Source organism: Paramisgurnus dabryanus, chromosome 12 (assembly GCF_030506205.2).
Source record: "Paramisgurnus dabryanus chromosome 12, PD_genome_1.1, whole genome shotgun sequence".
Classification (NCBI taxonomy): domain Eukaryota; kingdom Metazoa; phylum Chordata; class Actinopteri; order Cypriniformes; family Cobitidae; genus Paramisgurnus; species Paramisgurnus dabryanus.
In genome coordinates, this window is record NC_133348.1 from 32,933,549 (window position 1) to 33,077,727 (window position 144,179).

Genomic DNA, 144,179 nt, shown 5'->3' on the forward strand with positions numbered 1-144,179 from the left:
GTTTTAACAAGACTTTCCTAAACATAATCTAGTAGTCTAGAGTTTTTTCTTTAAAATGATGTGAAAATCATCCTGCCTACTCATTCACATAAACCAATATATTATTTTAGAAATTGTAAGACACTTTTTGTTTAGAGTGGCCGTATGCGAGAAGGATTGATTGACAGGTAGCAAACAAAGCCTCGCATAATGAGCTGCATAATAATGAGGCAGGAGGGAACTACAGTAAAGAATGTGAGGACAAATGGACATGTTTGTTTGAGGTTTATTAAGAAGTTAACAATATAATCAAAATAGAAATGAAGGTCAGTAGGACATTTTCAATTTATTTGGAAACAAACCCTATTAAAACACTTAACTTGTATAAGAAACTGATAAACAACAGAGCTGTAAACTTCATGTGGCTCATGTTACCATATAACTTTATGTCCAAAGAGTGTGAATATGTTTTTCCACTTCATAGTTTTGTACTGATGAGAGAGATGCAGACCTGTAAGAGAGTTATGAACAGCTGTCAGCACAAATTGTCCACAGAAATACCCTTACATACATAACTGATGGGTAAATGATAGCACTACATTCAGATAAACTATCATAAACTAAACTAGTATCTCAGATAAACATCTGCAATGATTAGTTATATAAAAAGCTGTTTTCAGATGACTGTTTTCAGATGCCCATCCCCTTATCGTCTAGCTTCTGTTTTAAACGCGTTTCTGTAAGCGAGTATGAACTTTAAAAACACATCGCAAATGGATGTGCGCGAGCTCGCGTCTCCGTGTAAACAACGCGGAGCTCATAATAAAACGGTGTCGCGTGTAAAGCGCAATGTATGGAATGCGTTGCATGTAAACAATATCATATTACAGCAGATCCCCAGTGCAGTATTACTCAAAGTTGCCATGAAGGATACGAAAGTGAATAACTGCGTCTAACACTGTACACAGCATGTAACAATGAAATCCGCCATTACGTGATCACGCGCGTAACTTACTCGTTTGTAAACAAGCATGTAAACATGGAATCATATTACAGCACACACTTAAAAGATACAGCAGTGCAGCATTACTCAAAGTTGCCATAAAGGATATGAAAGTGAATAACTCTGTCTAACACTGTAACTTAACAGCATGTATCAATGAAATCCGCCATTAGGCTACGTGAAATCACGCGCCCTCGTTTGTAAACAATGCGAACGTTTTTAAATCCGAAGCGTGCAGTCTGCTTATGTTGCTTATGTAGGCTGAACTGCACAAGCCATAACATATTACATGATAGCAAATATAAATGAAGACAAATGACTTACAGTTTCTTCAGGAATAAGTTATATCCTTCTCCAATGCATCTTCCATCGTTCCTCTTCTTAGGTAACGTTAAAGATAAACGCTTCTCTTCCTCAATGTCCAGACATAAATGAAGATATTCCTCACGTGTGTGTATAAAGTTTATAATCCAAACATGCGGTAAAGTCTTTAAATCTGATAAAACTTTACGCTTTGTTTATTATTGTTGGAACTGCTGTCTCTTCATTACCATGTCAACAGCCTGAGGGCGTGACCACATTAGAGATAATGAGCTCAGCCAGGAAAAACTGTACTCTCTTTACTTCAATGCAGATTATATAAACAGGAAATATTTGTTTTTGATTATAATTAGCTTGTTTAAAAGTAGACATTTCAGGCTTTCTTTGGATATGTGTATTATGTTTGTGTGACGAGTATTCGCGGAGTTTCAACTGATTTTTGTAACGTGTTTTAAGAGACAGCTGGCAGAGACAGAAATGTCTGAATGCGCACCCTGTTTATTTTCTTTATTTGACAAAAACACAAAGATCTCTTGTTATTGTGAATGTGAACTAATTAAAGAGGACCCTTCAGAGTTTCAAATGATGTCAAACACGTTAAGTGTTTGATTATTAATGATGGAGTATTTTAAGTTGATTCTGCTATGATAAGGAGAAAACACGTCAAAACGCGTCCCCGCGTTTTTGGACCCCTGGGGGTTAAAGATTTGTCGTTGTTTTTTCTGTATTGTGCTGTTTAAAGATTTGTTGTTGTTTTTTCTGTATTGTGTTGTTTAAAGATTTGTTGTTGTTTTTTCTGTATTGTTTTGTTTAAAGATTTGTTGTTGTTTTTTCTGTATTGTTTTGTTTAAAGATTTGTTGTTGTTTTTTCTGTATTGTTTTGTTTTCAGGTTTGTTATTGTTTTTTCTGTATTGTGTTGTTTAAAGATTTGTCGTTGTTTTTTCGGTATTGTGTTGTTTAAAGATGTGTCGTTGTTTTTTCTGTATTGTTTTGTTTTCAGGTTTGTCGTTGTTTTTTCTGTATTGTTTTCTTTTCAGGTTTGTCATTGTTTTTCTGTATTGTATTGTTTAAAGATTTGTCGTTGTTTTTTCTGTATTGTTTTGTTTTCAGATGTGTCTCTGTTTTTTCTGTATTGTATTGTTTTCAGGTTTGTCATTGTTTTTCTGTATTGTATTGTTTAAAGATTTGTCGTTGTTTTTTCTGTATTGTGTTGTTTAAAGATTTGTCATTGTTTTTTCTGTATCGTGTTGTTTTCAGGTTTGTTGTTGTTTTTTCTGGATTGTGTTTGTTTAAAGATTTGTCGTTGTTTTTTCTGTATTGTGTTGTTTAAAGATTTGTCGTTGTTTTTTCTGTATTGTTTTGTTTTCAGGTTTTTCGTTGTTTTTTCTGTATTGTGTTGTTTAAAGATTTGTCGTTGTTTTTTCTGTATTGTGTTGTTTTCAGGTTTGTCGTTGTTTTTTCTGTATTGTGTTTGTTTAAAGATTTGTCGTTGTTTTTTCTGTATTGTGTTGTTTAAAGATTTGTCGTTGTTTTTTCTGTATTGTTTTGTTTTCAGGTTTTTCGTTGTTTTTTCTGTATTGTGTTGTTTAAAGATTTGTCGTTGTTTTTTCTGTATTGTGTTGTTTTCAGATGTGTCTCTGTTTTTTCTGTATTGTATTGTTTAAAGATTTGTCGTTGTTTTTTCTGTATTGTTTTGTTTTCAGGTCTTTGTTTTTTCTGTATTGTGTTGTTTAAAGATTTGTCGTTGTTTTTTCGGTATTGTGTTGTTTAAAGATGTGTCGTTGTTTTTTCTGTATTGTTTTGTTTTCAGGTTTGTCGTTGTTTTTTCTGTATTGTTTTCTTTTCAGGTTTGTCATTGTTTTTCTGTATTGTATTGTTTAAAGATTTGTCGTTGTTTTTTCTGTATTGTTTTGTTTTCAGATGTGTCTCTGTTTTTTCTGTATTGTATTGTTTAAAGATTTGTCGTTGTTTTTTCTGTATTGTTTTGTTTTCAGATGTGTCTCTGTTTTTTCTGTATTGTATTGTTTAAAGATTTGTCGTTGTTTTTTCTGTATTGTTTTGTTTTCAGGTTTTTCGTTGTTTTTTCTGTATTGTGTTGTTTAAAGATTTGTCGTTGTTTTTTCGGTATTGTGTTGTTTAAAGATGTGTCGTTGTTTTTTCTGTATTGTTTTGTTTTCAGGTTTTTCGTTGTTTTTTCTGTATTGTGTTGTTTAAAGATTTGTCGTTGTTTTTTCTGTATTGTGTTGTTTTCAGATGTGTCTCTGTTTTTTCTGTATTGTATTGTTTAAAGATGTGTCGTTGTTTTTTCTGTATTGTTTTGTTTTCAGGTTTTTCGTTGTTTTTTCTGTATTGTGTTGTTTAAAGATTTGTCGTTGTTTTTCCTGTATTGTTTTGTTTTCAGGTTTTTCGTTGTTTTTTCTGTATTGTGTTGTTTAAAGATTTGTCGTTGTTTTTTCGGTATTGTGTTGTTTAAAGATGTGTTGTTGTTTTTTCTGTATTGTTTTGTTTAAAGATTTGTTGTTGTTTTTTCTGTATTGTGTTGTTTTCAGGTTTGTCGTTGTTTTTCTGTATTGTGTTGTTTTCAGATTTGTCGTTGTTTTTTCTGTATTGTGTTGTTTTCAGATTTCTCTTTGTTTTTTCTGTATTGTTTTGTTTTCAGGTTTGTCTTTGTTTTTTCTGTATTGTGTTGTTTTCAGATGTGTCTCTGTTTTTTCTCTATTGTGTAATTTTCAGATTTGTCGTTGTTTTTTCTGTATTGTGTTCTTTTCAGATTTGTTTTTGTTTATTCTGTATTGTGGTGTTTTCAGATTTGTATTTGTTTTTTGTGTATTGTGTAATTTTCAGATTTGTCTTTGTTTTTTCTGTATTGTGTAATTTTCAGATTTGTCTTAGTTTTTTCTGTATTGTATTGTTTCCAGGTTTGTCTTAGTTTTTTCTGTATTGTGTTCTTTTCAGATTTGTTTTTGTTTATTCTGTATTGTGTTGTTTTCAGATTTGTATTTGTTTTTTCTGTATTGTGTAATTTTCAGATTTGTCTTTGTTTTTTCTGTAGTGTGTTGTTTTCAGGTTTGTCTTAGTTTTTTCTGTAGTGTGTTGTTTTCAGGTTTGTCATTGTTTTTTCTGTATTGTGTCGTTTTCAGGTTTGTCTTTGTTTTTTCTGTATTGTGTTGTTTTAAGATTTGTCGTTGTTTTTTCTGTATCGTGTTGTTTAAAGTTTTGTCGTTGTTTTTTCTGTATTGTGCTGTTTAAAGATTTGTCGTTGTTTTTTCTGTATTGTGTTGTTTAAAGATTTGTTGTTGTTTTTTCTGTATTGTTTTGTTTAAAGATTTGTTGTTGTTTTTCCTGTATTGTTTTGTTTAAAGATTTGTTGTTGTTTTTTCTGTATTGTGTTGTTTTCAGGTTTGTCGCTGTTTTTTCTGTGTTGTGTTGTTTTCAGGTTTGTCTTAGTTTTTTCTGTATTGTGTTGTTTAAAGATTTGTTGTTGTTTTTTCTGTATTGTTTTGTTTAAAGATTTGTTGTTGTTTTTTCTGTATTGTTTTGTTTAAAGATTTGTCGTTGTTTTTTCTGTATTGTGTTGTTTTCAGATTTGTCGCTGTTTTTCTGTATTGTGTTGTTTTCAGATTTGTCGCTGTTTTTTCTGTATTGTGTTGTTTTCAGGTTTGTCTTAGTTTTTTCTGTAGTGTGTTGTTTTCAGGTTTGTCTTATTTTTTCTGTAGTGTGTTGTTTTCAGGTTTGTCATTGTTTTTTTCTGTATTGTGTCGTTTTCAGGTTTGTCGTTGTTTTTTCTGTATTGTTTTCTTTTCAGGTTTGTCGTTGTTTTTTCTGTATTTTCTTTTCAGGTTTGTCATTGTTTTTTTCTGTATTGTATTGTTTAAAGATTTGTCTTTGTTTTTTCTGTATTGTGTTGTTTAAAGATTTGTCGTTGTTTTTTCTGTATCGTGTTGTTTAAAGATTTGTCGTTGTTTTTTCTGTATTGTGCTGTTTAAAGATTTGTTGTTGTTTTTTCTGTATTGTGTTGTTTAAAGATTTGTTGTTGTTTTTTCTGTATTGTTTTGTTTAAAGATTTGTTGTTGTTTTTTCTGTATTGTTTTGTTTAAAGATTTGTTGTTGTTTTTTCTGTATTGTGTAATTTTCAGGTTTGTCGCTGTTTTTTCTGTATTGTGTTGTTTTCAGGTTTGTCTTAGTTTTTTCTGTATTGTGTTGTTTTCAGGTTTGTCTTTGTTTTTCTGTATTGTGTTGTTTTCAGATTTGTCGCTGTTTTTCTGTATTGTGTTGTTTTCATATTTGTCGCTGTTTTTCTGTATTGTGTTGTTTTCATATTTGTCGCTGTTTTTCTGTATTGTGTTGTTTTCAGGTTTGTCGCTGTTTTTCTGTATTGTGTTGTTTTCAGATTTGTCGTTGTTTTTTCTGTATTGTGTTGTTTTCAGATTTCTCTTTGTTTTTTCTGTATTGTTTTGTTTTCAGGTTTGTCTTTGTTTTTTCTGTATTGTGTTGTTTTCAGATGTGTCTCTGTTTTTTCTCTATTGTGTAATTTTCAGATTTGTCGTTGTTTTTTCTGTATTGTGTTCTTTTCAGATTTGTTTTTGTTTATTCTGTATTGTGGTGTTTTCAGATTTGTATTTGTTTTTTGTGTATTGTGTAATTTTCAGATTTGTCTTTGTTTTTTCTGTATTGTGTAATTTTCAGATTTGTCTTAGTTTTTTCTGTATTGTATTGTTTCCAGGTTTGTCTTAGTTTTTTCTGTATTGTGTTCTTTTCAGATTTGTTTTTGTTTATTCTGTATTGTGTTGTTTTCAGATTTGTATTTGTTTTTTCTGTATTGTGTAATTTTCAGATTTGTCTTTGTTTTTTCTGTAGTGTGTTGTTTTCAGGTTTGTCTTAGTTTTTTCTGTAGTGTGTTGTTTTCAGGTTTGTCATTGTTTTTTCTGTATTGTGTCGTTTTCAGGTTTGTCTTTGTTTTTTCTGTATTGTGTTGTTTTAAGATGTGTCGTTGTTTTTTCTGTATTGTTTTGTTTTCAGGTTTTTCGTTGTTTTTTCTGTATTGTGTTGTTTAAAGATTTGTCGTTGTTTTTCCTGTATTGTTTTGTTTTCAGGTTTTTCGTTGTTTTTTCTGTATTGTGTTGTTTAAAGATTTGTCGTTGTTTTTTCGGTATTGTGTTGTTTAAAGATGTGTTGTTGTTTTTTCTGTATTGTTTTGTTTAAAGATTTGTTGTTGTTTTTTCTGTATTGTGTTGTTTTCAGGTTTGTCGTTGTTTTTCTGTATTGTGTTGTTTTCAGATTTGTCGTTGTTTTTTCTGTATTGTGTTGTTTTCAGATTTCTCTTTGTTTTTTCTGTATTGTTTTGTTTTCAGGTTTGTCTTTGTTTTTTCTGTATTGTGTTGTTTTCAGATGTGTCTCTGTTTTTTCTCTATTGTGTAATTTTCAGATTTGTCGTTGTTTTTTCTGTATTGTGTTCTTTTCAGATTTGTTTTTGTTTATTCTGTATTGTGGTGTTTTCAGATTTGTATTTGTTTTTTGTGTATTGTGTAATTTTCAGATTTGTCTTTGTTTTTTCTGTATTGTGTAATTTTCAGATTTGTCTTAGTTTTTTCTGTATTGTATTGTTTCCAGGTTTGTCTTAGTTTTTTCTGTATTGTGTTCTTTTCAGATTTGTTTTTGTTTATTCTGTATTGTGTTGTTTTCAGATTTGTATTTGTTTTTTCTGTATTGTGTAATTTTCAGATTTGTCTTTGTTTTTTCTGTAGTGTGTTGTTTTCAGGTTTGTCTTAGTTTTTTCTGTAGTGTGTTGTTTTCAGGTTTGTCATTGTTTTTTCTGTATTGTGTCGTTTTCAGGTTTGTCTTTGTTTTTTCTGTATTGTGTTGTTTTAAGATTTGTCGTTGTTTTTTCTGTATCGTGTTGTTTAAAGTTTTGTCGTTGTTTTTTCTGTATTGTGCTGTTTAAAGATTTGTCGTTGTTTTTTCTGTATTGTGTTGTTTAAAGATTTGTTGTTGTTTTTTCTGTATTGTTTTGTTTAAAGATTTGTTGTTGTTTTTTCTGTATTGTTTTGTTTAAAGATTTGTTGTTGTTTTTTCTGTATTGTGTTGTTTTCAGGTTTGTCGCTGTTTTTTCTGTGTTGTGTTGTTTTCAGGTTTGTCTTAGTTTTTTCTGTATTGTGTTGTTTAAAGATTTGTTGTTGTTTTTTCTGTATTGTTTTGTTTAAAGATTTGTTGTTGTTTTTTCTGTATTGTTTTGTTTAAAGATTTGTCGTTGTTTTTTCTGTATTGTGTTGTTTTCAGATTTGTCGCTGTTTTTCTGTATTGTGTTGTTTTCAGATTTGTCGCTGTTTTTTCTGTATTGTGTTGTTTTCAGGTTTGTCTTAGTTTTTTCTGTAGTGTGTTGTTTTCAGGTTTGTCTTATTTTTTCTGTAGTGTGTTGTTTTCAGGTTTGTCATTGTTTTTTTCTGTATTGTGTCGTTTTCAGGTTTGTCGTTGTTTTTTCTGTATTGTTTTCTTTTCAGGTTTGTCGTTGTTTTTTCTGTATTTTCTTTTCAGGTTTGTCATTGTTTTTTTCTGTATTGTATTGTTTAAAGATTTGTCTTTGTTTTTTCTGTATTGTGTTGTTTAAAGATTTGTCGTTGTTTTTTCTGTATCGTGTTGTTTAAAGATTTGTCGTTGTTTTTTCTGTATTGTGCTGTTTAAAGATTTGTTGTTGTTTTTTCTGTATTGTGTTGTTTAAAGATTTGTTGTTGTTTTTTCTGTATTGTTTTGTTTAAAGATTTGTTGTTGTTTTTTCTGTATTGTTTTGTTTAAAGATTTGTTGTTGTTTTTTCTGTATTGTGTAATTTTCAGGTTTGTCGCTGTTTTTTCTGTATTGTGTTGTTTTCAGGTTTGTCTTAGTTTTTTCTGTATTGTGTTGTTTTCAGGTTTGTCTTTGTTTTTCTGTATTGTGTTGTTTTCAGATTTGTCGCTGTTTTTCTGTATTGTGTTGTTTTCATATTTGTCGCTGTTTTTCTGTATTGTGTTGTTTTCAGGTTTGTCGCTGTTTTTCTGTATTGTGTTGTTTTCAGGTTTGTCGCTGTTTTTCTGTATTGTGTTGTTTTCAGATTTGTCGCTGTTTTTCTGTATTGTGTTGTTTTCAGATTTGTCGCTGTTTTTCTGTATTGTGTTGTTTTCAGATTTGTCGCTGTTTTTCTGTATTGTGTTGTTTTCAGATTTGTCGCTGTTTTTCTGTATTGTGTTGTTTTCAGGTTTGTCGCTGTTTTTCTGTATTGTGTTGTTTTCAGATTTGTCGCAGTTTTTTCTGTATTGTGTTGTTTTCAGGTTTGTCTTAGTTTTTTCTGTAGTGTGTCGTTTTCAGGTTTGTCATTGTTTTTTTCTGTATTGTGTCGTTTTCAGGTTTGTCTTTGTTTTTTCTGTATTGTGTCGTTTTCAGGTTTGTCATTGTTTTTTTCTGTATTGTGTCGTTTTCAGGTTTGTCTTTGTTTTTTCTGTATTGTGTCGTTTTCAGGTTTGTCATTGTTTTTTTCTGTATTGTGTCGTTTTCAGGTTTGTCTTTGTTTTTTCTGTATTGTGTCGTTTTCAGGTTTGTCATTGTTTTTTTCTGTATTGTGTTGTTTTCAGGTTTGTCTTTGTTTTTCTGTATTGTGTCGTTTTCAGGTTTGTCATTGTTTTTTTCTGTATTGTGTCGTTTTCAGGTTTGTCTTTGTTTTTTCTGTATTGTGTTGTTTTCAGGTTTGTCTTTGTTTTTCTGTATTGTGTCGTTTTCAGGTTTGTCTTTGTTTTTTCTGTATTGTGTTGTTTTCAGATGTGTCTCTGTTTTTTCTCTATTGTGTTGTTTTCAGATTTGTCGTTTTGTTTTTTTCTGTATTGTGTCGTTTTCAGGTTTGTCTTTGTTTTTTTCTGTATTGTGTTGTTTTCAGGTTTGTCTTTGTTTTTTCTGTATTGTGTAATTTTCAGATTTGTCTTTGTTTTTTCTGTATTGTTTTGTTTTCAGGTTTGTCTTTGTTTTTTCTGTATTGTGTTGTTTTCAGGTTTGTCATTGTTTTTTCTCTATTGTGTAATTTTCAGATTTGCTGTTGTTTTTTCTGTATTGTGTTGTTTTCAGGTTTGTCTTTGTTTTTTCTGTATTGTGTTCTTTTCAGATTTGTTTTTGTTTATTCTGTATTGTGTTGTTTTCAGATTAGTCTTGTGTTTTCTGTATTGTGTTGTTTTCAGGTTTGTCTTTGTGTTTTTTCTGTATTGTGTTGTTTTCATATTTGTATTTGTTTTTTCTGTATTGTTTTGTTTTCAGATTTGTCGTTGTTTTTTCTGTATTGTGTAATTTTCAGATTTGTCTTTGTTTTTTCTGTATTGTGTTGTTTTCAGATTTGTCTTTGTGTTTTCTGTATTGTGTAATTTTCAGATTTGTCTTTGTTTTTTCTGTATTGTGTTGTTTTCAGATTTGTCTTTGTTTTTTCTGTATTGTGTTGTTTTCAGATGTGTCTCTGTTTTTTCTCTATTGTGTAATTTTCAGATTTGCCGTTGTTTTTTCTGTATTGTGTTGTTTTCAGCTTTGTCTTTGTTTTTTCTGTATTGTGTTCTTTTCAGATTTGTCTTTGTTTATTCTGTATTGTGTTGTTTTCAGATTAGTCTTGTGTTTTCTGTATTGTGTTGTTTTCAGGTTTGTCTTTGTTTTTTCTGTATTGTGTTGTTTTCAGATTTGTATTTGTTTTTTCTGTATTGTGTAATTTTCAGATTTGTCTTTGTTTTTTCTGTATTGTGTTGTTTTCAGATTAGTCTTGTGTTTTCTGTATTGTGTTGTTTTCAGGTTTGTCTTTGTTTTTTCTGTATTGTGTAATTTTCAGATTTGTCTTAGTTTTTTCTGTATTGTGTTGTTTTCAGATTTGTATTTGTTTTTTTCTGTATTGTGTCGTTTTCTGGTTTGTCTTTGTTTTTTCTGTATTGTTTTCTTTTCAGGTTTGTCATTGTTTTTTTCTGTATTGTATTGTTTAAAGATTTGTCTTTGTTTTTTCTGTATTGTGTTGTTTAAAGATTTGTCGTTGTTTTTTCTGTATCGTGTTGTTTAAAGATTTGTCGTTGTTTTTTCTGTATTGTGCTGTTTAAAGATTTGTTGTTGTTTTTTCTGTATTGTTTTGTTTTCAGGTTTGTCGCTGTTTTTTCTGTATTGTGTTGTTTTCAGGTTTGTCTTAGTTTTTTCTGTATTGTGTTGTTTTCAGGTTTGTCTTTGTTTTTCTGTATTGTGTTGTTTTCCGGTTTGTCGCTGTTTTTCTGTATTGTGTTGTTTTCAGATTTGTCGCAGTTTTTTCTGTATTGTGTTGTTTTCAGATTTGTCGCAGTTTTTTCTGTATTGTGTCGTTTTCAGGTTTGTCATTGTTTTTTTCTGTATTGTGTCGTTTTCAGGTTTGTCTTTGTTTTTTCTGTATTGTGTCGTTTTCAGGTTTGTCATTGTTTTTTTCTGTATTGTGTCGTTTTCAGGTTTGTCATTGTTTTTTTCTGTATTGTGTCATTTTCAGGTTTGTCTTTGTTTTTTTTGTATTGTGTTGTTTTCAGGTTTGTCTTTGTTTTTTCTGTATTGTTTTGTTTTCAGGTTTGTCATTGTTTTTCTGTATTGTGTTGTTTTCAGATGTGTCTCTGTTTTTTCTGTATTGTGTTGTTTAAAGATTTGTCGTTGTTTTTTCTGTATTGTTTTGTTTTCAGGTTTTTTGTTGTTTTTTCTGTATTGTGTTGTTTAAAGATTTGTCGTTGTTTTTTCTGTATTGTGTTGTTTTTAGATGTGTCTCTGTTTTTTCTGTATTGTATTGTTTAAAGATTTGTCGTTGTTTTTTCTGTATTGTTTTGTTTTCAGGTTTGTCTTTGTTTTTTCTGTATTGTGTTGTTTAAAGATTTGTCGTTGTTTTTTCGGTATTGTGTTGTTTAAAGATGTGTCGTTGTTTTTTCGGTATTGTGTTGTTTAAAGATGTGTCGTTGTTTTTTCTGTATTGTTTTGTTTTCAGGTTTGTCGTTGTTTTTTCTGTATTGTTTTCTTTTCAGGTTTGTCATTGTTTTTCTGTATTGTGTTGTTTAAAGATTTGTCGTTGTTTTTTCGGTATTGTGTTGTTTAAAGATGTGTCGTTGTTTTTTCTGTATTGTGTTGTTTAAAGATTTGTCGTTGTTTTTTCTGTATCATGTTGTTTAAAGATTTGTCGTTGTTTTTTCTGTATTGTGTTGTTTAAAGATTTGTCGTTGTTTTTTCGGTATTGTGTTGTTTAAAGATTTGTCGTTGTTTTTTCTGTATTGTTTTGTTTTCAGGTTTGTCGTTGTTTTTTTTTGTATTGTTTTCTTTTCAGGTTTGTCATTGTTTTTCTGTATTGTATTGTTTAAAGATTTGTCGTTGTTTTTTCTGTATTGTGTTGTTTAAAGATTTGAGGTTGTTTTTTCGGTATTGTGTTGTTTAAAGATGTGTCTCTGTTTTTTCTGTATTGTATTGTTTAAAGATTTGTCGTTGTTTTTTCTGTATTGTTTTGTTTTCAGGTTCTTCGTTGTTTTTTCGGTATTGTGTTGTTTAAAGATGTGTCGTTGTTTTTTCTGTATTGTTTTGTTTTCAGGTTTGTCGTTGTTTTTTTTGTATTGTTTTCTTTTCAGGTTTGTCATTGTTTTTCTGTATTGTATTGTTTAAAGATTTGTCGTTGTTTTTTCTGTATTGTGTTGTTTTCAGATGTGTCTATGTTTTTTCTGTATTGTTTTGTTTTCAGGTTTGTCATTGTTTTTCTGTATTGTATTGTTTAAAGATTTGTCGTTGTTTTTTCTGTATTGTTTTGTTTTCAGGTTTGTCATTGTTTTTTTTTGTATTGTTTTCTTTTCAGGTTTGTCATTGTTTTTCTGTATTGTATTGTTTAAAGATTTGTCGTTGTTTTTTCTGTATTGTGTTGTTTAAAGATTTGAGGTTGTTTTTTCGGTATTGTGTTGTTTAAAGATGTGTCGTTGTTTTTTCTGTATTGTTTTGTTTTCAGGTTTGTCGTTGTTTTTTTTTGTATTGTTTTCTTTTCAGGTTTGTCATTGTTTTTCTGTATTGTATTGTTTAAAGATTTGTCGTTGTTTTTTCTGTATTGTGTTGTTTAAAGATTTGAGGTTGTTTTTTCGGTATTGTGTTGTTTAAAGATGTGTCTCTGTTTTTTCTGTATTGTATTGTTTAAAGATTTGTCGTTGTTTTTTCTGTATTGTTTTGTTTTCAGGTTCTTCGTTGTTTTTTCGGTATTGTGTTGTTTAAAGATGTGTCGTTGTTTTTTCTGTATTGTTTTGTTTTCAGGTTTGTCATTGTTTTTCTGTATTGTATTGTTTAAAGATTTGTCGTTGTTTTTTCTGTATTGTTTTGTTTTCAGGTTTGTCATTGTTTTTCTGTATTGTGTTGTTTAAAGATTTGTCATTGTTTTTTCTGTATTGTGTTGTTTAAAGATGTGTCGTTGTTTTTTCTGTATTGTTTTGTTTTCAGGTTTGTCGTTGTTTTTTTTGTATTGTTTTCTTTTCAGGTTTGTCATTGTTTTTCTGTATTGTATTGTTTAAAGATTTGTCGTTGTTTTTTCTGTATTGTGTTGTTTTCAGATGTGTCTATGTTTTTTCTGTATTGTTTTGTTTTCAGGTTTGTCATTGTTTTTCTGTATTGTATTGTTTAAAGATTTGTCGTTGTTTTTTCTGTATTGTGTTGTTTAAAGATTTGAGGTTGTTTTTTCTGTATTGTGTTGTTTAAAGATGTGTCGTTGTTTTTTCTGTATTGTTTTGTTTTCAGGTTTGTCGTTGTTTTTTTTTGTATTGTTTTCTTTTCAGGTTTGTCATTGTTTTTCTGTATTGTATTGTTTAAAGATTTGTCGTTGTTTTTTCTGTATTGTGTTGTTTAAAGATTTGAGGTTGTTTTTTCGGTATTGTGTTGTTTAAAGATGTGTCTCTGTTTTTTCTGTATTGTATTGTTTAAAGATTTGTCGTTGTTTTTTCTGTATTGTTTTGTTTTCAGGTTCTTCGTTGTTTTTTCGGTATTGTGTTGTTTAAAGATGTGTCGTTGTTTTTTCTGTATTGTTTTGTTTTCAGGTTTGTCGTTGTTTTTTTTGTATTGTTTTCTTTTCAGGTTTGTCATTGTTTTTCTGTATTGTATTGTTTAAAGATTTGTCGTTGTTTTTTCTGTATTGTGTTGTTTTCAGATGTGTCTATGTTTTTTCTGTATTGTTTTGTTTTCAGGTTTGTCATTGTTTTTCTGTATTGTATTGTTTAAAGATTTGTCGTTGTTTTTTCTGTATTGTGTTGTTTAAAGATTTGAGGTTGTTTTTTCTGTATTGTGTTGTTTAAAGATGTGTCGTTGTTTTTTCTGTATTGTTTTGTTTTCAGGTTTGTCGTTGTTTTTTTTTGTATTGTTTTCTTTTCAGGTTTGTCATTGTTTTTCTGTATTGTATTGTTTAAAGATTTGTCGTTGTTTTTTCTGTATTGTGTTGTTTAAAGATTTGAGGTTGTTTTTTCGGTATTGTGTTGTTTAAAGATGTGTCTCTGTTTTTTCTGTATTGTATTGTTTAAAGATTTGTCGTTGTTTTTTCTGTATTGTTTTGTTTTCAGGTTCTTCGTTGTTTTTTCGGTATTGTGTTGTTTAAAGATGTGTCGTTGTTTTTTCTGTATTGTTTTGTTTTCAGGTTTGTCGTTGTTTTTTTTGTATTGTTTTCTTTTCAGGTTTGTCATTGTTTTTCTGTATTGTATTGTTTAAAGATTTGTCGTTGTTTTTTCTGTATTGTGTTGTTTTCAGATGTGTCTATGTTTTTTCTGTATTGTTTTGTTTTCAGGTTTGTCATTGTTTTTCTGTATTGTATTGTTTAAAGATTTGTCGTTGTTTTTTCTGTATTGTTTTGTTTTCAGGTTTGTCATTGTTTTTCTGTATTGTGTTGTTTAAAGATTTGTCATTGTTTTTTCTGTATCGTGTTGTTTTCAGGTTTGTCGTTGTTTTTTCTGTATTGTGTTTTTTTAAAGATTTGTCGTTGTTTTTTCTGTATTGTGTTGTTTAAAGATTTGTCGTTGTTTTTTCTGTATTGTTTTGTTTTCAGATTTTTCGTTGTTTTTTCTGTATTGTGTTGTTTAAAGATTTGTCGTTGTTTTTTCTGTATTGTGTTGTTTTCAGGTTTGTCGTTGTTTTTTCTGTATTGTGTTTGTTTAAAGATTTGTCGTTGTTTTTTCTGTATTGTGTTGTTTAAAGATTTGTCGTTGTTTTTTCTGTATTGTTTTGTTTTCAGGTTTTTCGTTGTTTTTTCTGTATTGTGTTGTTTAAAGATTTGTCGTTGTTTTTTCTGTATTGTGTTGTTTTCAGATGTGTCTCTGTTTTTTCTGTATTGTGTTGTTTAAAGATTTGTCGTTGTTTTTTCTGTATTGTTTTGTTTTCAGGTTTTTCGTTGTTTTTTCTGTATTGTGTTGTTTAAAGATTTGTCGTTGTTTTTTCTGTATTGTTTTGTTTTCAGGTTTGTCTTTGTTTTTTCTGTATTGTGTTGTTTAAAGATTTGTCGTTGTTTTTTCGTTATTGTGTTGTTTAAAGATGTGTCGTTGTTTTTTCTGTATTGTTTTGTTTTCAGGTTTGTCGTTGTTTTTTCTGTATTGTTTTCTTTTCAGGTTTGTCATTGTTTTTCTGTATTGTATTGTTTTCAGATGTGTCTCTGTTTTTTCTGTATTGTATTGTTTAAAGATTTGTCGTTGTTTTTTCTGTATTGTTTTGTTTTCAGGTTTGTCGTTGTTTTTTCGGTATTGTGTTGTTTAAAGATGTGTCGTTGTTTTTTCTGTATTGTTTTGTTTTCAGGTTTGTCTTTGTTTTTTCTGTATTGTTTTCTTTTCAGGTTTGTCGTTGTTTTTTCGGTATTGTGTTGTTTAAAGATGTGTCGTTGTTTTTTCTGTATTGTTTTGTTTTCAGGTTTTTCGTTGTTTTTTCTGTATTGTGTTGTTTAAAGATTTGTCGTTGTTTTTTTCTGTATTGTTTTGTTTTCAGGTTTTTCGTTGTTTTTTCTGTATTGTGTTGTTTAAAGATTTGTCGTTGTTTTTTCTGTATTGTGTTGTTTTCAGATGTGTCTCTGTTTTTTCTGTATTGTATTGTTTAAAGATTTGTCTTTGTTTTTTCTGTATTGTTTTGTTTTCAGGTTTTTCGTTGTTTTTTCTTTATTGTGTTGTTTAAAGATTTGTCGTTGTTTTTTCGGTATTGTGTTGTTTAAAGATGTGTCGTTGTTTTTTCTGTATTGTTTTGTTTAAAGATTTGTTGTTGTTTTTTCTGTATTGTGTTGTTTTCAGGTTTGTCGTTGTTTTTCTGTATTGTGTTGTTTCCAGATGTTGTTGTTTTTTCTGTATTGTGTTGTTTTCAGATTTGTCTTTGTTTTTTCTGTATTGTTTTGTTTTCAGATTTGTTGTTGTTTTTTCTGTATTGTGTTATTTTCAGGTTTGTCGTTGTTTTTCTGTATTGTGTTGTTTTCAGATTTGTCTTTGTTTTTTCTGTATTGTGTTGTTTTCAGATTTGTCTTTGTTTTTTCTGTATTGTGTTGTTTTCAGATGTGTCTCTGTTTTTTCTCTATTGTGTAATTTTCAGATTTGTCGTTGTTTTTTCTGTATTGTGTTGTTTTCAGGTTTGTATTTGTTTTTTCTGTATTGTGTTCTTTTCAGATTTGTTTTTGTTTATTCTGTATTGTGGTGTTTTCAGATTTGTATTTGTTTTTTCTGTATTGTGTAATTTTCAGATTTGTCTTTGTTTTTTCTGTATTGTGTAATTTTCAGATTTGTCTTTGTTTTTTCTGTATTGTGTTCTTTTCAGATTTGTTTTTGTTTATTCTGTATTGTGGTGTTTTCAGATTTGTATTTGTTTTTTCTGTATTGTGTAATTTTCAGATTTGTCTTTGTTTTTTCTGTATTGTGTAATTTTCAGATTTGTCTTTGTTTTTTCTGTATTGTGTTGTTTAAAGATTTGTCGTTGTTTTTTCTGTATTGTGTTGTTTTCAGATTTGTCATTGTTTTTCTGTATTGTGTTGTTTTCAGATTTGTCATTGTTTTTTCTGTATTGTGTTGTTTTCAGATTTGTCATTGTTTTTTCTGTATTGTGTTGTTTTCAGATTTGTCTTTGTTTTTTCTGTATTGTGTTCTTTTCAGATTTGTTTTTGTTTATTCTGTATTGTGTTGTTTTCAGATTTGTCTTTGTTTTTTCTGTATTGTGTAATTTTCAGATTTGTCTTTGTTTTTTCTGTATTGTGTTGTTTTCAGGTTTGTCTTAGTTTTTTCTCTAGTGTGTTGTTTTCAGGTTTGTCATTGTTTTTTCTGTAGTGTGTTGTTTTCAGGTTTGTCATTGTTTTTTCTGTAGTGTGTTGTTTTCAGGTTTGTCATTGTTTTTTTCTGTATTGTGTCGTTTTCAGGTTTGTCTTTGTTTTTTCTGTATTGTTTTCTTTTCAGGTTTGTCTTTGTTTTTTCTGTATTGTGTTGTTTTCAGGTTTGTCTTAGTTTTTTCTGTATTGTGTAATTTTCAGATTTGTCATTGTTTTTTCTGTATTGTGTTGTTTTCAGATTTGTCTTTGTTTTTTCTGTATTGTGTTCTTTTCAGATTTGTTTTTGTTTATTCTGTATTGTGTTGTTTTCAGATTTGTCTTTGTTTTTTCTGTATTGTGTAATTTTCAGATTTGTCTTTGTTTTTTCTGTATTGTGTTGTTTTCAGGTTTGTCTTAGTTTTTTCTGTAGTGTGTTGTTTTCAGGTTTGTCATTGTTTTTTCTGTAGTGTGTTGTTTTCAGGTTTGTCATTGTTTTTTCTGTAGTGTGTTGTTTTCAGATTTGTCTTAGTTTTTTCTGTATTGTGTAATTTTCAGATTTGTCTTTGTTTTTTCTGTATTGTGTTGTTTTCAGGTTTGTCTTAGTTTTTTCTGTAGTGTGTTGTTTTCAGGTTTGTCATTGTTTTTTCTGTAGTGTGTTGTTTTCAGGTTTGTCATTGTTTTTTTCTGTAGTGTATTGTTTTCAGGTTTGTCGTTGTTTTTTCTGTATTGTATTGTTTAAAGATTTGTTGTTGTTTTTTCTGTATTGTTTTGTTTAAAGATTTGTTGTTGTTTTTTCTGTATTGTGTTGTTTTCAGATTTGTCTTTGTTTTTTCTGTATTGTGTTGTTTTCAGATTTGTCGCTGTTTTTTCTGTATTGTGTTGTTTTCAGGTTTGTCTTAGTTTTTTCTGTAGTGTGTTGTTTTCAGGTTTGTCTTAGTTTTTTCTGTAGTGTGTTGTTTTCAGGTTTGTCATTGTTTTTTTCTGTATTGTGTCGTTTTCAGGTTTGTCATTGTTTTTTTCTGTATTGTATTGTTTAAAGATTTGTCTTTGTTTTTTCTGTATTGTGTTGTTTAAAGATTTGTCGTTGTTTTTTCTGTATTGTGTTGTTTAAAGATTTGTCGTTGTTTTTTCTGTATTGTGCTGTTTAAAGATTTGTCGTTGTTTTTTCTGTATTGTTTTGTTTAAAGATTTGTTGTTGTTTTTTCTGTATTGTTTTGTTTAAAGATTTGTTGTTGTTTTTTCTGTATTGTGTTGTTTTCAGGTTTGTCGCTGTTTTTTCTGTATTGTGTTGTTTTCAGGTTTGTCTTAGTTTTTTCTGTATTGTGTTGTTTTCAGGTTTGTCTTAGTTTTTTCTGTATTGTGTTGTTTTCAGGTTTGTCTTTGTTTTTCTGTATTGTGTTGTTTTCAGATTTGTCGTTGTTTTTTCTGTATTGTGTAATTTTCAGATTTGTCTTTGTTTTTTCTGTATTGTGTTGTTTTCAGATTTGTCTTTGTGTTTTCTGTATTGTGTAATTTTCAGATTTGTCTTTGTTTTTTCTGTATTGTTTTGTTTTCAGATTTGTCGTTGTTTTTCTGTATTGTGTAATTTTCAGATTTGTCTTTGTTTTTTCTGTATTGTGTTGTTTAAAGATTTGTCGTTGTTTTTTCTGTATTGTGTAATTTTCAGATTTGTCTTTGTTTTTTCTGTATTGTGTTGTTTTCAGATTTGTCTTTGTGTTTTCTGTATTGTGTAATTTTCAGATTTGTCTTTGTTTTTTCTGTATTGTTTTGTTTTCAGATTTGTCTTTGTTTTTTCTGTATTGTGTTGTTTTCAGGTTTGTCTTTGTTTTTTCTGTATTGTGTTGTTTTCAGGTTTGTCTTTGTTTTTCTGTATTGTGTTGTTTTCAGATTTGTCGTTGTTTTTTCTGTATTGTGTAATTTTCAGATTTGTCTTTGTTTTTTCTGTATTGTGTTGTTTTCAGATTTGTCTTTGTGTTTTCTGTATTGTGTAATTTTCAGATTTGTCTTTGTTTTTTCTGTATTGTTTTGTTTTCAGATTTGTCGTTGTTTTTTCTGTATTGTGTTGTTTTCAGGTTTGTCGTTGTTTTTTCTGTATTGTGTTTGTTTAAAGATTTGTTGTTGTTTTTTCTGTATTGTGTTGTTTTCAGATTTGTCTTTGTGTTTTCTGTATTGTGTAATTTTCAGATTTGTCTTTGTTTTTTCTGTATTGTGTTGTTTTCAGGTTTGTCTTAGTTTTTTCTGTATTGTGTTGTTTTCAGGTTTGTCTTTGTTTTTCTGTATTGTGTTGTTTTCAGATTTGTCGTTGTTTTTTCTGTATTGTGTAATTTTCAGATTTGTCTTTGTTTTTTCTGTATTGTGTTGTTTTCAGATTTGTCTTTGTGTTTTCTGTATTGTGTAATTTTCAGATTTGTCTTTGTTTTTTCTGTATTGTTTTGTTTTCAGATTTGTCGTTGTTTTTCTGTATTGTGTAATTTTCAGATTTGTCATTGTTTTTTCTGTATTGTGTTGTTTTCAGATTTGTCTTTGTGTTTTCTGTATTGTGTAATTTTCAGATTTGTCTTTGTTTTTTCTGTATTGTGTTGTTTTCAGATTTGTCTTTGTTTTTTCTGTATTGTGTAATTTTCAGATTTGTCGCTGTTTTTCTGTATTGTGTTGTTTTCAGATTTGTCTTTGTTTTTTCTGTATTGTGTAATTTTCAGATTTGTCTTTGTTTTTTCTGTATTGTGTTGTTTTCAGATTTGTCATTGTTTTTCTGTATTGTGTTGTTTTCAGATTTTTCGTTGTTTTTTCTGTATTGTGTTGTTTAAAGATTTGTCGTTGTTTTTTCTGTATTGTGTTGTTTTCAGATTTGTATTTGTTTTTTCTGTATTGTTTTGTTTTCAGATTTGTCGTTGTTTTTTCTGACCAATTTTGTTTTCAGGTTTGTCTTTGTTTTTTCTGTATTGTTTTGTTTTCAGGTTTGTCGTTGTTTTTTCTGTATTGTGTAATTTTCAGATTTGTCTTTGTTTTTTCTGACCAATTTTGTTTTCAGGTTTGTCTTTGTTTTTTCTGTATTGTGTAATTTTCAGATTTGTCTTTGTTTTTTCTGACCAATTTTGTTTTCAGGTTTGTCTTTGTTTTTTCTGTAGTGTGTTGTTTTCAGGTTTGTCATTGTTTTTTTCTGTATTGTGTCGTTTTCAGGTTTGTCTTTGTTTTTTCTGTATTGTTTTCTTTTCAGGTTTGTCTTTGTTTTTTCTGTATTGTGTTGTTTTCAGGTTTGTCATTGTTTTTTCTGTATTGTGTTGTTTTCAGGTTTGTCATTGTTTTTTTCTGTAGTGTATTGTTTTCAGGTTTGTCGTTGTTTTTTCTGTATTGTATTGTTTAAAGATTTGTTGTTGTTTTTTCTGTATTGTTTTGTTTAAAGATTTGTTGTTGTTTTTTCTGTATTGTGTTGTTTTCAGGTTTGTCGTTGTTTTTCTGTATTGTGTTGTTTTCAGATTTGTCGCTGTTTTTTCTGTATTGTGTTGTTTTCAGGTTTGTCTTAGTTTTTTCTGTAGTGTGTTGTTTTCAGGTTTGTCTTAGTTTTTTCTGTAGTGTGTTGTTTTCAGGTTTGTCATTGTTTTTTTCTGTATTGTGTCGTTTTCAGGTTTGTCATTGTTTTTTCTGTATTGTTTTCTTTTCAGGTTTGTCATTGTTTTTTTCTGTATTGTATTGTTTAAAGATTTGTCTTTGTTTTTTCTGTATTGTGTTGTTTAAAGATTTGTCGTTGTTTTTTCTGTATCGTGTTGTTTAAAGATTTGTCGTTGTTTTTTCTGTATTGTGCTGTTTAAAGATTTGTCGTTGTTTTTTCTGTATTGTGTTGTTTAAAGATTTGTTGTTGTTTTTTCTGTATTGTTTTGTTTAAAGATTTGTTGTTGTTTTTTCTGTATTGTTTTGTTTAAAGATTTGTCGTTGTTTTTTCTGTATTGTGTAATTTTCAGATTTGTCTTTGTTTTTTCTGTATTGTGTTGTTTTCAGATTTGTCTTTGTGTTTTCTGTATTGTGTAATTTTCAGATTTGTCTTTGTTTTTTCTGTATTGTTTTGTTTTCAGATTTGTCGTTGTTTTTCTGTATTGTGTAATTTTCAGATTTGTCTTTGTTTTTTCTGTATTGTTTTGTTTTCAGATTTGTCGTTGTTTTTTCTGTATTGTGTTGTTTAAAGATTTGTCGTTGTTTTTTCTGTATCGTGTTGTTTAAAGATTTGTCGTTGTTTTTTCTGTATTGTGCTGTTTAAAGATTTGTCGTTGTTTTTTCTGTATTGTGTTGTTTAAAGATTTGTTGTTGTTTTTTCTGTATTGTTTTGTTTAAAGATTTGTTGTTGTTTTTTCTGTATTGTTTTGTTTAAAGATTTGTCGTTGTTTTTTCTGTATTGTGTAATTTTCAGATTTGTCTTTGTTTTTCTGTATTTTGTTGTTTTCAGATTTGTCGTTGTTTTTTCTGTATTGTGTAATTTTCAGATTTGTCTTTGTTTTTTCTGTATTGTGTTGTTTTCAGATTTGTCTTTGTGTTTTCTGTATTGTGTAATTTTCAGATTTGTCTTTGTTTTTTCTGTATTGTTTTGTTTTCAGATTTGTCGTTGTTTTTCTGTATTGTGTAATTTTCAGATTTGTCATTGTTTTTTCTGTATTGTGTTGTTTTCAGATTTGTCTTTGTGTTTTCTGTATTGTGTAATTTTCAGATTTGTCTTTGTTTTTTCTGTATTGTGTTGTTTTCAGATTTGTCTTTGTTTTTTCTGTATTGTGTAATTTTCAGATTTGTCGCTGTTTTTCTGTATTGTGTTGTTTTCAGATTTGTCTTTGTTTTTTCTGTATTGTGTAATTTTCAGATTTGTCTTTGTTTTTTCTGTATTGTGTTGTTTTCAGATTTGTCATTGTTTTTCTGTATTGTGTTGTTTTCAGATTTTTCGTTGTTTTTTCTGTATTGTGTTGTTTAAAGATTTGTCGTTGTTTTTTCTGTATTGTGTTGTTTTCAGATTTGTATTTGTTTTTTCTGTATTGTTTTGTTTTCAGATTTGTCGTTGTTTTTTCTGACCAATTTTGTTTTCAGGTTTGTCTTTGTTTTTTCTGTATTGTTTTGTTTTCAGGTTTGTCGTTGTTTTTTCTGTATTGTGTAATTTTCAGATTTGTCTTTGTTTTTTCTGACCAATTTTGTTTTCAGGTTTGTCTTTGTTTTTTCTGTATTGTGTAATTTTCAGATTTGTCTTTGTTTTTTCTGACCAATTTTGTTTTCAGGTTTGTCTTTGTTTTTTCTGTAGTGTGTTGTTTTCAGGTTTGTCATTGTTTTTTTCTGTATTGTGTCGTTTTCAGGTTTGTCTTTGTTTTTTCTGTATTGTTTTCTTTTCAGGTTTGTCTTTGTTTTTTCTGTATTGTGTTGTTTTCAGGTTTGTCATTGTTTTTTCTGTATTGTGTTGTTTTCAGGTTTGTCATTGTTTTTTTCTGTAGTGTATTGTTTTCAGGTTTGTCGTTGTTTTTTCTGTATTGTATTGTTTAAAGATTTGTTGTTGTTTTTTCTGTATTGTGTTGTTTTCAGGTTTGTCGTTGTTTTTCTGTATTGTGTTGTTTTCAGATTTGTCGCTGTTTTTTCTGTATTGTGTTGTTTTCAGGTTTGTCTTAGTTTTTTCTGTAGTGTGTTGTTTTCAGGTTTGTCTTAGTTTTTTCTGTAGTGTGTTGTTTTCAGGTTTGTCATTGTTTTTTTCTGTATTGTGTCGTTTTCAGGTTTGTCATTGTTTTTTCTGTATTGTTTTCTTTTCAGGTTTGTCATTGTTTTTTTCTGTATTGTATTGTTTAAAGATTTGTCTTTGTTTTTTCTGTATTGTGTTGTTTAAAGATTTGTCGTTGTTTTTTCTGTATCGTGTTGTTTAAAGATTTGTCGTTGTTTTTTCTGTATTGTGCTGTTTAAAGATTTGTCGTTGTTTTTTCTGTATTGTGTTGTTTAAAGATTTGTTGTTGTTTTTTCTGTATTGTTTTGTTTAAAGATTTGTTGTTGTTTTTTCTGTATTGTTTTGTTTAAAGATTTGTTGTTGTTTTTTCTGTATTGTGTTGTTTTCAGGTTTGTCGCTGTTTTTTCTGTATTGTGTTGTTTTCAGGTTTGTCTTAGTTTTTTCTGTATTGTGTTGTTTTCAGGTTTGTCTTAGTTTTTTCTGTATTGTGTTGTTTTCAGGTTTGTCTTTGTTTTTCTGTATTGGGTTGTTTTCAGGTTTGTCTTTGTTTTTTCTGTATTGTTTTGTTTTCAGGTTTGTCTTTGTGTTTTCTGTATTGGGTTGTTTTCAGGTTTGTCTTTGTTTTTTCTGACCAATTTTGTTTTCAGGTTTGTCTTTGTTTTTTCTGTATTGTGTAATTTTCAGATTTGTCTTTGTTTTTTCTGTATTGTGTTGTTTTCAGGTTTGTCTTTGTGTTTTCTGTATTGTGTTGTTTTCAGGTTTGTCGTTGTTTTTTTCTGTCATATTTTGTTTTTTCTGCTGTAAATGTTTGGGGAGTTTTTGTGTTTTAAGATTTTCAGGGTTTGGTTTTCCTTCAATGCTGTCAGCTGGATTAGTTGGCCATCACGTATCGAGAAACATCACATCTGTTGCTGTCAGTATTTTTTGATGGATGCAGTAATAAATCCAGATGATTGTTCATCACTTCAGAGGTGGTAAGTGAGCAGTTTTTAAACATTTACAGTTTTGCTTAACTTTTGTTTCAGTTTTTCTATAGGCTAATTCATTCAGATCTGAGAAATGCCAACAAACTCATTCATTTGAAATCTAACAGCAAACCAAAAATGTAAATGTTTGTTTTTGTTGGTGTTTGTTGTGATCAGTGTGAATTAGGTTTATCATGTAATGTAATGTATGTGACGTGTTTTGTGTGAAGCCTAATTTATTTAAATAAGTTTATATAAGTTTTTATATTTTAATCTTTTTGAGGAGTTTGCCAAAAACAATGCTCATTTCAAACCCACCCAGATATGAAGATGTCTATGTTATTTAAATTGTATCATTGTAGCCAGTAGCAGAACCCTTTATAGTGTAGTTGTGTAAATGTTAAATATCTGATGTCATCGGCACACGGGTAAATCAAATCAGTGTTATGGATGAGACACTTTCATGTCATTCAGGCCTCTGGATGAAGTCACTTTTGTTTCTCCTGTGGAAATAAAATGGGAACGGTTGTACCTGTGGATCAGACCTGTGTTCAGTGTCATCATAACACTCGAATCAGACAGTCCTTTATGAAGAAGATACCAGCATATATATCATAGTGTTTTGTATAGTTGCAGTGTATATAGACAATCAAATGATTTAGCACACTACCAACCTGAAACATCAAAAGTCCGATCTCGATCATTAACTGAAACCAACAACAAAGTGCTGTTTAAATGTGTTGAAAGAAAGGGATGTAGTTCTGAGCGGGGACACGTGTATGAATCCACAGGTATGTGCTTTTATATTATTATTTTTATCTATCTAATTTCAGTTTACTATCGAGCTGTTGGAGAGTTTCATTAATTACATTTTTAGAGCATCATCTTGAAAAATGAAATCCATTGTCAATCATATCCAGGATATCCATGAGTATAAAGAAGAATTCTCAATATGCCTGCATCCACCTTATGTTGGCGACCAATTCAATGGCTTTGGTAATGAAATCCTTTGGCATTTAGAGCATATTACTAATTTTATTATTAATTTTTTGTGTTACGTTTATACCAGACCTTTATCAATATCATTTAAATGTTGTTTTTCATTTTTGGATTAGACTGCAACATGTGAAAAACTCACTAAAGTCATCGTGACACCCAGATTGTTGAAGACTTGGAAACTAAAGTGATCTTTTTTAAAACCTTGGTTTTGTAGTCATTTCATAGTCTGATCCTCAGGTTTAGACCAAAGAGTGTGCAGGTATGTTCAGGGACGTCACTTTAACTGAATTTTAGTTTTTATTTTTTACATTTAATTTGTTAATGCATTGCCTGAAATAATGTCGCAATGTCTTCTTTTAGGCCTGTGATTTGCCATGGACAAAAACAGATGCACACAATACATTTTATTAAAAGCACAAAATATTTTACATGCGAAATAAAGAAAGCAAGAACAGCACTAATACAAGTTTTCTATTCATTGGTCTTTATTGTAAATAGGCTATTCATATGAACAACAAACTTTATGTAGCAACTCATAATGTAATAACTGCACATAATGTAATAAGTATTACATTATTATTGTTATGAAATGTTCATAGTGTAATCTTTTTTTCAAAATGTAATGAAACCTTAAGCTCATAAAATGTATTTCATTATAAACTTACCAAAATATCATCACAACTGGAATAATTTTAAACATGGCAAACATGGCAACTGTTAATTTAAAACAGTTTCAGTCCTTGTTTCTGATTGGTCAGTAGTTGTACTTCACTTTGAGCTGTGCCTAATATGAAAAAGCAGCCTGTTTTACACATTTTGTATCAGGGTCTCTCATCTAAGGGGTCCCTGCCCAAAAAAATGTTAAAGACACCCGATCTACGAATCTACGATGTATTGTCATAGTGATGTTTTTCATGAATGCATGCATCACTAAAACAAACCATATTGTCACACAGCCGTACTATATTAAGACACTGCATTAGTGCTGAATAGTCACATAATAACAAGAATAGTCAGTCTTTGTGCCATTTACCATGATCAGTCATCTTTATAAACTGAAAGCTCAGGTTCAAGTAAGTGTGTAATTCTCCATCTCACAGCAAAATGAAAATGTAGTACACTGCAAATACCTTAAAATAATAAATAAACAAAATCTACTGTATCACTTGCATGGAGATCTCCCTGAACCACATGATGTGGGTTCACAGCCAGACAGCTTCCAAATGCAAATACCACACTTAAAATCAACTCTACATCTTTAACATCTGTCATTTATGAGGACATAATTGAACAAATAGACAATACCTGTCCATAAAACAGCTTTAAAGTCAATTGTTCCATTACTTTTGACCCCTTTAAAAAGGGGGAGCTATATTAAACATCTGTATTTCCTAAATCATTCAGCCAATTTGGATGTGAATACTCTCTAAATCAGTAATTTTTAAAGTGTGGTCCGCCAAAAGATGACCTAAACTAGGCAAGTGTTTATACAATCGTCACTTATTTATGTAGATTTTTAATGCACTTGCAAAACTGTGATATCAGTTTTTGCCTTTCTGTTTTAATAACGTAAAAATGGATCGGTGGATAAACCAAAGAGGAGTCAAAAGAAAAGATCAAGCATCAACTGAAAGCAGCTAAAATCCACAGATCTATTAGTTTTGTAATGTACTACACTGTAAAAAATATTCGCTGCCTTCAATTTTTTGTTGAATCAACTTGGATTTACAAGTCATTTCAACTTACTATTATTTATCTTCACTAGAGATGAGTTGTTATAACTTATAAAATTAAGTTGACTTTTCTCAACTATATTTTATAAGTTGTGACAACTCATCTCTGTTGATATGACTTGTAAATCTGAGTTGAGTTAACAAAAAATTGACGGCAGCAAAGTATTTTTTATTTCATGTGTAAAATCCCTGTAATTTCAGTGATTTTGGACATTTAAGGGGAACATTTTTTTAGCATTTTATTGTTACCATAGTTACAACCATAGACTTCATATACCCACCACCTCAGTTTTAAATTAATGGCTCTTTGGAATGACATTAAGTGGGACCTAGGCTGTTATAGTATGTTTAATTGCAGTTTTTTTCACATGTGCAGTTTGTTGTTCATATTAAGCTGCAACTCATTTCACATTTACTTTTTCAAATGAAATAAAATTCATATAATAATTTCTGAACATAGCATTGCATTTGTGTTTAAAAAATTTGTTTTTGACTTAAAACAGTTTCATATTAAACTTAAACTTAGCTTATCCTTCCTATTTTGTTGTTTTTTGGGGGCTTGTTAGAGTCGGAATCTGTTAGGTGGTCCTGGAAGAATTGGTAGATAAAGTTGTCCTTGGGCTGAAAAAGTTTGAGAAACACTGCTCTAAATAAAGTTGAGAGTCTGCACTTTTATTCATTATATGACTGTAACGGGAATACATTTTGGTGAACAGCTGAAATAACACAAAATGTGTGTCTGTCCCAATATTTATGGACCTTACTGCAAGTATAATTACACACACACACACACACACACACACACACACACACACACACACACACACACTTTAATCAAGACTTTGCATGGGTATATAAATCAGCATATTTTTATTTGAGATATCAGTGCGGTTTAAAACTTAAATGTACTTTTCACAATAAGGTTAACATTTGCATGGAATTGTCCATAAGGTTTTGAAACTTTACTCATCATGACTGATTCTCCCCGAGAGGAAAATAACACAGCATGTTTTTATAAGTACCGGTTTATCGTTTTTACAAATATTTCAAAAACATATCTTATGAGAAAACATTCAAAATAAATATCTGATGATACTGAAACTAGCAAAATGAATTAAAATGTGAATAAAATCGCAGAAGATATCTCACTTTCTCACTTTACATGACTTTTTGACATGGCTTTCTGGCAGGTTTTGAGCCTATAATTTTAGTTTGTTAATAACTTTGGTTTACGTGTAAGATTTTGTAAATTACATTACAAGTGGCTGTGGACCATATATGGTAAAGATGAAGCTGTGTGTGTGTGTGTATCTATAATAAATCCACTAGAGGGCGTCACTGACCGTAAATTCACTAATAACTCATCCATACAATCATGACAAACAAGATAAGGGGTCCACAACCTTTTTGTGAGCAAGGGCCACCACAATGGATCAAAAACAATCTGGAGGACTACTTTTTGATATAGTCTACTCAAAAAAAATTTGTGTTACTTGTTGATTTTATTTTATTTGTTATGTTACTTTTAGTATTGTTTAAAATGTTAACGTTTGTAAACCAAGCCAAGCTAATATAAAAAAATATTACAATTAAGACTATTAAAAGAATATGCTTTGGCAGGCACCTCACAGACTCTGTGCGGGCACCACGTTGGAGACCCCTGGGTTAAACAAAGCAGCTGATAATGAAAGTGTTGAAATAATTAAGTGAAATTGAAAGTATTTCAAGTATATCAAGTATATACAACACCAGTGTTCAAGTATTTTATTAAGCATTAAGCATACAAACTACAAAAAGTTGGTATATTTTGCACACTGATGCATTTTTAAACAGCTAATCCGAAATCTAAAATAGCTTGATAAGAAAGGTTTATAAATGAGCAGAGGAAGGAGTTATTGGAAGCGGGTGAGAAGGTTCCTCTGAGGTCCTGACTGAGCTCCAGTCTGTTGTTGTTGTTGTTGTAATTGATGACGGAGCTGTTGTGAGTATGGATCTTCAAGAGACTTCACAGACACTGTGGTCTTAGGTCCCGTCTTCCATTCAATACCACTGGTGTCTACAACTGAGGCCTCAACGGTCACAATGTGGGTGCCCAGGATGGAGATGTTGAGCAGAAACTGCGTGCTGAAGTAATCATTATGAGGCTCCACCTTCTGCTCGATCTCATTCATCTTGGAATCAAGAGGAACCTAAAATCATAAAGTAGAGCAAGAGGATGATATTAAATACTTGCAGCTGTTCTTTGGATAGGAGCTTGTCTTCTTTTAAATATCCTGATTTATCCTTTAAAATGCTGGAATGAAATCCAAAGGAGATAAACGTCTCGGTTGCCTCACCTTAAAGTCAGGTCCTGGTTTTGTCTGTAAAGTCGAACTCACTTTCAGACAAACGGCCTGAATCTTCCGGAACAATCCTGGCGAGGAGCCGTGCTGCACCACCCCTTCCACCTTCAGAGTCAACTGCTGGTTATTCTGCACTGGGATTGGCTCGTTGGGTGTACGTGGGGATGGAGAGAGGGCAAGCTGGTACAAAAATATTTTAAAAAAATATAAATACCAATGCTCAAAGTCTATTCTGCATGAACTATACTGATATACAGTCAAATATGTCTTACTTTAATACTGGTGGACTGGAGCTTTTGGAAGAAATATCTCTGGAATGACAGTGGTACCTTCAAAATGGCTATGACAGCATCACAGAGGCACCCAGTGTGCTTCATACAAATAAATAAAAAAGATGTCAATGCAAAACAAAATTCAGCAATGTTTGCCGGTGTCATAAGCAATTCTGTCCCCCCTTACTAATATTCATGTTGCAGACAGGTCAGTAGTTTTGTGTCATCATCTGCTTTACAAAAAACAATACTTTTATTTTTGTAAATTATTAACATGCCTTACGAAATTTCGTTTTTTATAGGAAAATTGTAGTAATAATGGCTTATAAATGATCATTTTAATGTATAATTAAACTATGTAGCAATCATGTTTTTATAAGTAATTTATTAACTTTACACAGTACAAAAGTGGAAAGGGTACAATATATAATATCTAAATAATAAAATGACACAAGCAAAGTGTAAATCTCACCAATTTAAGCCTTATTTATATACTACCATATGAAACATATAATTTAAAAGACATCAATTGTAATTTTAACAACGTTCTAACTACATAAATCATAATGCGATTTGGTAGGAATTGTAATAATAGGGCGCTAAAAAAACTACCCATGAGAATTTTTTTTCAGCCAATGTAAATCACACAGAGTCCTAAGTAGGCAGAATTGCTCATGACACCGGTGCAACCAAAAAGTAAAGTCAGCCATGGCTTGTAAAATTACCAGGTAAGAGACGGGAGGATGCTTCCTGCTCAAGTTTTCCACTTCCTCTAGGACGTGATTGAACACAGCCAGCATCTTCAGCTCATATTCACTTTCTGCTTGAACAGAGCCATGTGTGCCAAACTCCTGGAAGCTGAATCACATACTCCATATGAATAATAACACATTTGCTACATTAAATCTTAATGTATGAAGTTGTTCAATGACAATCTGCTAGTCATCCAAGTTTAGAACAAAACTAAATAAAGATTTGCATTTTCTGAGAAAAAAAAGCCACAAAAACACCCAAGAGAAGTGTTAAATCACTCAGGTGAAATTAAGATTTGAGGACCTGTATGAATGTTTCTGCAGGAATGAAACAAAGTGAGAACTGTAAAGAACAACACAACTAGATACATTTTGTTTAAAAGGGGTCATGAACTGGCATATTTTATTATTTGCACTGTCCTGTGTGGTCCACTAAAAATGGAATCGTCAATGCTCTCACACCGCCCTGTCACGTCCGGTCTGCTTGCCAAGCGGGTCAAAAAAACACGTGTTGAGTGCTGCGAGTCAACCTCCTCTAACTTCGCTAGCTACAGCCAGTTAAAAGATAGCATGGCAGATGCAGGAGACACCACACAAGATGCTCTTTTCATGGGAAACGAAAAAACAACACTCGCCCCCACCTTTAGCCGAACTTAATCAGAACAGAGCATGTACGCGTACACAGCAGAACGGCGTCTGTGCCAGGAACGGTCTTTCTCTGAACTGAGATCTGTTTAAGTTTCACAACAACTTATTTTGGTTGCTTAAGAGTTATGAAAACAGCATTTAAACATGACTTATTGGGGTATAGTCTAACAATCTCATCTGACGTTAATAAAAGCGAGTTTAGGTGCAAAATACTGACAGGAATGTTCATCTGACAGGAAGTTTTGTTTTATCAGGTATGTGCGTGTACCATATTTTCCACTGGCAGCACTACTAACATGGCAGGGCATCTCTGGGTTCAAGATCAGATATTATATTTCATAAAATCTAGTCTAAAAATAGCACAGCAAGCTGTTATAAAAAAAAGAACCGAAAATGTAATCGAATCGAGAATGTGGAGAATTGTGACACCCCTATTCTACAGTAGTATTTTTTCTACTATAGAAGTGAATGATGCTTTTGTTTCAAGGTGAATTTGAATTTTCAGTTTAACCCTTGTGGGTTGTTGAGGCCATTTTTGGGTTTTTTATGTCTTAATTTGGCCACAACTTTCTATGTGTTTCAGCAAATGGAATGATTTTCGGAGATACATCTTATATTTACACATATTTTGAGAAAATGATTTGAAATTTTTCAAAAACTCAACAATATACCGTAGGCAAATTTACTACCCTTTCGGGTTGTTCGTGGACAAAAAAAGCCACTAAATTAAACGGCTGTAAAAATGTATCAGATGAATATTTTTTCCACATTTTTTTTTCATAAATCTGTTAATCGCCCTCAGTACTGATCAAAACTACCAAATGCTTAAAACAATTCCATGATTTTAACTCTTTCATGGCCAAGTTCATAAGTGGTGTCAATGATTTGATGAAAAAAAAACACAAAATTACAGATTTTCAATATAAAAAGTGATTGTGACTGGATTTTTTAAAACCTTTTCACAGTCTTGGGCTTGTCAAATATTGGTAAAAACGTTGGCTTTGATGCATTTTTAGTTTTTGTGCAGCATCAGTTTTTATATTTTTCTCCCTAATTAGTTGTTTGTGGCTTTTTTAATGGTGCCACATGGTGATCAACAGTAAAAATGACAAATTTGACCTCTTAGCAAAAGGAAAAACCACCAACAATCAAAAATGCATGATTATACGGTGTCATGGCTTTGCAATCAAAAAAATTTGTTATAATGGAAGTCAAGGGGCAAAAACAGTAAATGAGGGTGTAAAAGAATAAAAACTGATGCTGCACAAAAACTAAAAATGCACCAAAGCCAACGTTTTTACCAATCTTTGGCATTCCCAAGACTGTGAAAAGGGTAAAAAAAATCCAGTCCACAATCACTTTTTATATTGAAAATCAGTCAATTTGTGTTCCCCCCCAAATCAGTGACACCACTTATGAACTTGGCAATTAAAGAGTTAAAATCATGGACATTTTGTTAACATTTGGAAGTTTTGATCAGTACTGAGGTTGATTAACAGATTTATGAAAAAAATTAGAAAAAAATTAATTTGATAGTTTTTTTCAGCCGTTAAATTCAGTGGCCTTTTTTGTACACGAACAACCCGAAAGGGTAGTGAATGGGAACAACCCACAAGGGTTACAAAGCTACAATAAAAGATGTAACATTCATATCTTACCTGGCTGTGTGTGGATCAAGTATTAAAGCCTCAATGACATACGACACAAGCAGGCAGCTTTGCTGTTGTCTGACAAATGTCTTAAAGAAAGTAAAGATTTGTGAACTATCAGTTTAATAACCACATTACTGTATGTTATCCCTAGCATTTTACTACATACAACAGGTGCAGACTGACAATTTTCATCATGTTCTACTTTTTACAATGTAACATTTTCATTCATTCTTAAGAAAAAATCTTTCCACCTGGATTTGTCTTATCCCTCATTAAGTACCCCAGTAGCATATATTTAAGGAAAAACTGATGGGCCATTTCATTATTTTAAAATAATGCACACCCAAGGCAGTCATGCTGCGAGATGCAAAGCGGAGTGTGCATTATTTGAAAATAATTCAAAGGAACTGAGTCAATTATTCCTCTTATATCACGGTTACCACAGACATTGCTCTGGTGGTTATTTTAAGACAGGTCAGATGTGCATTTTACAGAAAAATAATCAACACCCATGGGACATTTCTCAACCAATCAGAATAAAGCATTCATCAGCCCTGTGGTATAAGGTGTGTTATTCACCCCATAACAATAATTATTTACATCTATATCACCTTATTATTTTCATTATCACACTGACTGTCATTAGCAAAAGAAATCCAACTCTTAAACAGTGTTAATAAGTCAGAATGCATGAAATAGCTTTAACCCCCGTCCCCAAACTAAACAAGGACATAGATTAAAAGGATACAGTTCAACATTTCGCAGGGTGGCATAGTCTGCATCAAAAGACGACTGATACAGGTCAGCATAGCGAGCTGCCAGACTTCTAAACTCATCCATGGAGAATTTCATCTGAGCAAATAAAAAATAAAAACATACACTGAACACATTATAACTGTAAGCACATCTAAAAAAAAACTAAAGACAAATGTTAAAAGTGGCAGATGCAGAGATGTGTATGTATGGGCACCTGTGTTGAAATGCGTCCGCAGCGCTGCAGTTCACTGCCTGATGACAGGGCGATGGTGGTTGCGATGGCAGGAGGTGGGCTTGTCTTCAGACTGTTACAGGTGCAGATGAGTTGAGAGAGAGCCTGTAGCGTGTCGATGCGCAGCTTCACAAACTCACATTGAAATGTCAGAGGACTGAGAGGAGTGCTGGCGGCCTGCAGCCGATCACAGAATATCACATTTATTTACACTCGCAGACACAGAAATAGCCAAATAAATGTAAGCAAATGTTGCTGAAAGAACAAAAGTTTGTGATTCAATTCTTATTTAAATTGATCAGTGTAGTTGATATACACAAGATGTGTAAAATAAATGTATACAATGTTAGATACAAGTCCTTGAATTTTTGCCGGGTTGCCAAAGCTCTCCACACAGGCGTCTTTAGCAAACCAAAAATGTTTCTTATGCAATGCTACGAGACACGTTATCAGTGTCGCAAACCTTAACTTCTGCATTATGCATTCTGAACGTTATGCATTACGGGAAAATGTATGCATTACGGCTAACCGTGTGCATAAATACTGCTTATGTATTGAAATCTTTGATGAGCTTAACTAATTAAATAACACTGCTGACTTTGCAGTTTTTGGAGTTGCATGTGGACAGTGATTTTACTATAACATGGCACCAAAAGGACAAACAAAACGATCACAACTATCAAATTCTGACCGTGAGAGATGCGATTCCCTTCTGGTAGGATTTCAGAGCCTCAGAGATGGCCGTCATGGCTGCGCTGTAATCTCCATCCGACAGGCCGCTGAGACACTGCTCCGCCTGAGAGAACTCCATCAGACTATTCAACCAGAAGTAAAAGTGCTCGGACGCAACACGAGTACGAAGGCTCTGGTACAACTCCCTTGAGAAATCATGGCAGCCCTGTAGACATAGGAAATGATTTAAAGGAATTACCGAGCAATGGCAACACAATGTACATCCGTTTCCCTCATAGTAATCTTACCATGCGGGACGCCTGTCTGGCAATGCGGTACACGGTCCATCCGTTGGCCACATTCTCCAACTGCTGTCTTATCACGGTCTTAACCTCCTCAGAGAGCGATGCTTGACTGGCTACAAATAAAACTGTTGCCAAAGAAACCTGAAGAAGAAAAAAATCCTCAAAATTACAAACAAATAACTTTTGAAGTGGCTTTCCATGAAATAATTTGCTCACCAGAAGCTCCTGCTGTTTCTCTGAGGCTCTGTGACTGGCCACCCTAAAGAGGTCCAGCAGATTTCCCAGCATTCCTTCTGCCAGCACCGGCTGCTGTGTTGCTATGGCAGCCAGGGCCTGACACATGAGCACCCGCGCAGAGTCGCATGCGCAGTGCAGCTGACCCAACAGCAACTCAACGGAGCTCTGACTCAGATGTGGACAGCTCTTCAACATCTTCACCAAAGAGGTGAGTGCCGTCTGAGGTACAAAGATTTTAAGAGATTAAATAAAGTGAGAAAGGTCTATGCCCTGTACAAAATGGTCTTCTTGATACAGATTTACACAAACTCTTGGGTCATTTAAACACTGGCAGTGTGGTATAAAAAACTTGTAATATGAAAGCTGTCATGTGAAGCCGGGAGCGCACCAGGGTACCTAACCCGTGAAGAACCTGGTCTGAGCTCGATTGCAATGGAATTGTGGAATGGTTCGCGTGAATGTAAGAGCACCTCGGACTCGGGTGCGCCCTCGTCCAGGAAGCAAAGTAATGTGTTCAAGCCAATGATGTCGATCATACGTTTCCGCAATGCACGATTTCCATGACAAAGACACATATGCGCAGCTTTTGCTCTCTCTGCTGTGCATGACAACACCAACATATTAAAAAACAAAAATATGTGTTGTGATTTACATCCTCTTATAAGTGCACGTTTATGATGACGTGAGATTACACATATGTATTGGGTTTGATTGAATGTAGAGACCGATGCTGCGGGAACATTCACACCGAGCTCGGACCACAGTAAACGAGCCCAGTATGAAACACCCTGAAATGGAGCAAACTGTGAAAGTATATTTATATATGCTATTTATTTATATAATGTTTTCCATTAATCATTAAGGATACTTTTCTTTCCATAACGACGTAACAAAAAGCAAAAAAAAATTCTTTCACATACACAACAGCGCTGTCAAAGATCATTGTTACACGGATCTAGAAAAATGAAAGAGCGCTGTATTATGCATGCCAGGCCAGTAGAAGGCGATGTTACTTTGTAAAGAAACACTACATCCTGCGCAAAAGTATTAAAAAAAATACAATCAAATTAAGACGGGCGAAAGCATCAAGCAGTTTTATTTAAATGGATGATGAGGTTCTTTTATTACTCCATGTGAACCTGTACTATAAAGCGCAAAGATTTTCTACATTTTGTTAAGCCGCACATATACACATGCACATGATGCTACTGTTATCAACGATTCATGTTTACATAACTTACACAGAGTTTTCAAAAAACAGTTGAGGTTTCAAGATCAGAGCCACTATTGTAAGCGAAAAGCCAAACCGCATAAAAGCCTTCCTGTTTATAGCTGAAATGTTGTTGTGTCATTATACTGTAGATCAGGTGTTTTCAAACTTTGTCAGCCAACCCATTTGACCTCAATAATTTACTTAAAGCTGTCAGTTTTCTGACATATTGTAGTGTTGTGTAATTGTCACATGACATTCAGTTAGACAAAAATAAAATAAATATCTTTTTTTTTAAATATATCTAGTGTTTTATTTAGATTTAAAGAGAATCTATTTACATTTTATAATCAGTTAGTTTTTCCCGGACAGCAACGTAATTGTGAATGAGTTTGTTTGTTCCCTGGCTGTATTTCGGAGAGGACTGCTTTACAAACAAGGCTCAGTTTGACGCCGGATTTTCCACTTTTTTACAAATATTGGAGCGGTCAAAACTTTTAAAAGACCCCGTTTAGGAGTCACAACCACAGGCGTAAGTAAATAAAAACCTCACGCGTTTTGTTTGCAATCACGCATACGTGCATGTAATGTAAACAACACCAACAACAGCACTTTGTACAGCATTTACAACGTTAACACCTTTGAAAACGGGCAAATGCAGTTAAAATTATTTATTATGATAAATTAAGATTATGTTGTTTTTTTATTAAAATAGCGGATAAACAAGCAAGGATTAATTACCTGATAGAGCTGTCCTGGTGTAATCGTTGCTGCTGTTTTTCCTGTTCGTCCATTACTAACTAAGTATCCGATTCTGGATCATATTTATAATATAAGGCTGGTTATTTAAAAAAAAAAGTTTTTTCAAAGTTTGATTTCCATCTATGTCGGGTGTAAATCCAAAAGTAGTATCCAAAGCTGCGCGTACTCGTAACTCTTCAGCTCCGCCCACCGCACGCCTTCAAGTGTTCCACCTTTTACGCCAAAAATCGGAAAGGCTGTTCTTTCTATTATAAATCTGACAAAACGAAAGACTCTTTGGACATATAAATGATGAAATACTACTTAATATATAAGCAAGATTAACACTAGATTGGCAAAAACGTTTTGTTTTATGTCAGCTTTAAAGGAACAATATGTAGTATTGTGGCCAAAACTGGTACTGCATTCACAAAACTTGTGGCTAAAACTGAGATTCATTTAAAAGTCCCACATTGCACCTTTAATTGTTTTTCATTAGCTCAAGAAGAACCCCCTGCAATTCCCTTGTGAGCCACCAGTTTGGGGAAACCTGCTGTAGATTATTGAAGATGTGTTGCCACACCATTAAACAAATGAATTGGTATTATCTTTAAGTTGGTATGTGCACCAGATCTCTGGTCATTTAGCCAAAGGTCTAGATATACAAGACTATCAAAGTGTGGACTCTGAGAACCACAAGGGCATCATTTAGGACAGTAGGACTGTATACACAAACGTCTGTTTAAAACTTACTTTTAATGTAGCTTGTGCAGTTTTACTGTCATCTTGAGTACAGAGCACAATGAGAGACTCCATGCCCATGACGGTGTCTTGCTCCAGCTGAATAACCTCTGATGAATTACATTACACACAGAAGCAGAAGTAATTTGTTATTGAGATATTCTCTCTAAAGTGGAGTACTTCCATTATACAATTCTGTCATCACGCAGAAATAAAGATGACATTCTCATGACAGTCCACCAACCTTTGTCCGGACAGGAAACGGCAATGTTGGTCAACACTATGATCCCATGTGCCGCCACCGCCAGGTTACTATGGTAACAGCACTCCTGGGCGAGTTTGACCAGATCAGTGTGGCGAGGAGTCGGGGACGACTCACCTGTGTCAAACAAATGTTATATTGACTTCTAAAGCCAGAATTTGACCAATTGACGACCATAACTTTCTTTTTTGGTCATGTCTATATTATCAAATAGTATTGCATATATTATATGAATTTGGAGTGTACCTGTATTAGGGCTGAAGTACTGTTTAATAGCAATGGTACCCGACAGTGTGGAGAGAACAGACACAATGCCCAGTTTCAGACTGTTGTACGGTGTGCTGAGCGCACACTCACAGAGCACCTGCAAACACACAACACCACAGCAACAGACACCATTAAATACCTCCACATGCATGTTTTATATTTAGGCAATGTCTGTGCTATATTGTACATATAATCACGACTGAAAGATGATGTAATGCACCGCATTGCATATAACAGGACATCTAACTTGTAAACCTATCTGTAAGTCACCAACTTCATTGCTTTAATGCATGAGAGTGATTACAATTTTGGGTAAACCAATCCTTTAATAAAACTGGGTCTCATTCAGAAGTACTTGCTTACATTTTTCCTACATTTTTATACGCACATTTGAACTTCTTACGAAAAATGTTTGCCTAATTCACAACCCGTGCGTACGCACATGAATTTGTTCTTAAAGAATCCCCATTTAATTGCTAAAAACAACATTATTTTATGTATTTGGTATAATACAATGTGTTTGTGTGGTTTATGGTTCAAAAAACACATTATTTTCCACATAGCATTCATTATTGTTGCTCCTTTATGCCCTACCTTTCTAAAACACGTTGATTTTGTACAAAAATCACTGTTCTGAAAAGCACAGTGTCCTCCAATTGGCCAGCTAACCAGTATGCTGTGATTGGCCTGAATACCTTCTGACGTCAGCTGGACATGTGACGCTTCTTATCGTATTCTCCTTAAGTTGTGCGTACGCATGCTTAGTGAATGAGACCCATTGATTTATTTACTTTTGAAGTAAATCAATAAATTACTTCCTTCCGTTGGAAAACATAAACCGTTTCCCAAGACCCGAAACACTTTTAAAAAAGTATTAAAAAATTTCATTGGGAACAGGGCTCAACGGAAATTATTTTTTATACTGGCCCAGTTTTCACTTGCCCTGCCAAAATTTTCACTGGCCCCAATAAAAATAGTCAGTGTCACATATTTAAAAAGAATAATTCAAAAGTCAAATATAATTGTATACATATACAACAGACATGTTCCAATGAAAAAAAGGCTCCCAACTTTTCTGCTTTACCTGTAAACTGACAGCAAATTGTGCAAAATATTGCATCGTTTCTTTCGTCGTGTTTTACCCGAGTAAATGTCTGCTTCCAAGATGTTAAATAATATACATTGATGAAAATATATTTTAGTGACTGAGGGTGAAGCACTGGCCCGATTGGGAAAGCGACAATACTTTTTACTGGCCCAAACGTCTCTCACGCTTGCCCCGGGCCACCGGGCAGTCCTTTATGTTGAGCCCTAGGGAAGCTTTGGGATCACAGTTGTTTACATTCAGCGAAATTGTCTATACTCCCGTATCGTGAATAAACCACAACTAATGGTCAATTTGCACCAGTGAGTTGGTCATTGGTGCAAATTGGTCAAGTCATGGTTTACCATGCATCATGGATGTGCAGTCAACAAATCTGGAACAACTCCATAATTATATTGTTCTTATAAAGACCCAGATCTCCAAGAAATTCACAGCACCTTGTTGAATCCATGCCACACAGAATAAATTCAGTTCAATAGGGGTACGATCCATACGAGCAGGTATACCGAATACAGTGGTCTGTGAGTGTATATAAAGCAGTTACAACAAACTGTCCCAAAAACAGTGAGTGCCTATCTAACCTGTATGCTTTTTCTGGTCCACAAGTGAGGGGCTTTTCTGGCTAAGAGCTTGAGGTCCTGAATGGCAAGTCTCTTAACTGCTCTTCTGGGGTCTTCCTTCAAATACTGCAGAAGCAGATGAATCTACAAGTGATAAAAAAACACTGAATAAAGAGGAGCAGACAAAAATCAAAAAAAAGGATTCCATAAATATGGAAGGATGTGGCCTTATATCACAAAACAAATCATTTTAAATCAAAAGGGGGCAAAAGTTACAATGTAATTATGTTTGCTCAAATAAAACAAAGAAATGACGCAGTCTGACCTGTTCAGGGATATCGACGAGAGAGGAGGTGGCCAGCTGTGTGAAGGTGTGCAGGGTGACGATGAGCATGGCTGTATTTGGGTAGGAAGACACCAGCTTATGCAGTAACTCTCGACTGCAGGACGCCAGACCGGCATCATGATGCATGTGTTGAAGCATGGGAATCAACTTGAGCTTCAGCTCCACAGGAGTGTCCAGTCCTTCATTCAAGACGCGCACAGACAGTGTTCATCAGTCATGGATTAAATCAAATAAGATCATTAATGCAAGAATGATGTTGCATACCTTGAATCATCTCGCTAATCTTGTTGCAAATTCCTGCTGCAAAGTCTCTGTAAACAAGAAAAAAAAAGGCACAAACCATATAGCCAGTGTACCACAATAACATAAACATAAGAATTTCCTTTTCCAAATTTGAACATGTTTCGAAGCAGATCCTGTGAATTTGACATTTTACCATTTACCATCACACTGATAAAGCTCCGCCCACAGCCACTGACTGACAGGTTAGTTTTACCCAAAAGCTTTCTAAATGCTTTTTAGCACATTGTGGCACATACGCTAAAAATACTATAAGCTCAGACTGTATTTGCAGGAATCAGATCTATTTTTAACCAAATGCACACACTTTCTATCGGTAAGGGAGTGAAGGCTGTAGCTCATTTGCATTTAAAGGTACACATATGAAAACAGCGCTTTTTTGCATTTTGGACATGCTATAATAAATGATCTGTGGGGTATTTTGAGCTGAAACTTCATAAACACAATCAAGAGTGATCTGACTGAAACCATACACAGTCCTCTACTCTCAAATCGCTCTCACGGTCCTATGATGTCACACTCATCAGACTCATTCGGCCAGCAGCCATATCACCCTGTAGCCCAAGACAGCTTGCCCACTGAAGCTAAGCAGGGCTGAGCCTGGTCAGTACTTGGATGGGAGACCAACTGGGAAAGCCAGGTTGCTGCTGGTAGAGGTGTTAGTGAGACAAGCAGGGGGTGCTCACCCTGTGGTCTGTGTGGGTCCTAACACCCCAGTATAGTGATGGGGACACTACACTGTCAAAAAGCCCTGTCTTCCGGATGAAACGTTAAACCGAGGTCCTGACTCTCTGTGGTCATTAAAAATCCCAGGATGTGATAAGAAAAAGAGTAGGGCTGTATCCTGGCCAAACTTGCCCATTGGCCTACTAATCATCGGCTATATCACTCAGTCTCCTCTCCACTAATAAGCTGGTGTGTGGTGGGCATTCTGGCGCAGTATAGCTGCCATCGCATCATCCAGGTGGATGCTGCACATTGGTGGTGGTGGAGGAGATTCCCCCATTCATATGTAAAGCGCTTTGAGGTCTGCAGAAAAGCGCTATATAAATGTAATGAATTATTATTATTATTACTACTACTGCATGGTGTCACCGAAGTCTAATCTTGTAAGTTTCTGCCTAATTAGTACATTCTGGGGGTAGCACAATGACTGGAAGAGAGAAAACACTACTATAGCCGATTTGTTGTTGATGGTTTTAAATTGAACATCATTGCATACCTATTTAGCATTTTAGTATGACAGTCCTGACATTGCACTCTTACTTTGAGTGTGATGAGAAACTAGCAGCTGCAAAAATCGCCGCCTCTACTTCCACATTGTCGTGAGAGTCCAGACTTTGTCGGATGCTGTGGTGGGCATTTTTTCTCTCTGGGATAATGGAGGCAAGACTTCCAAGGATCCTGTCAAAATAAACAGACACATATTGCGTTTTTGAACCAAACTCACCAAATATAAAGTTTTGAGGAAGACAGTGAAAGGATTTGTACCTGAGGGTTATTGCTCTGGCAACAGGATCATTGCTATGGATGACAGAAAACACTCTTTTGACAAACTCGTCCACGTTTAGGATCTTCTCCAAGTGTTTCTCGCTCAGCTGGGTGACCTTCAGCACACAGAGCCTAAGAAAGTTGTTCCTGGTGGGATGGAGACAATTTATTATTACTAGATTCAGAATTTTCACTTTATACAGTTTTATATTACATAAAACATGAACTCTTAAATTAAAATAAGATGTGTTGAATGCTTTATTATACACCTCTTTTAAACGTGTCCTCATGTATAGCTCAGAGGTAGAGATCCACTTATGTATCTACAGTAAAATTATATTGTGTGTGGACAGCAGGTAGACACTTACCCAAGTCTAAAAATGTCTGCCAATTTTAGGAAGGCAGAGTTGATGAGAATGGGAAAGGGGTACTTCTGAAACAGCTTGGGAAAGAGGACCACAGCTTCACATTGTTCCCCGAGCTTGCAAGACCTTAAACCTTTAATTGTGAAGAAAAAATAACATTCAACGCCACAGATAACGTCTGAAGGGCTGTGTCCATTACAATGACACAATACAATTAATTTAGATGAAATATCTATAATGAAACTGCTAACTACATTATGGAATTAAGGTAATATACAGGGGTTGCTTGAACTGATCAAAGCAGGCAGGTAAACAAACACACGTGCACCTTTATCGAGCTCCATTAGCGCTGAATTGGCATCAAGTTCCTGTTCGCCATAAGCAGCTTCCAAAAGAAACGAACGCGCTGCCGACAGCGACATTATTTTTATTACGCTGTGTACTTTAAATAATCTGAGAAGATTAACTGCTGTTAAATTTAACGTGTTATTTATTGTTTTAGATACAATGACTGCTCGAAGTTTGAAGTGAGCGACCCCGGCAGCAAAGCAGGTCACGTGACTTGCGCCATTCGGATATTACGTCATCTCTTGTCGACATGAAAGAAACCGCTGGAAGAGAAAACTACAAAAGGCGGGTACTGAAGAGGGCGTGGTCTGTTGCATCTCTCTCAGCCCTGATTGGTCATGTGACGTCAAAAATAACTAATAATATTATTATTCCTGTTTATCTATCATTGTTGTATCATATTTGAGATGTGAATGTTTTACCTGTTCATGTTTGTATTTATATTTTATTTTGCTAAAACATACGAAAATGAACACAAGAAATAACCAATAAATAAAGCAATTCTTCTTATACATTGAAATAGCATGAATACATTTAGATGTTATATAAATGCATGTAATAATAAAACATCTATAATAACACATTGGATAAAATGTTTTATTTTTACACGTTTTATTAATGTAACATTAGGGTTTTTTTATTGTTTGACAAAACATTTTTTTTAAGTTTTTTATTTTTTAACAATTTAAGACAACAATGAACAGATAACAGGGGGTAGACGGACATCACAGTTTACAAAACATACAATACAATCAAATATACTTTATAACAGAATTAAGTATATTAAAAGTTTTTTGAGCTTTTGAATTTAAAGGCTTTGTCATATTGTCAAAAGCTTTGTATAGGGACTTAATGTCTGTAGCAAACATTCTAAAATTAGGTTTAGAATGAATGGATCTGGCTTTATGAATATGAAATTTTCCTAGAAAGAAAAATAATAGTCTCTGAAAATTCAACAATTTTTTTACAGCATAGAAAAACCGAAAAAGTAACATCGGACAAAAAGGATTTTGAGAATGGGCAATGAAAAAACAAGTGTAAAATAGATTCATCTTCTATATTACAAAATGAACATAAAGAAGACACATTTTTTAAAAATTTGCTCAAGAGTTAATTGCAAGGGTAATATCGGTGTACAATCTTGAACTGGAGTTCCTTAATTTTGTTTGGTATAACAAGCTGTTTGACAAAACATCCATACACATAAACGTAAAGTCGCAAAAAACGTTCATGTTCATAAAAACTCCAATCATAATCTTTAACTTTCTGAGCCGCAGAGCGCCCCGCGTGGAAGTTTATATTTCATAACTTCCGGTGATCCTGCGTATCGACCAATCGGAACGCTAGACGTACATCTCGCGCGGAATTTGTTTTCGCCGCCTATTCATTGTTCGCGGGAAAACCGATCATTTCTGAGTGAACAGTGAAGCTCATGTGCAGTAGGAGCAATGACTCTTTTTCATCATGTTGTTGATCGAGGGATTTCAAAAAGGAGACGCACTGGTGAGTGCAACTTTAGATCTGTTTATAGAAATATGTTGATGTACGCGTTAATAGTTTTCAATGTTATCTGTCCATTGATCATCATCACAGGGTCAAGGGGTCTCTCTGTTTATGTGATCGCGGTTTGTTCTTTCGATTACAAACATGTCACCTTTTGTTATAATCAGAAAATCGTCGAGAGTTTCCTCTCTCTTCTTTACTGGACGGGTTTCAGTGTATCAGACAAGATGAACATATTTCATATGGAGCTTCAGCTACTGCAGTACCGCCGTTTGGATGCACGTTTTCGTCTGGTAAACTCTAACGTTATATCAGTTCAGATCTACACACAAACTCAAATGTTATGAAATGATTTGCATTTTGTGATGCCTACTCTACAATGTTTTAGCTCCTGGCCATCAAAACAACGTTGCGGTTGCAAACGAAGAAGGATTTGTGACCATCTTTAATACTGGGGAAATAAAGAGCTCAGTCCTGAAAGGTAGGTTTTCATTGACTATAAATAGATACAGATTTGTGTTCCTTTTTAACGTTTGAAACTCATTTATGTTTGTTAAACTGATGAATTTAAAACCTGTTTTTTCCAGAGTGGCAGGCACATGATAATGCTGTGTTTGATATCGCTTGGGTTCCCGGTGCGAACAGTTTGGTGAGTTTTGCATTGTGTACTTGTGCTTAAAGGGTTTGTTCACGTTGCACCTAAATCAGGATTGTTTCTAGGGCTGAATCATTTTTCATATCAGATCTGTTCAAACAGTGGTTTGTTTTTGGCATATCTAGACCTCTCCATCCATCTGGTCTTAAAGTCCCCATGAAATCAAAAATGTCAAATCTTATTTTTTTATGGAGTATTGCAGTGCTCATTATAAATAATTCATCCATGTGGGTCATAAAAACAATTTCCCTTATAATCTTAATCAAAATCTGAAAATGTACTTCCGCCCTACTTGTGGCAATCCTGCACTGATGAAGTCGGCTAGATGGTTTGGGTGGAGCATTTGTTAACCCCGCCCTCTCGAACTGTCAGTCTGTTGTGAGTTACATTTCTGAATGAAACGCCTACTTTTCTATCCAATCAGTTCACAGTGGAAAACCAGCCACGTCCGCAATTTTCTTCGTGTGATATTACCGTATTTTCCGGACGATAAGTCGCTCCGGAGTATAAGTCGCATCAGTCAAAAATGCGTTTAAAGAGGAAAAAAACATATATACGTAGTACTGGACTACACGCCGTGTTTATTTAGAAAATGATTTCACAAAATCAAGCCAAAGAACAGACATTTAATCTGGAAAGGCAAGTTATTCAACTCAACTAGCACAGAATAGCAGGCTAAATAGGTGTCTGTACGTTAAAGTAATATTATCTGTTATTTACACGATACACAATAGCACATCGAACAGACCTGAGAGGCTGAATAGACTAAATTAATACAACAAGCCGAATCAAGTTAAAAAAAGTCCCAAAGTCATTGCGCGTCACTGAATACATTGAATTACATAAATACAGTAGCAGCATAGAGCAGACTCCCGCTAATTCACATATGGATGTGCTTGTGAATCAAGTTTTCAAATCCAATTTTGTATAGTTTGTGTTTGTTTGTTAGTTTCTTTGGTGTTCAGACTACAAACAGGAATACCATGAAACTGATTTGTGTTTATGCTTAATCTCAAAGCTTTAGATTAAATTTTGTAAATGTCTCATCTACAGGTAACAGCCTCTGGTGACCAAACCGCACGTCTGTGGGATGTCATTACCGGTGATCTGCTGGGAACTTTTAAAGGCCATCAGTGCAGTTTAAAATCAGTGGCTTTCTCAAAGCATGAGACAGGTACATCTACACATCAGCGCAAATTGTTTAAAAACGCTTGTTATTGCATAATACTTTATCACAACCTATTTCTAAAAATTTGCATACGCATACTGTATATACAGTATTTTTGAGGAATTTAATTAATTGCACTTACCCCATGTTTCCTGTGTTTGGTACCCAAAACAGCTGTGTTCAGCACAGGTGGCAGAGATGGGAACATAATGGTCTGGGATACACGATGCAGTAAGAAAGGTGCTTTTGTATTCTGAATTCGTACTGATTCTTACTGATTAAATGGTACGACTGTGAACATTGTTCATGAAACGTTTTGCGTTTATCACAGATGGCTACTACAGGCAAGTAAAACAGATCAGTGGGGCCCATATGAAACCTGAAAGACACACACCTCAAACTAAGAAAAGACGTGGAATGGCGCCCCCTGTGGTGAGTCAGATTATCTGCCATGAAATATTTTAACGCAACAACTGATAACAATTTCAACTGATTGAGTGAAAACACTGATAACCACAATATGTTTATTTTTTTAGGACTCCCAGCAAGGTGTGACAGTGGTTTTGTTCTGCGATGACAACAAGCTCATCTCTTCAGGAGCAGTAGATGGGTAAGTGCATACTGGAGTGTTGTATAGACCTGAATGCCTTGTTTTTGAAAGAAGCCCGAGTATTGGGGTAGGCAGTCTTTCCTGTTTATCCAGATTCACATGGGGCCCTCAGTAAGATCAGTCATATGCAATGCCTTTATGAATTTTTTTTATGCATTTGTTTACAATTGCTTAACAGGAACAATGAAAACAAAGATAATATTAAGTATCAAAAACAAAACTCAAAGAATCTGATAAAACACATAATTCAGTCTTTCGACAAATCCTTGATAGTCAAACAGCTGTTTAACTTCTACCGTTATCTGGTATAATATAGAAACAGTGGAGAATAGAACAATAGCCATTAATTCTTACTAATGTTAATAATTTAATCACATTCATTGTAATTTAATCTTAATGCTGCATTTACACCAACCGCGTTTCAGGTGTCAAAATCGCGTCTACCGCGCCTAGTTTGCCACTTGAACAGTTTGAATGCATCCGTGCGTGTAGAGCGAAGAAGACGCTCGGAAAAAGCAAACATTTGACGCGGTTCAGAGGCAAAATCCGCTTCTTGTGGGAGGGGCAAGTACTATGCGGTTGTCTGTTTGCAAAATGGCTAATGTTGATTGTGCATTTATCAAGAGTGTTACCGGTTTGTATTTAGTCACCTAACTATAGGGGGAAAATAAATGGCGCCGGTCGATAAACGTCACAAAGTGAAATGTGTATTTACAACTTACCAGGTTGCCCAATGTCCTCACTGACACTCTTCCAAGCGAGTTCCTTTTTATTCATGTCTCTTTATAAATAAGAACTTGTGTCGTATAGCTCCAGGTGACTGCCTACAGACAATATCAAGACAATATATTGATATTATAATTCGCGTGAACCGCAAAATGCACAAACAGCACCATTTGCGTGTACCGCACAGAACGTTCAATTCGTGCCTTTCGCGTGAAGTAGACGCGCAAATGAGGCGGAAACGTGCCAAATGTCTCATCCGCGCCGCGGGACCTCCTGACGCGTGTCAACGCGTCTTTACATTGACATTGAAATCACTTGCGCTTCACGTCTCTACCGTGGTTGGTGTAAACGCAGCATAATTCCAAACTGTGATTTTTTTCATTTCACTAACACTAACTGCGTTTTCATTGCAGATTTGCGCAAAACTTGAGCGTTATTTTCTAAATGTTGACAAGACTTTTGTGAAATGACAGCGTTTTCTATTAAATGATGAGATGCGACTGAAACATAGTTTTTCCTTTCACGATAAGTCATTCCAAACCTTGAGTCGAGAGATGTTGCTAGATTTACTAATATGACATCCAGCACACTAGGCGTTATTTTTAACCGAAAGAGACATTAAAATTATTATCCAAACATTAATGCCAAGAAAAGCCCCTTATACTTAGGAGCGGCAATTTATAGGTGTTTCTTGTAGGTAATAGTACATTACTTAAAGTTATTTAAAAAAGAGATGTAGGAGTGATATCCAAATATTAATGCCAAGGATAGCCACTTATACTTAGGATCAGACACGTATTGAGGTGTTTCTGGGAGGTTTTAGTACGTACTATGTCATCTTCAAATAATTATTTGACTGACTTGCATCAGTTGACCTGTAAAATGTATTTCTATTGCAGTTTTGTTAAATCCATCTTTTCTGAATTGCCTGATAAACCACTAAATTTTTTGCAATCTATATGGAAGTTTTTGTGTAAAGCATGTGTTTCCATTGGCTGTATTTTCAATTCACAATAGGGATGTTCATATCAGTTAATTTTCCAACCGACAACCTCAGCTTATTAACCGAACATTAACCGTTAACTTCTAAGATTTTAATATTAAATTTTCATTGAGTAAAAATACAGTTGATGGTTGTCTATGACCTGACAAAAACAAAACATTTTATTTCATTTGAACATGCAAACAGCAGCGACAGATCAACAACAGAATCAGGATTCATACATGATCAGATATTCACGCAACATTACCTTATCAAAGAGCATGCGATCAGTCCAAATGATTAATAACCAAAAAGGGCAGATTGTCTCTTCATCCAACACAGTGGCCATTTCTAAAGCAGGACGCATTTCAAAAAGTTTTGCTTTTGGGTCGTCTTTCTCAATTTGTGCAAAACGAGAGATTTTTATGGTCCGGGTCAGAGGCCATCAGCTGTCCCGATGTGCGCGAGACCGAGAAGGACTGTGTCATCTTGCGCGCACTCGTCTGCGTCTACGGTCAGCTTCCAAACTATACTCAAACACACACACACACAAATGATTTCTCATACTTTATCAGACTGTCAGGGCAGCACTAATTCGTGTCATTTACAGGACATTCACAAATCAAAGATAGAAAAGTGACGAAATGTCTGTCGGCGTCGACACGCTCTGTGCGTTAACAAATATTTTTGTCTTTTAACTGATAATGTTAATCGGTCATAAATTCTTTCCTTCGGTTAGCGGTTAAACGGTCAATATGAACATCCCTAATTCACAATGTAAATTTGCGAAATTTAAAGGGTGTGATAACAAAAACAAACTATTCTTCTCACAGGACCATTAAAATGTGGGATTTGCGTAAGAACTACACTGCATACCACCACAACCCCCTTCCGCTGCAGGCGTATCCTTATCCAGGCTCCTGTACACGCAAACTGGGTACACGGCTTACACCCACCCACCATTAAATCTATAGTAATGAGGGTCAGTAACAAACATTCAGATTTTTTATTATTTTTTTCCACCCCTGCAGGGTATTCTGGTCTTTCACTGGACTCCACCGGCTCCAGGCTCTTCTCCAACTGCACAGATGACAATATCTACATGTTCAACATAAGTGGTTTAAAAACTACTCCAGGTAAAATAAAAGTTAGCAGAACAATTGGTTGGGTTTGACTCGAAATAATTTTCCTGTCGTATACAGGACAGCATTTCTTAAAATTGAGTTACTCTTAAATTGCTTTAAATTGTTTTGATGTTAAATTATTTGTATGGATATAAACAAATATAGTTGACACTTTTCTATGTCACCAGTTGAGGTATTTAAGGGCCACTGCAACTCCTCATTTTATGTGAAGTCCAGCGTCAGTCCAGATGACCAGTTCCTGGCTAGTGGATCCAGTGACCATCATGCTTACATATGGAAGGTGAGGAGGAACCCAGCAAACTTAAATTTGTTAAGTTTACTGTGAGTTAAAGGCACAGTATGTAATTTTTGCCCGGGCCAATTCTGTCACATGAATGAACAGGTGTTGATAAATGTGGCTGATGAAAACTATTGTATTTTAAATATTACGCCCATATAAATGAAGCATCTCCCCTAAAACGTTTCCTTGTCCCGTCGAAAAGAAGTTCGGGATTTTTCTCCCTTTTGTGGACATCAACAGTTTACAGTTTTAATACAGTTTAAAATTGCCTTACATATTACGCAATCACACCAAAAGGTCATATTGCATATGTGAAACGCACACTTGCGGGCCATTTTAAAGAGGCCCTTCCACATAAAACCGTTTTTACTTGTATTTTTTGATATGTGTTAGGTTCATATGTGTTTGTGTTGTGTCGTGAATGTGAAAATTAACTTCCACCTCCTCTGTCAGCTCTAGCCACTGAAAAAAAAATAAGTGTAGAAATCAGGTCAGTTTAAAAAGCTTATCAGTGTGACGTGGAACTGATCGAGGTCATTAATATTCATGAGCTCTTCAACTTGAGACCGCGCCCACATATTACGTGTAGTTGAGTTAGTTTTCATAACAAGTTACTGAAAGGATGGCTAAACGTTAACCGTACCATATTCGGGCCATTGTTTTTCGTCAAGAGACATCATTCCTATTAAACGAGGTAATCATACCAGTTGCTACATGTTTGGATGTTCAGAAGAACGCTGGATTTGAAGAGACTGCGATTAAAAAGCAATGCTCCTCTATAGGGGTGTCAACAATAATCGATTCGGCAATGCATCGCAATGCGCACATGCACGATTCAGCATCGATGCAGCAAATGCCATAATCGATTATGTCACTGTTTATTTTCTGGAGATGACCGTGATAGACGGGTAAATAAAAACGCACCCTTTTCCATGGAAAGTGGACATAAGGGCACATTTCGGATTCTATGAAGTTAATGGGAAACAAGACTTTAGTTAGGTAATTATAGTGTATGTATTTCGGTGTCCTTTTGTCAGTCATTATCCTCACGTACCAAGTGAAACTGTCAGGAAATGAAGTGAAAGCATAAATAAACTCATCCTCTAATGTGCTCGTCTGATATATGCGCGCGACCCTCTGCATGCGCTTCTACCGGCTAGGTTCTTCACGAGCACCTTACGCGAACTCAAGTCATTTAATAAAATAACGTCATTTCATTTTTACCTCATAGACTAACATTGTTTTATCGTATTTTTTTTCTTTCTTCAGAAAAAAGGAAAATATGTTTGAGTGATATACGTCTAGGCTATTGAGAGTATGATGTTACAAGCTGATAGGTGACTAAACAGCAGTGGTAAGATATGTTTACCTAAAGCGAATAGAATGTGTGTTTGTCATTTCGTTTTACCTCAGAGTCTAACATTAGGGGAACATAAAGGGAATTATGTTTATTCCTTTTTAATAAATATCTGCTTTAAGTCTTCTATATTGTGTTAAAGTCACTGGTTGTTTATATATTTGATAAAATACCATGTTATCTAAATACAATGTGTGATGTGTTGAGGTATTTTTTATAAAAAATAACCTGTGTTATAATACATTCATATAATATTTCAGTAATATAACAATTAAATTAGGGGAATGTTTATTTTCTTAAAGAAAACATTCCTGGCTCACCAAAAACCTTGGAAAATATGGGAACGTTTTGGGAACCAAATTGTTAGCTGGGATGGGCAGGAATATTTGGCTTACATGGAAATCCAGGATTTATCAATATTCTACATTAAACAGTGTATTTTTTTATTCTGGCTACTTATATTCATTTCGGGCTACCAAAAGAGTGTCTGCCCGAAGGGCTACCAGGGATTTTAAAATTTTGCGAGCCCTGGTCAGCTTTCGTTTTTGTTGAGAATAGTTGCACTTGAGTTTCTACTTGACTTATTAAAAATTTGCCTTGTTGTGTACAGTAGAATTCTGATGCATCGCAATGCATCGTAGAATCGAATTGAATTGAATCGTTACCCGGTGAATCGTAATTGAATTGAATTGTGAGGGCAGTGCCAATGCACACCTCTACTCCTCTATCAATATTGGATCCGGACGTAATGGTGGCGCAGCTTATGTGAGTAAAACGCTTTAGTACTATGTGTCACCGTGGTGGCCGGTGTTTTCTCTTCCGAGGGACGCGAATTCATGCTGCACACTCTTTGAAAGGGTTTATGATAAAAGACACGCGTGTTTGTGGGAGTAAAACACTTTAGTACTATGTGTCACTGTGGTGGCCGGTGTTTTCTCTTCCGAGGGACGCGAATTCATGCTGCACACTCTTTGAAAGGGTTTATGATAAAAGACACTCGTGTTTGTGTGAGTTATTAAATGTGATAAAAAAAACACATGTGTGTGTTTGTGCATTCGTTACACACGCGTCGAAGGGTTTATGTAAAAGGGTTTGTGTGTGTGTGTGCGCGTGTGCGTGTGTGCTGCTACACGCACAACGAAAGGGTTTACGATAAAAGACACGTGTACGTTTGTGTTTGTGTTTTTGTGCGTGGGTTTACGATAAAAGACAGGCGTGTGTGTGTCAAAAGGGTTTATGATAAAATATGCGTGTGTAAGAAAGACACTGTGTCTTAAGACACTCACTTAACATTAAACTGATTACACATGAGATTAAATTGAAAGTTAGTTTGAACGAAAAACTGGTATCCAATCATAGCAGTGGGCGTTTACTTCCAAGTCGTCAATGCAGCCCGCCCATTAAAACGGATCACTTCTCTAACCAGCCTCAAAATCAGGGTACAAAATAGCCTATTACTTATTGCTTTTGATGTTTTTGGATGTAAAAACCATGCAAACGTCATGAGTAGACCTCAGACAACAGTATAAAACAATAAAAACGCCAGAGGAAGGGCACCTTTAAACAATAAACTGACACACAGACATTTATTATTATCATTCCTCTTACAGCAACGTCGAAACGGTCCTCTTTCTCCACACTTGTAAACACTAGGGCGGTAGTTTTGCATACATCATGTGAAATATTAGCTGTGTCCCAATTCAGGGGCTGCGACCTTCTAAGGACGTATTTTAAGACCGATTGCGTCACAGCAGCGCGACTTCAGGCTGGTAAGGCCGTCCCAATTCGAAGGATGCTTAGAATGAAGCCTCAAAATGCGTCCTCATTTCTCCGCGCTGTTAAGGATAGAACGAATGGATCCTTAACAGCCGAGGATATCCCAAGATTCATTGCGCGCCTGCAACGGCAGCTGGATATTCTAAAATTAACAATTAAAACCTTCATTAAATAAAAGTGTGTATTTATCAAAAAAAGTTTGTCACTGTTTTAGTATTATAAGTTATGTTTTGTGTTAATATTATTATTTTTATGATGCATATATTTCTAAGGTTGATTAATTTAATATACTGTTGAATAGTTTAATCTACATCAACGTGTCATATTTTCTAAACTAAATTAATATTTTTCTGATTTCATATTTATTTTAATAAGTCAGAAACGTTTCCGCTATGTCCTGCTGACAGGCGCAGCAGGTGACGCCAATTATGGGTCGCCGAAGGTTAGACCGTCTCATTTCAGTTCTCTTCGCGGATTTCCGAGGCTGCCACCTTGAAAGACCGAGTGCTCATATTTAAGGTCGCATGCTTAGAAGGTCGCAGCCCCTGAATTGGGACACAGCTATTGTTTTAACACCAACTTAAAACTTGGGGTTAAACCTGACGTGAGATTTGATCCTAGCTGCTGCTCAAATCCATATTGATACATGCAAACTCTTGCGTGAAAACAAAGTTTTCTGTTGTACACTTGTTTTGTATTTATGTCCACTGTCTGCATATATTTGACTGTTTGTGATGTTTTAGATTTCTGATCCAAAACAAGGTCCCATGATGCTTCAGGGTCATAGCCAGGAAGTCACTTCGGTTGCATGGTGTCCCACTGATTTCACAAAGGTCAGTTAAAAAACAAATGTATTGCCAGCCGTTAAACTCATTGAAATGTAAATTAAGTGTTGCAAGCATTACGTTTATATACCGAACATATTATACATTGTTGCATTATAAATATATTTGCTTTTTAAATAAGGTGATTGTGCAAGTGCTTCCTCATGAATATTTAAATGTGTATTTTGGTTATGTATTATAAAACCGTGTGCTGTTTCCTCTGCAGATTGCTTCTTGTTCAGATGACAACACTGTTAGGATTTGGCGCCTGAACCGCAGACCAGATGGAGAAAACGCATCGAATGGAGATGCCAATGTTGTAGGCTGGACCCTTCGTAAAATCCAGTCACCAACCAGAACACCTGGTAGGTTTATGATGATGATGATGATGATGATGATGATGATGAGGATCTATCTTGGGGCATTTGCGTGATTGGCTATGCATCCTTAGTGCTTTTCTAGCATGTTTAGATTCGCATCCCTAAAAGGTTACTATTATTCTTACTGTCTTCTCAGGCCCTCTTAGCCCTGTTGCTGTCACTCCAGCCAAAAGCTCCATGTCTGCGAGATCTGCGACTCTGGCTTCACCCCAGCCTGCTGCTTGTGCCCCCACTGGTGCTGATCTGCCCCTCCCATCAAACACATCTGCACCTGTGGCCAAACTCAGCAGCCCCAAAGTCCCTTCATCCATCCAGCAGTGGATCACCCGTGGGACCTCCCCAGCTCAATGCGGTGCATCTCCGTGTCGTAAGGTGCTTAATCCTGTCCTGCAGGGATCCTGCTCTGAACGACGTGCCAAGCGACGACTGGAAACGGGTGATGGCTCTGGTTTGGGAGAGGAGAGTGATGGGGTATCAGAGTTATATCCGGATGTCAAGAGGAGCAGGAGTTCGATGAGCTCAAACGGCTGTTCTTCTGAGGAGAAGTGCAAATTATTTGGTTTGGAAACAGAAGGGAGTTCGGTCGTTCACGCCGATAAAGAAAACAGCTCTCCGGGAAAGTCTGATTGGCTTTCTGTTATCAGCCAAAGACTGAAAGGATCTGCTCGGCTCAAAAGTCCTAGCAACAAGCGGCAGGATGTTAAAACGCCCGGCTCCACAGTAAGTAAATACAGGCAAATAGCATTTTGTGACGTTTTACTGCTTGTATTTATCTGTTCTGATCTGCGTGTGCCAGTAGCAGGGCCGGAGTGGGGCCACTTTTCAGCCCGGGAGTTTCGTACCCAAGACCGGCCCACTTTTTCCAAAGTGTTATTCTAAATTAGCACTTTTTTCAAATTGGATAAATAAAGCAACAGTTCAGCTCTTACTATAGTTTCTATTAATATCATGGTTAAACAAATAAGGTAAAAGTTAAATAATATTTCACTTAAGATGAGAAGTTAACAAAAATATTCCTCTACACTCTAAAAAAGGCTGTGTTATTTTTTACCCATAATGGGTAAATATTGGACAGAACACATGCTGGGTTAAAAATAACCCAATGTTGGATTGTTGTTATGCAACCATGGATTATAATAACCCAACAGTTGGGTTAAAACAACCCAGCATTGGGTCAATTTTAACCCAGCAGCGTGTTCTGTCCAATATTTACACATTATGGGTCAAAAATAATCCAGCCCTTTTTGGAGTCTATTCCACAAGAAAAGGTTGATAAATTATTAGCATTGCTAATGCTATGAGGGCTATGATTAATCAGATGCAAATAGAAACATAAAACCCAGTCCGAATTAAAAAAGAAAACAATTTGACAAAAATATTGAATCCAATATTGGGTAAATATATAGCATAACAAGTGATTTATAAGCTTTTTTCGGCTGGTCATTTTTGACTGGGGACACAAAAGGCGTTATATGAACACAACCTGATTGTTACATAACTTTAATTCATATTGTTTACTCATTGCCTCCTCGTTTTTAGCGGGGAAATGGCTTATCTGCTGCTCAGAAGCTGCTTGCATAATATTTGCAAAGTCTATGAATCGTCATGTATACACAAAAGGCTAATATTTTAACTTAAAAAAAAATGTTGGCTTGTAAATAGTTTGACATCGGTATTAGCCGAATAATTACGTTGCTAATGCTAATCATTACTAGGCTTATTTCTCTTTAAGTTACCTGTTGTTGTCCTCTTGAAAATAAATCTGTAAGTTTGGCACATTTGGCAGCATCATCCTCTAATGGATTTTTTCTTCAACCTGTTTTTTACGCCCTCCTCCTCTCAGACGCGTATTGTTACGGTAGGGCCGGCCCAGCCTACCGGAGAAAAGTTTTCTTGGACGTGCTATGGACCGAACCAACTCTATGGGAGGGGAGGGGAAAACTCCCTCACATGGTACAACCCATGCAGAGGCTGCGCGCTGCAGTGTCAATGCGAAACGTGTGAAGTGTTTTTTAAGAGAAGATAGACTCACTAACGTGACAAATGTAAAAAAAAAAAAAAAACCTCGACCGGCCCAACAGTGAAGCGGCCCACCGGGAATTCTCCCGGTTCTCCCGATTACCCACTCCGGGCCTGGCCAGTAGCGTCACCAAAAAGTTTATTTATATTCAAGTTCATAGATTTGATATTTATATTGTAGTTGAAAACAGCCCTGTGAGAAATTTATAGTCAAGTTCGCAAAACGTAAAAAGTTAATATTCAAATTGATGGAGAAGGTCAGACTTTTTTGACCCTGCATCTTAAAAGAATCATAATCAAGAATTTTTAGGAACCGGAATCGAAACAAGGAATCGAAATCGGAACAATCAAATTCAGACGATACCCATCCCTATTAATAACATTATACAACATTGTTTATGGTGTTTATTATTCAAATATCTTTTTATTATATTTGTATTATATTACAATATTTTTATTTTGTTATACAAGATAAGCTGGTTAGCTAAATGGTCCATTGAGCAGACCCACCTGTGCTTATTTGTGTTCATGGTCTGTTTGAAAACTGATTCCCAGGTTTCTAATTAGAGCGCAATTTGTGGGTTTAAGTCAATCGGGTTGGGAAGGTAACCCAATTAAATGAATGCTGCTGTTGGATAACAGGGTGTTCTGTCAATTATGGGATTGTCCTGTGCAAGATTCTGAATTGTGTGTTAATGAGATTAACTATCTAGGGTGGCTAGGAGGGATGCACCGGTTGACCGGCCAGAGATCGGAACCGGACGGTTCTTGCGCGACCGGCAACCGGACGGGTTTTTTTTTTTAGCCGATTTTTCCAGAAGTGCACCCACATGCACAGACTACATTATTATAATTCGCAAACATGTCTTTTGTGTAAAAGCATTTCGAAATCTGTGCGCAGAACATTAAGATTGCAAGCTGCAATGTCTGTAAAGGACAAGTTAATCGCGGAGAAACAACAGTTACTTACATTCGCATGGCTCTCAAGGCTCACGCATTCACTGTGAGATACACGCATTTCAGTCAGTTTACACACTCACACCTTGTATTTCTAAGAGACTGATAACTTTTCCTGCTATCTACAATTAATGGAAGAGGCGCAGGGAAGTTATCTGTCGAGTTTAGCTGTCTCTAGTTTTCCTCGCGCTCCTCTGATGTCAATCACGTGGATGCGCGGCGCGTGCACGCACAGAGTGAAAGTTAAAAGAGCAAGATCCGATAAATACTGTTAGTAACGCAGGTTTCTTGAATATAGCCAAATACGTGTTAAATCATTCTTGATTTATTAAACTCTCCAACTGCTTTGCAATCAGAAGCTTTAGCTTACCTGAAACTAACGTAGAGGCTTCCTGAAATGAATGAAAGGACCAGAGATGTATTTCATTATTATTGCCATGTAGTACTGAACATGTAACCTTATCTCTCTCTTAAACACAGCTTAAAATACACGCTAAGATCGTGCATCCCTAGTGGCTAGCCTGTATAGTAGGGTGTGTGCTAGTAGGAGATGTGCATGCGCGTTAGTAAAATAAAGCCAAAAATGTTCACAAAGTGTCTACCCTGTAATGTGACATAATATTAGATCCATATTTATTTTTATGAGATATTTGTAATTTTTGTGATTATTTTGCGATGTGACCAAATGCGTTCGGTAGAGCAGTTTGTCTGTTTAGGGCTACTGTCGAAACACGACAGGGGACCTGCATTGTATGTAGATAAAAACGTCTCATTCTAAGGTAATAAAAACAACACAGTTCATTATGTAAGGTCTTTATACACCACTAAAAATATAGTTATGTAGATTATATTGCATTTCTGTCAGGAGATACTACTGAAATTTACCTGTTACTCCTTTAACCTAGAGAAACTTTTGTTACAAATCCATGTCATCAATCTGAACGCATCATTGACACAAGTGCATTTTTGTAAATTGCTTGCAAAGAAATGGAAACAACCCTTGCACAAGGTCTCCTGCACAAGAAAATGTCTGAGCCATGTGCATTACGCAAGCTCTCATGCAGAAGAAAAAGCATGCAGTGTGTGGCATTGTCAAGTGCAGGTTATGCAGTAATGTTGAAATGTAATGTTGAAACTAGAGGCTGTCAAAAGATTAAACGTGTTTATTCGCATACAAAATAAAAGTTTGTTTTTGCATAATAATTACTCACAATACACAAACATATTATGTATATAAATACACACATGCATGTATACATTGAACCAAAAATGTGTTATGTATAATTTTACAAAAATGTGTGTATACCAAAAATTTCAAAATATATGAAAAAAAATGTGTGTGCATGCATTTATATATATATATACAATACAATTACACACAGTGAACACACAAAAACAAACCTTTATTTTAAATGTGATTAACCGTAAAGGAATCTTCGATCGGCGATACATCTATGGTCAATCCCTGGTATCATTGTCTATCAGCACAACCCTAGTTGTGACCATATAACTAACCACTTACCTAAACCAAGAGGATTCAGAAACTGAAAAAAGGATTTTCCAGTGACACTCCTCTACCTTTTCTGGGGTTATTTTCTTTCACTTGTGTGTCTGAAGTTGCCAGCAAAATATTTTATTCATTTGGCATTTATCAAGGTGGACACAAACCTTCCTTAAACAGTCTTTGTTTAAATTTTCTTTTTGGTGATGGCAACATGCAAACTTGACATTTAAAACTTAAGTAAGAATCTCACATTGTTTACTGTGACTGTTCATACCATATTAATTGAAGCATGCTGCTCATCATGCATACTGATTTTTATATATGAAAGTGGGTGACTCTTGGATGCAGGGTTTGAGTTTGGTTAATGTCAAGCTGGAATAAATGTTTGCATAAATTGTTAGTCCAGCCTGTTTTGCACATTATTAATTTTTGTTGAAGACACAGAAAACCAAAATGTTCGCATAAATATTCGCATAATTAATGCTCACTCAAGCAGCACCACAGAATATATTAGTAATTGCATAACATGCTAAAAATAAATCTATAGTATGCCCTGTTTTTTGCATGAAAAAGCATAATCTACAAAAGTTAATTAATTTGTTTCATCTCTTTTAGGCAGCAGTTTCACCACGTCCCATGAAGTTCATCTCGACTTCACCAGCCCAGAAAGCGTCACCCTCCAGACCCATGAAAAAAATCTCTAGCTACTTTACTAAAAGGACTCAAGACTGATCATTTTAAATCAGATCATCTCTGCAGAGATTTGAGTATTTGACATTTGACAAAACCCAATGGTGTAAATTCCAGTCCAGGTTTCCTGAGACGCAAGAAAGTTTTTAAAGGAATAGCTGATACAGCTTGTATTTATGTATGTTATTTGTTTATTTTTATCAAGTTGTACGTTTTTACATATGTATAAATTTCCTTACTTTGAAGAAAGGGTCAAATTGATGGAGAATTTGATGAACATTAGAGAGTAAAATGAAAGCATTTGACACCACAATTAAACTCTACCAAAGCTTTATATGTCTGTCTGTCATGTGTAATTTAAGCTTGGACCCTTTAAAACAATTTGACATGCCTATAAAAGTTGTCGCACCAAAAATAGAAAGTTTTCTGAGAATTGGATAAGCATTGTGTTCGTATATCCATTTTTATTTAGATAAATCTATATGATGCCCTTTATTTGAACTTGTATGTCCCAAAATATGGCTTACATGGTTTTCAGAGTTGTGTGTATATTGATTGTTAAGCAGCACTTTACATAATACAAATCCATGTCCAATTAGCCCAGTGCTTTTAAAATATTGAACATCTACTGTATAATGAAGTTCCCAGTTTAAAGTCTAAATTTTTTACACTTTGTATCTGTGATGTTAAACATTTAGACCTTAGTTTAAGCAAACTGCATTCATTCTGTACCATAAACAGTACCTCTCCTTATTTTATTATGAAATAACGTTGGTTTGGAATCTGACCTGCCCTGATGCTTCCACCTTTATATTTTTATCCTGTTTGTTCCTACCTTGTTTTTAGTATGTCTTTAGTATGTATTCAAGTACATGTTTTTTTGTTGTTGTTGTTTTTTGCTGTTAAGACTAACAAATCCAAAATGCCATTTAAACTTTCCGATGGACCCGTTAATGGGTTAAATATCTGCTGTGTTTATAACATTAATTCTCACTTATTTATCATAGTTCAAGCATATTAGTTCACAGTTTATAGTCGTTAAGTTATACAGTTGCAGATGTTGTGTTGTGTTTACAGAAAATCCATTAAAGCATGAGTTTTATTGGTCAAGGGGCGGGCTTTACTGTTTGCTCAAACGCGGATTGGTTGACTGTGTCGTCACTCATATCTGCCACGCAGGTTTTATTTTTAGACTTCAGTGAAGCGCAACAGCGACTGTATGAAGTTCAGTGGTCCTGAGAGGATATATTCGCGTTAAACTGTTGCGTGGAGTTTATTTCACGCGTGTGGGTGATCGTGATATGAATACAGTTTAAACGTTGTGCGTGGATTAAACTGCGCGTTTTATGAAGCGCAGCAGCTGAGCCTCGCGCGCAGAGGCGCTTGAAACTTAATGGACATGATAACATCTACCGTTACCTAATTAATCGCTTTCAAACGTCAAGGAAACTTTTGACGCAGAATACACCCGAATTTTTTGGAGATCATGCAACTGAAGTCTGGGTATACGCTGACCCATGGAGTCTCCTCAGGGACATTGTGATGTCAGTCAGGGTAACGTTAGAGTAAGTTTAATGCACATTCAACACCCGCACGCTTAATTCATCGGTTCGACCCGTTTTGGCAATGTCGGCGATATCTGCGTGTGAGAAAGTGGACGGATTCACGCGGAAATCGGTGAGGAAGGCGCAGAGACAGAGGATTTGTCAGGGCTCGTCACAGTTCGCTGCGAACAGCTGCAGGCCCGCGCTTCCGGAGATCTCCGCGCTCCCGCTGCTCAAAGGTAAGAGGATCAAGCTCTGGAAATAGACTCAAAGCCCTAGTGCGCACTGAGCGCGCCCCTGATGCCGAGATATGCCCTAGGTAGGCAGCTAGTTTGTATACGCAAACTTGGGAGACCAATACAGTCAAATAAATGCACTTTGCATTGTAAAATGTTTAACTTTTGACGTGTTATTATAGAGTTAGCTCCCTGTTGAAAATTAAACAGTAGAAATAGTTTTCATTACATTATGAAGCATTTTAATCAGCTGTTTACCAAGAAAGCCTTTACAAAATGAATTGACATAGTGTTTTGGGTTTTAATCCAGTAGTGTCTCATCCACCAGATAACATCCCACCAAGAGAACCTAAAACATTACCAAGAGACTATAGTTTCCAATAAAACCAGTACAATCCCTATTATAACCATTACATCTATTAAAACTTCTGTGATGGTTTCTGTTGTTCTGTCCAGCAAAACTTTAAAAGTGAAGCATTGGCATTAGGCCTGTACTGTCCGAATGAGGGTGAATGTGTTTGGGTGTAGAGTGTAAACAATGATTGTGTGAAAATAAGGTCTCAGTCTGTGCCTTCTCTTATCATGGGAAGCATCTTTGTGTCATACCCCAACCTGCGGTTTCCCACATTTCCTGCCGTCGTTTTGTGCCTTTGTAAGTCACATGGTTGTAAATTCTGTAAGTCTGTCAATACAGTTCATATGAGAGGGGGAGGCGATGCAACAGTTTTGGTCAGGGCCTGACATCTAGGCCTGGCAAACTCGATTCCTTTTAAGGATCCGGGTTATTGTGAGTCACTCACTAAAGTGATCCGGGTTGTGTGATTCACTTGAGTCATTTGAGTCAGTATTGCTTAATTGCCAAGGAAACTCAGTACAGACCCACTTGTAACCAGCTGATCCACGCGACTCGAGATTCTCAGAGCCGGAAACATTGCAGACTCGCAGACCATGGACATGAAACTCGCTCTACAGATCCACTAACCGGCTGATTCGCGTGGATCAGCCGGAGCCGGTTAGTGGATCTATAGAGCGACTGAAGTATCCTCAAAAGCAAATCCATAACAAAAGCCTTTCACTTCTGAAATAACATGCTTATAGGTTTTAGGTTTGGTGTGTATGGTCAACCATTTAAAAAAGAAGCCTAATAACAATAGCATAATAATATAGAGAAAATATAGAATAAAACTGTCCTGCTATTGTAGCCCTCAGAGCCGGAGAGACAGTTCGCGCAGATCAGCCGGTTACGGATCAGCCGGCGGATCAGCTGGTTACGGATCAGTCGGTTACGGATCAGCCGGTTATGAGTTGAGAGACTCTCGAGTCAGAGCAGATTCGCATGTCTCTCGAGTCCGCATGGTTTCCGGCTCTGGGTGAGAATCTCGGGTCAGTTCGCGGCTCGCGCGGATCCATGGGTCTCTCGAGTTTGCAATGTTTCCGGCTCTGAGTGAGAATCTCGGGTCAATTCGCGGCTCGCGCAGATCCGCAGGTCTCTCGAGTTTGCAATGTTTCCGGCTCTGAGTGAGAATCTCGGGTCAGTTCTCACGCAGATCAGCCGGTTACGAGTGGATTTGTAGTGCGAGCGAAGTCTCATCAATAATGTTGAAAGAGGTTTGTGTGTGTGGTGGCGCTGTTTATGGTTTTACATTGAATTGTAGAAGGACTCAACTGATCCGGGTTAATGACACTAGAGACTCGCGACTCATGAGTTAATTTAAAGATCCGGGTTAAAGATCCGAGTGAGTCACGACTCGAACAGGTCTACTGACATCATGCTTGCCAATTTCATTGTGACAATATTTTATAGCCTAACTTAGGAAGGGACCCACAAACTATAACCATTTGTATAGTTTTATATATAACAACTATAACTGGCTACACTTAGAGTTGCTGCATGTATAAACCTGAAGAAAAACATTATATTCAAATGTATTTGTACTTAAGCAAATATTGTGTCATAGCTTAGCCTTACAAGGGATTTTGCATTACCCCAAAAGTGAGATGTAGAAAGGGAACTGTAATAAGGAACTAGAAAGATGCAAAGCAAATATAAAAATTATTTTCTTTGTCTTTTTATTTCTGACATTTTCTTAGGACCCGATAGAAACCTCCTGAAGGCCAACTGTGGGGGCCCCAGACCTCAGTTTGAAAACCCCTGGTCTAGGAAACTTTTGCAGAGTAGCCTAGTGTACATTTGTGACTTTTATGCAAAGAACACAAACTTTTAATCTTAAAATTATAGTTTTTGGGGTTATTAGTATGAATATTTACCTCAAAGATATCTACAAACAAGCATGCTTCAATTGGCTATCAGCAAAACATTCATGCAGAGTGCGTCTGTTGCTTCATATTATTATGAAGTAATTCATTTGCTGAATAAATGCTGCACAAAGTCACAAGTTTGTCGTCAAGGCTGACAGGACAGTAATATAAGTAATACCTCAAACAGTTACACAAAAATACATGCTGATAAATCCAACCAAAATGTTTAATGTCATGATTATTATCATCTATTTGCATTAGTTTATATCCAGTTGGTTTCTTTTATCCATGATTCATCAATATTTTAAGTTAATAACAAGAGAAAGTGAATTTATGCAGCTGTCGGCTCTTTAATATACCCAGCTAATCAAAATCTAATTTCAGTTCCTTATTTATCATCACTGCAGTACATCTTTTGTTATTTTGATTAGATAATCATTACATTTTAAAACAGAAACAAATAAAGTACAAGACTACAAATATAATATTCATTTATGCAATTTATTATGAAGTATTTACTAATTATTGTAGTATATTAGTTATTAATATAATTATGTATTACTTATTAATTAATATATTATAATGAATATATTTGTATTTATTTAATTTAGCAAATTTTTATGGTTTAGTACTGTTGTTTTATAACTTTGGTAATAATATTTAGCACTGTTTCACTGTGAGTGTTATGTTTTTTTGACCAAGTATCCATTTTAAAAATCAGTCGTTTAATCGGTTATCGGCAAGCAGGTACCAACTTACTTGTCGGAATTGGTCAAATCAATCCACTATCAATCGACCTCACCTTCAAAACATTGACAAAACTGGCAGTATTTCACTTTTGCCAATACGGATAAATTTTTTTGGGGACTTTCTGCACTTCAGCTTTACATCAGATTCCAGTAAATGGGTTGTGACAAGACACTTAATCTACGAGACTAGACAAGATTTTTACACATTTTAAGAAATCCTCAATTATAAAATAAATAAATGGGAAACTGAAATCTTATTATTTTAAAATGTTTTAACTAATCTGGGACTGTCCCTAACAATGATAATGATTATGATTATTTGATTTTTTTCACCCAAGTGAGCAATAACCCTTAAAATTACATAATAATGACGATGCAATAATTATCGGTTCAAATAAAGTATCAAAACAAGGAAACACATTACAGTAATATGTAGCTTATTTAATAAAAACAGCATTATTTATTATAACAAATGCCTGCAGGGGCGCTAACGGACCTGCTTGTGTTACTTTCACTTTAGATGCTTTTAGCCACAAAACATTTAGGGCGGTTTCATATTTGGTGCGATTGCCTGGTCCGAACCCGAGTTCGATTGCTCCCCCCTCTCCATGCCCCCCATGGACTGTGTTCACATATTATTTTTGAATCCGAACCGCGGTACGCTTGCATCATCAAGCTGCAGCCGGCGCGTTCTCATGTTGCTTGGCAACTGCTGTAAACGAGAAGACGACAAGTGTGATTGACTAACTGCAAGCAGAGAGATGATTTCTGAATGCCTCCGCAAAAATTGACGTCAGCGGACAGACCGCGTTGTCATCGAAACGACTTTAGTATGTTTGCGGCAGACAGACGAAAGTGCGTTTCTGTATTATTTCTTTGAAAACAAAACCAAAGCACGCATTCTATGCATTTTGTTGTCAATGTAAGTGCACGCACACAAACACACACGTCTGTTTTGGTGGGACATTCCATATAATACGTAATTAACAGCGGTTCACTTCCGCGATTTGGTACGATTGCGCTCACATTAGCAGCGAACCGATCTGGAGTTCACATGAAACGAACCCCAGACCACCCTTTTTAAGCAGTTAAACGCTTACGTTTCGCTTCGCGGGTGCGCACCCGAGTTCGGAAGACAGCGTTCACATCATCCAAATGTACCGAACTCTGATGTCAATCGAACCCGGGTGCGCACCAAAAGTGCTAATGTGAAAACGCCCTTAAATCTTTAATATTTGTCCAATTCTTTACAATACAAATAATACAGCCACTGTTATTCTTGAGCAAAAGCAAGCATGCAAAGATAAAACCATGTAAAGTCAGAGTGAGGGTTTAATTTGCTTCACATCTGACACTGAGACAAACCTGAGTGGGAGGAACCAATCAACAAGTTCCACCCTGACTTCCTGATTTAGTGGAAATTGTCAAAGGCTTTGCATTTCAATTAACTTCAGTAGGTCTTCAAGTGTTTTTGTAAAACGTTTTTTTACATAGTTCACCCGAAATTCCCGCTAGTTGACAAAAAGCAGTCTCCAAGTTTTGATTGGCTGACACGCCCATGCCACACCCATGTTCTATTTGCTGTTTACACAGATAAGTTTAGTTAATGTATAAAAGTAAATAGTTGATAAATAAACACTAGAGGTTTTGCTTTTGTTAACCTGTTATTAGCCTCTTTCACACAGTAATTCTGGTAAATTACCATGAATTTACCAGAAGGAATTTACCAGTAAATACAAAAATGTGCCATTCCGTCTTTTTACCAGTAAGACACCATTCACACATTCGGGCCGGCGAGCTCAGTGTTGTATTTGTAAGCAATGGAAGGTTATCAACTCTCCGTGTTTAGTTGTTTTCACATCTGTGGCAAATGCTGATGGTCGCGAAGTTGCTCGTGACAAAACAACATTGCGTCAGTCGACGCCAAAAGGAACCTGAGTTTGCACATTAGGCTTCACAGAGAATGTGCTAAGGACGTCGGCAAATAGATGGTAAGCTGTTTTAAACAACTTCGGTGAAGCAATGTGGATGTTAACTTCATGTGTGCTGGACTTTTAAGCAGCATGTGTGTGGAAACGTCTGTAACAGTGCGGGGGTTAACGCGTCACCTGTATTAAAACGTTATGATTGGCCGGAAGCTGTCAGCGCGGTCTGACGTTGTCCGTTCTAAATGCTGGTAATCCTATATTTTTCGTTCACACATAGCGCTTACCGGTAAATTACTGGTAATCTTACAACCTCTCTTACTGGTAAAAATTGGCAGCACTGATTTACTGGAAAGGTTCTGTTCACACATGACCTGTTAACTCAGGGGTGTCAAACAATCCGGCCCGCCCCCTCATTTCATCTGGCCCGCGAGAGTTTACAAATTATGTTAATTATGTGGTCCGCGAGAGTTTACAGATTATTTTATTGTTATTAAAAGTTTTATTTTTGCAGGTTATTTCCTATATAGATTTTTTTAGCAGCCACCAAAACTAATTTTTGTCCCGCCAAAGTCTTTTTGTAATGTAATTATAGTGATACTGTTGATGATTGCATGAGAGAGAACGAGCAGTGCCCCGCACGCGCGCACTACTAGAGTGGGCGTGTCTGGAAAAATAAAGACTTTATAGAACAAGGAAGACATCAGCCCGTTTTAGGACAGTGAAAACATGGTAAAAGATAAGAAAATTGTGTGAAAAATACCTAATTTTTTACATGTGAAAAATGTCATACTGTATCCCACAACAAACTGAGTGCACATTAGTGCAAGTAAAGCACTCAACAACTGAGTTCATGATGTTTATGAAGTGGGCTTGAGTTTGTATAGGCACTTGGCTCCGTTTTGTGGTAAAGACAGTGAGTCGAAGCAGATGTGGTCTGGGACAGTGACAGATTGGTTACATAAGGTGTATTATTAGAGCAACGATGGGGTTGTATTAGAAGCCCTACAGCTCTGTGTGTGAATGGCTTATAATGTTCTTCTCTCTGTTGCATTCTACGTGAGTAAAAAAAACCTCATTAGAGGCCTGAAATATAGACAAGAACAGCAAGTTACTGAAAAAAACTTTCAGACATTGTTAGTGACTTTTAAAAGCATGTCTTGTTGTGCATTGTATTATAGGTCTATTTTCTATTGGATTGTAATATTAAGAACCTGATATTTTAATAAAAGATGCAACAGTGTTCAGAATCAGGACTGACATATTTGTACTGTTTGTGATCGAAGATCAGACTAACTAAATGTGGTTTTATTGAGGAGTTGATCTATTATTGGTGTGTAATCACACCTCAAAATCATCTGTGTGTAATGCAGCCAGTTTTGAAAGAAAAAAACCTGTTCATGTATCACTAACCCAGCTGGCTTATGTTAAATCCCTAGAAGCACTTGTTGAAACTCTGTTGTGACCCGGGGGTTTAAGGCGCTCTAGGATAGAGCATTGCAGAGAGGATAGATTTGAATTTCAACACCATTTGTCCTGGACAGGTCTGTTAACAGAGCCGGTCCTTTAGAAGAGTTTGTTTATGTGTGTGGAGTTGACCCTTTGCTAAACTCATTCTGTATTGTTACAGTTGCTAACTTCTAAGGCTGCACAATTAATTGAAAAACTAATCTAGATTATAATTATGGGTGAAACAATTATGTAATCGCCAAAAGCCTAAATTAGGGCTGTCACGATCATTAAATAACCCTCTCATGGCGATTGTTTGACCTCATTGTGATGATTTCAGATCACCTCAATGATTGCTTACCTCTCTGAAGAACACAAGGGGGAGCTGTAGTGCCTGTATAAACGAGACCGTATCAGATAACTTTGAAATATGTGTTATGTGTATTAATAGTTACTGCCAGGTAAACCTTGCAAAAGATTAAATTTAAATAATCACACAACAATATGTGAAAATTATTTCATAAACAAAGAAAAAAATGTATAAGAATTAAATGTCAAAGCAATAAAATAGACAATTAATCGTCATAATCGGCAAAACCCTTAAACAGGCAATTAATCACCATAATCGCATCAATTTATTAGGCAATTAACCCTCAGCCAAATGTCATAATTGTGACAGCCCTAGCCTCAATTACAGGTGTCAAATTACTGCTCATTTCTGTGTGTTTCGGCAGTATGTTTAGGGACCAAATAAAGTGGTAAAAGATTTTCAAATTGATAAGTAGACGTGTCCTTTAGCTATTCGTTTTAGATTTTTTTTACGAACAATATAACTCCCATATAGGGATGGGATGGTATGAAAATTTCATATCATGATTATAGTGACCAAAGTTATCACGGTTATCACTATTATCATAGTTTTGTTAAAATGAGATGGAAATGTTTAAAAAGAACTGATACACACACTGAAATTTTTGAACAAGTTTTATTTTTGAAAATCACAATTTAATATTTCATGTCCCTTTATATGGTTAAAAAACTCTGTCTAATAAGTTTATCGTGAATGAATACAATACATTATTCCTTAAATGCCTTCTTGTGCAAAAAACTATGTTGCATGTGCGCGCCTGCGTCAAACTGATTCTGTCTGGACAGGAATTACGAGTTTTCAAAATCACGGTAATCAAACACGGTTTTAATGATAATCAATTTTTAAACGGTAATACTAACCGTCAGGACGTTTTATCATGGTTAATCGTGAAACCGGTAATCGTCCCTACTCCCATAATTATTTGTTATTTACATTATATTATTTAGTTTTGGATGTTTAGAATTTACCATGCAGTTGCTTCACAAAAAGTTATAAAACATTTCAAAACCTCAATGTAAGGTTTATTAATTGTCAATAATAATCAGCAATTATGATTTTTGTCATAATCGTGCAGCCCTACTAACTTCCATGACAAAACGTCAAATGACATACAAAAGTGTGCACTAGAGCCCGACCGATATGCATTTTTTGGGGCCGATGCCGATACAGATATTAGGAAGTAAAAAAAGACTGATAACGATATATCGGCCGATATTCTTTATGTGCATATTATAGTACAGTACACATATACTACAGTAAATTATACTACTACAGTACTGTACATAGAATACACTATATACATTAACAGAATATACTATATATAAATACTTTTTTTGCAATGATCACTCACAAATGTGGTGATCAAACACTTAAAATAACGTGACAAAGATATGTAATATAGGCAGGTGTGTTTTACAAGTTAACAATAAACTTTATTATCCAAAATGATTCTGATATAAGTGCACAAAACAGTAAACTTGAATTATTATAAATAACTTTAAAACACAAACAAAACAAAATACATATAACTTAACTTGTCAGTTTTGACGAGAATAATGTTGTATTGGGCCAGGGCTGGACTGGGACAAAAATTCGGCCCTGGCATTTTGACACTACATACACTGCAAAAATGATTTTCAAGAAAAAATGTTCTTAGTATTTTTGTCTTGTTTTCAGTAAAAATATCAAAAAAATCTTTTTAATTCTTCTAAGATGCTTTTTCTTGATGAACAAAATAACTTATTTTCTTGGGTCATTTTGCTCATTAATAAAAAGCAAAAATATTTAGATATTTTTACTAAAAACAAGACAAAAATACTAAGAATTTTTTTCTTGAAAATAATTTTTTTGCAGTGTATAATTACAAATACCACTCATCTTTGCACGCCTTTAAATATGTATAGCAATAGCAACTCCAATTCCATAAAAGCACTAAACCCAATTAATAGCAGGTAGAAAAGAGTGAGAGTTGACACAACAAAAACTTCTAGAACGTGTTATTTATTAATGCAATAAAACTGTATAATCCACACTTATGAATCCTAAAACAAGCTTCATGCAATTGGCAAAATTTGCCGTTGAATTGCTGACTTTTTACAAAATACAAGTGCTGCTTACAGTAATATTGAAAACTGATTATTACTTGCAGTACTTACAGTAAAGTATTCACTACATTTACTGAATAAGTGTGATTACAGTAATATAGATTTTAACATTATCTGTCAATTGTGTTGTTATATACAAACAAGCAGATCTCCTGTATTGTTTAATTTTGCTTGAAGAGAAATGATACGTTTTGAAAACAGACAATCAACAAAAAATCTACGAATCAGATACACTCTCATAGTCACAGAGCAAAGAGTGGAATTATTTTATTGCAGCTTTATCACCATAATTTTGTGTTTTTGACTTGCTTACCGCAGGCACTACACTCACTTCTCCCTCGTCTCTCTCCCTTTCCTCACTGACACTTTGCGTGCTGGTGCTGCCAGTGCCACCACCGCCACCATCATCATCATCACCACCAGCGACGCGAGTTGAATGTCCTGCTACCGCAGAAAACATTTGTGTTATTTTAACACATTTTGCAGCGTCTGACTGAAGAGCCTGCTTCTTTTTGTCACGCAGTTTTTCTGCGCCTCCCTTGCGTTTTTTCTCTATCTCTCTCTATCAATTTTGACACGTGAACTGACTGACGATGCACGCTGGCTTGCACAGAGACCAAAGCAGTGATTGGGCCAGCTTAATGTCATTAAAAAAAAAATAACCAATGGGCTGCTGCTTAAATGTGAGTGGGCCAGTCTATCTAGGAAGAAAAGGACGATGACTGGGCTGGTCAGACAAAAGATATTATGAGATTTATCGGCCCAAAAAGTACGTCGGCCCACCGGGAAACTGCCCGGTGTGCCAGATGGCCAGTCCGCCCCTGTATTGGGCTTAATTTATAAAATGGAAACTTATAAAGTCATTGTTTATTAGCTTTACAGTAAGTTATGTACTTCACAAATTAATTATAAACTTACCGTTAAGACGACAATGCTTGACTTACTGAAAACATAATGATGTAGGCTAATGTTTAATGTACTGCACAACGTTTTTATAACACAAACCCACAGTGTTCTGCCGGGACTTTAAACTTTTATGAAACTAAAGCGTCTGCTCTCCGCCTCTTTTATTTAGCGAGGGTGTAAAGTTGCGCGAGCTTATTTAATCAATTGCTTTGAAATGAGCATGTTCAGTAACAGCACAAGCAGCTGTACTCCCACAGACTGCGCGTCAGTTTAAGCGCGTCCTTTCTCCGCCTCGCGTCATTTCTTCCACTTGCGTTTTAAACAACTCGCAAGTGGACAAAAGAGACGGATTAAAAACACCAAATGTAAACAGGAATGTGTCTCTCTCGTCCACTTATAATCCAATCGACCAAAGCGCGTCTTAATACCAGGTGTAAATGTTGTGAAGAAACCGCGTGGCTGCCTCCACCTGAACTGAGAGACTGACTGAAGTGAAGGGGGGTTGGCTGGTGTCACTACAGTGAGTGACCTGGGTCGCCATTAGCAACCAATAGGGCGCGCTCTGCTGGACAAACAAGTACCTACATCTTTCAAAAGCATTTAATGTTTTCTGTAAGGAACGTTCATATCGGCTGCATATCTGCGGCTTATACGCCGATACAGATATATCTGCGACATGCTCATATCGGCCGATTAAATCGGCAAAACGATAAATCGGTCGGCCTCTAGTGTGCATAGTTACAAAAATTTGGTGGTGCCTAGGGGTAGGCGTTCAAGCCTCAAAATTCCCACTGAGCATTATGACGTCGAAAAAACGTCTTTTGCATGTCTTTTTGCACATTTAATTTTGGTCCCCTGAAGGTGCAGACTGTGATGCAAGACAACGTCTTTTTTCCAATGTCTATTGAACGTCCAGTATTGATGTTCATTGGACCTCTGTATAGGGGCTAATTGTAGTCCAAAATAATGTAGTGGTTGTGGACGTCTTTTTTACGTCAGATTTAACCTCCCAGTCCCACTGCACAAAGTGACATTGAAACAACATCTTTTGCACATCTAATTTTGATCCCTTGAAATTCTTTTTCCAACGTATACTGTAGGACCTCTGTATAAGAGCTAATTGTAGTCCAAACGTGGTCGTTGTGGATGTCTTTTCTACATCCAGTTTAAACAAATTTTAGACATGTAGACGTTCTTATACTTCTTTTATATTTCAGAAGGTGGCATACTGTTCAAATTTTTCTAGCTTCCTTTGGATTGCTTAATTTTCTAACCCACATTGTCCTATTTGCCTTGACACAAACTGCGGTCCATAGACACTTAAAACGAAGCAATAAATTAGAGGATAAACAAACAAATGTAAAAATACATAAATAATTAAAACAAATACTGTTTAATCACAAATAACCTGTATTCATACAAAATCCAATGGAAGAGAGCGCATCGGGGAAAGAATATAAGTCAAGGTGCTCTATGGTCTAGGGTTAATCCTAGACTAGTCCATCAAACAAAACTTAGAATGACCACGCCACTCTTTTAAATTAAAATGCCTTTAATTTAGATGGCTACAAACAAAAGATATATAAACATTACAATACGTTTTTCCCCATGCCTTCCTCAGGGAGACTGACAAACAAATTCAGTTGAACAGGTAAAAGTTTGCACATAGTGTAGACGTCCAGAATTGGTCTTGGGCCGACAGACGCAATTAGGGTTGCCAACATTTCTCACTCTGAAAACTCTGACAAAATGTGGCCTGTCGCAGCAGTGCGTATATGGTTTTGTATACAGTGTATTTAAGCCATTTGTCAAAATGATAGCTAATCTCCTAATTAAATATTAATTTAAAAATCTTATGCCCTTGGAACATACATGGTAGATTTATTAATAGTTTGTTAATTTACAGCAGGTAGCCTACTTTTAACACAGTAGGGCTACTTTTGAACCATTAAGTTAACTTTACCTGTCTAAAACAAAACACTTGTGACTCCCGCACTAAAGGTAAATAAAACGTTATCACATTCATTTTAATCTTGTGACAAACTAAACTAACATAGATTCTATAGGATGTGGTCTTACAGGGTCAACATCAAAAACATAAATTAAAACACACTTACAGTATGTGAATCAGAAGTAAATTACTGTTTTTTTTTAAAATGTTTTAGGCAGGTCTAGATCAGTGATCTCTTCAGAATTGAGACCAAACTTTGTAACTATGCCGATCTTATACAAACAGGCAGCTAAGTAACGGACTATATAAAAAAGCAAACATAAATCGTATTATTTGACCCTCTTAAACGTTTTTGTGTAAACTGAATGTGCTGTGATTGGATAAAAGGTGTCGTGATCAGCACTGCTGCTGCTTGTGGCACCGCAAGGACTGACAGTGGATGACATCAAAGTACCGCGAGAGCATTTCGATAGTGGCTTCTGTAGGATTTCTCGAATCCCTCTCGTGGGATTTTGATGTTATCTACCTGTCGTTCTGGCGCCACATGAAGTCGAAGCCTGTTGAATCAGTCACTGGTTAGATCAAGCGTAGCAGTCAGAAAACGTGACGCTGGACAAATAAATTAGGCTGAAAATACGGGACGTCCCGTCTAATCCGGGACAGTTGGCAACCCTAGACGCAATATAGACATGATCTGCATGTCCATATAGGGCTCTATCTTACACCCGGCGCAATGCAGCGCAATGCGCGACGCAAGTGTCATTTGCTAGTTTCCACCCTGCGCAATTGTAATTTTCACGTTTAGCGCCGCGTTGTTTAAATAGCAAATGCATTTGCGCCCCCTTTTGCGCCCATGGGCGTTCTGGTCTGAAAACGAGGTGTGTTCAGGCGCATTGTTGGCGCGTTGCTATTTTGAGGCAACTAAAATAGACTACGCCATTGACCAACAAAATCCTGCTCTAAAGTCAATGGCGCAATATGTTTTTTTTTGTTATTTAAAGAGCGCATGAGTAATATGCGCCTAAACGGGACGACAACGTGGGTTTGCTTAACACATACATGAGTGCGCAGCAGCACAAAAACGCTTTTAAATATGAAAGATTAAAGGATTGAATGTAAAAGATTATTATTGAGTCTCTTGGACATAAATGAGGAGTAATTATGAGACGTTAGAAGGCGTAAAGAGCTGCTTCACCTGTAGCCTGCTTTAAACAAATGCATCTGTTTTTAAATGTTTTTTTTTTTTAATGCTACCTCACGGATTTATTGTATATGATGACTCTGTGGATATGGATTTTTAAGTAATGCTTAAAAAAACTGACGCTGTCCAAGTGCTGAACCTTGTGGAGAGCCGTTTGTAAATTCTTTATCTCCTGTTTGTTACAAATAAAGTATTTTTACAGTACAAACCTTTTCTTACATACTTGTAAATTATTTTTTGATGATATTGGATAGCCATACATTTAAAGCAATTAAAAGCCTGCTTTTTTACTTCCATGACTAAAAGAAAACGGGTTTTAAAGGTTTTAATAAAAAAAATAACAATTTCAATACAAGTGTAAAACAACACAATTATTTAACATTAATCTTAAACTGGGATCTTCTTCCTCCGCTTAGTTTTTCAGTTTACAAAGTCCCTCATCTAAATAGGGATTAGACATAGCGCCAGCGCAACTGGCTTTTAAAGGGGATGAGAGCTGAGACTCTCATTGGTTTATTGCACGTTACGCCCAAAATACTCCCATTAATCATTAAAAAAATAGGACCTACCCTTTTCGACCATGCGCTCGCCGCACAAACCATTTTTCCCGTCGTTAAATTAGCAAAAGTGCATTCGGACACGCCCATTTAGATGTTGCGCTGTGCGCTTTAGACAATGCGCTTAGATCGTTAAAATAGGGCCCTTAATGTTTAGTGGGTTACATCATGATATTTCAAAAATGTTTGCGATAATGATATTTATGACGACATAGCATAGAAGAAAACATGGAACAACATTTTCATTGGTGATTTAAGCTGACAGACATTGTTTAGTGCAAACAAAATTTAGGGGCATTTTCCATCCAATGAGCTGTCATTGATGGCAGACTACCTAATTCAAAATCCATTGTCATAAAGTGGCAGCAACAACCGCATTAAAGTGCAATAGTAGTGACATAGTCCCACAGCATGAGTCAAATGTAAACATAGCGCAAACATAGCCTTGGTACGAGTTGGTAGTGTTTTCACTACACAACATAACCCCTTAACACTTCAGTTTAACAGTAACTAAAGTCATATGCATACAGTGTTGGGGAAAGTTACTTTTAAAAGTAATGCATTACAATATTAAGCTTCTCTCCAAAAAGGTAACTAATTGCATTACTTAGTTACTTTTCATGGAAAGTAATACTTACGTTACTTTTAAGTTACTTTTGTGTTACTTTTTCTTTCTTGGCTGAGGCTTGATCTCTTTCAGGTCTGCCATCTCCGTTTCTCACTCAAACTGTACCTCGCTCAGGCGTGAACGCATAGAGTGCATAATTCTATGTCACTAAGTTTTAGTTTAATTCAGTACATAATATAAAAAATCTAATTAATTAAACTAAAAATTAACTTGCATTACTTTTTTAAAAAAGTAACTCAAATATTAATGTGTACATTTATAAAGTAATGCATTACTTTACTCGTTACTTCAGAAAAGTAATCTTATTATGTAATGCACATTACTTGAAACGTGTTACCCCAACACTGTTTGCACAGTCAGGCTGACATATTGTTCCGCTCTTTGGCTCGACCACACTGACGATAGCGTAGCAGCTAATTCGTCACGGCATGAGATACATCACAGGCAGGGATGTTTTCTGGGATGTTGCTCTCCGCTGCTGTTGCTCTTAGGTAGTGTTGCTGTGCATGTTAGGGAACGTTAATGCGCCATACGGCATTGCGTCGCTATATCATTGATATCACAAGACGACACTTTTAAATCATGTAAAAAATAAAAACGGAGTTATAACGAAATTTGCGTCATGTGCATTGTACGCTGACCCTTGAGTATGCTACCCAGGCCTTACTTTATATATTTAGCAGACCCTTTTTTTGAAAGCACCTTAGTGCTTAGTCAAGCTATACACTATATATAAGTGTGTATGACAGCAGGGTTTGAACCCATGACGTTTGGATTGCTAAAGCGATGCTCTACCAGCTGAGCTAGGAACACTGTATGAGTACATCATCTGGGTAATTGCAGTGCACTTATTTTAGGAATTTTCAAAGTAAACACACTACTTGGTACACTATTTATAAAATTAGGAAGTGTGTATGCGATTTGGGAGACACCTACACCTACATGACAGCTGCCAAGGTCAAATAGGTCAGTAACCTTTGAAAGACAGGGTTTTGCTACATGTCAGATTAAACTACAGAAGCGGGTGTTGCTTTAGTAATTTGGAAAATATGTGATATAGATCTTTGTTGATTGTTACCAAGCGCTGTTCTGATTGGCTGTGATTTTCTCATTACGCAGCATTTAGTGGAATGTGGAGGACTGCAGTGATGTTTCTGGGTTGGACGTTTTTGGGCATGTATGATGAAATGGGTACAGATTAGGCCTAGAATCAAGCAGACAGCAAGCTGTGGTATTGGTGGAGTGTCATTTTTATATTTTTATTGGTTAAGGCAACAATATTCTCTTAATGTGTATTTTCAAACCCAAAAATCTAAAAAGAAAATATGCAGTTCATCTTGAGATTTGATGACAAATTGATAGAAAGTAAGTAAGAAAACATCTGCTGGTGGAGGAGGTCACCAGCTGTGGTTTTGCCTTTCGTCTTATTCCAGGGAGGTTTTGCCTGGATTACCAGACTTACTCCCAAGTGTAAGATGAAAACATTCTTGTGCATTCAAGCATCCAGGGAGCTCAGCACATTTACGAACTCGACTGTAATTACACCAAGTACCAAAGATATGTGAGTTTAGGAAATAAGAGCCTGATGCACCTACGGCATAGATAATCTTCATCTGTACTCCCAAATCATCGGTTTTACATGGCAACGTTGAGCATGCGATTAAACTCATGATGAACTTATTTTTAAAATGTCAAAGATGACACTAGCTGGCAGGCAAGTAAATATTTAATAAGAATTAGGTTTATCTCATCAAAAATTCAAAATTGTGCATCCGTAATGGAAAAGAAGACGCAAGCAACATGAATAGAAGTACATCACTCATCTTGAAATATACATAGACTGCATTTTGCATAGCACACACATATTACATATTAAACTAAAATCTGTTTTAATCTACATAAAGCGTCGGGTTCTGATCTAAGGACAGGTGGTTTTATGGGTCTTGAATGAAGATGAAATGATATTTTTGTGATCATCTCTGATTAAATGTTGCTATTCTCACATCTAGTTATCTGTGCTTAAAAATGGTGCTGAGTAAATGATGATAAATCAATAATTTTTTTCAGATGCATCTACCACAGAGCAGCAGGAGTTGTTTGTGCAGAAACTTCAGCAGTGCTGCATAATGTTCGACTTCTTGGATTCGGTTGCAGACCTCAAGAGCAAAGAGACCAAGCGTGCCACCCTCACTGAACTCGTAGAGTATGTGTCTACTAACAGAGGCGTACTGGTAGAGCCGGTCTATCCTGAGATCATCAGCATGGTCAGCATCACAACCATGTCCACCAACCTTTAATACTATGTATTTAATTTTAAACGTTTCTTTTGTGATCTAGTTCAGCAAAAAGAGCTGTTTATTTTTTTCAGGTCAGCACAAATTTATGTAGGACCCTTCCACCGAGTGAAATCCCAGACTTTGACCCAGAAGAGGATGAACCCACGCTAGAGGCCTCCTGGCCACACATGCAGGTTAGTTTTCTGGTTAACTTAGATTTTCTGTTCAAACTAAATGTTGTGGACAAATAAAGTCTTTTTTAAAATTTGCATATATAGATTTTTTTATGTTTGTACGTATTATATAATGCATGCATGTTTTATGCTTTTATTGTTTGCTATTGTTATTTATTATTAAGATTTTGATTTCTATAAGCTGGTTGCACTAAAGCAATATTACATCTGTATGGTTTTGTGTTTTTTGTGTATTTTTCCAGTTGGTGTATGAGTTTTTCCTTCGATTCCTAGAAAATCCAGACTTCCAACCAAGCACTGCCAAACGTTACATTGACCAGAAGTTTGTGCTACAGGTATATGTGCTTTGCAAAAATGTATGCAAAATTTGCAAGTCACTTTTTGCAGGTTATATGTAGGGCTGTAACGATTTTTCTCACACACTGTTTTCTCAATGAATGAAGTTTAATGAATTAGGGTGAAATCCCGGCACATCCCAAAGCCAGGGGGCGCTCACGTGCAGAAACTCCCTTTGTGCCACAGAAGAAGTATCATTACAAACGCTATTCCAGGAAATGTCTACAGGAATATTTATATCGCCGTTCTTTAAATTGTTTCAAGTATTTATTGATAATAAATTGATAATTCATGATAATAAAGAATATTTTGAATGCTTTTTTAAATGCACGTTATAAACAACTCAGACTCATAATGATTTTAGATTGATAAGGACTTCCTACTGACCAAATGCCGTAGTACACGCACAAGCTGTGCATGAGACACAGAATCGCAGCCTTGCGATTCAGAATCGATTTTTTAATGGAACACACGATTAATTGTTACAGTCCTTGTTATATGCGAACAGTTATCAAAGTGGAGACACCTTGAGGACCATGGCTATTAACCTTTACTTTACCATTACATTGGCCTCTAAACCTTGTTTATCATTAATCCTGAGTTTATGAATCCATTATAATTGAAGTTAGCTTGACATTGGAGCATTCTGCTCTTTAGGTACATATCATTTCTCTCTCTGACTGCCACAACGTTGAAAAAATTACTTTGAAATATAAAACTGTACACTTGGGAAAGTATTGGCCATGTTTATTTCTTGGATCTCACTCAGCCCCTGTCCAATCGTAACCAGCAGGACATCAGCTGTCCACATGGACCCGGTCATTCCCCCCGAGTGCACGGAATGCTCTGGAATGTAGTTTCAGAGTTGAAGGTGGTCAGGATGAGTTTCCATGATGAGAGCATTTCCTGGGCTGCTTTAAATAGCACCCTGTTGTTTATGCCACAGGAAGGAAAATGTGAGAATTGTTGTCCATGCTTGGATAGGGCGCGTCATGAAAACGATGTAGTAAATGATAATACTTGTGCTTTGCGTAAGTTACGTGTTTTTTGGTGTGTGCCAGCTGTGTTGACTTAAAGAGCACCTATTACATTGCTAAAAACAATGTTATTTTGTGCATTTGCTGTAATACTATGTGTAAAACACATTATTTTCCACATACCGTATGTTATGGTTGCTTTTTTATGCCCTGCCTCCCTGAAACGCCTCCCTGATTTTGTACAAAGCTCATAATTCTGAAAAGCGCTGTGATTGGCCTAAATACTTTTTTACGGAAATCTGACGCTCCTTACCGTATTTGGAAGATTAGCTCCCAATGCAATACTGACAGGAGTTAATATTGTTTTTACTACCTTATCAATACGAGCCGAATCTGGTTCCAGATTCACGAAAACACTCTTCAGCAAAAAATCAGGGGCAGATTCAGACTCATATTGTTTAGGTAGTAAACAGGGCTTGACATTAACACCCGCCAAATACGGGTAGATTTCGGCTGTGGAGGGTCAAACAGCCAATTCCACTAGCCACTTTGGCAGGTTGAATATAATTTTTTAATTGTAGTTTTCTTAAAAGTTATGCGAAATGATAAACAATGCGTAATGCGACACTGGGAAACTACAACTCCCATGAGCACTCTGCACCCAGCGCAACGCACAGAGACCGTTTGTGGAGACTCGGAGCCTGCATCTACAGACCCCCGCCCAGAGACACGCATTCTCAGACCCCTCGTTTTTCGAAACAGCGCCCCCTGCTGTCTGGAAGATCGTATAACACCCTTATCCAAATGGCATTGACAACAATAGGATTACAGTCTCGTTTTATTTAAAGTTATCCAAATAAATATTTGCGTTCCCTGCTTAATGTATGTGCCAAAAAACTCTCTGTATTCTCCGACTAACAAATTATCCAGTAGTCTGCAGTATTTTTGAGCGTGGGTGTAATTGAAAGAAAATACCTGATGGAAGGGATACAATTACAGATTGAACTATCTTCAAAAAAATATTATGTGATATTATATTGCTGCAAATTAAAGATGATATTGTCTCCTGGCTTTCACTATTGCTTTGGGAACTCCATCTTTCAAACATGGTAAAGAGCGTCACATTTCCGTTTACGTAATTGAGGTATTTGGCCAATCACAAAGCACTGGATAGCTGGCCAATCGGTTCACACCGCGCTTTCTCAGAACGATGAGCTTTGTACAAATCCACTCGTTACAAAGAGAGGGAGGTTTTTTGAACCATAAACCACGTGAACACATTGTATTACACCAAATACACAAAATAATGTGCTTTTTAGCCACGAAATATGGGCCCTTTAAGATAAATTATAAGAAGTTTGTAAGAATGTTCCCAAGTGAAATTCTCGAACATTTCTTAAGAAGTTCACAATTTTTTTCTTAAGAACATCTTACATTTTGTCTTAAGAATAAAATGACAAGCTTTGAAATTAATTCTACCCTGCTAATAAGGTAACAATACACGTATTATACATGTATAATACACACCAATAGTGACTTGATCTGAAAAGGAAAGCTGTTTCAGAACCAAAGTATGATGTTACTGTTATCTGGTATCTGTCCTTTAGATAAATAATTGATAATGTCCAATAAGACCAGGAATATGTATCAACTAAATGTGGTCCATAGTTTAGTAGAAGAGCGCAGATTAAAAATCCCTCTGTGGTCCTAGAAATGAAATGGAAAAGTCAATAGATACAGTATACACATGACTAGTAAAGAACAATCGACCTGCTCTATTAATGCATGTGCAGTGGGGTCCTAATGATAGGTGACCACCTAACTGCCTTAAGTAAAATACTGTTAAAATGTGCATTAGTTTAACACTAGAGGGTGATAAAGCTATGCTGTTAAAATAAACTTGTCCTGCAATGTGCAAAGATGAACATTTGTAATCCTGTTTGAAATTTGCTTTCGATTTCCTAAAATATTAGACATTATTAATGGCTTTCAGACTCATTAATGTCAAACAATGCATCATGTTGCATAAAGGCTGCTGTCAGATGCATCACTCACAGCAGGGTTATTGTCCCGGGGCAAAAGGTAGCTGTGATAAAATGCATTACATAATGTGCGCTTGTGCGCATACACATCTAATGTGACATTACAGTTGACATTGCCAGATGAAAATATTCCCATAAAATAATCTATTAAGAGTTAGCATGGGAGGTTGTTTATTTTGGCAATAAACTAGGTTTTTTATGTGACGTTTTGGGCAGGAGTTATTAGATATCCGTTAATACTACATAAACAGACTAAGATAATAGAAACTTATGGCGAATGGAAAGAGATGCTTAGCTTTTCCAGTAATATTCATTTTTAGAAGAGTATAGCTTTTATCAAACTGTCCTTTGATACATTGTTTGAACATTATGAACTATACAAAAAACAATTATAACAAATAAAACATCACACACATCAATTCAGTTTTATTAGTGTAGCACATACTGTTCAATATTCAACCAATATTAATAACCAATAGTGATGGGTCGTTCGCGAACGAGCCGGCTCTAAGAGCCGATTCTTTGTAGTGAACGAGAAGAGCCGACTCCCGTCAACGAGAGCCGAATCTTCAGCCGCAGGCAGGGACGGGACCTATTTGTATGTGGCACAAGATGCATCCAATCAAATGGGAAAACAGACTAGGATTATACTGTTATGTGAAAGAATAATGGGGGATATATGCTGCAAAAAGCCAGTGTAGTGGTACAGTACAGGCCAGTATAATGTAAGCACGTTGGGACTAAAAGAAGAAGAAAGTTGAGGCAAGCTGAGGCATTTAATATTTCTAAATGCTAACCTGCACTAAAGACTAATTTTGACTTTATTTATTTGGTTTGCTGTGGTTCTGTGTTCATTGTTCAATGTTTAATTAAAGTTTTATTATAATGTTAATTAAATAACTATGTAGTTTTTGACAAAAAAATCATAAAAATACAGCTTTTATAAAAACAATTGATACAAAAATTGCATACCAATTCACAAACCATTCACAATTGTTACATTTGGCTTTAAAAAGAAGTCTAACAGATACTAAAAATTAATAAAGAGCTGGAGCCATAAGAGCCGGCTCTTCTAAGGGAGCCGAGCCAGAAGAGCCGAATCTATGAAAAGAGCCGGATTGCCCATCACTAATAACCAAGTTGTTTCTGTATAAACACTACCGGTTAAATGTTTTTAAACACTTGACTGAAATGTTAACTATGATTTTAAAATTCATTTAATCTGAAGGTGTATGATTAAATGCTTGACATTACGTTTGTAGACAAAAATATAGCTGTGCCAAACACATTAATTCCTGTTATTAGAAAACAATTTTTTTATTTTTAAATATTATTTTTGAAATAGATGACTTTTAGTGAATATTAAAGGAAAAGCAGCCTCTAAGAGCCCAAATGAAATGTCAACTCCTTCGATATTGTTTAAAATTCATCCTAAGGTGAAACTTCAGGAATTCACTTTTTGATAAAATTACACGTTTTTGCAATTTCTAGGCAAAGGGTGACTGCACTTCAGATGATAAATTATAACAGAGTTTTGCCTTTAGTCACCAATATAATTCCCACAGTTACATTTGTGTTATGCCATAGTTTGGACAAGTTTATTATTATTATGTAATGTGGAAAAATATATAAATAAAGGAGTGAGTGTTTCAAAACTTTTGACCTGTGGTGTATAAATCTGGGTGAACCTTAACAACCAATCAACAAGAAATATTGTTTACTGTTTTTTTCCGCTTTTATGGCACATGCAGCAAATACATAAAATCTTATATAACTTTGAATATTAGATGCAAAGGTGCAATCTAAATAACTACAGATTATTTTCCTACATCATAATCAATGTAGGATTGAAAATAAAGTGCCATTTCACTTTAGGTAAAAACTGATCACCGCTTGTAACATTAATACTGTGTTTGTTTTTGTCTCACTCTTGTTTTCTTTGACCTTGGAGCTCTTGGATCTGTTTGACAGTGAAGATCCTCGTGAGAGGGAGTTTTTAAAAACGGTTCTGCATCGCATCTATGGGAAGTTTCTGGGTTTGCGTGCCTTTGTTCGGAAACAGATCAACAACATTTTTCTAAGGTAAGAGAACCGTTTATGTACAAATACAGAAAAAAATCGTCCTACACTATAAAAACTGTTGCTTGCCAGTAACTTGTAGATTTTAATTGATGTTATTTACTGGCAACAGTTTGTTCAAAGTTAAATAAACATTAAACATTAACAGGTCTTTATCTTTACAGAATAAAACTATCAAATAAAAGCCTCATGCAAAGCATTCTGGGAACCAGAAATCCTCATCAACCTTTTGAGTCTTTTTCCTTCAGATTTTGGTTCCCAGAATGCTTTGCGTGAGGCCGTTATTTTATAGTTTTATTCTGTTAAGATAAAAACTTGTTAATGTTTAATGTTTATTTTATTTTAAACAAACTTTTGCCAGTAATACTGTCATTTCTACAGACATTATTTACAGTGTATCCAAATAAACCGTACATTAGTGGAAAGCTCATATGATGTATAAATCTCAATTGAAAAAATCATTCCCCGCATGACTGGTTTTGTGGTCCAGGGTCACAAATATTTTCTGAACATAAATATCTCTCACATACAGTTGAACTTATAAGTTTACATACTCCTTGCAGAATCTGTTATTAAATGTTATTATTTAAGATTAACAAGAAGAGCAATACAGATTGTTGTTTGCTTTTAATATAGTGTTGCTCTGAACAAGCAATTACACGTATATAGTCCACTACACGTAAGGGAAAACGTATAGGCAGTAGGTTATTATCGCAGAAATAAGCCCCAACCGTGTGTTATTAGTTTTGAGCGGTAGTTATCTTAAAAGAATGAACCTTGAAATATTGTGACTGGCCAATCAGAATCAAGCATTTTAGAGAACCGTGCAATAAATAATAATAACTGCATTTATAAAAATAAGTAACCCAGTTTAAAAGTTTACATACATGATTACTACTACTGTATAATGTTAACTGGTTGATAAATGTTTTGTGATAGTTGTTAGTCTTTAAAAAAATCCTCCAGGCACATTCTTTGCTTTTCCAGCATCTTCTGCATGTTTAACCCCTGCCCATCATTGACTGTATGATGTTGAGATTCATCTTTTAATACAGTTGAGAGACTTGTACAATAATTAGATATCATCATTTGAGCTTTATCACCCTCTAGTGTTAGACTAATGCATATTTAAAAAGTATTTTATTCAGGGATGTTAGGTGGTCACCTATCATTAGGACCCCCTGCACATGCGTTAATAGATTATACACATGACTATATGGTATGTATAGTTGTAAAACTCAACTGTATGCCACAGCTATAAGGAGCAGTTTCTATCCCTGAGTGAGCTGAGATTTTAACCCTTAAATGCACACCTCAGGTCTTTGATGAACCGGGGCATCATCCAGTACTTTATAGTGAGAGATGTACATGATAAAATAACTTAAACAAAAAAAAATTCATGATTTTTTGATATGTTGACTAAAATGATGGGCAACACAGTGGTTCAGTGGTTGGCACTAAAGCCTGTAAGAGGTGTTCACGGGTCCACCCAAGGTCTGACCCAAGGGGGTCTACCTTGCATGTGTGCATGGAGTCCTTTTCCTCTCCCCAAAACCCCAGTGACGCTTAACTTTGGGTCCAGTTGAGTTAAAAAAATACCGCTAGGTCGCGTCAGGCTCGGGTCTAATTTTCTCTGGGTTTGTCTCAGGTTGGGTCTTTCTTAAAAAAAATGTATGCACGTCGGGTTCAGGTTAAAAGGAAACAGGTCATTTACATTTGAAGGGGGAGAGGGACATTTCTTTGGACCCGAGAAGACCTCTCACTGTTGTCTCACAGCAAGAGAGTTCCTGGGTTGTGCCTGAGTTTGCATGTTGTCCCTGTGTTAGTGTGGGTGTCCTTCTAGTACATGAGTTTGCCCCCACAGTCTAAAAACATGCTGATGAGGTATTTAAGAATTACTAAATTGCCCTTAAGTATGTGGGTGTGAGTGTATGTGAATGTGTGTGTATGTCTGTGAGTGCCCTGCGATTGACTGATCATCTATATAGGGTGTAGCCTGTTTGTGGCATGAGATGATGGGATTGGCTCTAACCATGATCTGAACCTGTATAGTATAAATAAACCATTTGCAAAATGAAAGAATAGACATGTAGACTGAAGTTTTTTTTTTAATAAAAATGTTGCTTTACTTTAACACTGTGAACATTTTACATCTGTTTAATGACAAATAACCCTTACAGAAAAAACATATGAATTTCACAGGTAAAAACACATGAAAAATGTATGTTTCTGGAATATTTTTGTTCTTCACACGAGAATGTTTCAAAAACAGCAAAACATATTAAACAGCTCACACTGCTTATTATTTTTTTATCAAAATGTCCTACATTCTCCATTATTTAATTACTTTTTTCGAAAAAATTATTTTCGAAATAAAATTATAAAAAAATGCTAAATGCTAAAAAGGGTCTTGAACCGCCCCTGTCACACTGTATAGTCATCAAACTAATGCACTGATGACAACATTATTACATTATTATTGTACATTTTACTTGTTTAAAAAACATAAACAATATCAAAAGCTCCTCAACATCATATTACCAACTATTTAAGTGCCCCATCAGTTCTTATTATTTTACAAAACATTAATCATACAAATATTTAGGCACAAAGGATTATGGTTATTCCTCACAGTCCTTTTACTCATAAGTTTAAGTTAAAAAGTTAAATGAATCAAGTAATATTTACTTGATTGTTTAAGTGAAGACAGCATTTGACTTTAAATAGGTGATTCATACTAAATTAATTGTTATTAAAGGGGACATATCATGAAAATCTTGATTTTTTCCATGTTTAAGTACTATAATTGGGTCCCTATTGCTTGTATCAACTTAGAAAATGTGAAAAAGATCAACCCAGTAACTTAGTTTTGGTAAACCATTCTCTGCAAGCATATGAAAAAAATAGGTCATTGAAATTTGGCTCCATTTATGATGTCAGAAGGGGATAATACTGCCCCTTAATTCCAACCACTGCCATTTTGTGCAGAGATCAGCTCATTTGCATTTTAAATGACATATCCAAAATGTGCACATTTTTGATCACACTTACAAAGTGGCATGTTATACATGTTATAATTAATTATCTATATGGTATTTTGGGCTAAAACTTCACATATGTACTCTGTGGACACCATACGTTTATTTGACATCTTACAAGTCTTGTGAAATGTCCCCTTTAAATGAATTGTATATTTCATTCTGTTTGATTTTTGCTTCCTTTAAATTTCCAAGTCATTTTAGTTTTAAACGGTGTATGATGCTTATTTGTATAGATCTCTTTAATGTAGTATTGCTGTTATTCTTCTAACAAAATGTTTTTTTTTTACTTTGTATTATGAATGTTAAAAAAGCTCATTGCAGATTTGATTTCCCAGGTTCATCTATGAAACTGAGCACTTTAATGGAGTCGCTGAACTTCTAGAGATTCTGGGCAGGTAATATTCATTTATTTTTCGTTTCACTAATGCATGCTGGGTAACCTGCATTGTTCTTCCAGTGCAAAACATGATGTTGGGGTGAGTTTGAATGTATTGCAGGTAGTCGTAAAGGAGAGATTTTTTTGTGGCCACAGTCAACTAAGGTTAAATCGTCTGTGTTCACATTAGTCGTGTCTCTGTTTTTGTAACGGCAGCATCATCAATGGCTTTGCTCTTCCACTGAAAACCGAACACAAGCAGTTCCTGACGAAGATCCTCATTCCCATGCACACTGCCAAGGGATTGGCACTGTTCCATGCACAGGTACTCCAACTTCATTACAGCAACCCTTAATGAGTGTTATACGGATGGCATCTTCTTAAAAAACTTTAAATATTGTATTGTTATATTCATCATGTGCAGATATTTGGTTAGAAGAAAACATAATTATTGTGTTTCCGGTCTAATGACTTAAGCCCATTTATTCACTGATCTGAACCTGCTGTCTTTCAGCTGGCGTACTGTGTGGTGCAGTTTTTAGAAAAGGATCCTACGCTCACTGAGACGGTACTACATAACACACCACAGCTCAGCTTTCCATCCAGTCCATTTATTTATTTTAAATGACCAAATAAGCCCATATGGGTTCATTGCCATAGCAGCTCATTGTAGGAAGATTTTATTCAGTTGATTGATTATACACTGAGCACAGTTATAAACACAACACTTTTGTTTTTGCCCAATTTTTCAAAATACACAAAAGGCTCTCAAATATTGTTCACAAATCTGCCTAAATCTGTGTTAGTGAGCACTTCTCCTTTCCCCGAGATAATCCATAAACCTCACAGATGTGGCATATTAAGATGGTGATTAGAATGCATGATTATTGCACAGGTGTGCCTTAGGCTGGCCACAATATAAGGCCACTGTAAAATGTGCAATTTTACTTTAATGGGGGGTCTGAAAACCAGTCAGTATCTGGTGTAACCACTATTTGCTGAGACTGGATTATTTCAGCAAAGGAGAGGTGCTCACTAACACAGATTTAGACAGATTTGTAAACAATATTTAAGAGAAATAGGACTTTTGTGTACATAGATTAAGCCATAGATCTTTGAGGACAACTCATGAAAATTGGGAGCAAAAACAAAAAGTGCTGAGTTTATCATTTTGTTTCAGTGTATTTGCATAGATGGTTGACGTGTTGGTTTATATATAGTTTAAAAAGAAGCCCTCATATACTATAAGTCTGCTCCAGAGAAATGTAGGTCAAAATATTATTACTTTATAAATTAGACACTGATTACTAGTATTCTTCATGTTTGTTAAAGTGAAATGAAATCAATCTGGAGTAACTTGAGGTCAAATGACTAAAGGTCATAAAGAGATGAAGCAGCTGGGATACAGCATTGTCAAAACAGGTCACTTCCACATCATAGAGGGTGAAGATGCTACGGAGCTCCTGTTGAATTGGTTTGGTGGTCCGTCATTGGCCATCTGGAATCCAAAGTAATGTCTTTTCTGCAGATGTAATTATACGGACGCTGTCGTGTTTGATGGACAGTGATTATATTGTGAGGTCATGGCGGCAACCACCATTATTGTAGACGTGATTGTGTTTGCCTGTATGCATGACCTCGCTTAGGGGTTTATACAGAGCAGCTTATTTTAGGATCAAAGGTGCTAAAGGCAGAGCTTCAGACAGGTTTATAATGCAAGTGCATGCTGAACCATATGTGACCCTGGACCACAAAACCAGTCATAAGGGTGATTTTTTTTATTGAGATTTACGCATCATATAAATAAATAAACAACACGTATAATTAATGATAAATGCATTTTTTATATATATTTACGGTCGGAAATTTACTAAATATCTTCATGGAACACGATCTGCACTTAATATCCTAATGATATTTGGCATAAAAATGTATAACAATGGCAGGTTTTGTGGTCCAGGTTCACATATAAGGCTGTAAATTCACTACTTACTTAGTCTAGTAAGCATCAGAAACATGAATTTTTAATACAATTTGTCGAGGAGTTCATAGTAAATGTGTGTTAAAATGAAAATGCAGGGTGTTTTAAAGGGATAGTTCGGCCAAAAATGATATTAAACCCATGATTTACTCACCCCTAAGCTGTCCGAGTTGCATATGTCCATCGTTTTTCAGACAAACACATTTTCGGATATTTTAGAAAATGTTTTAGATCTTTCAGTTGATTTAATGTAATGTTACGGGGTCCACCCATAGTCCACGACCTTCAAGTCCAAAAAAAGTGCGTCCATCCTTCACAAATTAAATCCAAACGGCTCCAGGATGATAAACAAAGGTCTTCTGAGGGTAATCCGTGCGGTGTTGTTGTAGAAATATCCATATTTAAAACTTTATTAACGAAAATAAATATCTTCTGGTAGCTCCGCCATCTTAGACTCCTCTGTATTCAGGAGAGAGTATTAGCGTAGTGTACGCACTTTTCTTAGTGACGTATGACAAATTCGGAGGGCGGGGGCACAGAGCAGCAGCAGAGAAACCTCCGTAGGCTGCGTAAGCTCTCATCCTGAATTCGGACGCGACTAAGATGGCGGCGCTACCGGAAGGTAGTTATTTTCGTTAATAAAGTTTTAAATATGGATATTTCTACAACAACACCGCGCGGATTACCCTCAGAAGACCTTTGTTTATCATCCTGGAGCCGTTTGGATTTAATTTGTGAAGAATGGACACACTTTTTTTGGACTTGAAGGTTGTGGACTATGGGTGGACCCCGTAACATTACATTTAATCAACTGAAAGATCAAAAATATTTTATAAAATATCCGAAAATGTGTTTGTCTGAAAAACGATGGACATATGCAACTCGGACAGCTTGGGGGTGAGTAAATCATGGGTTTAATATCATTTTTGGCCGAACTATCCCTTTAAGGCTCATGAACTGGGGAATCAAATATTGGCATGATCTTTTGAAATATATTTGACCGTTGAGTACAGTTGGGTTTTTATAAAATGTGTCCACCACATGCAGCATGGCAAATTGTTTTTACAATGAAATCCTTTAATTATTAACTATTTTATTGTTATCTTTGTATCTCATGCTGATAAATTAGTTTGTTACTCTGTGGCAACATAAAGGCTTAAATCTTTCTCTCATCATTTAACCACCCACATATGTTTATTTGTTTTTTTTTATAAATTGGGTGTGTAGTCATTGATATGACGTTACAGATCAGTATTTTACTTTATTTTACGATGTACATGTTACTTATTTTCTAACTCGAATGTTCATCTCCATTTCCCATTTTAGGTTATTCGGGGACTTCTTAAATTTTGGCCAAAGACGTGCTGTCAGAAAGAGGTAAAAGGATTAGTTCGGTTATCTATGACCCATCTTCGGTCAATAAAAAGTCACAAAACCATGCCAACATGAGAATACACACAGCTGCTATAAAATGGAAATTTGTGATTTTTTAAAGTAATAATCCATTTCATGAAAGTTATTAATAAACTAATTTTAGTTTAAATTTAGGTAAAATGTTTTTAAATTGGAATATGGAAATTGTCAGTGTTTTAAATAGAAATATAAAAATCTTGCCGGTTGTTTGATTGGTTCCTGTGTTTTCTGTCTCTGCTCTGAGTAGGTCATGTTTCTAGGGGAAATTGAGGAGATCTTGGATGTCATTGAACCCACCCAGTTCAAGAAGATACAGGAGCCCTTATTTAAGCAGATCTCTAAATGTGTAGCCAGTCTTCATTTTCAGGTACAGTGAAGATTTGATATGTGGTTGTGTTTTCTTTTGTTTCCTTCAGAATAAGAAGGATAACAAAATACAAAGTTTGCTTTAGTTAATGCAGCATTCATACATTCCTGCTTTATAAGGTCTGTTAGCGTGATTTGTTGTATAAGAGCGGCTTTTTATTTGCAGGTAGCGGAGCGTGCACTGTACTTCTGGAACAATGAATATATTTTGAGTCTAATTGAGGAGAACAATGACAAAATCCTTCCCATCATGTTTGGAAGCTTGTATCGGATCTCCAAGGAACACTGGAACTCGTATGAACTGAGTTTTAATCAAGTTTATAGTTTCATAAATGTGACTCAGTTTGTAAAAATCCAGCTAAAGTTATTAATTTATTATTGACTGTTTTCAACATAAAATCATCTTATATAATGTAAAGAACATTTTGTGCAAATATGACCTTGGTATTTTTAATATTGACTGAGTAAGATCATGTTAAAGATTGAAATCAGCTTTTATGCTCCTGATCTCATCATTGGATTATGAGACTTCAGCCTGGATTTTACAGACAGGGTTATGGGGGTAATTTCATGCCAATATTATTGAAAATGGACAGAGTAAAAGTCACAAATAGATATTACAACTTGTAAATACAAAACGCAATCTACAAATAGATTAAAAATCCACAAACACAGTCCTTGTGATCCGCAAATGTAAAACAAGATCTACGAATCGTCTTTGTGATCCACAAATATAAAGCATGATTTACAAAAAGAAATCAGTGACTTGTACTTGAAAACCAGAATTTGAATGAATGTAAAGTGACTTCTTTGCAGATGAATATCATTTTCTATTTGTAGATTGTGTCACATTTGTTTTCAGAATTCTGACACTATTGTTTCGCTTTGGTGACAAAATAATGCCATAATCGTTGAAAATGAAGAGACTGCAATTTGTAAACACGAAACAAATCTGCAAATAGGTTCCAAATCTGCAAACAAACTCCTCATGATCCGCAAATGTAAAACGAGATCTACAAATATATAAAAATCCACGAACAGACTCTTCATGACATACAAATATAAAATGCGATTTACAAATAGATTTAAAATCCGCAAACCAACTCTTTATGATTCACAAATAGAAATCATCGACTTGTACTTGACAAACAGAATTTAAATGAATGCAAAGTGATTTGTCTGCGCATGAGGGTCATTATTTGTTTGTAGATTGTGTTGCATTTGTTTTCAGAATTTTGGCACAACTGTTTCGCTGTTTTCCATTAAAAAAATCTACAAATGCCCTCCTCACAATTTGCAAACAAACACAGTCTAACTTGTATTTTCCAACCATTGTAAAAAGACATTCTTACACATTCTGTGCAAAGTTTAGCATGCAAGTGTTGAATCTGTGTTTGCAAATCACAGGGCATTCACGAATCCTTCTGCACAAGTCTACAGATCTTTTTGGCACTATCTTTCCGCAGAGTTTGTCACTACGATCCACGCGTGTAGTCAGCCAATCAGGGGTATTGCTTCAAAGTAATGCCACGCCCCCTCAATAAGCTCTTTTCAAAATAAAAGCTGGGCTCGCTGCCATTTACCGTTGCCGGTGTTACAGCGCTGAAAGGCGGCCAGACCGCGTTATCGATATTATATTAATGATATTAAAGCATTTATGTATAGCATGGCAAATATGTAGCATTAACGTGAACTAGAACAACCCCTCGTTTAAGTTATTATCAGTGCCTGACAATTCAGCCGAGGTCATTAAATCGTTAATAAACACTGCATGAAGCGGTTTTATGCTTAAAACATCAGTGTCTCTTCAACGAACATTTGCCGAATGTCAGCGAGCCAGCTGGATGGAGTGGAGCTGCTAAGGTGACGCAGCTAAAATAAAGCAAGCGGGTGCAACGATAATATTGGATGTAACTTGCCGTAATTAACAAAAACATGAGCCTTATTTGACAGCAGCACTAATTGAACTATTTGACCATATGCATTTGATATACATACCGTGACCAGAATGCACTTACAAATCGCGCTGTTATTAGAAACATTTAACTGTTTCCAGACTGAGCATGGAGACAAACAAGCACAAGCCGTTTATAGAAGCAGCTGCCTGTCAGCGTGTACGGAATGAAGTCAAAACGGTCTCGGTTTTAAGACCGGCAGTCTGCCTGTGCCATTCCACCCTAATCCGGACTGCAAATTACATGTTAATATTATATCCACCATTTACAATCCTTCCTTTAAGGTCTGTTCTGCTTTTAACAGCTCAAAGCTATTACGTCCGTTGTAGGCTACAGGTAAATTTTGCAGTTGTTTTAGTTAACTTTGCAGAGCATTTTATTGTCGGAAATGGTCCTGGGCTGGGTTTTCCTATAACGATTGAACTTAGCACTCAAGAGCGCTTTCTACAAGGTAAAACGATCGCTCGCAGCTGGGTTTTAAGTGCTACTAACGAGTCGCTATCCCTTTGTCAAGTGCTGAAATGTCACTTACTGAATGACTCGTAATTGTAGCAGAAGCTTGTTTAGGCTAATGATCTTCAGCCGATGTGCACTAATATTTTTTTAAATATTATTAATTATTTTTCAATGACTTATTACATGTTTTAATAATTTGTGCATCATGAAATATTCTTTTTTCATATTTAGTTAGGACTCGTCCAACTGCGCAATGCCTTCTGCATTTTATAATATAGTTTAGATTTTTCTTTTTATTTGTTGTTTATTATCTATGTTTATTTATTATTAAGGATTATTGCATTACCCAGTTGCGAGCGATCGTTATACGTGCATCTTTGGGAAACGCACGTAAATGAACAACGAATGTTCGTTAAGTAGCTCGTAGAAAGCGCTCTTAAGTGCTAAGTTTAATCGTTATCGGGAAACCCAGCCCTGTTCGTTTGGAATGTGCCTGGCACACAGCTCTAGTCAGGACTGATTATCCATTTATCAAGTATTGATTAATTATTTTCACTTAATCCCTTTTGCATTTTACAAAAATTAGAATAGGCAGGCATATTCTGAATTTAATCAAAATTATGACTGTGGCGTTGAAGGAACCTTCCTTTAGTGATAAATAAATAAGTTATTTTGCTATTATTATCTAGCAAATATGACAGTTTTAAACAAACTAAGTAGCCTATTTATTTATTTATTGGCAAATGCAGAACAACAAGGAACATGTAGAACATATAGGCGAAACGCCTCTACCATTGCCATGAGAAGATTAATCATGGGGAACATAAGCTAAATGTAATTTTAAAATGTATTTAATTTAAAAACAAATTTAAACCGAAAGCGGACTGTTTAAGCTTGTCAAATTTATGCTGGCTCGGTCACAAAATTTCGTCAGGCAGTATTTGATATATGTATTTGTGTTCATGGAAAACAATATAGGCTATAGAAATTCGTGCTGAGTGACAGGAAAAAGAAAATCGTGCTAATTGGCACAAAAAAAAGGGTCAATGAATACGAACAAATAAATCGAAAAAAAAATTAAGATATTGTTGATTCTGCATTTATCCAGCCAGCATAAATTTGACAAGCATGTGCTTTCGTTTTAAAAATGACATTTAAGCCTTTAATCATATAAGGGAGAAAGGCGTGTTGCCTACCTTTGCTTTCTCCTCATTGTTCTGCATTTGCCAATGAATAAGTCAGTCATATTTGTTATAAAAAAATCAATGTATGCTACATAATAATAGAACTTGTTAATTTTTTACCAAAATAGGAAAAAGAAAGTCGGTAAAAATGTGCACCCAGCTAGACACTCAAAATGAGGGCCGGAGTGGGACTCGCTGACTATTAAGTAAGGGATAATGTAGAGGCAGCCGGTAGTTATTGTGTTGATCAGTGTGATCAGGACCCGACGCGAAGCGGAGGGTCTTGTATCACACTGAAGGGGCTTATTTCCCAATAACTACTGGCTGCCTCTACATTATCCCGCTTATTACACGGCTACTTGTCACATAAGAAAAAAAACTGGACATGAATATGAATTTGAAACATTTTATTGGCATATTTGTTTTAAATTAACATTTTTATCCTTCCGCAAAACTTTGCACAGATGCATAAAATGATTGTAATACCTTATTAAGATCCTCTGCTTCATACTTGTCTGTCTCCATTTTTTCTCTTTTAGCCAGTCTTTGAGAAGTTTTAATGCCCATTCTGTATTTTTTTGTGTGTTGGCTTCGTAGCTGTCATGCTCTATTTTGTCAAGTTCAGTCTCAGTAAGCTGTCTGTGTCTTGTCGTGGTTGTCCAGTGTTTGTCACAAGATGGCGCCAAACAGATAAAGATCTTATTGATCTTTATTGGCGCGGAGCGATTTTACTCGTGCAAGTAGTCCGGCTATGCGTTATTAATTTGGAGCGGTTATTATTTGAAAATAACGAACCTGCAAATGTCTCAACTGACCAATCAGAATCAAGCATTCCAGAGAGCAGTGTAATAAAATAATATAATTAAATCCTCAGTAGCCATATCTGCTATACTGTTCTCTGTAGCCTTGAAAATTCATTGTATTTTTCTAATATATCATTTCCAATTCAGTGCAAATACAGTAGCCTAAACAATTATGATTTTGCCATAATTGTGCAGCCCTATATTTTAATATTATTTAAGTAAACTTGTTAAAAAACTACTAAAAGGGAACAAATGTGTTTTCCCCCTATATTTCTATAAAAAAATGTAGGTCTTGTAAATACGTATGGGGTTGCAATAGTTTGGAACCTACTGATATACAAAACTGGCTAATATGTCCTGACTGGAGCTGTGCGCGTCTGCGAAAAAAAAAAAAAAACGAAATAGGCGTCAGCTCATTTAATGTCATTGTGCTTTCAGTTACCTGTTTAGAACTAGAAGTGTGCGCCCTGCCCTCGACTTTAGGCGGTGCGTTCAAGTTCATATACAGCGTGCAGACAGCGTGCCCGAGCACGAGGGGGAAAAGTCCACGGGAGAAACTCAACAGCTTTAATGTACAAAAACCTTACGACAAACGAGAAACGTTCTAACGGAAGCCTTCAGTCAAGCAGGATTAAAAAGAGGATGAGAAACGTGCAAAATATACAATGTACAGTATATACAGTTATGTCATTAATAACTACTGCTTTTAAAAGGACTTTTAAGTTATTGTTTTTGTTTCATTTTCAAAGTTTGATACATTGTGCATAATGACATACTTGGAAAAAGGGATAATTCAACAATAATTTATAATTGTATATCTTTTATTAATTTTATGAAATACATTCAACTATATTTCAATGCACATTTAGGCCCTGAACAAAAAACAACTCGCGAGGGGAGGACTAGGGATTAACCCTTAATTAACTTTAAAGCTCTACTGTGTACTTTATTGAGTTAATTCTTAACAAAAACCCATGTTTTCTTTCAAAAGTATGTGCTCATTCATGTGTAATTACTTCCCACCCACTAATGAAAGTATTCTCGTAAGTGTAGAATCTGCTATTTAAAATGCATACCGTCGAAGCGCTCTCTGGCTGAATCCATGTTGTGCCTCCATCTTTGAAATACATTCGCCGACGAGGGACATTCCTGAAATTCAAGCTCCGCCTTTCGCGCTTTCACTCTACACTCAGGTGGCCGATAGCTGAAGCCTCCGTAGGTTGCATGTGTAGGCGGTATACGTCATCAAGACAGTCTTATTTCAGAATATTAACAATTATAAAGCTGACAATTATTCTTAGTTAATTGTAAATTGATGTAATATGCGTATGACTTGCGAATGTAATGCTCAGTTGATTTAAATAAACCAGGCTTGATGACGTATCTAGCCTGTGACCTGCGTAGCTGAATCCTTCGGATTTTACAACAACCGCACACCGTGATGAACCTGCGATCTAATGCTTTGATTTGAAAGCCTGTTGAAGACATATTCTCGAGGACATTAAAACAAATCGCCAAGGATGCGAAACGGGGATTTTAAACGACAACGTGACAGGAAAAACATCAAGACCAAAGTCACTATTGGAGTTAGTTTTCCAAGATGGGGCTCAAGGGACAATGACTTTTACTTTCTATATTCTCCACAGGTAATTCAGCATATTCGTTTACATCTATACAGTCCATGTTGTAAACTTGAAGTTTTATAGTTCCTTGGCTAACTTTAGCATGATTATGCATAACACTTGTTAGTGTAAACATGCATGTGGTTTAATGTGTTCAACAGACACACGCCGTCTCTCCGCCCATTTATGTAATCTGAGGTACTGAGATAAATGTTTTTCATCTTTTCTGGCCTCTAGCACAAACACACGGTGACAGCGCTATTTTTAGCCTTTCATTGATAAAAGCGTCTGATCTGCGCGTCTTTCGTTTCATTTTACAAGCGTGTGAAAGTTGCGCGATCTTTTTTCACCAATATCAGAGAAAGCTCTTACATATACACGGACATGTAACGTTTACTTAAAACATAAGCATTGTACTCTGACATAATGTCTGACATAATACTCTGATAAAAGCGTCTGATCTGCGCGTCTTTCGTTTCATTTTACAAGCTTGTGAAAGTTGCGCGATCTTTTTTCACCAATATGAGAGAAAGCTCTTACATATACACGGACATGTAACATGTTTACTTAAAACATAAGCATTGTACTCTGACATAATGTTTGACACAATACTCTGATAAAAGCGTTTGATCTGCGCGTCTTTCGTTTCATTTTACAAGCTTGTGAAAGTTGCGCGATCTTTTTTCACCAATATGAGAGAAAGCTCTTACATATACACGGACATGTAACGTTTACTTAAAACATAAGCATTGTACTCTGACATAATGTCTGACATAATACTCTGATAAAAGCGTCTGATCTGCGCGTCTTTCGTTTCATTTTACAAGCTTGTGAAAGTTGCGCGATCTTTTTTCACCAATATGAGAGAAAGCTCTTACATATACACGGACATGTAACGTTTACTTAAAACATAAGCATTGTACTCTGACATAATGTCTGACATAATACTCTGATAAAGTGAAAGTTGCGCGATCTTTTTTCACCAATATGAGAGAAGCTCTTACATATACACGGACATGTAACGTTTACTTAAAACATAAGCATTGTACTCTGACATAATGTCTGACATAATACTCTGATAAAAGCGTCTGATCTGGGCGTCTTTCGTTTCATTTTACAAGCTTGTGAAAGTTGCGCGATCTTTTTTCACCAATATGAGAGAAAGCTCTTACATATACACGGACATGTATTGTTTACTTAAAACATAAGCATTGTACTTTGACATAATATTAGTTCGCGTCCATTTAAACCCGTCATGGTTGCTTTTTGTATGTGATTTTAAGCGGACATATCATGACAATCAGACTTTTTTCATGTTAAACATAAATCTGTGTGCTTTGATGGATCACAGGCAAAGGACATTGCAAATTGTTAATTTTTTTTCTCATTGCTTTTGCTTTGTAGCTACTGGAAGCCATGTTAACCTTGGCATGACACGGCTGGGCCACCGTACGAGTTAAAACGCGTTCCGAATGGGGGGGGCTAGAAAGTAATATTCAGTTACTTGTCATATAGACTTTCACCGCTAGATGGGAGTAGATCCTACACAGTGGAGCTTTAAGGAATTAACTTTAGTGTTTAGAATTCAGTTAAAAACCAAAAAAAGAATTCTGTGCGCTTTTTGTTTAAAGTGCTTGTTTTTATTTAATGTATTTATTTATTCACTGGTGGTAGGGTTGGGGGACAATGAAGGGGAGGGGGGGGGGTTCGGCACATATGCTTGAACCACTACTGATTTGATGTAACGGGTGGAATAATTTTAACATGTCACCTGCAGTCCGGGTTAGGGTGGATTGCAGACTGCGGGTGTGTGCTAGAGTGCCTAGCTCGATTTGAGTGTCTAGCTGGGTATGCGGTTTTACCTACTTCGTTTATCTTATTTTACACTGTAAAAAATGTTTTGTGGCTTAGTAAATTTAACTAAATAAAATTAGTCAATTATATAAAAAAATAGGTTAAAACAAAAACTATTTTTGAGTACAAATAATGCAAAAATGTGAGTAATTCTAGATTTATCATGTAAAATTTGTGAGAAGGAAATTAAATAATTATAAAAAAATAATAGGCTGTATTAACTTAAAAATATAGTGCATCATTTTTTGCATCCACTTTTTAAAGGAATGGAATTTTGGAATTTTGGAATTTTTAGTAGGCCTAATTGCTTCTCCATGTAAAACTTACTTAAACATTGCAATTGCTTAAATTGCAAAGGCTTAAATTCAATGTAAAACTTACTTTAAAAAAAGTGTATGTAAAAATGATGCAAATATTATTTTTATCAGTGTACTTGTTTTGTTTAAAACGGTCATATTTGTTATTAAAAATCATCAATATATGCTACGTCATAATAGCAAAATAACTTATTTATTTTTCACTAAAATAGGAAAGTTTCTTCATGCCACAGTCATAATTTTGGCTAAATGCAGAATATGCGTGCCTATTCTACTTTTTGTAAAAAGCAAAAAGGATTAAGTAAAAATAATGAATCGATACTTGATAAATGGGTGACATGTTCATTATTGTAATATATAGAAATGCATTACATTTTTTTAAAACAAAGCCCGCCTTTTAATCTTTCTGACTAGAGCTGTGCGCCAGGCAAATTCCAAACGAGCAGGGCTGGGTTTTTCCAAAAGCATCGCTAAGTAGATCGTAAAAACAATCTTAAAATTCATCTTAGAATTATGGGCCGTTTCCCAAAAGCTTTTTAGCTTAAGTAGCACTCGAAAATCATCGTAGATCTACGAGTGCTCTGGAGTAATCGTTAATTTATAAGTGCATCGTAAGACAGCAGTGTTACAAGGTCACCTGCAGGACAACCAGCAAATTGCACTCCTGCAATAACGATAATGTAATGTTTTAAATGTAGGCTATATTTATTTATTGGGTTTTTTTCTTTGTTTATTTGTTTAAATTACTTTAATATAATATATTTAAAATTCAAACGAGAAATGAAATTTAAATGACTAAACATAAATTAATTAAGAAGGAAAACGTATTTGGTACAATTTTGGTAAAAGTTGGTACTAGCAAATTGATAAATGGTTCCTACCAATTGCTGCTATAATTCATCTAGGCTACAGTAAAAAAATATTTTTTTGAAGGGTATGGCATCTGATTAAAGAAACCAAATAAATATTTACGGTACAATGCAATAATCCTTAATAATAAATAAACATAGATAATAAACAACAAATAAAAAGAAAAATCTAAACTATATTATAAAATGCAGAAGGCATTGCGCAGTGGGACGAGTCCTAACTAAATATGAACAAATAATATTTCATGATGCACAAATTATTAAAAATTTAATAAGTCATTGAAAAATTATTAATAATATTTTAAAAAATATTAGTGCACATCGGCTGAAGATCATTAGCCTAAACAAGCTTCTGCTACAATTACGAGTCATTCAGTAAGTGACATTTCAGCACTTGACAAAGGGATAGCGACTCGTTAGTAGCACTTAAAACCCAGCTGCGAGCGATCGTTTTACCTTGTAGAAAGCGCTCTTGAGTGCTAAGTTCAATCGTTATAGGAAAACCCAGCCCAGGACCATTTCCGACAATAAAATGCTCTGCAAAGTTAACTAAAACAACTGCAAAATTTACCTGTAGCCTACAACGGACTCGAAAGCTACAGAGAGTAATAGCTTTGAGCTGTTAAAAGCAGAACAGACCTTAAAGGAAGGATTGTAAATGGTGGATATAATATTAACATGTAATTTGCAGTCCGGATTAGGGTGGAATGGCACAGGCAGACTGCCGGTCTTAAAACCGAGACCGTTTTGACTTCATTCCGTACACGCTGACAGGCAGCTGCTTCTATAAACGGCTTGCGCTTGTTTGTCTCCATGCTCAGTCTGGAAACAGTTAAATGTTTCTAATAACAGCGCGATTTGTAAGTGCATTCCGGTCACGGTATGTATATCAAATGCATATGGTCAAATAGTTCAATTAGTGCTGCTGTCAAATAAGGCTCATGTTTTTGTTAATTACGGCAAGTTACATCCAATATTATCGTTGCACCCGCTTGCTTTATTTTAGCTGCGTCACCTTAGCAGCTCCACTCCATCCAGCTGGCTCGCTGACGCTCGGCAAATGTTCGTTGAAGAGACACTGATGTTTTAAGGATAAAACCGCTTCATGCAGTGTTTTTAACGATTTAATGACCTCGGCTGAATTGTCAGGCACTGATAATAACTTAAATGAGGGGTTGTTCTAGTTCACGTTAATGCTACATATTTGCCATGCTATACATAAATGCTTTAATATCATTAATATAATATCGATAACGCGGTCTGGCCGCCTTTCAGCACTGTAACACCGGCAACGGTAAATGGCAGTGAGCCCAGCTTTTATTTTGAAAAGAGCTTATTGAGGGGGCGTGGCATTACTTTGAAGCAATACCCCTGATTGGCTGACTACACGCGTGGATCGTAGTGACAAACTCTGCGGAAAGATAGTGCCAAAAAGATCTGTAGACTTGTGCAGAAGGATTCGTGAATGCCCTGTGATTTGCAAACACAGATTCAACACTTGCATGCTAAACTTTGCACAGAATGTGTAAGAATGTCTTTTTACAATGGTTGGAAAATACAAGTTAGACTGTGTTTGTTTGCAAATTGTGAGGAGGGCATTTGTAGATTTTTTTAATGGAAAACAGCGAAACAGTTGTGCCAAAATTCTGAAAACAAATGCAACACAATCTACAAACAAATAATGACCCTCATGCGCAGACAAATCACTTTGCATTCATTTAAATTCTGTTTGTCAAGTACAAGTCGATGATTTCTATTTGTGAATCATAAAGAGTTGGTTTGCGGATTTTAAATCTATTTGTAAATCGCATTTTATATTTGTATGTCATGAAGAGTCTGTTCGTGGATTTTTATATATTTGTAGATCTCGTTTTACATTTGCGGATCATGAGAAGTTTGTTTGCAGATTTGGAACCTATTTGCAGATTTGTTTCGTGTTTACAAATTGTAGTCTCTTCATTTTCAACGATTATGGCATTATTTTGTCACCAAAGCGAAACAATAGTGTCAGAATTCTGAAAACAAATGTGACACAATCTACAAATAGAAAATGATATTCATCTGCAAAGAAGTCACTTTACATTCATTCAAATTCTGGTTTTCAAGTACAAGTGACTGATTTCTTTTTGTAAATCATGCTTTATATTTGTGGATCACAAAGACGATTCGTAGATCTTGTTTTACATTTGCGGATAACGAGGACTGTGTTTGTGGATTTTTAATCTATTTGTAGATTGCGTTTTGTGTTTACAAGTTGTAATATCTATTTGTGACTTTTACTCTGTCCATTTTCAATAATATTGGCATGAAAGTACCCCCATACCAGGGTCACAAATGGGAATTAATTGACTGTGTGTGTTTCTTTTAAACAATGGGCACAAGTTTAGTTGTTTCTTATTAGTTTATTTAATTTGTCTTCTTAGAAAATTCAATAATGCATTTACCTCACAAACAGATTTGATTGTTTCATAAAACATATGCATTTGACTTTTTGTGATGGAAATATAAATATTTTTTAAATGTTTGTTGTGAAATATTAACAACCCTTTTCTTGTCCTACAATGAATAATTAAGATGAATTAATTACACAAAAAATAACGCGTTAAACATTTTTAACGCATTTTAATCGCACTTATTTTTGCACCGCGGAACATTTCTCATTGGATGAGTTTCGGCGGACCGATTATACTGGAGCACCAACTAGCATTCATGACTTCAGACAACAACAAACCACAGTGAACATGAACGAAGAAGTTGATGAGATCGCTTTGGTTGGCCCGGTGGATGGGAATTTTTTTATAAAATACGAACGGATGTTGGGGCGTCAATAAGAGCATGGTTGCGTGTAAGCTATGCAACAAGGAATTCACATATCACCCGCAGCACATCGAGCCTCAAGTATCATCTCAATGCTAAACATATAGCAGCTAGCGTGGACATTAGCCCGACTCCGAGTACAACGACTTGGTTGAACAAAAATAAACAATATTTTGTTGCTTAAGCTTCTGTATTCAGTCATTATTCATGGTATACTAAAAATCCATGTGAAAAAATAACTTCTCAATGTTCTCAGGTCAAATATTTATATGTGATTAATTTTGATTAATTAATTACAAAGCCTCTAATTAATTAGATAATTTTTTTTAATCGAGTCCCGGCTCTAATAATTATGCAAAAAAATTTACAAAAATATTTAGAAAATCGCTTTTAAAGTTGTCCAAATTAGCTATGCATAATGTATAAAATATCTTTATAGAACATGATTTAGTATCCTAACGATTTTTGTCGCTTTTGTGGTTCAAGGTCACATATGTTTGCGTTGGTAAGCAGTGGCTGCTTTTTTTAGGGCGCACGATACGTAGTTCGTCACAACATACAGCGGGGAAAATAAATATTTGGCACATCAGCATTTTTATCAGTAAGGGGATTTCTAAGTGGGCTATTGACACACAATTTTCACCAGATGTAGCCATCAAGCCAAATATTGAATTCATACAAAGAAATCAGAACATTTAAGTATACAAGTTGAGTCATAATAAATAAAGTGAAATGACACAGTGAATAAGTATTGAACACACTTTATTTGGCTTGATGGCTACTTAGAAATCCCCTTACTGATAAAAATGCTGATGTGTCAAATACTTATTTCCCTGCTGTATGTAGCCTGTCATGTGTGTTGTTCGTAACTTCAAAATATGTGTTCTGCGCGTCAAGTGATCTTATGCGCATCACGTGTTTTGTCAAAATAAGTGCCTGCTGCAGACGCGTCTAAAGGGTTTATGATAAAAGAGACGCTCGTGTTTACCAGATACTTGCATAATCTTATGCGTAATCAGAGTTTACTGTTAAGGGAGTGTCTTGTGTGTATTTTATGAACGTGAGCGTCTCTTTCATCATAAACGGTTTTGACACAGGTGCAGCAGGCACTTATTTTGACAAAACACGTGTGATGCACATGGTTCACATGACGCAACAAACACATATTTTGAAAACACACATGACACTCCGAACACTTATTTTGAATTTACGCCCCTTGGAAGAGCAGTCACCAGCCGCCACTGTTGGTAAGAGTGCTGCGCAGTGATCGCACAAAATCGTTGGGTGCAGCGTTCATAGCTGTGTTTTATCATAAATAAACCACAGCTATTAATCAATCAGAATCAAGGACTGGAACTATAGAAAAATATAAAGTATATTTATTTCTCTGCAGTTTAATATAAATCTTTCTTTTGTATTGTAATACTAAATATTTGTTTCCCTTTTAAGATTTGATCTGTAGTTGTTTTATTCAATTTCTCAACCTTCAAAGCTGCATTTAATGTTTTTTACTGTAAATATATAAAGGCTAAACAATATTCTTGTATCTTTACTTTTTTCTATACTCAGGACAATTGTGGCCCTGGTGTACAATGTATTAAAAACACTGATGGAGATGAACAGCAAACTGTTTGATGAACTAACAGCCTCATACAAATCTGACAGACAGCTGTAAGTTTACAGTATCTGGTCTCTGGATTGTGTTTAAAATGACCCTACCTGCACCTGACAGGCTTTTATATGTGTCTTCAGAGAAAAGAAGAGAGAGCAGGAAAGAGAGGAACTGTGGAGGAAACTAGATGAACTGAGACTGCAGGAGAAGATCCAGAACAATAGACATGACATCCAGTTTACTTACAGCAACAATAATAACAACAACAACCTTAAGGATGAAAGCCCTGCCAGAGCCATCACAGACAGCACTGAGAAACTCACCTGCGCTGAGTGATACAGGACGATGCTGTTTTCACATTATTTTGTATTGTACTGGCGTACACATGTAAGCCGCTTATATTTCCATGTATAATATAACCATGTATAATACCTCGGTTGTAACCACTCGTTACAACCGAGGTATGCAGCAAAGCATTTGTGAAGCCACAACACGCACAACCTTGAGGCGGATGGGCTACAACAGCAGAAGACCCCACCGGGTATCACTCATCTCCATAAAAATGGGAAAAAGAGGCTACAATTTGCACAGGCTCACCAAAATTGGACAGTTAAAGACTGGAAAAATGTTGCCTGGTCTGATGAGTCTCAATTTCTGTTGAGACATTCAGATGGTAGAGTCAGAATTTGGCGTAAACAGAATGAGAACATGGATCCATCATGACTTGTTACCACTGTGCAGGCTGGTGGTGGTGGTGTAATGGTGTGGGGGATGTTTTCTTGGCACACTTTAGGCCCCTTAGTGCCAATTGGTCATCGTTTAAATGCCTCAGCCTACCTGAGCATTGTTTCTGACCATGTCCATCCCTTTATGACCACCATGTTCCCATCCTCTGATGGCTGCTTCCAGCAGGATAATGCACCATGTCACAAAGCTTGAATCATTTCAAATTGGTTTCTTGAAGATGACAATGAGTTCACTGTACTAAAATGGCCACCACAGTCACCAGATCTCAACATAATAGAGCATCTTTGGGATGTGGTGGAATGGGAGCTTCGTGCCCTGGATGTGCATCCCACAAATCTCCATCAACTGCAAGATGCTTTCCTATCAATATGGGCCAACATTTCTAAAGAATGCTTTCAGCACCTTGTTGAATCAATGCCACGTAGAATTAAGGCAGTTCTGAAGGCGAAAGGGGGTCAAACACAGTATTAGTATGGTGTTCCTAATAATCCTTTACATGAGTGTTTAGTATCTACTGTTTTAAAAGGCACCTATTATACCCATTTTTACAAGATTTAATATAAGTCTTAGGTGTGTCCAAAATGTGTCTGTGAGGTATCCACACTGATTATTTATTATAGCGAGTCCAAAATGCCCCAACTTGGGTGGGTGCAAAATCATGAAGTTGTCGTTTGTGTACCTTTAAATGCAAATGTATGATTGGTCCTCACTCCCCTACCTCTTTTCCCGCCAGCGTTTTAAAAAAAAAGTTGCCAGCCAACACCAGCATTTTTATAATTTTCACAAAAGTTTAATGCCTACCAATTTTTTTTTCTTCAAATATATAAACATAAAATATATCAAATGAAAGAACAGACACTTTGCTTTCAAAAATAAATAATTTTTTTGATAATTATTGCATTTTTGTAAAGGACTTTTGACAGAGTTCAGATTCAGCGAGTTTTTACTGTTTGGCCTTAGTGAATGCTTCAGTGTTTTATAAGTTGGGTAAGAGCACCACCTGCTGGATAATAGCGGAAATATGGATTGCCGTAACAACTTGTCATTGGGAGGGAAGCATTTTCTCTTAATTGATGAGTTAACTCATCAATGGTGGGGAAAGAGTTAACAAAACAGCCAGTGAGCGCTTTGAGTTAAAATCAATCTGACTTCTGTAAATACAGTCTGAGACAATATTATCTCATTATTGAGATGTGCCAGACAGCAAACAACTCACTGAGGGCGGAGACGATGTTAATGAGGGCCGTCGGTCAGTGGCTGTGGGCAGGGCTTTATCAGTGTGATGTCACATAGATAAGAGAATCAAAACAGCATGTATAATGAGACTGCTTTGGTTTAATGGGGATAAAAAAAAGGAGTGGGGGATTATTTTATTGTAGGTTGGTTGCATTCACACACTGCCAACACACATTAATGTCCAAACATCTTGTAAAAGTGGATTTTGCATCATATATGCCCTTTAACGGCAATGAGTAGGTACTTCATTTAATTCAGTACGATTTCAGACGCAGCCAGTACCTAGCACTTGATCTTAAAACAGCTTGCACTTGTATATCTTAAAATATAGAAGTGTTATTGTTTTGTCTCAAGATGCACACCAGTATTGTTTTTGTAAGGTATTTTTGTAAAAAAAAAACTACCTAAATCTCCTAATATAGTTCTGGTTTAATCTAAACCCTGTACGGGGAAACGGCCCATAGCGCTCCCACCTTCACACAGCAAAAATCATTTGAATCAAAGATGCGTGAGATATTAGTACTTGGTTTGGTCCTTAAGCACATTCTGTGAAAATGATAAAGTCTGAATATCTTTTACAGTTTTTCTTTATGTGTGTGTAAAGGATGTTTGATAGTTTTACTGAAATGCAAGACAAAGAAAATTATATATTTTTTTGCAGTGTACTGTAGGCTCAGAAAATGCATTCACATAAACAAGCTTTTACATTTCCCATTTTTGTATGCGTGTATGTCCCAAATGCAAAAAATCATTAAAAACATTATCACAAAACGTCAATTTAAATGTATTAAAATGTTGAGCACTGAGCTTTTAATGAGTTCATTAATGCTTAAAGTTCACAATCCATGAATTTTCCTTGCAAGTGTCTGAATTTTGCCTTAGAAATGCTCACAAAAATATCCAACAGTTTAAAGAATTGCAAATGTAGAAGTGATTCTGGCCATAGGATGATATTAGAAAGCTTTGTTTCATTGCAATCTGAGATGAAGCCACCTGATGGTGCACCACAGCTGTAATGGGACTCATGTTCTGGTGTATCTCTATAACAGATTTTTCAAGTCACTCACAGTGAAAACTCACAGTCTCATTAAGGGTAAGCCTTTTCATGATGCAAAGTTTTAAAAGTTGCTTTCTGTATTATGAACGGTCCACTGACTATACATTTTACAGCACAGGAATAAATAAAACAAACTTTTTAGGTGTAACTCATCTCAGGGAGAAAACACAACACTGCCCAACAATAAAAATGATGTCAAAGAGTTTAAAAAAAAATAAAAAATAAAGGATTCCCCAATATAGAGTTCCTACTATGTTAGGTATGATAGAATATTATCACACTGCCATTGACATTCCATTTAAGATTCAAAGATTGTTTTGCTTCAACCAAAATTGTCACTGTGCAGTTATATGATCTCAAATTTTTATCTTACAAAAAATGTAAGAATGTGCAAAATAATTTTGTTGTATTGAGTTATCCTGCAATAAAATGCCAAGCTGATGATTATATTTTTATTATATGTTTATGTAGGTGTACCCTCTTGGACAGTAAAATACTATTTATTTTATTTACTTTTATTCATCTAGGATCTTATAGTGACTGGATCATATAGTGAATAAATTCTGTATTGACCGAGATTAATCTTGAGATTATCACGTGAAACGAAACAATATCTAATCAGAAAGTGAGATGATGGAAGACAGAAGCAGTCATGGCACAGCACAAAGAGAAGTTGATGTGGACAAGAGATATGGAGTATGTTTCAGCTGTCCCTTCGAATTCACCCAAACCCTTTACTTTTTTCCCATGAAATTTTCTGTGAAAACCATTTCAAATACTATCATTGAAATTTCTTGCTGCATATCATCCGCCATGCTTATTCTGAAGTCTCGCGAGTTTCTGTTCACAGTTGAGACTCTGGTTGAAAACGCGTGCATGCTAGGAATAGGACCGACGCCTATTTTTCACGCCACACGCAAGCGTCTTGGAAGCGTTTCCAGACAAAATGGAACACAAAAAGTGGTTTATATGTCAATTTGACAGAACGTTGTTTGACATAAATGCATTAATGTAAATAAAACCTATTTCCAGCTATTAAATCTGTCAACAGGCAACAGAACGAAAGTCTGTGTGTAATCAAATCAGTATATGTACAGTCTTGTTCAAAATAATAGCAGTACAATGTGACTAACCAGAATAATCAAGGTTTTTAGTATATTTTTTTATTGCTACGTGGCAAACAAGTTACCAGTAGGTTCAGTAGATTCTCAGAAAACAAACAAGACCCAGCATTCATGATATGCACGCTCTTAAGGCTGTGCAATTGGGCAATTAGTTGAATTAGTTGAAAGGGGTGTGTTCAAAAAAATAGCAGTGTGGCATTCAATCACTGAGGTCATCAATTTTGTGAAGAAACAGGTGTGAATCAGGTGGCCCCTATTTAAGGATGAAGCCAACACTTGTTGAACATGCATTGGAAACCGAGGAAAATGGGTCGTTCAAGATATTGTTCAGAAGAACAGCGTACTTTGATTAAAAAGTTGATTGGAGAGGGGAAAACCTATAAAGAGGTGCAAAAAATGATAGGCTGTTCAGCTAAAATGATCTCCAATGCCTTAAAATGGAGAGCAAAACCAGAGAGACGTGGAAGAAAACGGAAGACAACCATCAAAATGGATAGAAGAATAACCAGAATGGCAAAGGCTCAGCCAATGATCACCTCCAGGATGATCAAAGACAGTCTGGAGTTACCTGTAAGTACTGTGACAGTTAGAAGACGTCTGTGTGAAGCTAATCTATTTTCAAGAATCCCCCGCAAAGTCCCTCTGTTAAAAAAAAGGCATGTGCAGAAGAGGATACAATTTGCCAAAGAACACATCAACCGGCCTAAAGAGAAATGGAGGAACATTTTGTGGACTGATGAGAGTAAATTGTTCTTTTTGGGTCCAAGGGCCACAGGCAGTTTGTGAGACGACCCCCAAACTCTGAATTCAAGCCACAGTACACAGTGAAGACAGTGAAGCATGGAGGTGCAAGCATCATGATATGGGCATGTTTCTCCTACTATGGTGTTGGGCCTATTTATCGCATACCAGGGATCATGGATCAGTTTGCATATGTTAAAATACTTGAAGAGGTCATGTTGCCCTATGCTGAAGAGGACATGCCCTTGAAATGGTTGTTTCAACAAGACAATGACCCAAAACACACTAGTAAACGGGCAAAGTCCATTATGGAGTGGTTATGGAGTGGCCAGCCCAATCTCCAGACCTTAATCCAATTGAGAACTTGTGGGGTGATATCAAAAATGCTGTTTCTGAAGCAAAAACAAGAAATGTGAATGAATTGTGGAATGTTGTTAAAGAATCATGGAGTGGAATAACAGCTGAGAGGTGCCACAAGTTGGTTGACTCCATGCCACACAGATGTCAAGCAGTTTTAAAAAACTGTGGTCATACAACTAAATATTAGTTTAGTGATTCACAGGATTGCTAAATCCCAGAAATTTTTTTTTTTGTACAAAATAGTTTTGAGTTTGTACAGTCAAAGGTAGACACTGCTATTTTTTTGAACACACCCCTTTCAACTAATTGCCCAATTGCACAGCCTTAAGAGCGTGCATATCATGAATGCTGGGTCTCATTTGTTTTCTGAGAATCTACTGAACCTACTGGTAACTTGTTTGCCACGTAGCAATAAAAAATATACTAAAAACCTTGATTATTCTGGTTAGTTACATTGTACTGCTATTATTTTGAACAATACTGTATGTTTAACATGAAGTAGCCTATTGCAGGTAGTTTATTTCCATACTACCTGCAATAGTAAAACCTTCCAATAGTTTATTTCATGTCAGTTTATCAATAGGAAACATACATGTATACAGAATAGGCTAGCAGCGGTTCTGGTAATCAAGGGCATAGAAAACGCCACGCAGCTGCAATGCGAAAGACACGCAACAGACACGCCACGCATCCGGTGTGAATCGGCCCTTATAGTGAATTATAATTAATCTTATATTGACTGGATCTTATAATGACTAGATTCTATATTGACTGATCTTATATTGACTGGATTATATGTTGCTTGGTTCTCATAGTGACTGGATCTTATAGTGACTAGATTCTATTTTGACTGGATCTTATATTGACTGGATCCTATATTGACTTGATTCTTATAGTGCAGGGGTAGGCAACATCCTGGAGTGCCGATATCCTGCAGATTTTAGCTCCGGCCCTAATAAAACCTTGCCTACCTGTTTTCAGGTGACTCTTTAGACCTTGATTAGCTTGTTAAGATGTGCTTGATTAGAGCTGGAGCTAAACTCTGCAAGACATTGGCACCCCAGACAGGGCCGGCGTCAAGGGGGGGCATTCGCGGGCAGTGGCCCCCCCAAACAGGTTGTTGTGCCCCCCTACAAAGTTTTTATTAATTTAATATATATCAAGAATAATTAAAATAAATTAAACATTGAATGTTTCATGACTTGTAATGTAATCAAATGAGGAAATAGTTGATATATGTTTTCTTTCATTAAAATAGACCAGGTTCTCTGATTGGATGTATTGCCGCGTCTCACCCCTCTTACGTCTTTAGCATATTTGTGACTTGATACTAGCAACGTGTTTTTTCGCGGCATTTTATGGATCGTGTAAAATATGGAAATTAGAACATTTAGAACGAACCAGCACCGCCTGCTTCATCTGACTTCATGCAAACACAGACTGGCTAAAACTCAGAGATTAGAGGTCGAGGTGGAATTTACAAATCTACAGGACACTGTTTTAAGGAAGTTTAATGTTCTTACACGCCGTCTTCAGCTATTCTAAAGGTAAGTTAGCGTTGTTTTAAATTACGTAAGCTTAAATGTGAAGTGTGGCTATAGACCGTTAACAGCATTACGACGTGATTATGGTAAAGCGGCTTTTTTTAAGCTAGGACGCGGTGTGCGCTGCGCTATGAAACCCATTCATTTCAATGGCTTGCGCCGCGCGAGGGCAGTTTGTTGTTGCGTCGAGCAAAGCGCGAGCGCAGCGGAGCTCAGCTTGCGCTCACGCCGCGGTCGAAGTTCAATAGTTTTGCGCATCGTTTGTGGTCTTTTGCACTTTATACGGGAAATGAGCTGACAGTCTGTACCAGTTGTATGAGTGTGTGCTTGCACTGTATTTGTTGTTTTAATGTCTTGTTTTTGCAAGTTATTGTTGCTATTGCGTGCCCCCCCGTTGGAAGCCAAATGCCCCCTGTTAGTTATGGTCTGGCGCTGGCTCTGACCCCAGGACTGACGTTGCCTACTCCTGTTATAGTGACTGGATCTTAAAGTAAGTGGATCTTATGTTGACTGGCTATACATTGACTAACTGGGAATATCTGGAGCAACGTCAGCTCACCTGGAAGAATCTTTGGGAGATGGAAGGAAGCAGGTTGAGCTTTATCATCAAAGCCACTTATGATGTTCTCTCTACCCCCAAGAATCTAAACCAGTGGATTGGAGAAGATCCATAATGTCCTCTTTGACAAACCCCAGCGCCACTAAGGCAAATCCTTGTCGGCTCCAAAACTAGTCTTTCCCAAGGACGTTACACCTGGAGGCACAATCGGGTTCTGAGACAACTGGCGATTGTTCTAGAGGGAAAGAGAACCACCACTAATGACCTCCCTCCTCCAAAGCCTGGATTCTCAAAAACCATTGCCTTTGTAAGAGCAGGTCAGCTTTCGGTTAGCCAACAACAAAAATGGAAATAATCTTGCAGGATACCGCTTGGGAATGGAAAATGCAGGTTGATCTGGACCAGTTCCACCTGAGATAATTACAACTAACCTCAGGCCAGACCCAATACTATGGTCAACCTCCCAAAAGTCCCTGTTCATAGAGGAACTAAATGTGCCCTGGTAGGCTGCAATTGGTGAAGCAAATGAACGTAAACAGCTGACCTAGCAGCCCAAGCAATACAATGGGGGTGCAACCAGGCTATTACAGAGAGTTGAGTCAGAGGACAGGTCTTATGTACTTATGCTGGGCGAAGTAGCAACTGGGTGTGGCTATAAAGGAAGGACCCTAAATAGGCTGCAAAATGACAATGGCCCTGTTCCAAATGGCACACTCCGGACTTGTGGACCTCCTCAGAGTCCACACTTTGATGACATCATGTAGTGCAGACCCTAGGGACCCTTGACGCGAGTCCAAGAGGGTGCATCGAAGTTGTATTTTGGGACAGACTCGAGCATCCTGCCGAAAATAGGAAGAGAAGTTGCCCATCAGTGTGAACTCCTCCCTTCCGTCATCTGATTGGTCTGATTGCTCTTTCGCAAGGACTTCTGGGTTGGTAGAGTGCGCGAAGCCTGCTGCAGTGCCGAAGACCGCATCAAAGGGGGCGCTGATAAGCACACTTCGCAGCGTAAAAATGACAGATGGGACACTCTACGGTTCCCCAAATCTTACCCTGGAGGGCCGGAGCACTGCAGAGTTTAGCTCCAACCCTGATCAAACACACCTGAGCAAGCTAATAATGGTGTTCATGATCACTAGAAAATCACAGGTGGGTAAGTTTGATTAGGGTTGGACCTAAACTCTGTAGTGCTCTGGCCCTCCAGGGTAAGATTTGGGGAACCCTGCCCTACGGACTCGTAGACTAAGCGAGCATGCGCAATTTAAGGCCACGAGACCGAAAGTCCACATGAAGTGTGCCATTTGGGATAGGACCATAGAGAAGTAAAAGCAGAGGGGGTGCACCTGGGATGCCTGGTGTCGCTGTTGAGCCCTTTGGAGGGGTCACAGGCCTATCAATAAAACACCAAGGAAGAAGGGTGCCCACCTGATGACCCCAGTGACATGATTACCCCTACTTCCCACTCAAGATGTCAGTAAAGTGCCCATTTTTCGAAGGGATTGAACTATCAAGTCCTGAGTGGATCTTTTAGACCCTTTTACGGTTTGTACACAATGATGACATGGCAACGGATGCGCACGCAGTTTGGCAACGGAAGTATGGCAAGAATCAGCAGTGAAGCTTTCTGCGTTGCTTTCATGTTAGAACCACTGGGGAACAACACCACTTCTGTTGGCAAACTGTGCACGCAGGCTATTTGGTCACGTGGGCTGTAAAAGAGTCTATAGTGATTGGATTCTATATTTACTGGATCATAAAGTGACTGGATCTCATATTGACTGCTCTTATAATGAGCTGATGTGTTATTGTAATGATGGATGATGGGGGCAGTGAGCTGCTTTAATGATGGAAGCTTTGAATCAAAGGTCAGTTACCAGTGGAGAGTTTAATTAATTACAAATATAACATGCTAAATGTCATCCTGTGAATGGAAAGTTTGTTTTAAAAGTTAATCGTTTTAATAATTTTATAAAATAAGCACAAGACAGACCGACACAAAATCAAGGTCAACAGCGCCACCTACTGACACAAATGCACATTCCACTCCAAAGACTGAACACAGATACGTGTGGATAATTCTCTATACTGCACTATTTTAAATACACAATTTGGCAACACCCAGCAACACCTTTAAACTTTCAAAAGTTAAGAATGATATTTTTCTTGTCCTGCAGTGGTCCTTGCAGTAATATTAATGCATACTAACACATACTAACTGCTGTTGTACATACATCTCTTTAAAATATGAGGTCATGATGACAATCATCTGGTCAATAATTACAATAGATTTAAATAAATGCTATACAAAACAGTTTTAATTGGAGTTTGTTTGGCTGCACGACTTTCAACTGATGTCATACACTTTTAGAAAAAAAAGGTACATGAAGGTACAAAAGTTGTCCTTGGGGTGGTACCTTTTCAAAAAGTACCTAAAAGGTACATATTGGTACCTCAAAGGTACACCTCTATACCTAAATGGTACATATAAGGACCTTTTTAAAAGGTACCATCCCAGTGACAAAAAGGTACAACTTTGTACCTCTTTTTTATGAGAGTGTAACATTGTAAGCATTATGCGTTTTTTGCACATTTTCTCCACAGTTAGACTCTAGTTTTCTGCATATATAAACAAAAATAAGTAAAGCTTTCACTTATGCTTTATGCTTATCAAAACTCTTTCTATAGTGAGGTCATGTCAAGTTTCCCATGCAATGTATAATATTAACATAAAAAATTAGAGTAACATAAATCCTCAATTAGCAATATTATACTAATATGGTATGGTATAAATGCCACAAATGTGTTTCTTGTTCTGTATATGTGAAATATTGAAGCATGGTCAGGACCCCTATGAGTCAGTAGACGTCAGATGTTCCCCTCAGAGTTGCTATATTGACGTATGCAGGAACCCCATTGCTTTCAATTAACCTTCTAAACCATTGATGCAAACAAGATGAGAGGACATTTCATGCTCCATCAGAAAAACTGTACAGCTTTAATGTTGTGTAAATTTAAATGTGTGTTAATTTGCTAAATAGGTTGCAATCAGGAGTCACTTTTAGTGCTCGCCTGCTGAGTTCATTTTCCTGTCCCTTTATTTTATTCTCACTTGCTGCCTATTGATGTGTCTGTTCTGCTTGACTTATTTTGGTTATTTAATTGTAATTAAAATATGTTTGTAGAGAGAAACCTTAAAGGTAACGTAGAAAGTAAAACTGAATTCATGAATAATTCAAGATCTGTACATGTATGGTAATGATATATCATGAGCCTCAAACACATTGTTTCCTCCTGGTAAAGCTTTAATTATTATAGACGTTACAGTCTAAATGGACGTCCCAAAATTAAATTAAGTACAATGTTGTTACAATGCTAAAAACAAAGTTGTGACTACTGATTTAGCGCTTTATGCTAGATAATGCTATATGCTAGCGTTTAGGCTGAAGTTCTTCTATTGACGTTACAGTTACGTTTTACAGGTCCATACTAAAAAAAAATTACCACTCTGAAACATCCATTAACAATCCCTGAATAATTAATGTTTCTTCAAAATCTGTATCTTTGTCTGATACAGACTCAAACATAAGATCTGTTGACACACACACAGAGCTACTGAAGGAGCTGCTCTGAGAAACAGCCAATCAGAGCAAAGCTCAATATTATTATTCATGATCCTTTCAAATAAGATAATAATAGACCATTTCATTCTTAAGGCAAATCCAGGGTGGAAATGGACATGTAACCAAACCAATCGCAGTCCTATCTTCAAAATCAGAGGGCAATGATTGGTTGATTGGATGTTGGTTTTAAAAAAGTGTCCTAGTTTTATGTAAACGACTTTAAGCCTTACGTAACAGCATTATCCTCATCTGCACACAATAAAGATGCTTAAAAAAACCTTTTTTAAATAGGTCACAGACAGTAATGTGGAGCACTGGGCCATTGTTTATTAGTGAGTATCTAATTCTGCATGGTGACAATAGCTAAACAGAGGCTCACAAAACACGTTTTTAACCGTTTAAAATGTGAGGCAGATCGCAACTTCCATGTTTTCTTATTTAAAGACTGTTCTATGAGTAGTTACACGAGTAAGTATTATTACACAAGTAAGTATGGTGCCACAAAATAAATCGTGGCGGAAGTGGAAGTGCTGCAAACTTAGTGCTCTTCCGCCATACAACATAGTTCAAATTTTTATCCGCTTTAAAATCGCCACGTTTTATTTTGTGCCACCATACTTACTTGTACAACTGCTCATGTAACAGTCTTTAAATAGGGAAAACATGGAAGTGTTTGGTGGCTTCTAAATTCATCCCTGTTTGGATCCTAAGGAATGAATGGTGCTAGGCTAGATGCTAACACATTCACAACGCGCTGTACAAAGAATAAGTGCACGCATTGATAAAAAGATAGTTATGTATTAATTAATCTAAGTTGAGGTAACAACATACTAAAATAATGAAAAACGGTGGTGTTTACTTTTAAAAGTGAAAGTGGCATATTTGCCAATGTACGATACCTATACTTGGAATGTGACCTCTGCATTTAACCCATTCATTGAATAGTGAAGACACACACTTGGGCAACTATCACTGCAGCGCCTGGGGAACAATTGGGGTTAAGGAACCTTACTCAAGGGGCACCTCAGTCGCAACCTTACTGGTCGTACGACTCCAACCAGCAACTCTCGGGTTACAAACCCAACTCTCACTATGACTGCCCCCTAAGGTCCTAAAAGGGTCCTAATATTCCTAGGTACAGATATGCATACATTTGGTATAAACCTTTGAGATACTAATACGCACTTATGTGGTACCAGTATGAACTTTTTAGGTGCAAAGCTGTAAGCTTACTTTATAAAAGGGTACCGCTGACACATGGGGTACATTTTCTTACCATATTTTCTGACAGTGTAGATTAATCATTTTTGATTACTCAAAGAACCTTCCAGTTAACGGTTCAAGGAACCAATTCTTTCTTTGTCATGGTCCTGCCTTCCTGTCATAGTGATTCATAGTTCATGTGGCAGGACCGTGGCAGTACCCATATTTGGTGTGGTAGCTCATGGCTTTTGGTTTAGGGGCTGTCCACACGGAGACGCGTATCACTGCATACGTATAAATTTGTTATCGTATTGGCGTTTCATCCACACGGATCCGGCGTTTTGGGAGACCGAATCCGCTATTTTTTGAAACCGGGTCCTAAAGTGGATAAATCTGAAACCGACACCCTTGCGGTTTCGTCTGTACAGCCAATCCGTATATTTTGTGAAGCGAAAACGTCATCACATCACGTGTCGGAAGCGTCACACGTAACAGCAACAACAATAACGGCGGATTACGTGATTGTGTTCGTGCTACAGAAGCTACTAAAGCGTACTAGCTTTAGTACAGCAAAATCTATTGCTTTGATGCAATTGTGGTGACCAACAAGCGATAATGGACAACACCATACGTTGGTTATGCGCATGCTCAAAGTCGTCTTCTCGTGTATATCTGTATATATAGTGTATATCTGTGGCAGAATTACAGCGCCCCATACTGGTCCGGCATATAGACGGTTTCATCGGACGCACGTGATACACGTCTGGATCCGAACCTTACTTCCGGTTTCGTTTTTTTTAATGGTCTGACTAGTTACTAAACTGATCTCTTGAACGAATGCCTCGTCGAAAATAACAAATGTTTTGGTTTCCTAGGTAATCTATGTGTTGTTTTTTTTTGCTTGTTATATAAATAAACTACGTTTAAAGAACTTTGTTGTTATTTATTCTTAGCGGAGTTTACCGGAAGTTACGTGCGGACCGCGACAGCCGCTTGTTTATGTTGTTACTGCCGAAACGGTCTATATACTACACCGCTTTCAGTCGGTTTCAGTGGTTTCGTGTTTACGGATTATTTTTTTAGAGCAAGGAAAAAAAATGATCGGATAGGGAATGCACCGGCTTCGTGTGGATATAGCCTAAGGTAGTGTGCTTCGGTGTCTTGTCTCTTGTCCCCCCCTAGTTCTCCTGCATATTGTTAATCATTAGTTAATTCCCATCACCTGTTCCCTCCTTGTTATCTTGTTTGGTTTCCTTATTTAATGTCACTGTTTCCTTTGTTCTGTGCAGGATCATTTTGTTCCGTGTGTGTTTGCCAGTTGTGTTCGTCTAGAAGTCAAGTCAAGTCTAGTTTATCCGTCTAGTTGTTTGTGAAGTTTAGTGTAAAGTCTCTGTTTAGTGTATATCCCCTGTTGATGGGTTTTGCCCCCACGTGGGCTATTGTTTTGTCTTGTGTTTTCACTATTAAAGTCTTTTGTTAACCCCTCCATCTCCGTCTGCATTTGGGTTCTTCCTGCAATCCTGACATTCTTACCCTTTTATAGTCTGTACAAAATGTTATTCGCTACAAAGAATAATTTTTGCAACAGAAAGGTTTTGTGGATGTTAAAGGTTCTTTATGGAACCATATAAGGCCAACAAAGAACCCCTTATAGGAACCTTTATTTTAAAAGAGTCAGTTCACCCAAATTTTTAGATTTGTTTTTACTCACCCTCTGGTCATCCGGGATGTAAGTGACATTTTTCAGCTAGTAACCTTGCTTATTTTTTCACTGAAGTAAAGTCATTTACATCTCGGAAGACCAGAGAGTGAGTACATTAACAATTAATGTTTTATTTTGGGTGTGCTAACCTTTTAAGAGCGCTGGCTCAGCCAAATATAATGAGAAAAGGCCATATAAAATAAGATTATCCTTTACAATATGAATTTAAAGGCATCCAATGAAAATGATTTGAAAATGAATATATAAATATTTGAAAAAGTAATCTTGATAAGTTCTTTCATAAGCTGGAGTTTATCCAGTTTTTTTGCAGTCCGTTTTCTATTGTAGTTGATTTGTTTTTTCCTATGATAGGATGTGAGGTAGTAGACACATGCAGGTGTTGTATTGTGCAGTGATCCTGGAGCTTACAACATTCACCAGCATGTGCTCAGATGTTAGTGTAAGTGCAGTAGACAGTGTTATATAACAGACTGAACCCAGTACCGTTCTGTCCTGAGGCATTCAGATGTCATATAAGCTACATCTAAAGAAATCATGTTGCACGGCCAACAAATGTATAATTAAGTAAAATATAAATAAAAGATGTATAATGATCTACATTAAAATAAAGAAAGTCAGGATATAAATCAAAAAACCTGTTAACATGAACTAACAAAGAACAATATGCTAAAGCATTTTTATTTTAGGTCATGTTCGTTTGATTTGCTAATACATTAATAAAAGCAAAAGTTGTATCTGTTTATAATAGTTAATGCACAATGAATTAAAATGAACAATTGTATTGACATTAACTAAGATAAATAAATGGTGATAAGCTATATTGTTTATTGTTAGTCCATGCCGGCTAATGCATATACTTATGTTAAAAAATACAACCTTGTAAAGTGTTACCATGATTCAGTCTGAATGTCAAAAGAATGTTCTTTAGTTTCATTATAGGCCTGACACGTGAAGGTATTAATGCAGACCCAGCTGATTTTGATGCTAATAAAAGCTGAAGTTAAAAACGTTATAAAAGAGACTCACAGAAATCTTTTTATAACAATCCTAATGCTTTCCCACTCTTTTTCATCTCTTCATGACTGATATAGGTATGAAATGATGAAGTATATATATGCTTGCACAATAAAATGATTATAGGCCTGGCAAAGATGGATTACATTATAGATTACATTATATACAACAATTAGTTAAAGTACCTCAGAGGTACTGGTACCAAAGAGAGCTTACTTCAAAGATATGTATTAGTATACAGATTCATTAGTAAAGGTACACATTGGTACCACACGTATACATGTGTGCCTAATGCTACATATTGGGAGTGGGACCTTTTTAAAGGGTAAATGCCCAGTGACAGCATATTTTTACCATTTTTTTCTGACAGTGCATGCATTTTAAACTGGGACTAGACTAAAGCCTTCTCTGTAAAACCAACCCTCTGTTTAAACAAAAAAAAACTTGATTATTATATTGACTATATAAACAAAAACCCACTTAAAGGCTATGAAATAGTAGTAGTGAATAATGATTAAAATGTGTGCATTTTTTTAAAGCTAAAATATTTTCTATAATGAGGAGTATTTTCTCATGCATCTTCTCACAGGTTACAAATAATTCATATTTTACATTAATATTCACAATTCGTCTGCACTGAGACATGTTGTTAGAAGCCTATGGCAAATATTTGACAGTGTGAATAGATTTTCTGGATAGATTCTGGGTGTCCTTACTTTACATACAACACATTTTGTTATAAGATGACACTTGAGGACACTTACAGTATAAGATGAGGCAAAGCATGTCAGCATAACTTTTCTCATCTTGATAAAAATACACATAGCACTTTATTTTGACATTTACTCTACATTATTTTTTCCCATGCAAAGCATGCTGGGAACTGGAAATCCTCTGCCCAGTTTCAGCAATGCTACTTTAACACCACATCAATCATTCATGTAGCCCCGGATCAAATGGATCAAGTTATATAGTTGATGGATCAAGTTAAGTTCATTAAAAATCAGTTTGTTTTAATTTGTTTCAAATAAATTTGACAAGTTTCTCATTCATTGTTAAAAGTAGTCTTTTTAGTTTATTTATTTTATTAGTTTATATGAATGTAAATGTTTTACAGTAAGTCTAATGCTTTCACTAATAATGAAATAGTCATTGTTTAGCACCAGATAAATATTTCTATAGTTGCAAATTATAATCAGAATTTATGAAATGACATCTGTATTAAGCTATACTCTATTAGTAGTTCAAAAGGGTATCGTTTCGATAGCGTTCCTAACATTGCCAAGCACCTTCCACCCATTTTTCAAATCATTTCTGTGCCCCTGGGTGGATAATTTTTTTTGGCTTTTTTCCAAATATAGATATACAAAAAGAGGGTTGTGAGGGAGAAACAGAGTTGTAAATGAAGAAGATATGAACTGACAATTTTGCTGAGAAGGGGCATTTTTCTTTTTTAAGGGGGATGTGGTTGATGATGAAGAAAACTCAAAACTGACTCAACGTCCTGAGGTTAAAAAAGCCGGACAGAAATATAAGGACCATGTAACATCAGAGGATGATCTTTAATTTAAGAAGGGCAAACAGGGTCATAACAGAAGATTATATTATCTTGTGTGGTAACACTAGATCCACACATGTTTGTTAATACAATAAACATTTAAATATTTACTGTAGATTTAAATGTTATTTACTGGCAACAGTTTGTTCAAAGTTAAATGAACATTAAACATTAACAAGTCTTTATCTTTACATAATAAAACTATTAAATTACAGCCTCATGCAAAGCATTCTGGAAACCAGATATCCTCATCAACCTTTTTCTGACTTTGTTTCCTTCAGACTTTGTTTCCAGAATGCTTTGCATGAGGCTGTTATTTTAGTTTTATTCTGTAAAGATACAATTTTCTTAATGTAAATCTACAGTTACTGACAAACAGCTGCTAGTAATATTATAATTATTTTTAACAGGGATACTAATGTATTTCCTGTGTGCTAAAAATGACGTCAAATACTATGAGGGTAAAATAACGTCAAAAAGATTTGCATGCGCAGGATCATATTTGTGAGAGTGTACGTGACATTGCAAGCATAAAATAAATTTGCGTGCGCAAAACCAATTTTGTGAAGGTGTAAATCAAGTTGTAAGCGTAAGAAAACAAGTTTTGCATCATTGTACTGTTAATCGTAAGTGTAATTCATGTCTTGTAAAACTGAAACTTCATATTAGCATTAAATAAGTATGAACTGTATGCATCTGACCTCAGTTTTTCCGCGCTTACACTTTTGGCACGGTTTTTGCGCTGAAATACTGCCAAAAGCATTGCAAGTCTGCAAACAGTGGTGTGCAATGAAAAACACACGTTCATGAACGGCAAATACGAATTAATTGCGCAGAATCTGTCTCTGTGTGTAAAATAAACCAGTTGTACATGACTTGTTGTGTACGGAGGAAAACTATTTCCTGAAATAACCCGACACCTACTGGTCCCTCTGCGCTTGCAGTTTTGTCACGATTCTCTCTTTGATTTGAGTTTGCAAGCGCGAGTGGGAAGGCGGGGCGATGACTCATTGTTTTCTCTATTCTGATTGGTTCAATATAACCCCAGTTTTCTTCTCAACCCTTGCTTAGTCTTGCTTACTAGGAGACTGCTGCTAGTTTTTACTTAGAACTTTTGTTTATACATTACAGTAAAACTGCTCACATTAATAAGGCTTCATTCATAACCGTAGCGATTTTGTTACTTCTGTTGTTGTTTGATTTTTCTGTGATAGTATCTTACAGTAACTTGTTTAGGAAATACGTTAACTAGAATATAGTTTGAATGTGGAATTATATGCTACACTGTTCTACTAAAAATAATGAATACATCCACGTACTCCATCCTAGACCATAATAATATGGCAAGGAATGGAGTAGCCTACTATTTATAAAATAACTTTATAAGAAATTACTCAATGTAGCACCAAATACTCCATATAGTCTATATAATTAAAAACTGCCATGCTTTGTTGTTCTTTCTCTGTTTTCTTTGTTTCTATTTTATTTGAAGCTGCTTTGGTATGATGAATAATTGTTAAAAACGCTACATAACTAAAATTAATGAATACATCCATGTACTCCATCTGGACCATAATAATATGGCATGGAATGAAGTAGCCTACAATTTATAACATTACTTAATAAAAAATGACTCAGTGTAGCACCAAATACTCCATCCTAGTCTATATACTTAATACAAAAACCTTTAAGCTGGCTGACATGTGTTGATTCAGAATTTTAAGCAGGTGTTTTGTAATATATAATATAAAATAATGTAAAATATATAAATATAAGAATATATATAAAATATATAAAAGTCCATTTTAGTTATGTAGCATTTTTAACAATTGTTCATCATACCAAAGCAGCTTCAAATAAAATAGAAAAAAAAAGGGAAAGAACAACAAAGCATGACAGTTTAAGTCATTATAGTAGTATTCCTGCAGCCTCGTGGACGATACTGAGAGAACTCCTGGCGTTATATTGAACCAATCAGAATAGAGAAAACAATGAGTCATCGCCCCGCCTTCCCACCTGCGCTTGCAAACTCAAATCAGTGAGAGAATCGTGACAAAACTGCAAGCGCAGAGGGACCAGTAGATGTCGGCTTATTTCAGGAAATAGTTTTCCTCCGTATACAACAAGTCATTACAACTGGTTTATTTTACACACAGAGACAGATTCTGCGCGATTAATTCATATTTGCCGTTCATGAACGTGTGTTTTTCATTGCACACCACTGTTTGCAGACTTGCAATGCTTTTGGCAGTATTTCAGCGCAGAAACCGTGCCAAAAGTGTAAGCGCGGAAAAACTGAGGTCAGATGCATACAGTTCATACTTATTTAATGCTAATATGAAGTTTCAGTTTTACAAGACATGAATTACACTTACGATTAACAGTACAATGATGCAAAACTTGTTTTCTTACGCTTACAACTTGATTTACACCTTCACAAAATTGGTTTTGCGCACGCAAATTTATTTTATGCTTGCAATGTCACGTACACTCTCACAAATATGATCCTGCACATGCAAATCTTTTTGACGTTATTTTACCCTCATAAAATACATTTCTTAGTACATTTCTTTAGTAAATGAAGACAGGATCACGTGATCTACAGTATATGCACATTTTATTTCATTCATTTTGCGTCGCCAAATATCACTTTGGATATCTTGATCATATCCTTGACAGGACATGAATATAGATATTAGGAAATATTTAGACATTTCAATGTCTTTGAAGAGTAAGCAGACTTTTCACTTATGTAGTTAGATTAAAATGGCAAGTGCATGAAAAGTTGTAATACAATTCAACAATATCAGAGTTCAACAAAATCTACCTTGCATATAACGTCATCCAGTTTTTAAAAACAGTGATATTTATGAATTAGCATTTACGGAAATTTTGTTTCCCGTAAAAAAAATTGCACTGAAATTTTTATGTATAATCAACTTGGATTTACAAGTCATTTAATTTTTTATCTTTAGTTGTGATGAGTAGTTGTAACTTATAAAATAAAGTTGAAATAAATTATTCATACTTAAGAATTTAAGTGCAACATTTGATTTTAATGTGGCCCTTAAAAGAAAATACCACTGTTTTTCAATATTTTACTATGTTCTTACCTCAATTTAGATGAATTAATACATACCTATCTTTTTTTCAATGCGTGCACTTTTAATCTTTGTATAGGGCATCGTGAATGTGTTAGCATTAACTGTGCCGAGTCGAAGTACTCCCAAAAGTGCTATTCCCCCATACATTATAGTTACCCTTTTTAACCCGCTTACAAAAGCGCCACGTTTTATTTTGTGCCAGCATATTTGGTCATATAACTACTCGTTTTAAATAGGGAAACGTTGATGTGTTTGGTCATTTCTAACTTCATCTCTGTTTGGTACCATTGAATGAACTGGGCTAAGCTAAGTGCTATCAAAGTGTCGCCGCTCGCCACGGCGCTTCAGTGCACGCACTAAGATGATAGAGGTATGTGTCAACTCTTCTTAGTTAAGGTAATAACATAGTTTAATATGACAAAACGATGGAGTATCCCTTTAAGCCTAGCCCCATTCATTCCTATGGCTCCAAACAAAAGTTTCATTTTGTGCCACCATAACTACTCATGTAAAAGTCTTTAAATAGGGAAAACATGGAAGTGTTTGGTTGCTTCTAAATTCATTCCTGTTTCGATCCTAAGGAATGAATGGGGCTAGGCTAAATGCTAACACATTCACGACACGCTATACAAAGATTAAAAGTGCATGCATTGAAAAAAGATAGGTATGTATTAATTCATCTAAGTTGAGGTAAGAACTAGAGCCCGACCGATATATCGGCAGGCCGATAATATCGGCCGATATTAGGTATTTTCCAAACTATCGTTATCGGCATTCATAATGGCCGATAAATGAGTATTAAAAAATGGACGAAACAGCTTTCAACCATGTCATGAGTGTTGCTGTTGTATAGTTTGTCCACCAGAGGGCACTCTACAACCTCCCTGTTGGCAACACTCGTGTATAACGCGTCACATATCCTGCAACCTGCTGATCCAGCCAGAGTCGGGCAGAAAGAACAACGGTTAAGTGAGTTCATGGTGAGTTGGTCACGAGACAATAAAAGAAACAAGTTTCTTTTAAAAATGCATTATCATATTATTTTAGTTAAAACTCATAAATAACTACAAATAACTAATGTTAGGGAAATCTGTCAATGTTTTGTTGCGCGTTTCTGAAAAATATCGGCCGATATATCGAAATATCGGATTTTAAAACCAACAAACATTTGTATCGGCCTTCAAAATCCTTTATCGGTTGGGCTCTAGTAAGAACATAGTAAAATATTGAAAAACTGGAATGATGGAGTAGCATAAATTGGCCCCGATACATTAAATTAGTAAATTTAAAACTTGTTCAATTTTAGTCAAACTTCAGATATCAACATCTTCAAATCTGCAATAATTATACAAGGTTACAAATTTTGTGTACTTGAGAAAAAAATCTATATCACTATTGCATTTCAATTACAGTAAAGTCTATATTTGCAACATTATTTCTATACTTCTATTCACTGGTTATTGACTGGCTGGTAAAAAGTGAGTTTCCATACCATAATGTAGCCAGATTTCTCTACTGAAGCACTGAAGGCACCCATAAACAAACTGTCAGGAAAAAGGAACAAACCGTACCTGTTCTGTCGCTGGGGGTGGTACCCTAAGCTTCAGTTTTGTACCTTTACAAGTATACTAAAAATAATACAATGTTGTACCTTTTTGGGTACATTACTGTACCTTTATATACCACAAAAAGGTACAACATTTCAATGTGTTGTATACCTATAAAGGAACAAAAATGAACCTTTGAGGGTACCACCCCAGTGACAAAAAATTTACAGTTTTGTACTTTTTTCTGACGGTGTTTTAAAAGAATACTTCACTCAAAAATAAAAATTCTGTAATCATTTACTTACCCTCATGTTGTTCAGCAGAACAAATCAATTTATACAAGGTTAAAAAAGATAAGGGTGAGAAAATAATGACAGGATTTTTTATTATTGGGAGAACTATCCCTTTAACAGAGATACACATGAACTGTGTCCAAAATCACATACTCTCTTGACTTATTTTGACTAAGTAAATACTTAACAAGCTCAAAAAAGTATGTTTTATATACAGTAGTATGAAGGAAATCCAGTCGAACTACATTCGCCATGTTGTCGTTGTCATGTGAATAGCATCCAGCATAAGTTGTGTCTTGTCATCTCCGTTCACAAATCCACTATCATGGGATAGTAAAGAGTCCATTGACACTTCAGAATCCAACTGGAAGAAGTAGGTCATCCAGGTTCTTTTATGTGAAATTGGACATACTTCTTTCGTCACATTCTGTTTCCCGCCTACTATATACTAGAAAAGTATGAGGTTTCAGATGCAGCCATGGAGATGTGGAGAGTTGACCACATCCCAGCCGTTGTTTGATATTATTGCTGTGACCTTTATGACGTTAACTCTAACCAACATTATTGGACGGTTACAACAATGACCTACAATGATTAAATAGCTGTCTGAATATTGGTTAACATTAACCAATAGCCTGTGTGGTTCAGTGACATCAGTTCACAAGGACTGTTGTTCCAGAGGTGAAGCAATAATTGTATTTTGATGGTAGATTACAAATGTTTATTCTTCCTTGGAATGACGTGCAGTAATGAATCATGCACATGTTGTGTATTTAGAAATTAAAGTCTATTTTGATTTCATATTCACTGGAAGAGGTTATCTGTGCGCTCCTGGTTACAGCCCTGAAACTAACAGTTTGACCTAAAGTGCAAGTACAGTATAATCTTCTACTGTTTAAAAATGAGCCTGAAATCAGGCCACTAAAACTAAAATGTTACAATAATAAAAGATTTTGAAAACAACGCAAACAATAGTTTGAATTCCAACAGAGAAAAAAACAATGTGTTGATTAAAGAGAGGAATATGGAAGCCTATTTCCGCCACATAAGAAAAAAAATTATCTGATAAATCATAATTATGAGATTAAAAGTCATAATTTCGATTTATATCATAATTATGATTTACCAAAGCATGATTTTTTTTCTTATGTGGCAGAAATGAAATTCCATCGAGAAAAAATAAATTTGAATAATAGATTAAATTTCCATGGTGAACGTGAGTAAGTAAACACAAAATATGTTAGTATTATTCTTGTTTATGACTATTTTATATTATTACTATTACTATACAAAGTATTCATATTTTATAACTTAAAATAGTTTCTCCGCAAATTCTTACTAATGATGCTGTGACATCACAGCATAGAGACAGTACTCACCCGTGACAGGGTGATGGAGTAATCTATCTATCCAAATCAAAACCAGACAAGATTTGGATCTCTGAGTCTCCATTTGCTTTTAAAAGAGAGTTCGTGTTTTCCCCAAAACCTCAATGCATACTTTACAAAATACAGGTTTTTGGTGTGTTTTTATTGCACACTGCTCCTCATCTCTCCTCCACAAGAAGCACCTGCTTACATACCGCCTTCCCCAGTACATAACTACATCAGATATATTTGACTGAAAGAGGAACCAAACCTCGGAAGCAGCAGTATTTCAACCCCAAATATAACAGCGGTTGGTTTCGTAAGGCGAAAGAGTTTCACATGCAATACGTCCTCCGGGGGGCTAGATGGAGCTGCGACGTTTGGAGAGTCTTTGGTAATGCGCCGGGCTGAGCAGGCCGGCGTACACCGAACTAGCTGCGGAGTGCTCCTGCAAGGCACTGCAAACGCAGCCGTTGGAGTGCAGGACGTCCGAGGTCTCGCTGTGCTCCATGTAGGTGTCCGACGTGGATAGATCGTGAGAGATGATCATGGGAATGGAATAGCGCATCTTCTCCTGACTTTTGTACCAAAGACACGAGCACATGGATTGAAAATGCAGCACTTCTGCGTAGACGTTACACAACCCTTTCCCCGACCCTCCTCCGTGACCCGCAGAAGAGGACGGTGGGTCGGCCATGCAGTGGTTGCTTCCTGCGCCGCCAGCCTTATTGCCGCGGTACAGCAGCGTGCGCTGCTCTGCATCACGCCTCTCATCTTCAGCGTTCATGGTCATGAAGCGGAGCACCACGAGGTTCAGGAAGGCGCCTATGACCGTAAGGCCGGTCAGGATGTACATGAAGCTGAAGGCTACGTACTGGGGGTTGGTCTGCAGAGCATTGTCCTTCTGCAGGGCCACATAGTCCCCGAAACCTATGGTGGTGAGCGTTATGAAGCAGTAATAGTACGCGTGAAAGAAGCTCCAGTCTTCGTAGCGTGAGAAAGCCGTCGCTCCCACGCACAGCGTGCTCATGCAGGAGATCAGGCCGATGCACACCATGTTGGCCATGGAGACCTCGGTGTGCCGAAGGCCGAGAAACTTTTTTAGACGGTGCAGCAGGTACTTTACGAAGGTGTTGATGCGTTCGCCCAGGCTCTGAAACATCACCAGGGTGAGAGGGATCCCTAGGAGGGCGTAGAACATGCAGAACACCTTGCCTCCATCGGTACTAGGGGCCGCATGGCCATATCCTGCAAAATATAACGGCCAGACCAGGAAGAGAGATGAGTTACGTTAAGCATAAACAATATGATAAATATCATGTTTTTTTGTCGCTAAAGTGATTCGGATTTAATGTTTGATGAAATTTGCCTGGGTTTAAATGAGACTGAGAAAAGGCTTCTTTTAATAATTTTAGCTTTGCCAATGAAAAATGGCGGTCTGTGTTAAACATGCATGATTCGAGACGAGATTGAGACCAAAACCATTCAAAAACCAAGTAAACACCATTTTATGACCTACAGTACAGTCACGTTTTAGGGGTAGACGCTGCTTAAGGCAGCAGCTTATTAGGACCTGTGTTTATGTTTCAAGGTTGTTTGCCTTATGTGTAGGATTAGATGCATTTAATTCTCTGCATTAGCGGCCAATGTGCATTATGCATAGCGTATAGGTAAATATAACTCAATATCCTCTAGTTTTATATCAAAATCCTCAGCCATTATCTTTAAAATCCTTGGTTTAGACTTCTTCTTTCTTGTGACTGCCGTTGTTTTGCTCTCACCTCTGTGTCTCCACCTTCGCCCCTACATCATTACGTATCGTACGCTACCTATGCCGAAACTATCTGGTGAATGCGCGTTTCTTATAAAATCACTTTGATTACCCTGTGAAGGCCTTTATTAACCCACTGGAGCCTTGTACATTACTTCTGTTAAGAATAGATGCACTTTTTGGGCTTGAAAGTCATGGACCTTGTTTTCTACCATCGTAAAGCTTTGAGGAGCCAGGACATTTACTAAAATAACTTCAAATGTGTTTGTCTAAAAGATGATGGACATGTGTATCTCGGATGGCTTGAGGGAGAGTAAATCATGGGGTCATTTTCATTTTTTGTTGAACTAACCCTTTAAAAGGACCATTTTTCTTCTTACCTTCTTATTGTCTAAAGAAACGTTTGTGAAAAAAGGTTGGCATCGTTTGGCACCTTTATTTTAGTGTAGGTGTCTTGCCCAAGGACTCCTTAAGAAAAGATTATTGTACATGTCCATTGGCGTGTAAGAAACCCGCTTGAGATCACCTGCCCAGCCCGCTGTGCCAGTTGACACGTCTCAAAATGAGTGGATTAGCTCTTGTGACATCTAAACCTTACAACCTGTCAGTTACACGTAAAGATCTGAAACCAGAAGCTTTCACACATTTAAGGGTTTCAATTGCTTTTAAGTGTAATGAGGCAAAAAGAAAAAAGTCTACATTTAAAAAACAACTGAAAACTTATATTTTCCATAAACATTAACTAACTTTCTTTCTCCCTCAACAGTTTCAGAATTGTGAAAACTTGTAACTTGGTTGTATTATTGCATCCCTATGACAAATGCTTGATTGTTTCCTTATCTTTGTAAGGCGCTTAGAAGCGTCTGCTAAATGTCTAAATGTAAATCTTACAAAAGCAATCATTTTTCTTTATGTCCAAAGAACAGAATCCAAGACTTTTGAAGAAAATAAAACACCAGCATTTATAAATGTATGTTTTTGTAAGTTTGCCTGGAATGTGACCCAGAGAAAAAAGTAAATCACAAAAAATGACTAACTTGGTTTTCACAAATTATACCATCCACAAAGACACTGAATGTTGTTTCAGTAACACAACTCCTAAAATTGTGTAAATTCGGTTAAGCCTGATGATAAAAGTTATTCATAACTTAATTTTTCGTGTTTTTAGGTTATCCAATAAGAACAATGCAGTCAATTTTACATTATACCATATAATACAGCATATCAATATTTTCTACATTAAACGTAAGTTTATAATCATCATTTGAGTTCAGATGCAAAACCCTGTATGTGTGTCTAACATGTTTTCTTGTAAATTAGCATTTTTATGAAGCTCTTAGTTTTACAAATGTCCCTTTTGAAAATGTTTATTGTCTTTCACTGCAAAACCCCCTAAGTACATGCAAGCTTTTTTGTCAAAACCCTCCACTATTAAAAATAAATCCACTTTGGACAAGACATAGAAAGTTACAAGATCACTAAAAATGCAACTAGAAACATTGGAAAGGATGAAAGTCAGAATGTAAAACTGAACCACTAGGGGGTGCTGTGATCCATGTCACTGCCACATTCGAGTTGTATTCGAGTCCAAGTTTGAGTGAGATCCACGGTCGTTTATGCCCTTTTTATCCAACAAAGTGTCATTTTTTGAACAGCCTAAGCAGACTCAAAGCGAAAGTATTTGATGAACATACAGTATAAAATGCGCCAAGAGCATTCGGTTACAGGTGGCGTTTAGTGGCGTTTGCATCTGAGCTCTTCATATTTTTCGCATGCATTGTTTGCCATGTTGGCTGTTTTTTCATTAAACACGTTCTGCGATTGCTTTCCCTGCAAAATATATGTGATGCAGCCTTGAGCTAAACCTCAACCCTTTAACTAATACAGTAAATAATATTTAGGCCATGTGATTGTTTGTAGACCACAATTTTCTGAGCAGACTTAGCTGTTTATCTTTCAGTATAAAAGTAAATACCAAAAGTACAATCACAGTGTAATACAAGCATACTTTCCAGCCAATATCAATTGTGGTATGAGTTGTTTTGTACATTTGTCCTATAACTGTATTTACAGTTACACCTATGAATTGTCATATCTGCACACACTACATCACTACACATCCGTTTGGCTTATATCTCCTAAAAGAACTCATCAAACTTATCGTCAAATGTAGTGCAGTCACAGCAAATCCATTCAGTAGTTCGACACACATTATAAAAAGGCTGCGGATTATAGAGAAGGTGTGAGTGAATGAATGCGTGTCCTGATTTGGGAAGCGATTGTGTGAAATAATGGATTAATATGTTTGCCTTTAGTTATATCAAAACCATAATAAGAAAAAAACACAAATATGGTTCGTATAGGTAATATCTATGATGTAAAGTGTGTGTGTGTGTGTGTTAAAGACAGATCAAAGACAGATCTGGAAAATGTCCACTTTTATTAGAATGACATCACTGTCAGCTCCCCAGCCCTAAATCTAGGATTAATAACATTATTTATAATCAGATTATCTCCAGGCACGTGTAAAACTAAGTCTATAGGACCATCCACTGATGTTACAGGATAGTGATCTTCAGAATAACAATCTTGTGTATTTAATATGATGTTTATATAATTGTGTATTTTATTTCCTGGTGTGTGTGTGTGTGTGTGTGTGTGAGTGCACGTGCGGAGCAGCTATGTTTAGTATGTGTAACTCTAGCAGTGTTTGAGGGCTTGACATATCTGGTCAGATGTCCCGCTGCTGTCACTTTTAATCTTTCACATCTTCTTGAAACGAGAAAGGCAAAGCGGTGCTGCAGAGTTATGGGATTATATAATGCTATTTGTTTTTCTCTTTTATGTAAGACATCATTTGCTTTCTTGATTATAAATGTCTGACTCCCTTCTGTGAATTACCATCGATGCATCTCCACCATTAGTGAATACAATGCTAATTTATTCATTACAAATTACATTAGCAATATGACCAGTTACTGTTCAAACTTATCTCAAAATGATTTTTTAACAGTGTAGAGATTGTTATTTTGGGGTATTAGAGTTCTAGTACTGTATGAGTGACATAAGGTGAGCTGGATACTTTCTCTGGATCCATTATGTTGATGTCTATGCAAGTGCATCAATGATGTCACCACACTGGCCACAAATCACTTAGCATTTCGCACCAGAGAGTAAAGCCGTCCAAAAATACCAATCACAAAGCCAAGTCCTGTTCAGTGCTTAAACATCAGTTTATCACCACCACCATCAGTAAGAAATCCTCCTCACTTACAACCGGGTCACAATGTAACTTACAGATCAGCCACTATTACACCGATTTACAGACAAGCATTCATGAAAGAAAACTATGAAAAAGCCTTAACATTGGATCTATTATAGATGGCTATCCTCAAATACCACAGCCAGGAACTGTACAACATTTGGCAGACTTCCCAGACATCTGATTGTTATTTAAATATCAATTACTGTAAATGTCTTTGAGGTGTACTAGAGATGATGGCTTGTCCCATTCTGCTCTCTTCTCTTAACCGAATGAACAAATGAATGAGGTGATTAGGTTAAAGTAGGCATCAATGTTTAGCTGTCAAAACTAATTTCTCTTTCAGATTTGATTTCTGAAACATTGTGCTTTTATAATTTGAAATGGGAACACATGATGTCTCAGCTGTTACAGTATAACAATACCATGTGAAGAGCAATTGTTGAGATCTGCATATGATATTTACTTCTGACAAAAGACCCACTTAGATTTGGCAAGATACTAGTTTTTTTTTAAGACCAAACTATCTAAAGTATGATATTTTAACATTATTTTTTAGCTCCAGACTGTATGTCAACAACCGACTAATTTGTGTCTATTTTTATATCCAAAGGAATTTTATGAGAAACATCTGAAACTAACGTAACCGAGAACTCCGAAAGAGTTCATTGAAAGAAAACTCTGAAAGCGCAACCTCAGAGAAATCAAATTTTCCTTTGGGAAAATCCAACTCTTTCCAATTACTGCTTGTCTGGGAATCACTTTATTATGGGCAAAAAAATGTTAAACTAATAGTGCGCTAACTGGAAATATACTTTCTGAATACAGTATTATTATAGGGTTGATTTTGACACAAAACCACTTTAAGTTTGGACATAAAATTATATCTTGAGCAAGGCAAGGTTTCTCAACTTTATAAGTGAGGTCGCAGCGTAACACAAACTCAACATGAGGGTATATCAGGCTCAACTTTTTTGTTATGACATGCGCAGAAGGCACAACGACTAAAACAACGGCAAGCCCTCAGGGACAACCTTAGTACACATTTTAATAGTATTAAATACACCAAACTTTTTAACCTAAATTAATTTGTTAAATAATACTTTATTTCTAAAATTGACTTAAACTTGACTAAAACCTTTTTGCGTTTTCATCGACTAAAACTTGACTAAAACCTTTTTGGGTTTTCGTCGACTAAAACTTGACTAAAACTAAAATGCATTTTCGTCCATAAGACTAAAGGTCTTTACACACCGGGACGTTTTTCGTGCGCGTTTATCGTCGACGTTTAACGCCTCGTGACTCAAGAACGAGCGCCAATGTGAGTGCGCACACCCACGCGAAAAGCGCGAGGCGCAAATGCGTCATTTTCAGAAAAACGCGTGGGACACGTTTTTTTGGTTTGACGCGGCGCGTTAAAAGTTGGCCGACCAATGAGATTGGCGCTTTTGTTCACGTGCCTGGCGCTGCTGAAGTTCCAGTAAAACACGACTTGGTGGCGCTCAAGCACAAAATGGTCTTGCGGAGCACGTGGAACAGGTAAACACACAAGGAAGCATCGAGGCTGTGGAGGATTATGAAGGTGTCGGAGTTCCTCACAACATCGACTGAATTTCGAAGGTAACGTGATATATATAAGAACATAACAATACATAGCTGTGTGGGCTATATGATTAGATTAGATTCAACTTTATTGTCATTACACAAGTACAAGGCAACAAAATGCAGTTTAACGTTAGGTCTAACCAGAAGTGCAAAAGCAGTATAAAAAGTGCAGGATATCAGTATTTGCATAGGTGCAGGATTATGTAATATGATGGAACAATTAACTGTGGTTGGTACTATGAACATAATATACAGAAATTTACAAATGGATATGTACATAATAAATTAAACTATACAGAACAGGAGTGAAATTAATATTTAGGTAGTGCATGAATTAATTTGGATTGTAACTAGTCAGTTAAGAGTGCAATGGCATAAGTTATTGTGCAGTGAATAGTTATTCTAATATTCATTACATAGTACAGGGGTGTAAACGATGCAATTCAAGTAGTCCAGCAGTGCAAATGAACAGGGAGTATGAAATAGACAGTCCAGTAGTGTATTGAACGGACCAGTAGTGCAAATCTACATTATAACTGTGCAAGTAATAAAAATGAATATTGGTGCATTACATTATGATATGTAATGCACTGACATTGAACAGTGATTAACTTCATACCATGCATGTTCCCTGTACACCGTGTGATATCACGTTTTGTTGTTTGCACCATAATACTTTGTGTGTAACTGGAACCTGTTGTACACAAACGTGGACAATTACACTGCTTCATGTTCAAAGAAAAATATTTGGTTATTATATATTCATTGCTTCTTCCTAACCCCAAAATAACTGTAAGAAATCTAAAATGCAAGCCAAACCAAAGGTCGGGTTTTAAGAGGTTAATTTGTGTTCTGTGTATAGGTAACCTAGTTTTAGTCAGATGAAATACCATGAATCTAAATTACATTTGTAATCAAATATTGACCTCATGGATATCGTGGCATGGCCCTCAGTGTGAAAGATTGATTCTGATGAAAACTACATTTATCTTTACAGTGTTCACAGCAATATTTCTGCTAAAAATGATGTGAGCAAAAGTGAGGAGGCCCCAGCAAGCACGTCTTCAGGATCATCCAGCACCAGCCGTGACAAGGTCCAATCTAAACAAAAGAAAACAGTCCGAGACAAACCTCTGGAGAAGTACCTCTTATTAAAAGATGCTAAAGGGAAAAAATTAAAAGCAGTGCAAAGAAGAAAGAGGAGCACAGGAGGAGCGCTCTGCCAGTTTTTGGTCACACCTATAGATGTTTATTATATATCATTTTATTTAGTTTTTTTTTTATGTTTATACATTCAAGAAATACAGTTGAACATGTACATTTCATACATATGTTTATTTGCACTACAGTTCACTTAGACTTCTATCATTGTGACTTTTTTGCTCTACAGCTCTGCCAGTTCTTGTTCACACAAATTAATGTTTATTATATACCAATTTACTTATGTATTTTAAGTGATTATACATTTAAGAAATTCATTTGAAAATTTCTAATTTCTAAATGTTGATTTGCACTACCGTTCAGTTGCACTAAAGTCATTGTGACTTTTCTGGACCAACATTTCTGACTCCTGTTTTATTTGATTTTACTGTCATGTCTCTGATTGTTATTGCAAACTGCAGTTCATTCACAAAAATAAATGTTTGATTAAAAAACGAATTGTAAATAACGTGCCATTTTGACACTATGCATATATTTGTACATCAGTATTGTTGACCTCTTATTGTAATAACTACATACCTACTACTTTAGCCAAATCACAAAATACAATACATTTGGGAGGAAATGTGAGAAAATTGTTAACAAGAGAAAGTGCTTGTAAAAGAGTAGTCAAAAATACACACATCGGATCACCCATTACCTTATATTTTGTGAAAGAGCTTTAATTTTGATATAACGTGTTCTATCAAAATAGTTAATTTTATGTGGAGAGTGCTGATAATAGAATCGAATTATTTGATCAAATAGATTTGATTTAACAAATGTATTTAAGTTCACGGAGATATTTAAACACACCGTTTTCAAAATGGCAATTATAATGACTATAACACGAATGCACAGTTTGCTTTTATCTGAGAAGATCATGTTTCACATGATCATACGGTCAAGTAGCTGGTGGTGAGTCCTGATGGTGAATCCTGATGGTGAGTTAAAGTAGTCTTTGTATAGTTGCTGCTGTTAGAAATCGAGCTGCTACTAGTAATATCCATGTTTTGTTAAAAGCAAGCATATGACTTGTTATTGACTAGCGTGTGGCTTTCTTCTTCTGTGTGACAAGTGAGTGTCAGAACAGAAGCATAAAGTTTCGCTGCGCCCCCTTGTGTACCGGCATAAATCTGTTTTGTATTAAGCGCCATCTAACGTCCAGGGGTGAATTTGCACCTCACTCGGCTCAGCGCCAGTAAAAATCGTCTGGGTGTGAAAGCAAAAAAACGTCACGTTAAACGCCGACGATAAACGCGCACGAAAATCGTCCCGGTGTGTCAAGACCTTAAGACTGAAACTAAAAGGGCTGCCAAAAACAACACTGTTATGCATGAAATGTAAATCACTTCTTTGTCTTCACTGTTTATGAACAAAGATAAAATTTCTGTTTACACGTGGTTGTAGTTTTTTCGCTCGGTTTCTCTCAGAAGAAATTTTTCCCAATTTGATGGCTCAGTGACCAGCCTTAGGTTTGAAGTTGAGCTCGATTGTGACTGTTATACGCTAGACACCGAGTTCTGTTCAGCGTCCTTGTACGGCAATGTGGTTGTCGCCATCGAGTGGTCGGGAGTGTGCTAACGGTTCAGTACTCAATTTGTACAGTTGAAACAGTTTCAATCAAAACCCTCATATGTTAATTCCTGTGTCCCGCAGGGCTCAGTATTAGGTCCTCTTTTATTTATCATTTATCTTTTACCCCTTGGTAATATTTTTAAGAAATTTGGTATTCAATTTCATCTAATTCAGTGTCTTCTAAACCTTCTGCTAATTTCCCTCCTAGTATTCAGATTGTTTGGCAAAAATTAAAGATTGGTTTACTCTAAATTTTCTTAAACTTAATTCCAATAAAACGGAAATTCTTTTAGTTGGTTCAAAAAACAATCTGATGAAATCTACCTGTTCATCTGTGAATATTGCTAACTTACCAGTCACTGTATCTAAACAAGTTAAAAGTCTGGGGGTTATTTTTGATAGTACTCTTTCATCTGAACTGATTTTTTTAGGTTTTAATATTGTTTTTATGGTTTTGACATTGACATTGTGTATATCATTACTACTGACTGTTTTACTGTGTTTGTAAGGTGTCCTTGAGTGTCATGTAAGGCGCCTAAAAATAAAATGTATTATTATTATTATTATTAAATATAGAGCGAAAGTATATACGCAGTTGTGAGGTATCTGAAAAAAATAGTTCCACTATAGCAAATAACATGGATTGAAATCATACATTGCGCCAATATATTTGTTTTTAATCATCAACGAACACCACAAACCACTCTGTGAGTAGCACAGTTTTGCAAATGAACATTAAATGTTGTTTTAATAACATGTTTGTGCATGGTCATTGACTTCCATTCTGAAGCAGTCAAGAGACGCTTCTAAACGAGTCAAAAACTCAAGACACGACCCATTGTCAAAATTTCTGTGTCCATCACTGTAGTTCATCCAAAACAAACCAGAAATGAGACTCAAAGTGTTAAATACTGGAATTATCATTTAAGTAAATTCAACTTAATTTGATCATGAATAAATTTGTAAGAAGGAAATTAACTTAATTATTTTTTGTTGAAACTACATGAATGATTTTGGTAGACATAACTGGCAGCGGACTTGTAGTTCCCAGCATGCTTTGCATGTGACTGCATTTGGAGAGTGAAATGTGAGATTAAACGCTATTTCATGTGTTTTTTACTAAAAATAAAGACTTTTTAGTGTTTAATGTTAATTTATCTTCCTGTTTCTACTGTGAGTATTGTAATTACTATTGTGCGGAAGACTGGTGCTTGTGTTTGGATTGTAGGTGACACAATGAAAATCATGAGGTGTGTTAACCATATCATTAGTGGCGGCCGTTGACTACTTTTTCGAGGGCGCACGATGCGAGTTTGTCACAACATGTATGTAGCCCATCATGTGTGTGGTTCCTCATTTCAAAATATGTGTTCTGCACGTCAAGTAAACATATGTGCATCACGTGTCTTGTCAAAATAAGTGCCTGCTGCAGACGCGTCTAAAGGGTTTATGATAAAAGAGATGCTCGCGTTTGCCAGATACTCACATAATCTCATATGTAATCAGAGTTTACTGTTAAGGGAGTGTCTTGTGTGTATTTGGTAAACATGAGCGTCTCTCTAAATACAAACGGTTTTGACGTGTGTAGCAGGCACTTATTTTGACAAAACACGCTTCACATGACGCCCAAAAACAAATATTTGGCAAACACGAGCAACACACACAACACTCCAACACATATTTTGAATTCGCGCCCTTTAGAAGAGCAGTCACCAGCCACCACTGGATATCACATATTTCTATTAAGAGATTTCACAAATTTTTTTTAAAATGTAAAATAAATCTTTGGTGTCCCTAGAGTGAGTAAAGTTTATGCCAAAATGCCATATATATAATTTATTAAAACATGTTAAAGTTAAAACTTTGATTGTGTTAACAAAAATTTGTAATTTTTGGGTGTGTCCTATTAAATGCAAATGAGCTGATGAAATGCAAACACTTATCGCCATAATGTGGTTTGTTGAAATTGAAACTCAGTTGTGCTGTGAATTATTTTCTCTCTCTCTATTATAATAAGCTCCCCTTTTGACATCACAAGGGGAGCCGAATTCAATGAGCTATTTTTTCACATGCTTGCAAAGAATGGTTTACCAAAACTAAGTTACTGGGTTGACCGTTTTCACATCTTGGTTGATAGAAGCTCTGGGGACCCAATTATGGCACTTAAACATGGAAAAAGTCAGATTTTTTGATAACAGTAAGTAGATTTACTTTATTTCCATATGTGTGTAATTTACTTGAAAAATATTTGTGTAAAATAAAAATGAAGTAAATTCTATATTTTTTAAGTGTACTGTAAGGGGCTGTGCAGGTGGCTGGCGTTTTATAAATATGCTTTGATTAAAGTGACATATAAAAATCATCTCTGATGTTTTGGCAGAGAAAGCATGGCCTGTTACCACACAGTAGATTAACTTTAACAAACCTGTCAGTCTTTAGTGTAAATAAAAGGCCTTCGTGGTCCCTTCGTTGTCTTTTCGAGACATCAGCTGGGACCCCAGAGCTGTCAAGCTGAACGACAGATGCAAAATTTCCACAAATGTATAAAGTGCAAAAAGCCACAGATTCCGACTGATATATGACCTGCTGCTCTGCTGGCCAGGAGTGTATTTATTTGTCCAGATCACATTCTTTCCATCCAAAACACCCGTTCCCTGCAGAGGAGGGCAAGAGAGACACTCGCGTCCCGCTGTACTGTCGCTGGACCCTGGAACTCTATTGATCCCACATCTCGAAAAACTGCTCAAAAATGGTACCTAACTGTCACTGGGGCAGTACCCTTTCGAAAAGTTCACCTAAAGAGTTCATATAAGTACCTCAGAGGTACATATTGGTACCAAATGTATATATATATATACCTAAATGGTAGGACTTTTCATGCCACAGTGACAGCTTGGGCACCATTTTTTCTGACAGTGTTGAACAAAATCTTTTGCAGTGTTTGGGGAATAAACTTGTCTTTTCTAAATCAATGTTAAATAATTCACAGGATAACCAAGGGCTACTTGATTAAATCACCAACTTTAATTCAATTGATTTTACCATCTGGCCATCTTTGCAGTCGCAAAGGATGTAACCAAATCTTAACCAAATACTATAAATAGAGGAGGATCAGTTAATAAAATCAGTATTTAAAAATCCACATACTGGGGAACTCATTCCTCGCATTGGTAACGGCTCAGGGCGGCACGCAGGTCAAAACTGTGGTCCCGTACTTTTCATGAACTTCTACTAAACTAATGGACCAGGCTCAGGTTTTAGTGTACCGAACTGATACCACAGTCCGCAGATAGTAAACAGTGCCTTGTTTACAGAGTGTCCTGCATTGACAATAAGGTGCTGGCAGGCTGGTTGCTTTAATGATGATTAGATTACTCATGCAAAGTGTACACGGTAACCTGATCTATAGCAGGCACATGAAACAGACCGTACCATAGATGTCTTTGACAAAGAGGAACGCAGCAGCATAATGGAAAAATTCACCTGTGTGAACCAATTTACAGTAAATTACACAATGAGGTCAGTGAGTTCCCTTGTTTGAAGCAAATATTAAAGAGAAATGTTCACATCACATTTCCACTTTGGGTCAGAAGAAAATGGTCCCAAGCTGTCACTGGGGCAGTACTTTACAGATATGTATACATTTGATACCAATATGTAATACCTCTGAGGTACTATTATGATCTTCTAGGTATGAAGGTGTGTATTTTTGTAAGGGTAGCACCCCAGTGGCAGGTGGGGACCATTTTTTATGACAGTGTAGCTGACAATCAGATATTAGATGTTATTAAATGTTATTTAAATTTGTGTCAGATGAATATAGGATGTCACACTGAAGGACATGGCTTTGACAGACATGTCATTCCAACTACCCACTGACAATGGCAGAGAAAGAGAAAGAGAGAGAGAGTGAGATGGTCTTTGGATTCATTAATGGACCTTGAAGAACCATGTCATGTTGCCTATTAAGTGATCTTAAAGAGTTGTCGCAAGCTTGTTAATTATGAATGCTGTGAATATATTATTGTAGGAGAATAAGAAATTGGGGTCTCCAACCTTTTTATGAGAAAGGGTTACCACAATGGATAACACAATCAGGAGGGCTACTGTTTTGATATAGTTTACTCAAAAAAATTTTGTTATACTTAATTCTTTTATTTTATTTTACTTGTTTATATTTTATAATTGTTTAAAATGATAACATCCATAAAAATGCCAAGCTAATATAAAAATTTGTAATAAATAAATTAGGTCAAAACTGTCAAAAGATTAATTGCGATTAATCGCATACAAAATAAAAGTTTGTGTTTGCATAATATATTTGCATTTGTATCGTGTGTAATTGTTATGTATATATAAACACACACACGAACACACACACACACACACACACACACACACACACACACACACACACACACACACACACACACACACACACACACACACACACACACACACACACACACACATATATGTAAGAAACATGTTATTCATGTATATTTCTTTAATTTATATATAAATATATATAATATGTCAGTGTTTCTTAAATACATTCATACATGTGTGTGTAAAATATACACAATATTTACACACAGTGTACACACATATATTATGCAAAAACAAACTTTTTGTATGCGATTAATCGCAATTCATCTTTTGACCGCCCTAAAATAAATATTAAAATTGTGGCTATTAATAGATGTGCTTTGATGGGCAACTCAGACTTTTGGAGACCTTTAAACCATTTGTACGTATTTATAGTAAAACTACAAACAAGCAAAACTGATTTGTGGATTGCAAACTCTTGAAAGTTTCATAAAAGGAGTCGGGCTGTATGGTGGGAAAGCCTTGAACATCCACAGAAGCTTGTGGAATATTGCGCAAATGCTTATTTGTTGGTTTAACTTTTATAAAAAAAGCTTTGACTCAAAGGTTCATTTGAGAACCAAAAAATTAAGGTTCTTCCATTGTATTGCTGTGAAAAACATATGTAGAGTGTACCGATTACGCAGATGCATTACACTGGGCGCCAAAAAATCCTGTTTATCTGAATAGATACGCATATTGGTTTCTAAAATAAACGGCTGTATAAAAGTGTGCCTCCCCTAAGCTGGCAATATATGAATTTCTGACCTACCTATGGTGGTTATGACAGTGATGGCGAAATAAAAGGAGCCCGCGAATCTCCACTGGACTCCAGCCTTGTGCGGCTTCAGTTGCAGCACGACCCTCTCCAGCTCCTCGAAATTGACTTTGCTCAAGTTGTATTTGTCCATCAGCTCTTGTTTCCGATCGTCCAGGGTCTTCTTCTGGGCGATCTCCATCTTCGACTCGAGAGCGTCAAAGACGGCCGCCCCGACGAGCAGATAGGTGAAAGTGCATATGATCAACACGAGGGTCCTGATGTTTTGCCTCTTCATGATCGGAGCGAATAAAACGAGCAGCAAACTTTGAGGAGTGATTGTGATGAGGGAGCACCGGACTGTTTCATTGCGCCAGACTGTGAGGAGTGATGCTGGTGGTGATGAGCTATCCCTTCAGCACCACGGGTGAACATCTGCCTATTGACTCAACGACACACACTTCACTCTTGGTTCACATCTATAGCCTCCCACTGGTACGTGTGTGTCATAAAAGAGATTGGGTTTAAGATGTTTTAAAGGGACCTCTGGAAAACATCTCGTATGCAAAGGACGTATTTGAGTTTGTTAAAGTGACACACACTGAATTTCACATGATCATTTGTTACACGTGTGATTTTCGGATTTCGGAATAAAAAATGACTTAGATGTTATTATCGAGACATTTTATATTACTACAGTATAGCTAAGTATAGGAAGTATAGTTTATGGAGATCACAATTAAGCTCAGTGTAATGAGGTCTCTTTGTTTATTCTATTGACATTTCTTCAGTTTCCCGTAGAATGCAGTTGATGAATACATTTGTAACCTGATATCTGTCAGCTCAGATAATCGGACCAGATTTTAGATAACGGATGTTACAAATATCCCCTGGCGATATTCTTTTATGCCACATAGCCTACTGGAAATCAGATCATTAGGTAGGGCATTGCGTTTGCAACAATGGTTCATTTTGATATTTACTGTTAATCGCTTTGAGTTTAAATTGTCGTTCAAATGTAATATATATACACGAATAGCTTAATGTTTAGCAGATAACAATAAAGCGCAAGATTAAAGGACGACGTGCAATTTATTTTCATAAAGTGAGATTATATCTTCAGGACAGAAGGTGAATTGTTTGTCATATTGACTGAGTGGGTCAATGTATTTGGTTATGTCGCCATTAGCAACCCATGTTAACGTGTCCATCACTTCATTTCCAGACGATCAACTGTCAACTCACCGGTCATCGGCTGTACGTGCGGGGAATGTTCACGAGAGGGCGCGCTTGTGCAATAAATCTGGCTTCCAAATAAACACTTTAAAGGGACAGTTCACCCAAAAATGAAAATTCTCTCATCCTTTTCTCATCCTCATGTTGTTCTAAATCTGTATGAATTTATTTTTTTCTTATATTTTAATAAATGACACCTGATTCTAACCACATGTACAAATGTATCTGAATGCATTTTTATGAAATGTTCTGTGTTACATATTTTCACCGATTTATGCCGTCATACCGAGACTATTTTTGGCCAGGGACACGACGTTGCCGTCAGACCAATGTTTGCTTGACTTCCATAGTGGGAAAAACAAATGATTATAGCAGCTGTACTTGCTTACAGTCAAACCTTTAACTGTGTTTGTTATTCAAATCATATCTGTAAGTAGCCTCACTTGGTGCAATTTAGAAAAACAGAACATTTATTTTGAGGATCTGTTAAAACCTTTAAAAAAAATCCAGATAATTTACTCACCACCATGTCATCCAAAATGTTGATGTCTTTCTTTGTTCAGTCGAGAAGAAATTATGCTTTTTTTGAGGAAAACATTGCAGGATCTTTCTCATTTTAATGGACCCCAACACTTAATACTAAACTCAACACTTAACAGTTTTTTTCAACAGAGTTTCAAAGGACTCTAAACGATCCCAAACGAGGCATAAGGGTCTTATCTAGCGAGACAATTGTCCTTTTTGACAAGAAAAATAAAAAATATGCACTTTTCAAACCACAACTTCTTGTCTATCTCTGGTCCTGAAAAGCGCCAGCGTGACCTCACTTCTGCGTAATGACGTAGAAAGGTCACGTGTTACATATATGAAACGCACATTTGCGGACCAGTTTAAACAATAAACTGACACAAAGACATTAATTAGTATCATGAAAATGGACTTATCATTTAACTTTATTTTACATTGTGACGTTCCTGCAGTGTTCGAATTGTTGCGGGGTCCTGGACCTCGTGTCTCTGGAGACGAATGTCTTTTTCGTCCTTCCCACCCTGACCCAGCACGAATTTCAAAGGCTGTTCGTGTCTGTGGCACGACTTTCTTTATCATGTAATTTTATATTTTGTTTTCCCATAATTCTTTCCTATTTTTAAATCATTGTCGCTTGGGGTTTGGGTTAGATTCGGGGTTTGCATTAGGATGTAATTTATGCATTTTTCGTCCGCTTTTAAAACTATTCTCGTCTGGATTTGGGGTTAGAGTTGGGGTTTGTGGAAGTCGCAGAAAGTGATTTAACCCCCAAGCGACAATAGAAAACAACTATGAGAAAACCAAATATAAAATGACACGATAAAGAACAGACACGAACAGCCATAGACATTCGTGCTGGGAAGGACGAAAAAGACATTCGTCTCTAGAGACACGAAAACAGCGGAAATTCGTGTCATCAAACACGAATAAATTAATCAAAATTGTCGTTACTATAACACGACTCCGGGACGGATCCACTCCGAAGTCGGCAACTCCGGTCTGCGTTGCAGATCCGCCCCGGAGCTTATTGATATCAGGAGACTGTGTCTCGTCGTCTGTGTTTATTTATCGGTCTGGCTAGTGGTTAACCTTATACGGATCTTTGAAACAAATACCATGTCGAAAATAAAATGTTTTGGTTTGGTGAAGACGAGGGGAGACAACGAGGATGTATGCAGAAAGGCTTGATAGACAGGCAAGAAGACCATAAAGTTAGCTAGCCTGCATAACTTAATTCATTTTACACAGTAACGCAGTGTTAAGAGTTGATACGCGTTAGATATGATATATGAACGATGGTATATTACTTGTCACTTATTTCAATTGTCTGTTTGTTTATGTTGTTGCTGCTGGTACCGTCTACTGTAAACACCTGTTGTGTCGAATTTTGACTCCCTGCCAGATTATACTGTAGGTGCGTTCTGTTATGTGCAGCGCTGCGCAAATCCATCAACGTAATGACATCAATCACGAGAGACTTCCTAAATAAGATAATCCCAAACACAGACATACTGGGGAATGAGGTGAGTCGAAATTTGTGCAGGAGTCATATCCCAGCCTAAATTCCTTTGCTTCTAATGTAATTAAGGAGAGACGGTGACGCAGAGACTTTGAGCTCATGTTACCTACTGCAGGCTGGGCGTGGCTTACAGTGCACGAGGAACAAAGTCACTCACGAGCGAGCAAAGTTTGAATTGAGTCTGCCAGCGCGAGCTCGGCTCACACAGTGAGGTAGGCTACAGTGATCAACAATGGATCCAGTTAAAGGCGATGAACGCATGACCGAGCAAGCAGCCAACCTACTGGGTTCAGGACAGCAGTCCACACGCACAGATCAAGCATCAAAAACAAAGTCAAGATGCGTGAAAGTCCTCTTTGGGGTAAGAGAGAAAAGAAGTCTTATCTTGCTTTAAAATAAGCAACTGCTGACACTCACTTATCTAATCTCTCTTAGCCTGTTAGTCTGTTTTGTTATTGTGTTTATTCAAAGTTGACATATTTCTCATATTTAGGCAAGAATAACACTTTACAATATTAGTTACTTTTATTAACATTAGTTACTGCAATATCACTGGAACTAACAATAAGCAACGTATTTATACCACATATTTAGGCTTTATTAATTATTAATAATACAAATACAATTGTTCAACGTTTGTGTTTATATTGGGCATGAACTAATAGTACCAGATACAACTACCAGATACTGATTTTAAAATGTATTAGTAAAAGTTGAAATTAACATAAATTCCCTTTCAAAAAGGTAATTATAGACCATTTCATTCTAAAGGCAAATCCTATGGTTGTAAATGGACATGTAAAACCATCTCTGGATCATTTTTTACACTTAATAAAGTCACATATCTTCTATGTATATATCAGAGAATAATTTAATAGATTATTTTAATGCATTCTTAGGCACCATTATACAAATAAATGTATGCAGATGTTTCAATATTTCAGTAAAACAACTGTTCTCAGATCAAATAACTATATACACAAATGACTTAAATGCGTAACA

General features: G+C 35.8%; 5 protein-coding genes across 5 annotated transcripts in view; 3 read left to right on the forward strand and 2 right to left on the reverse strand.

Annotated features, from left to right (window-relative positions):
- Nucleotides 1-27,676: 27,676 nt before the first annotated feature.
- ints7 (integrator complex subunit 7) lies at nucleotides 27,677-41,764 on the reverse strand. Its single transcript, XM_065268864.1, has 20 exons — nucleotides 41,511-41,764; nucleotides 41,186-41,315; nucleotides 40,818-40,964; nucleotides 40,593-40,730; nucleotides 39,291-39,337; nucleotides 39,006-39,205; nucleotides 38,702-38,824; nucleotides 36,995-37,112; nucleotides 36,731-36,865; nucleotides 36,499-36,596; nucleotides 33,774-34,013; nucleotides 33,561-33,698; nucleotides 33,272-33,478; nucleotides 32,563-32,757; nucleotides 32,341-32,444; nucleotides 31,599-31,667; nucleotides 29,266-29,398; nucleotides 28,541-28,639; nucleotides 28,263-28,448; nucleotides 27,677-28,115 (listed from the first exon to the last, which is right to left on the reverse strand). Exons 1-20 carry the CDS (start codon nucleotides 41,602-41,604, stop codon nucleotides 27,819-27,821), a joined length of 2,898 nt encoding a protein of 965 aa, XP_065124936.1. The 5' UTR covers nucleotides 41,605-41,764; the 3' UTR covers nucleotides 27,677-27,818.
- Nucleotides 41,765-42,922: 1,158 nt separating this feature from the next.
- Nucleotides 42,923-59,154, forward strand: dtl (denticleless E3 ubiquitin protein ligase homolog (Drosophila)). Its single transcript, XM_065268867.1, has 15 exons — nucleotides 42,923-43,033; nucleotides 43,201-43,326; nucleotides 43,422-43,514; nucleotides 43,621-43,682; nucleotides 44,742-44,862; nucleotides 45,031-45,096; nucleotides 45,188-45,288; nucleotides 45,393-45,466; nucleotides 48,008-48,111; nucleotides 48,206-48,310; nucleotides 48,487-48,599; nucleotides 52,476-52,565; nucleotides 52,783-52,921; nucleotides 53,073-53,656; nucleotides 58,032-59,154. Exons 1-15 carry the CDS (start codon nucleotides 42,979-42,981, stop codon nucleotides 58,146-58,148), a joined length of 1,950 nt encoding a protein of 649 aa, XP_065124939.1. The 5' UTR covers nucleotides 42,923-42,978; the 3' UTR covers nucleotides 58,149-59,154.
- A 133-nt stretch (nucleotides 59,155-59,287) lies between these two features.
- Nucleotides 59,288-102,947, forward strand: ppp2r5a (protein phosphatase 2, regulatory subunit B', alpha isoform). The gene is made up of 13 exons (XM_065268868.1): nucleotides 59,288-59,889; nucleotides 76,054-76,250; nucleotides 76,355-76,456; nucleotides 76,699-76,791; nucleotides 81,763-81,893; nucleotides 85,267-85,326; nucleotides 85,524-85,632; nucleotides 85,822-85,875; nucleotides 88,615-88,665; nucleotides 88,949-89,068; nucleotides 89,234-89,361; nucleotides 102,514-102,615; nucleotides 102,697-102,947. Exons 1-13 carry the CDS (start codon nucleotides 59,733-59,735, stop codon nucleotides 102,890-102,892), a joined length of 1,500 nt encoding a protein of 499 aa, XP_065124940.1. The 5' UTR covers nucleotides 59,288-59,732; the 3' UTR covers nucleotides 102,893-102,947.
- Nucleotides 102,948-121,641: 18,694 nt separating this feature from the next.
- kcnk3a (potassium channel, subfamily K, member 3a) lies at nucleotides 121,642-140,369 on the reverse strand. The gene is made up of 2 exons (XM_065268863.2): nucleotides 139,910-140,369; nucleotides 121,642-126,601 (listed from the first exon to the last, which is right to left on the reverse strand). Exons 1-2 carry the CDS (start codon nucleotides 140,190-140,192, stop codon nucleotides 125,715-125,717), a joined length of 1,170 nt encoding a protein of 389 aa, XP_065124935.1. The 5' UTR covers nucleotides 140,193-140,369; the 3' UTR covers nucleotides 121,642-125,714.
- A 2,334-nt stretch (nucleotides 140,370-142,703) lies between these two features.
- enpp1 (ectonucleotide pyrophosphatase/phosphodiesterase 1) overlaps nucleotides 142,704-144,179 on the forward strand; it is a 66,915-nt gene continuing 65,439 nt past the window's right edge. The window contains exons 1-3 of the mRNA XM_065268899.2: nucleotides 142,704-142,853; nucleotides 143,061-143,181; nucleotides 143,293-143,538. Coding sequence (XP_065124971.1) covers nucleotides 143,410-143,538 — 129 coding nt within the window. The 5' untranslated portion in view covers nucleotides 142,704-142,853; nucleotides 143,061-143,181; nucleotides 143,293-143,409. The remainder of the gene's footprint in view (nucleotides 142,854-143,060; nucleotides 143,182-143,292; nucleotides 143,539-144,179) is intronic.

Excerpts from the sequence above, each read along its gene's own strand:
- ints7 (XM_065268864.1), bottom strand. The coding sequence starts at position 41,604 with ATGTCGCTGTCGGCAGCGCGTTCGTTTCTTTTGGAAGCTGCTTATGGC. Across the intron at positions 39,338-40,592 it reads AGTTTCTCATCACACTCAAA|AGACTTTGCAGCAGGAATTT; the intron begins GTAAGAGTGCAA and ends TCTTGTTTACAG. Across the intron at positions 28,449-28,540 it reads TCCAGTCCACCAGTATTAAA|CTTGCCCTCTCTCCATCCCC; the intron begins GTAAGACATATT and ends TTTTTGTACCAG.
- ppp2r5a (XM_065268868.1), top strand. The coding sequence starts at position 59,733 with ATGTCGGCGATATCTGCGTGTGAGAAAGTGGACGGATTCACGCGGAAA. Across the intron at positions 81,894-85,266 it reads ATCAACAACATTTTTCTAAG|GTTCATCTATGAAACTGAGC; the intron begins GTAAGAGAACCG and ends TTGATTTCCCAG. Across the intron at positions 85,876-88,614 it reads ATCCTACGCTCACTGAGACG|GTTATTCGGGGACTTCTTAA; the intron begins GTACTACATAAC and ends TTCCCATTTTAG.
- kcnk3a (XM_065268863.2), bottom strand. The coding sequence starts at position 140,192 with ATGAAGAGGCAAAACATCAGGACCCTCGTGTTGATCATATGCACTTTC. Across the intron at positions 126,602-139,909 it reads CACTGTCATAACCACCATAG|GATATGGCCATGCGGCCCCT; the intron begins GTAGGTCAGAAA and ends TATATTTTGCAG.
- dtl (XM_065268867.1), top strand. The coding sequence starts at position 42,979 with ATGACTCTTTTTCATCATGTTGTTGATCGAGGGATTTCAAAAAGGAGA. Across the intron at positions 48,311-48,486 it reads TGGTTTAAAAACTACTCCAG|TTGAGGTATTTAAGGGCCAC; the intron begins GTAAAATAAAAG and ends CTATGTCACCAG. Across the intron at positions 52,922-53,072 it reads GTCACCAACCAGAACACCTG|GCCCTCTTAGCCCTGTTGCT; the intron begins GTAGGTTTATGA and ends CTGTCTTCTCAG.